Source organism: Salvelinus alpinus, chromosome 13 (assembly GCF_045679555.1).
Source record: "Salvelinus alpinus chromosome 13, SLU_Salpinus.1, whole genome shotgun sequence".
Lineage (NCBI taxonomy): Eukaryota > Metazoa > Chordata > Actinopteri > Salmoniformes > Salmonidae > Salvelinus > Salvelinus alpinus.
In genome coordinates this window covers 45,002,559-45,146,737 of record NC_092098.1, presented here as the reverse complement: position 1 = coordinate 45,146,737, position 144,179 = coordinate 45,002,559, and the positions used below count along the sequence as shown (strand labels likewise).

Here is a 144,179-nt window from a genome sequence, read left to right as displayed (position 1 = left end):
AATGCTTTTTATGCTCGCTTCGAGGCAAGCAACACTGACACATGAATAAGAGAATCAGCTGTTCCGGACGACTGTGTGATTACGCTCTCCGTAGCCGATGTGAGCAAGACCTTTAAAACAGGTCAATATTCACAAGGCCGTGGGGCCAGACGGATTACCAGGATGTGTACTCAGAGCATACGCGGACCAACTGGCAAGTGTCTTCACTGACATATTCAACTTCTCCCTGACTGAGTCTGTAATACCTACATGTTTCAAGCAGACCACCATAGTCCCTGTGCTCAAGAAAGCGATGGCAACCAGCCTAAATGAAGAACGCCCCATCACACTTACATAGGTAGCCATGAAGTGCTTTGAAAGGCTGGTCATGGCTCACATCAACACCACCATCCCAGAAACTCTAGACCCACTCCAATTCGCATACCGCCCCAACAGATCCACCGATGATGCAATCTCAATCGCACTCCACACTACCCTTTCCCACCTGGACAAAAGGAACACATATGTGAGAATGCTGTTTATTGAATACAGCTCAGCGTTCTCCTGTTCACCCACGACTGCGTGGCCAAGCACGAATACAACACCATCATTAAGTTTGCTGATGACACATCAGTGGTAGGCCTGATCACCGACAATGACGAGACAGCCTATAGGGAGGAGGTCAGAGATCTGGCTGTGTAGTGCCAGGACAACAACCTCTCCCTCAACGTGATCAAGACAAAGGAGATGATTGTGGACTACAGGAAAAAGAGGACCGAGCATGCCCCCATTCTCATCGACGGGGCTGCAGTGGAGCAGGTTGAGAGCTTGGACATGGTCCAAGAACACCAAGCCAGTTGTGAAGAGGGCATGACAAAACCTATTCTCCCTCAGGAGATTGAAAAGATTTGGCATGGGTCCTCAGATCCTCAAAACGGTTCTACAACTGCACCATCGAGAGCATCCTGACTGGTTGCATCACTGCCTGATATGGCAACTGCTCGGCCTCCAACCGCAAGGCACTACAGAGGGTAGTGCGTACGGCCCAGTACATCACTGGGGCAAAGCTTCCTGCCATCCAGGACCTCTATACAAGGCGGTGTAAGAGGAAGGCCCTAAAAATTGTCAAAGACTCCAGCCACCATAGTCATAGAGTGTTCTCTCTGCTACCGCATGACAAGTGATACCGGAGCTCCAAGAGGCTTCTAAACAGTGTCTACCCACAAGCCATAAGGCTGAACATCTAATCAAATGGCTACCCAGACTATTTGCATTGCCCCCCCCTCCTTTTTTACACTGCTGCTATTTCCGTTTATTGTCTATTCATAGTCACTTTAACCCTACCTACATGTACAAATTACCTCGACTAACCTGCACCCCTGCACATTGACTCGGTACCGGTACCCCCTGTATATAGCCTCATTATTGTTATTTTATTGTGTTACTTTTTATTTTATTTACTAAATAATTTCTTAACTCTTTTTTTTTAGCTGCGTTGTTGGTTAAGGGTAAGCATTTCACGGTAAGGTGTGAAATGACAAAACAATTTTATTTACTTTAATTTACCAGTTGAGCACTCATTCTCCCAATGAGTCATTTTTTGTTTGGGGGATGTCTGTAGACACGGCAGGAGTCACGAGATGGTTTTAAAATGGCCTTTTGTCCTGCATCTCACAAACACACTGTCTGCAGCGTGCGTCTCTAGTCGGCTACTTGAGCTGACTCAGAGCTGGGGTAGTTCGTTTCATGTCTCAGGCCCTCGGCCTGTGCCACAAGACGGCGGAGTTAGCTGTTTGAGAGAGTGGCGAATGTGCTGCTAAAAAGGCAAATCAGGGGGATGCAGGCGAACATAACGATCAAACCACTGTTCATGATTCCACTCGTTCACAAAGAGGCAGTCGTGATTAGAACTCAATCAGATCAAGAAAATAAGCGTTCTGAGCTTTGATCAACGCTGGGAGCAATATTTAGCTGTTCAACCGCAATTGATTTTCAAATGACAAAACAATTACAGAGGTCCAGTCCTCGGTCTCCTCATATGTAGTTATGGCCCTGGTTGCAGGGGGTTAATGCAAAATCTGCCAAATGTCTGCAGACCTTTAGGGCATATGATGATATATCCAGTGCTATAAGTCCTGCCTCATAGTCAGGAGTACAGTACTATATGTTTTTAGGTGAAAAGTCGGAAGATAGCAGAGATTAAATATGAATCTCCTCTCAAAGTAAAACTTTAACATCCCTAAATGCATGCTCTGTTTCACATTATAAACAGGGTGGTTCGGGCCCTGAATGCTGATTATCTGAAAGCCGTAATATATGAAAGCCGTATACCACGGGTATGACAAAAAAATACTTTTTATTGTTCTAATTACATTGGTAAACAGTTTATAATAGCATTAAGGCACATCGGGGTTTGTGATATATGGCCAATATACCACGGCTAAGGTATATAGCTATGGTATATTGGCCTTATACCACACCCCCTCATGCCTTATTGCTTAATTGTTGCACTCTAAATGATTGGCAAGATCTGCCAATCTGATTAGAAGAAAAGTGAAGTTTTGCTCAATTTATATTTCAACTTTGTAAACAGGGGCCTCAAACTTGATTAAAAAAAGTTATGTACAGGTAACCCAATTGTCTACTTTGACTCTTACAGCCGGGTCAAATTGTGAAAAGAGTTAGATTCCTGTCTGCTGTCCGAATTGGAAATCTGGTTGCAAGATACTATAGGGCTGCCATGGAGGTTGATTATACTGTAGCATCCACCCATATCCATACTTTCATCATATTTCTCTAAGGAGCCAAGTTGGTTTTAAAGCAGAAAATCTCTATTCCAGTTTGAGCCAGGCTCTTAATCATGACTTAGCCGCATTTGTATACTTCATTAACTTCCTGGTCCTGGAAGTCCTATTTGTCTGGCTGGAGAAAACATATCAACATACTCACAGTCCCGTGGGAAGCTCTTTTCCCTGTAGATAGATTACGGCAGCGTCAATTTCATTTCTTTTCAAGCAGGTGGAAATGGCATTCATAAATATACCATTTAGTTTATGTGAGACTCAGAGGAGAATCACTCCTTCAGCGCCCTGCTGAGTACAAAGGAAGGTAAAACCAGAGTTTTTCAAGGAGTGCTCATTGATGTTATTGTCAGGGGGACCTTGAGCAGGCCTCTAAATGTTGAAATGGGGACCAGATAATGGATGATGAAGTTCCAATAAATATGTTTTTCATTGTGATAACTGTGAGTCAAGGTTTTACATTGTCTCGCACTGGGCATAGACGTCCATTTCACATCGGTTCAACATAATTTAATTGAAATGACGTGGAAATAACATGAATTCAACCAGTGTGTGCCCAGTAGGCTGCCTGTTTGCATCACTTGTGAATCAGACAATATATTCTTATTACAATTTTCCCAGAACAATTTTTTATATTTTCTTATATTCTACTGATAACATATGTTACATGACCACACCGATGTGTGAAGGAGAAACATTGGAGAATTAGACCTGCAAAGCTCTTTAGCCTTTCAGTTGTCAATTTTCACAGCATTGACAAAAAACATTCACACAGGATTTGAGCAGAGGGAAGAGGGTAGGGACTTTAAATCGGTTTACTAGGTTTCACATTCCTTTTCTGTTTCGGTCCATGCTTTACCAAAATAATAGAAATAAAGAAGCCCATCCTTATCTGGGATTTGTACTCTGAATTAATCAGACCAATGGATTATTGGAGGTGCCCAGGTTTCAAAAACAGCTTTGTTTCGACAAGATAATCCATTTTCTTTCTGCCTCATAAAGTACATTGTAAAGAGCAAAGTACAGCAGAATGTCATTTAACACGTTCACATATTAACCTTCATACTATGGACTGGGGTCAATTTGACCCCAGAGGCATATTTTGATTATAGCCCAAAGGTGGTTTATTAAATTCTACCAATTTTTCATGACTTTCCCAATCAACTTTTTCTTAATAAATCTAAATACAAGTCAGTTTGACCCCAGCCAAAAACACCTAATTCCTTCTATAGTAATTTGATAGATAGGACCTTTATTTGAATCTAGATTTCTCTGGAGACATAATAACAAGTTACCCATACCACCAGATGGGGGACCTGTACCAGTGATTTTGACCAGACAGACAGATCACCTGCAGAGATATAGCTCCCCATGTACTCTACTAAGATTGTTTCTACTAAGATTTTATACCATGTATTATATGACTGTGTACAAAATCACCTTATTTTTGTGCATATACAAATTTGCCAATGGTATGCAAAGTCTGCCAGTGGAGTAAATACTTGATAGAACTGCGTTATGCTGTAAATCTCCGCAGAGAGCTGTACTGGTGTGTATTCCCCGAAAAGTAGTTATTCTAGGGAAAGTCTAAAAAGTATTTATTTGAATCCAGGATTCTCTGGAAACATAATATTATCTTATACATATTATCAGGTGGCGGGGACCTGTATCCGTGATTTTGAACAGATCAAAATCAAGATCACCTGCTGAAATGTACTCACCTTATGTACTCGTTATGGTTAGAACTGGTTATATCTAGGTATAACCGAGTACAAAATCTAAATAACCTTACATATACGCTTAGTTGCAGTCAAAACAGCTCATAAAAGTCTGTCAGTGGTATGAATTCTTGGTAGAACTGTAATACAGATACAGTACCAGCTACCCTCTAAATCTACAGATGGTGCTGTATTGGTGTATATTCTTCCAAAAATAGTTATTCTACCAGAAATGTTATATAAATGCAATAATGTCTGTAATATGATAATACTCTACTGTGTATTCAACAGATATGTTATGGTATTTGAGCTGCTCTAACATTTGGTTTGAAGTTACTTTTAGGATTTAGACATGCTTTTTGAAGCATCCTGCCATAGGCCCATTGCTGTTCTTGGGGTATCTGAATGCTACTGTACTATTTATATTTTTGACAACTTTTACTTTTACTTCACTACATTCTTAAATAAAATAATGTACTTTATACTCCATACATTTTCCCTGACACCCAAATGTACTCTTTACATTTTGAATGCTTAGGAGGGCAGGAAAATGGTCCAATTCACACTTATTTGGGCTCCCGTGTGGCACAGCGGTCTAAGGCGGTCTTACATTTCAGTGCAAACGGCATCACTTCAGTCCCTGGTTCAAATCCAGGCTTTGATTGGGAGTCTCATAGGGCAGCGCACAATTGGCCCAGGGTCGTCCGGGATAGGCCGTCATTGTAAATAAGAATTTGTTCTTAACTGACTTGCCTAGTTAAATAAAGGTTAAATAAAATTATTATTATTATGAGAACATCCTTGGTCATATCTACTGCCTCTGATCTGGCGTACTCACTAAACACAAATGCTTTGTTTGTAAATGATGTCTGTGTGTTGGAGTGTGTCCCTGGCCATCTATAAAAAAAAATGAAAATTGTGCCATCTGGTTTGCTTAATATAAGGAATTTGAAATGATTTATACTTTTACTTTTGATATTTAAGTATACCTTTGATACTTAAGTATATTTAAAACTCAAATACTTTAAGACTTTTACTCAAGTAGTATTTTACTGGGTGACGTTCACTTTGACTTTAGTCATTTTCTATTAAGGTATTTTTACTTTTACTCAAGATTGACAGTTGGTTACTTTTTACACCACTCCCATTGTTTCTCTAGCAGCGATACGAATGCTGACTGTGGGTAAGTAAATAAATACAACTACACCATATTTTTGTTAATTGTCAATGGATTACTAATTTTGTCTATAAAATTACAGACATTTCCAATTTGGTGTACTGCCCCTTTAAATGGCAGTAATTTTTTACCACAGAAAAATGGCAAAGTTTGTGCATACTTCAAAATTCAAAAAATGAAATGGTACTACAATAAAATGATGGGAAATCAGCTCTTTGTACTTATGTCTATTGTACTTTGGAAAAAAACTGAACATTATTTAAGGGAAAGTGTATTTTTTTGTATACAGAATATGTTAATTAACTGTAATTGTGCTAAAATAACAGTCTATTTTAGTTATTTTTTTATTTCAGATAACATTATTTACATGTCCAATGATGTTATGATAAAAATAGCGTTGATATTTTGCTAAAACTGTTGCTTTTTCTTTTTCCAATAGTTTCTTCTTGGTAATCCATGTATGCAAAATATGTTGGTATTATGAGGGTGAAATACACTAAATATAAACATTACAAAGTAATTTTTATTCATTAATACCTGATTTTGTAGGTAAAGGTTAAAACAGGGGATTAAATGGAGGTAAGCTACAATTAGAATGTACATGTTCTCCAAGCTCAACAACCATCTACATTCGTTTTCAAATAGCCATGGCTTAGATAACCCAAAAAGTATTTAGGTATATCTGCAATAGTCTTACTATGATTAGTTTATTGTATTGCCATGTTTTTATGTACCGAAAGGCACATTCAGTTTCATTTGTTATGTGTGTATGTGTGTGTTGCTATCCCTGCAGACAAACAGTGGTGACGTAACCGTGTCTGGTGTAGTGAGTACGCCCATTTTGGCACAAACTGGTCAGACTCTGCCAATCGAATACTCCATTGCATTTCAGGATGAGATAAGAGGATCAACTAGACACTTGAGTGGCCTGCTTGTGCGCTGGTGTCTTATTTTACATTTGATCTTTTTGAGAGGACGCTATCTTCCTTTTTTTTTTAGCTTCTTTGCCCTGGGGTCCTCTTCATATTTTATGACTGCAATGTATCTTTTGACATTAACATATTCTGTAAATTAAACATGAGTGACTCCATAATCAAGGGTTTTAATTCATGTAGAAGGACATGCCTCTTTGGGCTTGCGATTAATTAAAGAATAAAGGAAAGACTTGGGCATAGTTTAAGGTGAGATTAAGTTGCAGAAGTGGATCCCTGAGAAGGTTTACCGGCATGCTTTCATTGCCTTCATTTATTTATAGTCATTACATTTACTTGGAAAACAAGTCAACTGCTGACTGACTCATTAGAGAGCAATACAAAAGTTTTAGTACATGTAGTACATAAAATGTCATTTGAATGCTAATGAAACCTACGTACTTACACACTAGTTGAATTTCAACATGATCAGGTCGGCTACAGGACAATTTAATCGTAGCACACTGTGTACAGAAATGCACAAAAAAGTGAACAATGGGATTGGCTTCGCATTAATATCCAATAGAAATGTCCATGAAACATCAATCTTTTAAGAGCATAGGGATGCGATAGGAAGCAGTTTGGGAGATGTGTCAGCCATAATATGTTTAACACCTTTGACAGTGTGTAAACAAGAGTGTTGCGTGCTGAAAAAATGCACAATGTTTTGATTGAAGTCTGGCCTCATCCTCTGTCTGAGGCATTGTTGCCATGGGCAACATACAAGGCATTCAGAATGTAATGAGGTGTTGGGGAGACTCAGAACTCAGCATTAATAATAGATAATAGTAACTACAGTGGGTTACATAACTTGGTACTTTTCCCCTGCTAGCACAGAATGTGGTGGCAGCTAGTTTCCCTGTCTGCTACCACAGTGCACCCCAAAGAGAGATGTAAATAGTGCTTCAAGGCCTCCTGTTGCTTTCCACACAGTCTGAGATGGCTTTTGATTTTGGAGAGAGGCCACACATGCATATGAATAAGTTTGAATTAAAGAGCTCCTAAAAGCCATTATACTTTCCACACCTTTTTCTCCAAAAATAAAAAACAAGCACTCCCTGCTGAATGATTTGTTCATGTCGAACTGAACACAGAAGTTGCTGAATTTAAAGTGCAACTTTGGCCCCAACTTGTCAGCATTCGAGACTTAAACCTGAAGCCAGTTCTACGGTGTATGCAGCAGTCTGACATGGTGTGAATAAGTGATCATACGAATGCCAGGAAGCATTGACATATGGCATAGAATACAACTCAAGGGTGCTCGCATGAGATTGTCATCTATGCTGTTCATAATCAAACATGCCCTATATCTGCGGTAGAATGACACATCACTCTGGATTGTTAATCTAAGTGTTAATCTAATTGACGTTTCAGGGCCTCATCTCTTTAACGTGACAAGTCATGTAAGACCATCAATTTCCTTTTCATCATCATTCTCATCATATGCATTTAAACTTTGCCTTACATTTTTGACAAGCTGTGTCAATTATATATGCAAAGAAAGCAATGAAATACATATACTTCAGTGTCAGTATATCCAAACCAAGTGACTAGGGTTTTAAAGCGACTTTGAAATTCTGTTTGTAATGAAAAGCGCTATATAAAATAAATCTATCATTATTATTAGGGAAAAACTTTTAGTATTTGGTTATGTAGTACTGTATGTGTCTGGTGTGAAAACTCTGATCTATCGCAAGCTCTCTCACGATGATGCAATGCTGTTTAATGTTAATTTTGTTCCTGTGTCCTTTCATCCATATTTAAAATAAAAAGCAACTAATTACTTTTGAATCATTTCTGTCAGTCAGGCACGTTACGCAATTTGAATTCATAAATAATGTGCACCAACATTTTAGGAAGACAGACCCTGAGCAACATAGCCTTTCCTCAAAAAGCAATCCCTGAGAGAGGAGTTACACCTCATCTAGCCCTGTGATTATTTTTCAGGGCACCAGTTAAATACAGATAGGAAGAAATGATGTCCCTTCCAGAATTTCTTTAGGCTACGAATTGTTGCATGAATTCCATAATGGAATAACCCTGGGCTTTCCCATTACTTCATGCGAGACTCGAGTGACAATTGTAGAATAGTGACCATTAGTTAAACCATTTGTTCACACATTTTTCCCAGACATGGCATTATGCAAATCTTATGACATTAGATACCCTAACATGTAATCCATAATGCTTTTAAAAATATACAGTACCAGTCAAAAGTGGACAAACCTGCTCATTCCAGGGTTTTTCTTTACTTTTAATATTTTCTACATTGTAGAATAATAGTGAAGAAATCAAAACTATGAAATAACACATATGGAATCATGTAGTAACCAAAAAAAGTGTTAAACAAATCAAAATATATTATAGATTTTAGATTCTTCAAAGTAGCCACCCTTTGCCTTGATGACAGCTTTGTACACTCTTGGCATTTTCTCAACCAGCTTAACCTGGAATGCTTTTCCAACAGTCTATGCTGAGCACTTGTTGGCTGCTTGTCCTTCACTCTGCGGTCCAACTCATCCCAAACATCTCAATTGTGTTGAGGTCGGGTGATTGTGGAGGCCAGGTCATCTGTTGCAGCACTCCATCACTCTCCTTCTTGGTCAAATAGCCCTTACACAGCCTGGAGGTGTGTTGGGTCATTGTTCTGTTGAAAAACAAACGATAGCCGCACTAAGTGCAAACCAGATGGGATGGCGTATCGCTGCAGAATGCTGTGGTAGCAATGCTCGTTAAGTGTGCCTTGAATTCAAAATAAATCACAGACAGTGTCACTGGCAAACCCCCACTGCTTCCTCCATGCTTCACGGTGGGAACCACACATGTGGAAATCATCCATTCACTTACTCTGCATCTCACAAAGACACAGCAGTTAGAACCAAAAATCTCAAATTTGGACTCATCAGACCAAAGGACAGATTTCCACCAGTCTTATGTCCATTGCTCATGTTTCTTGGCCCAAGCAAGTCTCTTCTTATTATTGGTGTACTTTAGTAGAGGTTTCTTTGAAGCAATTCGACCATGAAGGCCTGATTCACGTAGTCTCCTCTGAACAGTTGATGTTGAGATGTGTCTGTTACTTGAACTCTGGGAAGCATATCATTTCTGAGGCTGGTAACTCTAATGAATTTATCATCTGCAGCAGAGGTAACTCCTGTGGCAGTCCTCATGAGAGCCAGTTTCATCATAGCGCTTGATGGTTTTTGCGACTGCACTTGAAGAAACTTAAAAAGTTATTGAAATGTTCCGGATTGACTGACCTTCATGTCTTAAAGTAATGTACTGTCATTTCTCTTTGCTTATTTGAGCTGATCATGCCATAATATGGACTTAGTCTTTTACCAAATTGGGCAATCTTCTGTATACCACCCTTACCTCACAACACAACTGATTGGCTCAAAAATAAATTCCACAAATTAACTTTTTTCAAGGCACACCTGTTAATTGAAATGCATTACAGGTGACTACCTCATGAAGCTGGTTGAGAGAGTGCCAAGTGTCTGCAATGCTGTCATCAAGGCAAAGCGTTAAAGAAACTCAAATATAAAATATATGTTGATTTGTTTGACACTTTTTACATGATTACTACATGATTCAATATGTGTTATTTCATAGTTTTGATGCCTTCATTATTATTCCACAATGTAGAAAATAGTAAAAATAAAGAAAAACCCTGGAATGAGTACGTGTGTCCAAACTTTTGACTGGTACAGTTGAAGTGGAAAGTTTACATACACCTCAGCACAATACATTTAAACTCAGTTTTTCACATATCTTGACATTTAATCCAAGTAAAAATTCCCTGTCCGAGGTCAGTTAGGATCGCCACTTTATTTTAAGAATGTGAAATGACAGAATAATAGTAGAGAGAATGATTTATTTCAGCTTTTATTTCTTTCATCACATTCCCAGTGGGTCAGAAGTTTACATACACTCAATTAGTATTTGGTAGCATTGCCTTTAAATTGTTTAACTTGGGTCAAACATTTCGGGTAGCCTTCCACAAGCTTCCCACAATAAGTTGGGTGAATTTTGGCCCATTCCTCCTGACAGAGCTGGTGTAACTGAATCAGGATTGTAGGCCTCCTTGCTCGCACACGCTTCTTCAGTTCTGCCCACACATTTTCTATTGGATTGAGGTCAGGGCTTTGTGATGGCCACTCCAATATATTGATTTTGTTGTCCTTAAGCCATTTTGCCACAACTTTGGAAGTGTGCTTAGGGTCATTGTCCATTTGGAAGACCCATTTGCGACCAAGCTTTAACTTCCTGACTGATGTCTTGAGATGTTGCTTCAATATATCCACATAATTTTCCTGCCTCATGATGCCATCTATTTTGTGAAGTGCAACAGTCCCTCCTGCAGCAAAGCATCCCTACAACATGATGCTGCCACCCCCGTACTTCATGTTTGGGATGGTGTTCTTCGGCTTGCAAGTCTCCCCCTTTTTCCTCCAAACATAATGGTCGTCATTATGGCCAAACAGTTATATTTTTGTTTCATTAGACCAGAGGACATTTCTCCAAAAAGTACGATATTTGTTCCCATGTGCAGTTGCAAACTGTAGTCTGGCTTTTTTATGGCAGTTTTGGAGCAGTGGCTTCTTCCTGCTGCTTGCTGAGCCACCTTTCAGGTTATGTCGATATAGGACTCGTTTTAATGTGGATATAGATTATTTTGTACCTGTTGCCTCCAGCATCTTCACAAGGTCCTTTGCTGTTGTTCTGGGATTGATTTGCACTTTTCGCTCCAAAGTACATTAATCTCTAGGAGACAGCACGCGACTCCTTCCTGAGCGGTATGACGGCTGCGTGGTCCCACGGTGTTTATACTTGCGTACTATTGTTTGTACAGATGAACGTCGTACGTTCAGGCATTTGGAAATTGCTCCCAAGGATGAACCAGATTTGTGGAGGTCTACAATTTTTTTTCTGAGGTCTTGGCTAATTTCTATTGATTTTCCCATGATGTCAAGCAAAGAGGCACTGAGTTTGAAGGTAGGCCTTGAAATACATCCACAGGTACACCTCCAATTGACTCAAATTATATCAATTAGCCTATCAGAAGCTTCTAAAACCATGACATCATTTTCTGGAATTTTCCAAGCTGTTTAAAGGCACAGTCAACTTAGTGTATGTAAACTTCTGACCCACTGGAATTGTGATACAGTGAATTTATAAGTGAAGCAATCTGTCTGTAAACAATTGTTGGAAAAATTACTTGTGTCATGCACAAAGTAGATGTCCTAGCCAACTTGCCAAAATTATAGTTTGTTACAAGAAATTTGTGGAGTGGTTGAAAAACGAGTTTTAATGACTCCAATCTAAGTGTATGTAAACTTCCAACTTCAACTGTATATATTGAAAGTATGTAAATAGTGACCGATGGGAACATACAGTGCTCTGCACATATTACAATTAACATATATGTACCCATATTCATCAGCCCTAATATCTGTATACAGTTGAAGTCGGAAGTTTACATACACTTAGGTGGAAGTCATTAGCGCCAATACAGGGCTAAGATTGAATCGTACTACCGGCTCCGACGCTCATCTTATGTGGCAGGGCTTGCAAACTATTACAGACTACAAAGGGAAGCACAGCCGTGAGATGCCCAGTGACACGAGTTTACCAGACGAGCTAAATCACTTCTATGCTCGCTTTGAGGCAAGCAACACTGAAGCATGCATGAGAGCATCAGCTGTTCCGGAAGACTGTGTGATCATGCTCTCCATAGCCGCCGTGAGTAAGACCTTTAAACAGGTCAACATTCACAAGGCTGCGGGGCCAGACGGATTACCAGGATGTGTGCTCCAGGCATGTGCTGACCAACTGGCAGGTGTCTTCACTGACATTTTCAACATGTCCCTGACTGAGTCTGTAATACCAACATGTTTCAAGCAGAACACCATGGTCCCTGTGCCCAAGAACACTAAGGCAACCAGCCAAAATGACTACAGCCCCGTAGCACTTACGTCAGTAGCCATGAAGTGCTTTGAAAGGCTGGTAATGGCTCATGTCAACACCATTATCCCAGAAACCCTAGACGCACTCCAATTTGCATACCGCCCAAACAGATCCACAAATGATGCAAAATCTATTGCACTCCACACTGCCCTTTTCCACCTGGACAAAAGCAACACCTACGTGAGAATGCTATTCAATGACTACAGCTCAGCGTTCAACACCATAGTCCCCTCAAAGCTCATCACTAAGCTAAGGATTCTGGGACTAAACACCTCCCTCTGCAACTGGATCCTGGACTTCCTGACGGGCCACCCCCAGGTGGTGAGGGTAGGTATCAACACATCTGGCACGCTGATCCTCAACACCGGAGCACCTCAGGGGTGCGTGCTCAGCCCCCTCCTGTACTCCCTGTTCACCCACGACTGTTTGGCCAGGTACGACTCCAACACCATCATTAAGTTTGCAGACGACACAACAGTGGCAGGCCTGATCACCGACAACGACGAGACAGCCTATAGGGAGGAGGTCCGAGACCTGGCCGTGTGGTGCCAGAATAACAACCTATCCCTCAACATGATCAAGAATAAGGAGATGATTGTGGACTACAGGAAAAGGAGGACCGAGCACGCCCCCATTCTCATCAATGGGGCTGTAGTGGAGCAGGTTGAGAGCTTCAAGTTCCTTGGTGTCCACATCACCAACAAACTAAAATGGTCCAAACACACCAAGACAGTTGTAAAGAGGGCACGACAAAGCCTATTCCCTCTCGGGAAACCAAAAGATTTGGCATGGATCCTCAGATCCTCAAAAGGTTCTACAGCTGCAACATCGAGAGCATCCTGACTGGTTGCATCACTGCCTAGTATGGCAACTGCTCGGCCTCCGACCGTAAGGTACTACAGTGGGTAGTGCGTACGGCCCAGTACATCACTGGGGCTAAGCTGCCTGCCATCCAGGACCTCTACAGCAGGCAGTGTCAGAGGAAGGCCCTAAAAATTGTCAAAGACCCCACCCACTCCAGTCATAGACTGTTCTCTCTACTACCGCATGGCAAGCGGTACCGGAGCTCCATGTCTAGGACCAAAAGGCTTCTCAACAGCTTTTACACCCAAGCCATAAGACTCCTGAACAGGTACTTAAATGGCTGCCCGGACTATTTGCATTGTGTGTCCCCCCCACCCCAACCCCGCTTTTACGCTGCTGCTACTCTCTGTTTATCATATATGCATAGTCACTTTAACTATACATTCATGTACATACCACCTCAAATAGCCCGACTAACTGGTGCCCCCGCACATTGGCTACCTGGACTATCTGCATTGTGTCCTGCCACCCACTACCCGCCAACCCCTCTTTTATGCTACTGCTACTCTCTGTTTATCAAATATGCATAGTCACTTTAACCATACCTACATGTACAGTGGGGAGAACAAGTATTTGATACACTGCCGATTTTGCAGGTTTTCCTACTTACAAAGCATGTAGAGGTCTGTCATTTTTATCATAGGTACACTTCAACTGTGAGAGACGGAATCTAAAACAAAAATCCAGAAAATCACATTGTATGATTTTTAAGTAATTAATTTGCATTTTATTGCATGACATAAGTATTTGATCACCTACCAACCAGTAAGAATTCCGGCTCTCACAGACCTGTTAGTTTTTCTTTAAGAAGCCCTCCTGTTCTCCACTCATTACCTGTATTAACTGCACCTGTTTGAACTCGTTACCTGTATAAAAGACACCTGTCCACACACTCAATCAAACAGACTCCAACCTCTCCACAATGGCCAAGACCAGAGAGCTGTGTAAGGACATCAGGGATAAATTGTAGACCTGTACAAGGCTGGGATGGGCTACAGGACAATAGGCAAGCAGCTTGGTGAGAAGGCAACAACTGTTGGCACAATTATTAGAAAATGGAAGAAGTTCAAGATGACGGTCAATCACCCTCGGTCTGGGGCTCCATGCAAGATCTCACCTCGTGGGGCATCAATGATCATGAGGAATGTGAGGGATCAGCCCAGAACTACACGGCAGGACCTGGTCAATGACCTGAAGAGAGCTGGGACCACAGTCTCAAAGAAAACCATTAGTAACACACTACGCCGTCATGGATTAAAATCCTGCAGCGCACGCAAGGTCCCCCTGCTCAAGCCAGCGCATGTCCAGGCCCGTCTGAAGTTTGCCAATGACCATCTGGATGATCCAGAGGAGGAATGGGAGAAGGTCATGTGGTCTGATGAGACAAAAATAGAGCTTTTTGGTCTAAACTCCACTCGCCGTGTTTGGAGGAAGAAGAAGGATGAGTACAACCCCAAGAACACCATCCCAACCGTGAAGCATGGAGGTGGAAACATCATTCTTTGGGGATGCTTTTCTGCAAAGGGGACAGGACAACTGCACCGTATTGAGGAGAGGATGGATGGGGCCATGTATCGCGAGATCTTGACCAACAACCTCCTTCCCTCAGTAAGAGCATTGAAGATGGGTCGTGGCTGGGTCTTCCAGCATGACAACGAACCCGAAACACACAGCCAGGGCAACTAAGGAGTGGCTCCGTAAGAAGCATCTCAAGGTCCTGGAGTGGCCTAGCCAGTCTCCAGACCTGAACCCAATAGAAAATCTTTGGAGGGAGCCGAAAGTCCGTATTGCCCAGCGACAGCCCCGAAACCTGAAGGATCTGGAGAAGGTCTGTATGGAGGAGTGGGCCAAAATCCCTGCTGCAGTGTGTGCAAACCTGGTCAAGAACTACAGGAAACGTATGATCTCTGTAATTGCAAACTAAGGTTTCTGTACCAAATATTAAGTTCTGCTTTTCTGATGTATCAAATACTTATGTCATGCAATAAAATGCCAATTAATTACTTTAAAATCATACAATGTGATTTTCTGGATTTTTGTTTTAGATTCCTTCTCTCACAGTTGAAGTGTACCTATGATAAAAAATTACAGACCTCTACATGCTTTGTAAGTAGGAAAACCTGCAAAATCGTCAGTGTATCAAATACTTGTTCTCCCCACTGTACATACCACCTCAATTAGCCCGACTAACCGGTGTCTGGATATAGCCTCGCTACTGTATATTGCCTCGCTACTGTTATAGCCTCGCTACTGTTATAGCCTCGCTACTGTTATAGCCTCGCTACGTTATAGCTTCGCTACTGTTATAGCCTCGCTACTGTTATAGCCTCGCTACTGTATATTGCCTCACTACTGTTATTACTCACTGTCTTTTTACTGTTGTTTTTTATTTCCTTATCTATTGCTCACCTAATACCCATTTTTTACTTAAAGATTGCACTGTTGGTTAGGGCCTGTAAGTAAGCATTTCACTGTAGGGTCTACACCTGTTGTATTCGGCGCACATGACAAATAAACTTGGATTTGATTTGATTTGAGTAGTAATCTATATCCAGCTATTCACTGCACATCCCAACTCTGTTATTTGCATATCTTGGTCCCGTGACTTCTGACCTGTATATATTAAAAAATAAAAAATAATCATAGTATATAACACATGTGCCTCAGCCTCATTCACTTTTTTCCTACCACAAACATGTTGCCAGAAAGGATTTCAATGGGCAATAGACGTCCATCCAGACCCATTACCTGTATGAACCGTGTGTATCCCTACACCCCATTAATCATATAAACCAGGTAAATCCATGGGCATACTCATAGAAAACAGGTATTCCCCAGGGCCCACGTCTCAACATTCATACAAACCAGGTCTACACTTGTACTTCAGCCCCAATATTCTTCCAGAACAAGTGTAAACCTGCACGTCTAACCCAATATAGATTTTTTTCAAAACAAGTCTACTGCTACATGTCAGCCCCAATTGTCATAAAAATAGGTGTACTTCCGCATTTCAGCCCCAATATTCATACTAACCAGGTCTATCCCTGCACTTCAGCTCCAGTACTCCTACAAACCAGGTTTACCCCTGCACTTCAGCTCCAGTACTCCTACAAACCAGGTCTACCCCTGCACTTCAGCTCCAGTACTCCTACAAACCAGGTCTACCCCTGCACTTCAGCTCCAGTACTCCTACAAACCAGGTCTAGACCTGCACTTCAGCTCCAGTACTCCTACAAACCAGGTCTACCCCTGCACTTCAGCTCCAGTACTCCTACAAACCAGGTCTAGACCTGCACTTCAGCTCCAGTACTCCTACAAACCAGGTCTAGACCTGCACTTCAGCTCCAGTACTCCTACAAACCAGGGCTAGACCTGCACTTCAGCTCCAGTACTCCTACAAACCAGGTCTACCCCTGCACTTCAGCTCCAGTACTCCTACAAACCAGGTCTAGACCTGCACTTCAGCTCCAGTACTCCTACAAACCAGGTCTACCCCTGCACTTCAGCTCCAGTACTCCTACAAACCAGGTCTACCCCTGCACTTCAGCTCCAGTACTCCTACAAACCAGGTCTACCCCTGCACTTCAGCTCCAGTACTCCTACAAACCAGGTCTACCCCTGCACTTCAGCTCCAGTACTCCTACAAACCAGGTCTACCCCTGCACTTCAGCTCCAGTACTCCTACAAACCAGGTCTACCCCTGCACTTCAGCTCCAGTACTCCTACAAACCAGGTCTACCCCTGCACTTCAGCTCCAGTACTCCTACAAACCAGGTCTACCCCTGCACTTCAGCTCCAGTACTCCTACAAACCAGGTCTAGACCTGCACTTCAGCTCCAGTACTCATACAAACCAGGTCTAGACCTGCACTTCAGCTCCAGTACTCCTACAAACCAGGTCTACCCCTGCACTTCAGCTCCAGTACTCCTACAAACCAGGTCTACCCCTGCACTTCAGCTCCAGTACTCCTACAAACCAGGTCTAGACCTGCACTTCAGCTCCAGTACTCCTACAAACCAGGTCTACCCCTGCACTTCAGCTCCAGTACTCCTACAAACCAGGTCTACCCCTGCACTTCAGCTCCAGTACTCCTACAAACCAGGTCTAGACCTGCACTTCAGCTCCAGTACTCCTACAAACCAGGTCTACCCCTGCACTTCAGCTCCAGTACTCCTACAAACCAGGTCTACCCCTGCACTTCAGCTCCAGTACTCCTACAAACCAGGTCTACCCCTGCACTTCAGCTCCAGTACTCCTACAAACCAGGTCTACCCCTGCACTTCAGCTCCAGTACTCCTACAAACCAGGTCTACCCCTGCACTTCAGCTCCAGTACTCCTACAAACCAGGTCTACCCCTGCACTTCAGCTCCAGTACTCCTACAAACCAGGTCTAGACCTGCACTTCAGCTCCAGTACTCCTACAAACCAGGTCTACCCCTGCACTTCAGCTCCAGTACTCCTACAAACCAGGTCTAGACCTGCACTTCAGCTCCAGTACTCCTACAAACCAGGTCTAGACCTGCACTTCAGCTCCAGTACTCCTACAAACCAGGGCTAGACCTGCACTTCAGCTCCAGTACTCCTACAAACCAGGTCTACCCCTGCACTTCAGCTCCAGTACTCCTACAAACCAGGTCTAGACCTGCACTTCAGCTCCAGTACTCCTACAAACCAGGTCTAGACCTGCACTTCAGCTCCAGTACTCCTACAAACCAGGGCTACACCTGCATATCTCATATCTCAGCCCAAATACCCGTAGGTTTACACCTGTGGCTATGTCCCAATACATGAAAAAACCAGGTCTACCCTTTTGACTCTTCAGCAAATCTCACATAACCCAGATCTACCATTGTGCAAAAGACATTAAACAAATCTACTGACATTAAATATTTGTTAAGTTATTACACAAATTCAGTTTATTGGTCTATACATGGCCAATTCACCCTAAAACAAAATGTAAGACACATCAACATTGCATAATATATTACTTTTTTGTTAAAAAAAAAAAAATTTGCTCTGACTATTGTGACTGATGAGATTAAATGGGTTAAAAATAACATACCGTGAGATGTGACTCTGTAGATGGTTGCATACATAAACTGTGTCACGTAGTGTTAGAGCTGCGTTGTACAGTGGCCAGTGCAAAATGGTATGTGTAGCAATCAATCCCTCTGACAGTATAGAGACACAGTACTTTGACTCACTCTGGACGGGTTTTGAACTTTCTTTCTATCTTCTTGGAGTAGAACATTTCCCTCTAGGTCTGTTCATACACCCTCCCTCCTCAACATCGCAGCGTGGAAATTGGTTACACTAGTGATTACATACAGTACATAGCCAACTGGGTGCATATCCTGCGGGGTATGAAACTCTCCATATTAAAAAGCATAACACCAGGAACTGGAGTAGTTAAAGTACATTACATACTGCATATAGCATGATGTTCTGCAGACAACAGGCAATATAAGCCTAACATTCAACTGTCCTTTTTCATTATATATAAAATGGACATCTTATTTTTCACAAATCTGAAACACTGTTACCACAGACAATGGAGATCTCCGACGTAAAAGGGTACCCGGTAAGGTCATTTATCAGATAATATTGCTCAGTGGGGTCCCTTGGCTCGTCCCTAGCAGGACCTATTGGGTTTCTGCCAAAAATGGAAAGTGGGGAGGCCTTCTAACTGATCTCTGGTCAGAACTATCCATCTTAGTGAGATCCCAATACTCTAATTGGCTTGTGAGCTATAATTAAAGCCCCATGCCTCACAGTACAGGATGTATTTATCAGAGGTGCTGCAACCACAGTGTTGGGAAATAAAGATGGATAGAACAATCTCTTTATAATCGAACATAAGAGTGGGTGAGAAATTTATTTAATTTCCCTCTACCTGGAACTCTAACGGTATTGTTCATTCCCTAGAAAACACTGTGCCTTATCTTAATTTCCTAGAAATATTCTGTAGCTTGGTACAGATGTAGAATCTTAATTTGATCACCCTGTTGCAAGGGTGTACACTACAATTTTCAAAGCAAATTACAGAATTAGCAAAAAAAACTATGTTCAAATAGACGTGATCATATTTGTCTAGAACAGCTCCTGAGTTAACCCATCTCACCTGTTTGCCTTTGATGATAACCTCAGTGTTTCTGATGAATGCCACGTGACACTGTCAGTTCAGAAGGATCAGAGAGCCAGTGCTCCCAACCTATAACATCCTCTCACCATGAATGTGCACGGTTACAGAACAGACTTTTAAGTACCTCAGTGGTCGATGTCGACTCAGTTTCAGTCACCGCTTAATTGGCCCAGTCTGCCGATGTGATGGTGGGGCCCTGAGATCCTTCTGTCAGTGGACATTGGACAGGTCCCTGTAGAGTAGACCCATTATATGTACAGGTTTTCATTTTATCCAATTATTTCCATTAACCAGCTCTTAATGACATTGTCAAAATGTTACAGTTCATTTAACAACTGGAGTGAAATTGATCTAACCCATTTCTACAAGCAATACCTGGTGGTGTCCCTACTATGGGACACCACCATAGTAGGGACAGTGGCTTGCAAAAGTATTCACCCCCCTTGGCATTTTTCCTATTTTGTTGCCTTACAACCTGGAATTAAAATACATTTTGTGGTGGTTTGTATCATTTGATTTACACAACATGCCTACCACTTTGAAGACGCACAATATGTTTTACTGTGGAACAAGAAATAAGACAAAAAAAACAGAAAACTTGAGCGTGCATAATTATATACCCCCCCCAAAGTCAAAACTTTGTAGAGCCACCTTTTGCAGCAATTACAGCTGCAAGTGTCTTATAAGCTTGGCACATCCAGCCACTGGGATTTTTGCTCATTCTTCAAGGCAAACCTGCTCCAGCTCCTTCAACTTGGATGGGTTCCGCTGGTGTACAGCAATCTTTAAGTCATACCACAGATTCTCAATTGGATTGAGGTCTGGGCTTTGACTAGACCATTCCAAGACATTTAAATGTTTCCCCTTAAACCACTCAAGTGTTGCTTTAGCAGTATGCTTAGGGTCATTGTCCTGCTGGAAGGTGAACCTCCTTCCCATTTTCAAATCTCTGGAGGACTGAAACAGGTTTCCCTCAATAATTTCCCTGTATTTAGCGCCATCCATCATTCCTTCAATTCTGACCAGTTTCCCAGTCCCTGCCGATGAAAAACATCCCAACAGCATGATGCTGCCACCACCATGCTTCACTGTGGGGATGGTGCTCTCGGGGTGATGAGAGGTGTCGGGTTTGCGCCAGACATAACGTTTTCCTTGATGGGCAAAAAGCTCAATTTTAGTCTCATCTGACCAGAGTACCTTCTTCCATATGTTTGGGGAGTCTCCCACATGCCTTTTGGCAAACACCAAACGTGTTTGCTTATTTTTTTCTTTAAGCAATGGCTTTTTTCTTTTTTCTTTTCTGGCCACACTTCTGTGAAGCCCAGCTTCAGTACGGCTTAAAGTGGTACTATGGACAGATACTCCAATCTCCGCTTTGCAGCTCCTTCAGGGTTATCTTTAGTCTCTTTGTTGCCACTCAGATTAATTCCCTCCTTGCCTGGTCCGTGAGTTTTGGTGGGCGGCCCTCTCTTGGCAGGTTTGTTGTGGTACCATATTCTTTCCATTCTTTCCATGCAATTACACACTTTTCCGTTTTTTATTTGTTGTATTTTTTTAAACAAGTAACTTTTTTCATTTCACTTCACCAATTTGGACTATTTTGTGTGTCTATTACATGAAATCCAATTTAAAAAAACATTTAAATTACAGGTTGTAATGCAACAAAATAGGAAAAACGCCAATGGGGATGAATACTTTTGCAAGGCACTGTAAAATACATATTACAATATTTTCCACTGTCTGGACGATAACGATATAATCTATAATATACTGTACATTTATTAAATTTTTTGTACATTTTATGAACTCTTCAAAGTTAATAAATGACAAAATATTGCTTTTAACATAGAGTACTTCTGTGGTAACCTGTGCAAACATGAAACATAAACAAAGGTATGAGTTAAATAAACATGCAGTAAAATTAAAAACGTTTTTCTTTCTTTTTCCTGACAAATATGGTGCCAAGACTTGTGTAATTGCCTTTTCCTGCTCCAGGACTCTTTCCATCATCTTCGGTCGAGATCCCCACCTTGTCGGGGATTCCATGATGAGCTTGTGGAGGGGCAGGCTCAGTTTATCCTGTGCACTTGTCAAGGCCTTCTGCTTCTTCCAACTATAGAAAAATGTGCTGATCACTTTCTTGCACACTCCTGTGGCCCGGGAAACCCAAAGTTCTCTCTGAAAAATAAAAAGGGGAAAAATAATTACGTATGAGTTGCAATTATTCAATAGAAATAACATTCCATCTTCTGTAATTACAAAAATGTACAGCTTGGACACTGAATGTGATTACAAATGTAATCCATCTATAGATTTACATACAACTGTTGTGATTAAGAGATCTATGTTGCTTTAGAAAACGGGATCATTTATTGGGTAGTCCATTTATTATTGAAAGACAGAGGATAGATTCATATATTGAAAACAGGCTAGTATCAATTCTAAATAAAGCAATGTAATCTATGTAATGTTTGGATATTGCACACATTTACAAATATTATAGATTTGAATAGCTGTATATAACGTATAAAAAGGATCAGGCAGTGTAATCAGCTATAACTTTAAACAGAGGAGATAAGGAATACAATAGTTATTCTGCATTTAAGTTATGTTGTTTTTAAGTTACATTATTTTTCTATCTAGCTCTATGTGTTTTGGACGTTGAAACTTGCCAATAACAATGTGTAGCCTGTGTCTGAAACACCCTAGTCTTGTCCATTGTTCAGCTCCAATGCTTTGACCATGTCCGATCGATCCACTGTTGGTAGTCTTACATACTTGACACGACTCTTTCAAGCCCCAGGATGAAAGTGCCTCCCTCAGCCTAGCTGCAATTATTACTCTGGTGTGTTCGTCTGGGAAATAAGAGGTCTGAAGGCATTTGCTTTGCAGCTTCCAGTTGTCGTCAATGTAATGAATCGTGAGGCTAATGTATGGCTCTGTGGTCCGACTTGAACATAAGTCGGCAGTGGTAGAGAAGAATGCAGCGTTACGGATGTCGTTGGCAACTCTGTCCCGACATTCTGTGTAGAATTCTGGCAGACATGTTTTGCTGAAGTATTTACGGCTCGGGATCTCATATCTTGGGTCTAGAGTTTCAATCAACTTTCTGAAACCATCTTTCTCCACAGTTTGAATTGGTTCCATGTCTTTCACTATGTGATACGAATTTGCACTTGTTATCTCGTTACACATCTGGCTCTTCTTGTCATAGGGAGTACCACTAACGAATGATGCTTTGAGTGATAGCTGAGTGTGGGTCTGTCTTGAAGATGTCTAGGGACTTGCTCCGCTACTCCGGTGGTTTGTTGCACGCATTCTGGTAGATTCTTCATATTCGCGCACATGCAGGGTTTTCAGGTGGTAAAAATATTACTGGTGTTTCCACCTTTGGCCAGCACAATGCGTCGACACAACTTACACAGTACTGTTTATTGGTCGAGGTTGGATATCTTAAAGCCAAATCAGTTCCAAACGACAGAGGAGGCCCCTTTTATTCAAACCAATTCTTTGTTGTCCTGCAAATCAACTTCAATAGCGTTATTTTCCTTGTCTTCAGTCATCCTCAATGCTTGATTTTCAGACACTTTTGCTAACGAAAGGAGTTTACTTCACTAAATGTTCACTTTGCAGTTGCGCATGCTTGTTTGTTGACATTGGTTGGCAGGCAGATCGCGTGTAACGTTCATGCTTCTAGCTTTAGCTTTGCTAGAAAAGTCACAATTATTCAATAGAAATAACATTGCATCTGCTGTAATTAGAACAATTTACAGCTTGGACACTGAATGTGATTACAAATGTAATCCATCTATAGATTTACATACAACTGTTGTGATTAAGAGATCTATGTTGCTTTAGAAAACGGGATCATTTATTGGGTAGTCCATTTATTATTGAAAGACAGAGGATAGATTCATATATTGAAAACAGGCTAATGTATCAATTCTAAATAAAAGCAATGTAATCTATGTAATGTTTGGATATTGCACACATTTACAAATATTATAGATTTGAATAGCTGTATATAACGTATAAAAAGGATCAGGCAGTGTAATCAGCTATAACTTTAAACAGAGGAGATAAGGAATACAATAGTTATTCTGCATTTAAGTTATGTTGTTTTTAAGTTACATTATTAAAAATGCCTTATTTCATACATTTATTAATTTATCATGAAAAATCCATATCATGGCACAACGTCATACCGGTATTCACATTCATACGGGTATACCGCCCACCCCTAGTCCCTACTAGTATCCTACACTCAATAGTGAACAGATGTCAACCGGCAGTACAATTAAACCAAAACAGTTGTTTCTAGGGTTGGGATGACTTTAGGTCTCAGTGAAGGTGACATCACTGCATGTAGCTACGAACAAACTTACATCACCTACAGTATGCACAGTATGTCCCGAGATGTTGAGAAGGACTGCAATCACATGATTAATAAGATTTCAGTGGGAAAACCCCCCACAATAATTTGTATTAATGACAGAGATTTTAGATTGACCTTCCTTGTAGAAATATTTTCTTTAAGGCCTGTGTCTACTTCCAAAAGTGTGCCACAGCTATCTCTAATTTCTCTGTTCTCTTTTAGAAGTTTGCTTTTCAGATGACCTCTGACTTGCTCCAAAACTAAAGCAACCAAGAGCATTTCTCCTTTGAGAGGTAACATGGCTAACTTCAAAGTGCTTCCACTGACGTTCCATCACAGTCTCATTATCTCCAATGGACTGGGAACTGAGCAAGACCTTGGTTCTGAGATCGCACCCTCTCAGTACCCTTTCTCTATGTAGTGTCCAAGTCTATTAGACCACAGTGACATATGAAAATGAGGTCATGTATTATGGGCATTTCATATCTGTGGGATTCCTTTGGTTAGAGAATGAGGGCAGAGATGGGAGATGTCCAAGTCCCAGTGAGGATCATTAAAAAGAGAAACCAAGACCATGGGCCTTTCAGCTCTTTGCGCCATGAGACATGTTATGAAAAAATAGCTCTGAAACGGCTTTATACTTTCAAAAGATAATACATCTTAAACATAGTACCCTGTTCATTTCTTCATTGTGTCCTAAAAAGCTTTGGAAAGTAACATACTTTAAGGCCATTTTGTTAATGTAATGATAACTAGCTCAAGAAAATATAGCATCATCTAGAGAGATGACACCTTTGACTTGGGCAGTTCTCTCAGGTGCTTAATTGGATCACCCTGTTGCAGGAGAGATTAACTGCAATGCAGGAAATTTAACATTTGTAGTGTATTTGAGGTTGAAAAAGGCTTCTGAAGTTTGTAATTTCCGCTTTGAAATTTCAGACTTGATTTTCCTTTATGAAAAATGTATCAACCCCTACAAAAATGTCCATTAGTTATAATCCACATAATATTTCACATTTCCTATTGTTTCAGGATTTCCATTTGAATGAGAATCAGGCCTTATAGAAAAGGTTCCAAGGATGAAAAGGTCACAGTATTTGTACTGTAGTACACAACTGGAGTGCTACCATTGCAAGGCTGCTTTGTTGAGTTGGAGAGGAAGAAGACCCTATTTTCCGCTTTGAAACCTCCGTCTGTACTAGTATAGTATAATTCGAATTACCTTTACATTTCCTGAAACTTTGGGCATGCCTGCCAGTTTGTCTGTGGAAAAGGGAACCTTAACCTAATTCAGTCAACCATGGAAAGGGAAGAACAGATTTCAAAAAGATTGTCACAAAAAGATGAATCATAGTTGCTAGACAAGATATCATGATCAGAGTCTTTCCGTTTTAAAAAGAAAGCTACCGTGATGCAATTACTATATTTTCAAATCTGCCTGCTCCTGGGAACAGATGTAGTTCAAAGGACTGTATGATCATCGCCTTGTAGCACAACCATGAAGAACACAACACTTTGCAACAGATGCCTATCATTTGTCCTTTGAAAATGATATAGTATTGTATGACATTGAATAGTTCTGACCAGTAACTGTCAGCGAATAGAGTCATTTTTTTCTAATTTCCTGGTCTTCCATGGCATACTGTATTCCAGAGAAGTGGATTTGTCCTAAGGGGCTACAACCAATCGTGGAAGTTTAACAGCCACAACACTGATCTCTCAAAATGAACCTGATTCCCTTCTGGATCCCTGGTGAAATGACTAATTAATCAGTAATGTACTGACTGCACACGTAAACCAAGCAGCCCCTGCATCCACCCAGAACACATGTTAAGTGGTCCAGAGAGACTCACAGCTTGGACTTACTGTAGGTACTGTACAGTATAGGGAGTGAGTAAGGAACATCCCTCAGATATACAGGAAAAAGCTCTGATAAGTTGTAACAAGCCAACCACTCCCAGTATGACTGATCCCAGAGGACACAGCGGAGTCACTTCTCAGAGAATGATAGAAACCTTCCCTCTAACCCCGCATCAGCACTGCACAGCGCAGGGCTTGGCTGGTGATGGAGTGTTTGAGCAAGATACTGTTAACGTCCCTGGTTGTTTACGCTGCCTGGCCAACTGTATCCAGCAGAGGCTCCTTCTCTCCACATACCCCTTCTCAGGCATTGCTGTAATTCCTTGTCGGCATTAAGCCATTGGAGAGGAACAGCACCCCCAAAGACATGACAGCTCCCTTGGGCACACTCATTGTGAGCAAGCAGAGAACTCTGTGTGAATACAGATTACCTGGAATTGCATGTCTTTCTCAGTGACAGAGCCTCCCCCCACAACCCCCCTAGTCTCCCACCCCAGCTCCCCAGCACCTCCTCATCTTATACCACCCCACCCCACCCATGGCCTCCCGTGGGACACTATCCAACAATATCTCCTCAGCTCCTTATGACGGCAGGCACAAAGGCAGAGCCAGTCCTCTCCAAAGACCGCTGTGTCAACCCGGACGCTTTGTCTGAAATAATTAGGAGGTTTCATCAGCATCCAGGAACCCAGCGCCATCTGTTACCTGCTTAGCCAGGGTTGCCAATAATTGGCGGCTGTATTGTGAGAGTGCTTCACCTCCCCTGACACCCTCCTAGGATGTGGATGTCATAGAAGTCGTGTTTCCCAGGCCTTCTCACTTACGACCTCCTTTCTCCTTTCCTTCTCACTCTCTTGCTCTCAATGCTGTCTCAGTCACAACAAAGAGCTCTGATCCAGGAGCCATGGAGCGCAGCGGTACACAGTTCCCTTTGACTCACAGTACGATTCCACCAACAAAGAAGTCTGTCTGAGAAGTTTCAACATCCTTTGCCTACTTGTGAAAAAATAACTTGTTTTTTTTACTCCTAATGTGGAACTATCTGTGAGACACAGACTCATTTTCAGGTTTGATATTGGAGACTTTTTATACATTTAAGTGGCTTATTTATATATTTACATGATGCGTTGTTCGTGGAGGCTGCTTTGGTTTAATGAATTCAGTCACCCTGACGGAAATAGAGGTGGAATACAAATTTGGATCACATTTGTAAGAGTGCATCTTGATTATGTCTGTAACATGGAATTAGGTACGTGTTGAATAATGTATAATTCATATAAAGTTCTCATTTCAAGGAGCTTAGGAGTTTCCGCCCACTGATTTTAGAAACAAATCATGAAATGAGATAGCTGGGGTATGTAGATCCTCTCCACACTGTGAGATTAGAGGTGGTAGATGGTGTGTGTAGATATAGCTAGCTGATAATGACAATCTGTTATAACATGGAGGGGAAATTGATACCTAGCTAAATCTATGTATGACATCTCTTCTCTCCATGATCATTGTGTTAATTAAAGTGTCAGCACTTCTGTCTCCTATCACATTAACATCTGTCTCTGTGATTTACATCCATCTCTCTTCTCTAAACTCTGATTCACCAGTTAATGTGCAACCTAGCTGAGAAGACTTTTTATGCATCGCATACATTATCTTGCATAAAGACAAGCACTTTGTCATTGCTGTTATATGCGCCAAGTGTCATGCCGCTTGTCACCACAGGAGGCTCCCTCACACAGTACAGCCTCTGATATACTCTGCCTCTCCGTTTCATAATGCACAAGAAGTCTGCTTCCACGTAGCTTGGCCTGGAAGAAAAAAATGAAATGCCACTGTCATCACAGGAATGTTAGATACTCTAGCTCATAGCAGATGTTCATGTCCTGGTGGTCCAGGGACAATTCCTTGGGATAATAGCTTAAAATAATATGTCTCATGTGCTTCATAATTCCACATAATATAGGCTCTCTGTGGCAGTGTTATGACTTCAAATCACTCTGAAAATGGCAATGCTGCTTCAAATATCCCCTTTACATTCCAATGCAACATTGGGACACTTCATTGGAGCTTAAAGACCTGGTCCAGGAGAAGGACACTTCATTGGAGCTTAAAGATCTGGTCCAGGAGAGGGACACTTCATTGGAGCTTAAAGATCTGGTCCAGGAGAGGGACACTTCATTGGAGCTTAAAGATCTGGTCCAGGAGAGGGACACTTCATTGGAGCTTAAAGACCTGGTCCAGGAGAGGGACACTTCATTGGAGCTTAAAGACCTGGTCCAGGAGAGGGACACTTCATTGGAGCTTAAAGACCTGGTCCAGGAGAGGGACACTTCATTGGAGCTTAAAGACCTGGTCCAGGAGAGTGGCACTTTATTGGGGCTTCATGAGTAACAAGAGATCTAGAGCACTAATTAAACAGTCATCCTTCATGGTAGACAATCTCTGAGTATGGTTGTCATGGGAGAAAGAAGTAGCAGCAGCTGCATACCACCATCATGGACTGATAAAAATAAACATTTACATACCATGGTTGCCATGGTGCCGTGAGGAAGCAGTGTTGTTTTAAGTATTTTTATAGCAGTTTTGTAAATCAACTTTTTGTTTTTCATGACTTCTTGAGTGTTTCTGAGGTACAATATCTGATGGTTTTGACCCATGGAATTGCTGGACTAATGGCAAGTCAGTTTGCTTGTCTTGGCTAGGTAGTAGGCTAGCTAGCTGGCTATGCAAACTTTTGAATGATCAGTACAGCACTGGCTTTTATCCAGCTTTTTTCCACCTGCCGGGTCATTCCTACTCTGTCCCCAGGAAAAATCACTTCTGATTTAATGTAAAATGTGGATTCCAAAAGGCTTTACAGTACCTTCAGAAACTATTCACACCCCTTGACTGCCTGACTGAACAACACCATACCCTACAAAAAAAGATTGCCGCTTTTTAAAACTGCAATAAAGGTGCAGTAGCTTCAGTCGACTGGTATTTTGGACGTAGTAAAAAAACTTTAATTGTTGATGTAGTATTTGCAGCATACTGCAATTATACTGCATTCTGACTGCAATCTTTTTTTGTAAGAGATCTGAAGCTGTGGGAAGACCACTGCCCAAGACCTGTCAGATCCCTAGGTTTGATTTGTTTGTTTTAACAACGTCTTTGAGATTCTCTTTGTAAAGAAATGCGCTATATAAAAGACATCTATTATTATTATCATCACGTTTTTCCAGGGAACAGCTGAAGCTATTCCACAGAATTTAGAATCCACGTCAAGTGGCATGTGTCTATGAACTTTGAGTATTCATGTTTGAACATTCAATGTTATTGCCGTTCAAATATAAGGATCAATTAACACAAAAAATTGCCCTGCTATGATTCAACCTATGTGTGTGTGTGTGTGTGTGTGTGCGCGCGCGTGTGTGTGTGTGTGTGTGTGTGTGTGTGTGTGTGTGTGTGTGTGTGTGTGTGTGTGTGTGTGTGTGTGTGTGTGTGTGTGTGTGTGTGTGTGTGTGTGTGTGTGTGTGTGTGTGTGTGTGTGTGTGTGTGTGTGTGTGTGTGTGGAAGTGTTTAACTATTCTTGTGGGGACCAGAAGTCCCTACAAGAATAGTAAACAAACAAAAAGTTGACCAGCTGGGGACATTTTGTTAGTCCCCACAAGGTCAAATGCTATTTCTAGGGGGTTTAGGGTTAAGGTTAGAATTAGTGTTAGGGTTAGAATTAAGTTAAATATTAAGGTTAGGAGCTAGGGTTAGTTTTAGGGTTAGGAGCTAGGGTTAGGTTTAGGGTTAGGATAAAGTTATCGGTTTTTGGGTTAGGGTTAGGGTTAGGGTTAGTGTTAGGGTTAGGGTTAGGGTTAAGGTTAGGTTAGGGTTAGGGTAAGAGTACGGGTTAGGGTTAGTGTTAGGTTTAGGGTTAGGGGTTAGGGAAAATAGGATTTTGAATGGGACTGAATTGTATGTCCGCACAAGGTTAGCTGTACAAGACTGTGTGTGTGTGTGTGTGTGTGTGTAGATGTGAGCATATGGCATGTTTGTGTGCATATGTTCATTTACATGTAGGTATAGGCATACTAATATCTAGAATAAGTGTACATCCTTAACTCCCTGTATTTATCACAGACACTCCTTAACTCCCTGTGTTTATCACAGACACTCCTTAACTTCCTCTGTTTATCACAGACACTCCTTAACTCCCTGTGTTTATCACAGACACTCCTTAACTCCCTGTGTTTATCATAGATACTCCTTAACTTCCTGTGTTTATCACAGACACTCCTTAACTTCCTGTGTTTATCACAGACACTCCGTAACTTCCTGTGTTTATCACAGACACTCCTTAACTTCCTGTGTTTATCACAGACACTCCTTAACTCCCTGTGTTTAACACAGACACTCCTTAACTTCCTGTGTTTATCACAGACACTCCTTAACTCCCTGTGTTTAACACAGACACTCCTTAACTCCCTATGTTTAACACAGACACTCCTTAACTTCCTGTGTTTATCACAGACACTCCTTAACTCCCTGTGTTTAACACAGACACTCCTTAACTCCCTGTGTTTATCACAGATACTCCTTAACTTCCTGTGTTTATCACAGACACTCCTTAACTTCCTGTGTTTATCACAGACACTCCTTAACTCCCTGTGTTTATCACAGACACTCCTTAACTCCCTGTGTTTAACACAGACACTCCTTAACTTCCTCTGTTTATCACAGACACTCCTTAACTCCCTGTGTTTATCACAGACACTCCTTAACTCCCTGTGTTTATCATAGATACTCCTTAACTTCCTGTGTTTAACACAGACACTCCTTAACTTCCTGTGTTTATCACAGACACTCCGTAACTTCCTGTGTTTATCACAGACACTCCTTAACTTCCTGTGTTTATCACAGACACTCCTTAACTCCCTGTGTTTAACACAGACACTCCTTAACTTCCTGTGTTTATCACAGACACTCCTTAACTCCCTGTGTTTAACACAGACACTCCTTAACTCCCTATGTTTAACACAGACACTCCTTAACTTCCTGTGTTTATCACAGACACTCCTTAACTCCCTGTGTTTAACACAGACACTCCTTAACTCCCTGTGTTTATCACAGATACTCCTTAACTTCCTGTGTTTATCACAGACACTCCTTAACTTCCTGTGTTTATCACAGTGTCACGGCTGTCGCTCTCCTCATCCTCGGACGAGGTGAGGAGAGAAGGATCTTCAGACCAAAATGCAGCAGTTGGAAAATATGCCATCTTCTTTTATTTTAACACGAAGATGAACACGACACAAAAACACTTTAACAAAATAACAAAACGACCGTGAAGCTACAAACGTTGTGCACAAACATACAGGCTACTAACGTTCTTACATAGACAATTACCCACAATCAATGAGAGCCTATGGCTACCCTAAATAAGGCTCCCAATCAGAGACAACCGAAATCAGCTGTCTCTAATTGGGAACTCATTCAGGTAACCATAGACTCTCCTAGATAACTAACCAACATAGACAACGCTAGACATATACACTCAACACAAAACCATCTACTACACCCCATAACCCCTTTACCAAATAAACACCCAAAACCAACAAAACATAAACATTCCCCATGTCACACCCTGACCTAACTAAAATAATCAAGAAAACAAAGAATAATAAGGCCAGGGCGTGACATAACCCCCCCCTTGAGGCGCGAACTCCGGGCGCACCATACACAGTCTAGGGGAGGGTCTGGGTGGGCTTCCATCCACGGTGGCGGCTCCGGCTCTGGTCGCGGTCCCCACGTCACCACAGTACCTAAACACCTCCTAGGCTTCCTCCAAACGACTCCCCTCCACCTTAACCCCATTGCATTCAGGGGCAGTTCCGGACTAAGGGGCAGTACCAGGGTAAGAGGCAGTACCAGGGTCAGGGGCAGTACTAGGGTCAGGGACAGTACCAGGGTCAGGGGCAGCACCAGGGTAAGGGGCAGCACCAGGGTAAGGGGCAGCACCAGGATAAGGGGCAGCTCCGGACTGAAGAATGGCAGCTCCGGACTGAGGGACTGCAGCTCCGGACTGAAGGACTGCAGCTCCGGACTGAGGGATGGCCCATGGCTGGCTGACGGATCTGGCTGCTCATGGCTAGCTGACGGATCTGGCTGCTCATGGCTAGCTGACGGATCTGGCTGCTCATGGCTAGCTGACGGATCTGGCTGCTCATGGCTAGCTGACGGATCTGGCTGCTCATGGCTAGCTGACGGATCTGGCTGCTCATGGCTAGCTGACGGATCTGGCTGCTCATGGCTGGCTGACTGATCTGGCTGCTCCTGTCTGGTTGGCGGCTCTGGCAGATCCTGTCTGGTTGGCGGCTCTGGCAGATCCTGTCTGGTTGGCGGCTCTGGCAGATCCTGTCTGACGGACGGCTCTAGCGGCTCCTGTCTGGCTGGCGGCTCTAGCGGCTCCTGTCTGGCGGACGGCTCAGTGGGCTCATGGCAGACGGGCGGCTTTGCAGGCTCATGGCAGACGGGCGGCTTTGCAGGCTCATTGCAGACGGATGGCTCAGATGGCGCTGGGGAGACGGATGGCTCAGATGGCGCTGGGGAGACGGATGGCTCAGATGGCGCTGGGGAGACGAGCAGTTCAGTCATCGCTGTGCAGACGGCAGACTCCTGCCGGCTGAGGCGCACTGTAGGCCTGGTGCGTGGTGCCGGGACTGGTGGCACCGGGCTGGGGACACGCATCTCAGGGCTAGTGCGGGGAGCAGGAACAGGGCATACTGGACCCTGGGGACGCACATTAGGCCTAGTGCGTGGGGCCGGAACTGGTGGTACCGGACTGGGGACACGCATCTCAGGGCTAATGCGGGGAGCAGCAACAGGATGCACAGGACTCTGGAGACGCACAAAAGGCTTAGTGCGTGGTGCCGGAATTGGTGATACCGGGCTGGAGACACGCACCATAGGACGAGTGCGTGGAGGAGGAACAGGGCTCTGGAGACACACTGGAAGCCTGTTACGTGGTGTAGGCACTGGTGGCACTGAACTGGGGCGGGGAGGTGGCGCCGGAAATACCGGACCGTGCAGGCGTATTGGCTCCCTTGAGCATTGAGCCTGACCAACCTTACCTGGTTGAATGCTCCCCGTTGCCCGACCAGTGCGGGGAGGTGGAATAACCCGCACCGGGCTATGTAGGCGAACCGGGGACACCATGCGTAAGGCTGGTGCCATGTAAACCGGCCCGAGGAGACGCACTGGTGGCCAGATATGTAGGGCCGGCTTCATGACATCCGGCTCAATACTCAATCTAGCCCTGCCAGTGCGGGGAGGTGGAATAACCCGCACCGGGCTATGCACACGTACAGGAGACACCGTGCGCTCTACTGCGTAACACGGTGTCTGCCCGTACTCTCGCTCTCCACGGTAATTACAGGGAGTAGGCGCAGGTTTCCTACCTGACCTCGCCACTCTCCCTTTAAGCCCCCCCCAAAGAATTTTTTTGGGTTTTCCCACAGGCTTCCTACCGCTTCGTCGTGCTGCCTCCATTCGCCGGTATCCCTCCTCGCACTGCGCCAGAGAATCCCAGGCGGGCTCCGGCACTCTCCCTGGGTTGATCGCCCACCTGTCGATCTCCTCCCACGTAGTGTAGCCCAGATCCTTTGTAGGTTCCCTTTCCTGTCTCCGAGCTAGCTCCTCATATCGCCGCCTCTCTGCTTTCGCTGCCTCCAGCTCAGCTTTGGGGCGGTTATATTCTCCTGGTACCTCCCGGTCTAAAATTTCCTCCCATGTCCATGAATCCTTGTATTTCTCCTGTTGCCGCTGGTCATGCCGCTTGGTCCTATGGTGTGTAATTCTGTCACGGCTGTCGCTCTCCTCATCCTCGGACGAGGTGAGGAGAGAAGGATCTTCAGACCAAAATGCAGCAGTTGGAAAATATGCCATCTTCTTTTATTTTAACACGAAGATGAACACGACACAAAAACACTTTAACAAAATAACAAAACGACCGTGAAGCTACAAACGTTGTGCACAAACATACAGGCTACTAACGTTCTTACATAGACAATTACCCACAATCAATGAGAGCCTATGGCTACCCTAAATAAGGCTCCCAATCAGAGACAACCGAAATCAGCTGTCTCTAATTGGGAACTCATTCAGGTAACCATAGACTCTCCTAGATAACTAACCAACATAGACAACGCTAGACATATACACTCAACACAAAACCATCTACTACACCCCATAACCCCTTTACCAAATAAACACCCAAAACCAACAAAACATAAACATTCCCCATGTCACACCCTGACCTAACTAAAATAATCAAGAAAACAAAGAATAATAAGGCCAGGGCGTGACACACAGACACTCCTTAACTCCCTGTGTTTATCACAGACACTCCTTAACTTCCTCTGTTTATCACAGACACTCCTTAACTCCCTGTGTTTATCACAGACACTCCTTAACTCCCTGTGTTTATCATAGATACTCCTTAACTTCCTGTGTTTATCACAGACACTCCTTAACTTCCTGTGTTTATCACAGACACTCCGTAACTTCCTGTGTTTATCACAGACACTCCTTAACTTCCTGTGTTTATCACAGACACTCCTTAACTCCCTGTGTTTAACACAGACACTCCTTAACTTCCTGTGTTTATCACAGACACTCCTTAACTCCCTGTGTTTAACACAGACACTCCTTAACTCCCTATGTTTAACACAGACACTCCTTAACTTCCTGTGTTTATCACATACACTCCTTAACTCCCTGTGTTTAACACAGACACTCCTTAACTCCCTGTGTTTATCACAGACACTCCTTAACTCCCTGTGTTTAACACAGACACTCCTTAACTCCCTGTGTTTAACACAGACACTCCTTAACTCCCTGTGTTTAACACAGACACTCCTTAACTCCCTGTGTTTATCACAGACACTCCTTAACTTCCTGTGTTTATCACATACACTCCTTAACTCCCTGTGTTTAACACAGACACTCCTTAACTCCCTGTGTTTATCACAGACACTCCTTAACTCCCTGTGTTTATCACAGACACTCCTTAACTCCCTGTGTTTAACACAGACACTCCTTAACTCCCTGTGTTTAACACAGACACTCCTTAACTCCCTGTGTTTATCACAGACACTCCTTAACTCCCTGTGTTTAACACAGACACTCCTTAACTCCCTGTGTTTATCACAGACACTCCTTAACTCCCTGTGTTTAACACAGACACTCCTTAACTCCCTATGTTTATCAACAAGCAGCGATTTCTGACTGTGGGCCAAGCTGGCGGTCTGGGCTCGGGGCCGTTACCCTGCACTCACTGACGGGCTCTGATAGCTATTAAGCCCCCTCACAGACTAGTGCTTAGTCCTCTGTGAGCACAGAGAGGCTGGTGATGGACAGCTTCCCATTAGCCAGTCCGATGGAGAGGAAGCCTTCCTCCACTGCTGCATGTTAATCGGCTGGGATGTGTCTGGATGGGAGTCAGAGTGCACTCTCTTTGTGAGGGATGAGATCCCTATGATTATACAGCCATTTACAATGGATATTGAGCATATTTGCAGTCATGTTAAAGTACTGTGCTGTGTCATTCAGCATGGTTTGAATCAGTGTAGGCTAAGTGGGCTGAACCACAACCTACAGTTGAAATAGGTGTCAAAAGTGAAAGTGTTCAAAACATAGTCAGCACATTCACAAAATCCCTGACTTGATCAGTTTTTGGCCTTAATTCTCAAATATAATTTTACTCCTTTGTACGGGTAAGCAATTAAAATATAAATATTAGTTGGTTTTGATGGTTTTCAAAATGGTTTCTGAATAGATTTTCATACAGTTCTCATACAGTTCTCATTAAAGTATTAGCTAAAACATTGTCTTGTGCTTCTTTTCATGACATTCACAGGGGGCGCCATGGGATTTATTTAAGATACTCCTTCAGACAGTTTCCGAAGATGGGCAGGGACTCCTATGTCCTGACATTAGTCAGAAGCTTGTTCCACCATTGAGGTGCCTGGACTGAGAAGCGCGTTGACTGGGCTGACTGGGAGCTGACAACTGTACGGGTGGGAGTGCCAAGAGGTGGCAGAATGGAGCGCTCGGGTTGGGGTGTAGGGTTTGAGCAGAGCCTGAAGGTAGGGAGGGGCACTTCCCCTTGCTGCTCCGTAGGCAAGCACCAGGGTCTTGAAACGGATGCAAGCTTAGACTAGAAGCCAGTGGAGTGTGTGGAGGAGTGTGGTGACATAGGGGAACATGAGAAGGTTGAATACCAGGCAGGCTGTGGCGTTCTGGATAAGTTGCACGGGTTTGATGACACAAGCGGGGAGCCCACAATGCCACTGAACAGGCCTTCTTCTGTGAGGAGTCCCACACTGCATCATACTGGTTATAATCCCCAGGTCATTCATTTTGACTGCTCATAAAAAATATATATCACTCTGCCATTTTTAAAGTCATGACCGCCTCAAGTCTTGACTTTTCCTAAATAAGTCTATATAAACAATTTGTCGGTGTCAGAATCTTAATATCACAAACATAACTGGAGTTATAACCAGTTTTAGGAGGGCATGTCATGTTTTTAATGGTTTCCCCTATTGCCTCTCCTTCTTCCGACAGTTGAAAGTGCAGTGCCCAGCTGATAATCACCTTGATAATTGCCTCGAAACTGAACCTAAACTATATCAAAATTAATTTCACACATATAACAACAGATTAAATAAATGAAGTAAAGTATGATGTGGAGAAAGTGGGAGAATGGAGTTGATGAGCGAGGGGAAGCGATGCATAACTAGGAATGAAAAACAGGGCGGGCCATTCTATCGTATTGATCCATTCTAATTATAGGCCTAATCTCAAAATGGTTTGTACCCTATATCAGTTCACCCAATCAAAGCAGTCTTATTAGTCTACTCTGGCCTACTTGGAGTATGCTACAAAGTGAGAGCGTGCGTAATTGAACATGCTAAATGGATTTCAATATCTGGGAAAAGGTCCACATCGTGCAGCAGGTGAGCAAATGTTGGAGTATATGGTGATGAGGCTGGTGGAACCTTACATTGGCAATGGGAGCAATGTCACCATGGACAATTTCTTCACTTCACGGTCATTGGCCGGCGCCATGAACAGTGAGTCGGGAGTATGGGATCAATATAATGCCAAATGTATTCGCAAATGTAAATCATCAATCCACAAATATAAATCACTTTCCACAAATGTAAATCACCAATCCACAAATATAAATCACTTTCCACAAATGTAAATCACCAATCCACAAATGTAAATCACTTTCCACAAATGTAAATCACCAATCCACAAATGTAAATCATTTTCCACAAATGTAAATCACTTTCCACAAACGTAAATCACCAATCCACAAATGTAAATCACTTTTCACAAATGTAAATCACCAATCCACAAATGTAAATCACCAATCCACAAATGTAAATCACCAATCCACAAATGTAAATCACAATCCACAAATGTAAATCACTTTTCACAAATGTAAATCGCTGTCCAATGCAATGTCCAATGTCAAATCCTGCGAAAAGTCAGGTGACCTAAGCGCTTCCAAATATGGAGTTGCAGGTTTGCCATATCTGTCATGTTTGCGCAAATCTTTATGGCAGTCATTTTACTTAAGGCCTTCGAATTACAAATACAAATTAAAAGGTGTTTGTTTGTGGATAGGAATTTACATTTGGGGATAGCGATTTACATTTGTGCAAAGTGATTTACATTTGCAAATAAATTTGGCATGATATTGATCTCATACGGGAGCTCCCTCCCTCTGCGCAAAATAAGGCACCAATGCAGTGGATGTATTCCACAATGGTGCTGAAGAATGACAAGACAACAGACACAATAAAGAGCAAACCGGAGACTAGTATGCACTACAACCAAACAAAGGTATGTCAGAGTGTGTCAAGCAAGTGAAAGTTTCAAAGATTTGTGCCAACTGTTAGGACAAGGGATAACAGCTAAATTACATCCAACTGATGCTATTGTGTGAAGATGCACAAAAGCACGAGCTGACAATAATTGACCATTTTGACTGCTGTCATATTGACACTTATATTCATTGTAATGCCATTTATGAATTTGTGCCCACTCACTATTTATCTATTTATCAACCAAATGATTATTTTTGCTATAGCATATATGAAATGTATGAATTACACTGTTAGAATGTTGCAGTCAGAATGACTTGACTGGGTCACTCGAGGCCCAATGGTTCTAGTGTTAATCCTGTTCACCTGTCACTCTTTTAACCTGACCAGTGCACCTTCATATTTCAACTCCTCCAATGGTCCTTTGAGCCGGATAGGATGATAACAAGCATGAGAAAATCCCCTTTAACTGATTGCAATGCTCAGATTTGAGGTGAGACAGCCATCCATTCTGATGTATGTGAAATGGGGGTGTTAAAGCAAGTAATGATTCCCTTCACTAATGGCAGCAACTTTTTAAACGTAAATCAAGGCAATATTGTATAAAGAAATTAGTTACATAAAAATCAGTGTGAATGATTGAAGCCACGAGTAAGAGTCAGTCATGTATTTATCTGTTCTACCCCTGCCTGTGTCTGTGCCAAACCAAGTGGCTCCTAATTGAGGCCTAGCGACGAAAGCCAATTATGTTATCACAAAGGGGGGCTAGTCAAGATAATTCTACATATCCATGCACTCACTTTTACTTAAATTGACTTTAATTGCAATTATCTAGACTATCCATTAATTGCATTTTACTTTCCTAGGATCATGGTGGATTTTTGTGTCTGCACACATCCAAATCCACACGCACACTTGGACTGCCGGGGACTGCTATGTATGTCTGTTCTACTGAAGTAATCCATTGACAGAACGTAAACCTAGTTTACAGAGGGTGAAAAGGTGTAGTTTTAAATGGCATATGAGCCATGTGTTTACCATGAATTCACCCCTGGTTCTCCCCTTTGGTGTGACCATGTTGCCTGATTTTTCAGCCCCCACTACGAACAGATTGCCCTATAGCAGTGGTTCCCAACTCAGGTCCTCCAGTACCCCTAACAGTACACATTTTTGTTCAAGCCCCAGTCAAACACACCTAATTTAACTTAGAATCAGGTGTGTAGAATCAGGTGTGCTTGTCTGGGGCCACAATATAAATGTGTACTGTTGGGGAAACTGGAGGACCAGAGTTGCGAACCACTGCTCTATAGGCCAATGCACTATTTGATACTACCTCCTTTGTTGCCACCGAATACGTCCCCTGATGTGTTCTCTCCTTGTATGTAGTTAATTATTCAATGTTTGTACAGTATTTTTTTTTAATCAATGGACATTTGTGTTATATGAAAAAGCATTCAATCCTCACCCCATTTCGATTACAAATTTTTTGAGGAAAATACTTTTTTATAATAAAATATTTGTAAACTAACAAAATCTAATTCCTAATGTGATGAGTAGCCTAAGCATAGAATAAGATTGGGTAACAGGAGTCACTGCAGCCAAATAGAATGTAAATACATGTGCCATAATTATATAATTACTCCTGTCTATACATAAATAAATGAAATCATTTTAAATACTTCACAAGAGGCATCCCAAGTGGCGCAGCGGTCTAAGGCACTGATCAGTGCTAGAAACGTCATTACAGATCTGTGTCGCACCGGCCGCAACTGGGAGAACGATGAGGTGGCGCACAATTGGCCCAGCGTCATCCGGGTTAGGGGAGAGTTTGGCCAGCTGGGATGTCCTTGTCCCATCACTCTCTAGCGACTCCTTGTGGCAACCACGCGCATGGATGCTGGCTTCGGTCACCAGCTGTACGGTGTTTCCTCCGACACATTGGTGCGGCTGGCTTCTGGGTTAAGCGAGCAGTGTGTCAAGAAGCAGTGCGGCTTGGTGGGGTCGCATTTCAGAGGACACATGGCCCCCGACCTTCGCCTCTCCCGAGTCCACAGGGGAGTTGCAGCAATGGGACAAGACTGTAACTACCAATTGGGGAGGAAAAAATGGGTAAAAAGTACACAAAAAAACTTCACCAGAGAGCATGTACTTTGTACTTTGAAGCACCTTTGGCAGCAAATACAGCCAAGTCTTCTTGGACATGACGCTACATGCTTGGCACACCTGTATTTGGGGAGTTTCTCCCATTCTTCTCTGAAGTTCCTCTCAAGCTCTGTCAGGTTGGACGTGCAACATTGCTGCACACCTATTTTCAAGTCTCTCCAGATGTTTGATTGGGTACAAGTCCGGGCTCTGGCTGGGCCACTCAAGGACATTCAGAGACTTGTCCCGAAGCCATTCCTGTGTTGTCTTGGCTGTGTGCTTAGGGTTGTTGTCATGTTGGAAGGTGAACCTCAGCCCCAGTCTGAGGTCCCGAGCCCTCTGGAGCAGGTTTTCATCAAGGATCTCTCTGTACCTTGCTTCGTTCATCTTTGCCTTGATCCTGACTAGTCTCCTGGTCCTTGCCGCTGAAAAACATCCCCACAGCATGATGCTGCCACCACCATGCTTCACTGCAGGGATGGTGCCAGGTTTCTGCCAGATGTGACACTTGGCATTCAGGCCAAAGAGTTCAATCTTGGTGTCCTGTTGGTTGTGTACCCCTAAGAGAGTCTTGTTTCTCATGGTCTGAGAGTCTTTAGGGGCCTTTTGGCAAACTCCAAGTGGGCTGTCATATTCCTTTTACTAAGGAGTTGCTTCCGTCTGGCCACTCTACCATTTTAATCCATTTTAGAAGAAGGCTGTATCATAACAAAATTTGGAAAAAGTCAAGGGGTACTTTCTGAATGCACTGTATGCAGTCATTGGGCCAGACCCAGTTGATTGATTTGATACGATGTTGCAATTCAATAAGGATATCAGATTGAAAGGGAGGCAGACAGGCAGGGTAGCGGGATGAATGCGATTAAAAGAATCTCCATTTTCATCAGGATATTTTCTGTTTTTATTTGTCGGCTTTATGTATTTTTACTTAGTTGACAATGGAAGTTATAGGCCTACTGCGACATTAGCCTATAGGCTATCTCTTAGTTTCATTTCTTTAGCCGCCAATGACTCACAGTGAATCAATGTGTCCATATGGCAGAGGCTGGTGCTCTCGCATTAGTGGAATCAAAATTTTGATATTTTTATTATCTTAATTCAGATTTGTATTATTAACCACATGACAATCATTTGGAGAAACTAAAACGTTATTATTGAAATGAAACTGTTCCATGAAAATGTGCATATGAAAATCATCATTGGCACGCAGATCGGTAGAAATGGCAGGATAAATTGTAAGCTTCCCCAAACTTTAAACTCCACCGTCTAGGAATAGACTGTTGTAAACAGAGTGCACATTTCTTCGTACTGTATAATACAAATGGGGGTGTTTGAGAGAGAGACTGTACTTATCTCACACTAAACTGACTATCGTACAGCAGGACCTGTGTCCAACTCCAAATCCCCACATCGGAATAGATAAGAGCACATCATGAGGTCACCGCCTACAAAACAGAGCTGAGAGCTCTCCATGCAGAATGGGGCTCATATATAAATATCCTATGTTTGTTTCTGTCCCCTACCCCAATCCCATGATCATTTATATAAAAAATGCAACGGAAAATTGCTCTTCCAGCACCCATATTTCCCGCGGCTATGAAAAGAATACAAACCCTTTCCCACTAACACTACATGAAGGAACACTCTATATATTGGCAAAGCTCCATGGGTCTAAGGTAAAAAAATTGATTTTTTTTCCTGTTCTAAAGATGCCTACACCTTACGGTACTGAACAGCGTGACCTTGAAAGAAAACTGAAGTAAATGTTTTGGGTAATGCTCTCCTGATTTTAAATATTTCCAGTGAATGGTTACCTATGCCCACCGACCCAAAGTCAGAGCCCTATGAACCATGGGATGATCTAACTGAACACGTTCACAGCTGCTGAGGAAGTGTGGAAGCAGCTCCCGGCCTGGCAGGCAGCAGAATTGCCGGTACATGATTTTGTCCCTGTTGGAGGCCTTTTTAAATCCCTGACAATTGCCATTAGGAGGAGTAGAGGCCTTAACTGTCGAGACACGCAGCAGGTAGGGACAGGTGTCTTTATCTTATACGAAAGCCTTCTTACAATGGGAGTCATCCCACTGCAAAAAATCACCGGACAAAATTGGGTGATTTGAAGCAGTGCACTCATGATGGGGAAGGATTGCATTGTATTGTGGACTGTGTGTTTGAGGAAGCGGGAACATTCAGGCATTGGTATTAATGTAAGGACCAATTGTTACTGTGAATGAGATACATTTTTCTTACTGCTCTATGCAGGTTTCTCTTCATGCTCCTCCATCTGTTCATGAAGTGATAATCGTAAGAATGGTTGTGCTATGTGGGACAAAAGCGTGTTGTTTTTTACTAGTGAGGCAGAAGAGAAATAAGATCTCTCTCTCATCCTCCGTATGGCCCGATCTGCTCATCTTCATATCTGTGTTCCTATATCCAGAAATAGTCTGCAGTGGATGGTGTAGACATAATTAAACACCTTACTCTTCAGTATACATCATAAAACTGCCGATGAAAACATGTAGGAAAGGTATAATCTTGACAGGGATCAAAACAGACCAAGCAGCCTGAATGTAAAAGACAGAGGGTGTATTACGACGCCATCATAAAGGACATTTCAATAGAATGTGTCATGTGGTATTATATTTAGTTGAGTTTTATTGTCCTCTACATATGCCTGAATTGTTGTGTCGTTGTATAAGTTATTGGGCTCTGCAAACAGCTGCTCTGAACCTCAACTTGAAAACTCGACCACATTATCAGTGTCTGTTGTACTTTGCCAATGCGAAGAGTCAATTTCTTGTGATATTGAGATGCCATAGCTGACTGCACCGTTGGACCCTTCATTGATGTACTGTTTGCTAACACGTCTGCCCCTAGCAAAGGATGTGTAAATAAGGCCCTCCATCTTCCCCAAGTAAAACTTTTAGCTCGGTCAGCAGCCGCAGTGGCCCGCAGCTCACATCGTTAACGGCCCCAACTTTGATCTCCAGGATGGAATTGATCTTTCCCCCGCCTCTCACCCAACGGAGATAACCATCTGCAGGGTGGAGCAGGCAGAGTAGGCCGCCCTTCCCTCCTTCTGAAGCTAGCTACAGTCTCGCTGTTATCTGGCAGCAGTCCAAGCCAGGTGCGCCATCAGTCCCAGGGCCATTCTCCTCAGATCTCCCTCAGATGTCTCCCCTCCCCTCTCCCCTCACTAACACCCTCCCAAGGTCCTACAGCAAGATTAAAGAGTTGCTCTGAGAAGTTAAAAGCCCCTAATGGAACATCGACATACAAGTACAGAACGAAAGAAAGTTAGAAGTTCACCCGTTGACTTTGGAATTGGAAATATTTCTGCAAGCAACAATAATAATGCTGATGTCAACAATAAATCCCATTGTTTTTGAGAAGTGGAGCCTTGTTACAGGATCTAACACATAGTCCAGTGACTAAACTGAACCACATTTTACTCTCAATGTGGTAACCATCCCAATAACAGACATGCGTGACTTTTTTTGCAGAGCTAATTCAAATTATTCTCCCAACTCCCTTGTGATGGATGACTCACTGAAGTTTTTGCAAGTAAGTTATTATTCAACATGACATCACCACTGAAAGAATCCATGAACAAGCCAATAAGATGTTTTGTTTTGTTCTTTCCCATATTAAGATCACCACACGTCCTGACAGATCATCCAAAAAGCTTTTGACCTTGGCTAATTATCATTCTTTTGAAAACCCATCTTGCCCCTGGGCTCGACACCAGCATAATTTAGAATAACACCGCTACCCCAGCAGCACATAGTGCAGGTGTCACGTTCCTGACCTATTTCTGTTAGTTGTATGTGTTAGTTGGTCAGGACGTGAGTTTGGGTGGGCATTCTATGTTGTCTGTTTCTATGTTGGTTTAAGGGTTGCCTGGTATGGCTCTCAATTAGAGGCAGGTGTTTGGCGTTCCTCTAATTGAGAGTCATATTTAGGTAGATTGTTTCACAGTGTTCGTTGTGGGTGGTTGTCTCCTGTGTCAGTGTTTGTCGCACCATACGGGACTGTTCGGTTTGTGTTGTACATCGTCATTTTATGTGTAGGCTATTTTCCCTGTTCGTGCGTTCTCGTGTTTAATGTAAGTTTGTCGTTCAGGTCTGTCTACTCCGTTTGTTGTTTTGTTAGTTTATAGTGAAGTTCGTGTTTTCGTCTTGTCTTTAATAAATATTATGTGTTCACAACCCGCTGCGCCTTGGTTCCCTCAATACTCCTCCTTTTCGGTTGAAGAGGAGGAGGACCACCGTTACAGAACCACCCACCAATCCAGAATCAAGCAGCGGTGTAAACGGAGTAAGGGACAGCGCAAGAAGGAGGAATGGACTTGGGACGATGTATTGGACGGTAAAGGTTGCTACACATGGGAGGAGATCCTGGCTGGAAGGGATCGCCTCCCATGGGAACAGCTGGAGGCACTGAGGAGAGCAGAGGCAACCGGAGAAGGGAACCGGAGTTATGAGGGGACGCATCTAGCACTGAAGCCCGAAAAGCCCGTGAGTACCACCCAAAAATTTCTTGGGGGGGGGCTAAGAGGTAGTGGGTCAAGGGCAGGTAGGAGACCTGCGCCCACTTACCAGGCTAACCGTGGAGAGCGGGAGTACGGGCAGACACCGTGTTACGCAGTAGAGCGCACGGTGTCTCCTGTACGTGTGCATAGCCCGGTGCGGGTTATTCCACCTCCCTGCACTGGTAGGGCTAGATTGGGCATTGAGCCAGGTGTCATGAGGCCGGCTCAACGCGTCTGGTCTCCAGTGCGTCTCCTCGGGCCGGCATACATGACACCTGCCTTACGCATGGTTTCCCCGGTTCGCCTACATAGCCCGGTGCGGGTTATTCCACCTCCCCGCACTGGTCGGGCGACCGGGAGCATTCAACCAGGTAAGGTTGGGCAGGCTCAATGCTCAAGAGAGCCAGTACGCCTGCACGGTCCGGTATTTCCGGCGCTACCTTTTCGCCCCAGCCCAGTACCACCAGTGCCTACACTACGCACCAGGTTTCCAGTGCGTCTCCAGAGCCCTGTTCCTCCTCCACGCACTTTTCCTATGGTGCGTGTATCCAGTTCGGTGCCTCCAGTTCCGACAACACGCACTAAGCCTCCTGTGCGTCTCCAGAGCCCTGTACGCACTGTTCCTTCTCCCCGTACTCGTCCTGAGGTGCGTGCACTCAGCCCGGTGCCACCAGTGCCGGTACCACGCACCAGGCCTATAGTGCGCTTTGAGAGGTCAGTGTGCCCTGTCCCTGCTCCCCGCACTAGCCTGAAGGTGCGTGTCTCCAGTCCGGTGCCTCCAGTTCCGGCACCACGTACCAGGCCTACAGTGCGTCTCAGCCGGCCAGAGTCTGCCGTCTCCCCAACGGCGCCTGAACTGTCCGTCTGCCAAGCGCCGCATGAACTGCCCGTCGGTATTGAGCCTTCAAAGCCGCCCGTCTGCCATGAGCCTGCAAAGCCGCCCGTCTGCCATGAGCCTACAGAGCCTTCCGCCAGACAGGAGCCGCTAGAGCCTTCCGCCAGACAGGAGCCGCTAGAGCCTTCCGCCAGACAGGAGCAGCCAAAGCCTTCCGCCAGACTGGATCAGCCAGAGCCATCCGTCTCCGCAGCGCCGTCTGAGCCATCCGTCTCCGCAGCGCCGTCTGAGCCATCCGTCTCCCCAGCGCCATTTGAGCCATCCGTCTCCGCAGCGCCATCTGAGCCATCCGTCTCCCCAGCGCCGTCTGAGCCATCCGTCTCCCCAGCGCCGTCTGAGCCATCCGTCTCCCCAGCGCCGTCTGAGCCATCCGTCTTCCCAGCGCCGTCTGAGCCATCCGTCTGTCCCGAGCCATTAGAGCCGCCCGTCTGTCCCGAGCCGTCAGAGCCGATAGTCAGTCAGGAGCCGCTAGAGCCAGTCGTCAGTCAGGATCTGCCAGAGCCGCCAACCAGACAGGATCTGCCAGAGCCGCCAACCAGACAGGATCTGCCAGAGCCGCCAACCAGACAGGATCTGCCAGAGCCGCCAACCAGACAGGATCTGCCAGAGCCGCCAACCAGACAGGATCTGCCAGAGCCGCCAACCAGACAGGATCTGCCAGAGCCGCCAACCAGACAGGATCTGCCAGAGCCGCCAACCAGACAGGATCTGCCAGAGCCGTCAGTGAGCCATGAGCGTCCAGAGCCGTCAGCCAGCCATGAGCGTCCAGAGCCGTCAGCGAGCCATGAGCGTCCAGAGCCGTCAGTGAGCCATGAGCGTCCAGAGCCGTCAGTGAGCCATGAGCGTCCAGAGCCGTCAGTGAGCCATGAGCGTCCAGAGCCGTCAGCCAGCCATGAGCGTCCAGAGCCGTCAGCCAGCCATGAGCGTCCAGAGCCGTCAGCCAGCCATGAGCGTCCAGAGCCGTCAGCCAGCCATGAGCGTCCAGAGCCGTCAGCCAGCCATGAGCGTCCAGAGTCGTCAGCCAGTCATGAGCTGTCCCTTAGCCCAGAGCGGCTATTTACCCAGAACTGCCCCTCAGTCCAGAGCTGTCTCTCTGTCCGGAGCTGCCTTTCAGTCCGGAGTTGCCCCTCTATCCTAAGCTACCTCTTTATCCTGAGCTACCTCTCTATCCTGAGCTATCCCTCTGTCCTGAGCTATTTCTCTGTCCTGAGCTACCTTGTCCCGGAGCTGTCCTTTATCTTGGTGTTGCCCCTTAAATTAGGTGGGGGAAATAAGAGGGTGGTCATGATAAGGGGTAAACGTAAGCTGGGATTGACTATGGTGGGGTGGGGACCTCGTCCAGAGCCTGAGCCACCACCGTGGTCAGATGCCCACCCGGACCCTCCCCTAGACTTTCTGCTGGTGCGCCCGGAGTTCGCACCTTAAGGGGGGGGTTATGTCACGTTCCTGACCTATTTCTGTTAGTTTGTTGTATGTGTTAGTTGGTCAGGACGTGAGTTTGGGTGGGCATTCTATGTTGTCTGTTTCTATGTTGGTTTAAGGGTTGCCTGGTATGGCTCTCAATTAGAGGCAGGTGTTTGGCGTTCCTCTAATTGAGAGTCATATTTAGGTAGGTTGTTTCACAGTGTTCGTTGTGGGTGGTTGTCTCCTGTGTCAGTGTTTGTCGCACCATACGGGACTGTTCGGTTTGTGTTGTACATCGTCATTTTATGTGTAGGCTATTTTCCCTGTTCGTGCGTTCTCGTGTTTAATGTAAGTTCGTCGTTCAGGTCTGTCTACTCCGTTTGTTGTTTTGTTAGTTTATAGTGAAGTTCGTGTTTTCGTCTTGTCTTTAATAAATATTATGTGTTCACAACCCGCTGCGCCTTGGTTCCCTCAATACTCCTCCTTTTCGGTTGAAGAGGAGGAGGACCACCGTTACAGCAGGAACACGAGCAGGTCTGGATCCCTAGGAAGGGTATTGGTATTTAGATAGGCAACCACAGACAGGATTAGTCCGGCAGTGTCACAGGGTCGCCAGGGCTTAAGTTGAATACACCTTACCCTTACAACACATCTCCAACAACAGCTGGTGTGAAACCATGACACCACAACATTTGATGGGTTGTTGGATTTTCAACAACAAAAACATCTCTGTCAGGAAGGAATCTTTTTTGAAGGGTGTTCCTTGGCATTCCACCGAGAGTTAAATGAAATGCCACTGAGGAAGATACAGTATGTGACAGGAGAATAAATGAGCGATCCTTGGAGTTCACGAGATTTAAGACCAACTTGAGATATTTGATCAGTTCCAGCAGTTTAGGCAGAAAACCTTTTGTAAACATCTCTGTCATAACAACCACGTTGTCATGGTCAATAGCATCATTTATTTTTATTTTTAAGTTATACGTTATTAACATGAATAAAAGGTATATTTGAAATATAGGATTGACGTCATTTATTAATTTGTATTGCAGACGTGGCAGATGCCTTAGACACCACATTGAAAACAGCCTAGGTTAAATAGCTATCTGAATGGTTGAACAGCAGAGACGGGGCATTCTCTAATCAATTAGACAGAGTCCTCTTATTATTCACCGTACGGAGAGACCTTCACAGTCACTTACACACAAACCTAACGGGAAAATACTTGTAGTATTCGTCTCCATCCCTTTGTGTAAGTGAATGTGAAGCAGAGTAAAGTTTGCGTAGAGCGAGGGGATAAAAGGCTCCCATAGTCGCTTAATCACGTCTGGCTTTCCCTGACATCAATCACACTCACTCTACCTACCATTTGAGAAGGCTGGGATTTGTCTTGCGAAACAAACCATAGCTCTAACACCAAGGCAGTGATTGGAGCAATAGAGGAGAGTAAGTGAGGCTTAACACCCTCAGCTCCATCGGCAAAAATCACAGTTCAGAAGAGATCCTCCACGACAGTTTTTTCTCTCACATCATGACGAGAATGTGAGGCATTTAGTTTCAGGCATTTTTTTTTAACACCTACAACGTTAGGTCACTTAAACAACGACAAGGGGAGATTGAAATGAATGACGTGTAACTTTGCGAGAATTGCTTTTAAAAAGAGGTGTTGTGCTAATTGTGTTGGTCTGTCGCGTTTGGGTGCTCTGTAAAAAACAATTCTGCTTAAGGTTGACATTTTGTTTTTATTTGTAGTGTTTGTCAACCCAAATGACATTTCCAAATGAAGCAACCAACACCTACTGGTAAAGCACAAGCCGTCAAACTTCTTGGCAGTCAACTAAGCTAAATAAGTACATCTATTCTCTTTTTGAACCACTGTACTTTTTCCCGTACAAGTCTGAGAGAGAACCTTGTTGAAACGACCTTGCAGACTGAATAAAACATAATCCCAGAAAATCCATTCCTTTTAGACTCACAGAGAAAGGTTAGGTGGACCAGACGATAGGGGAAGACAATGCAGGTTGGATTAAAATGTGCTCCTGACTCCCGCTCTGTCAGTCAGTCAGTCCCCAAGGGGCCAGGGCACAGTGTCTGCCTTGCCGAGGCTCATTGGAGAAACCGAGAAGTGTACTGTGAAGCTCCAATAATCTTTACATCATAGTGGTGTCATTGCAGAGCTTCTCTCACAGCTCCCAAATAAGATCACATACACTGACTGGCCTTAATGCTCCTTCACCTCAGACATGCTCGCAGACAAGATGAAATCTCAAACATAATAACAAGGTTACAAAGATGAAAATAAACTTGACATTTCTCTGTGTGGCGAAAGATTTCTAAACGAAAGTTGTCTTGTTCAAGAGAGAGTAGCGACAGAATTATTACTGAGTTTGTAAAAATAATTCCTTACTTTCATCCTTACTTCCTTTCAGTTGGTGCATTTGCTTTATTTGTTTATTTGCCTCTAGCATGTCACTGCTTTGATAAATGTCTTCTTTTCTAGGCCTACTTTCTGTGGTTCATAGCTACGCTCACGGATCCAAAACAACATCATACAAACCATCTCCAATGGCTGGAACACAGCTAACAAATTATGCAAAATGGGTTTTCTCATGGCCACATGTAGCTCACCAAGCAACAGACAGACCTGTTGTTGTGCGTTCTGACAGAACTCTACAGTACAGCCTCCTGGGATTCTACATACAGGCATTTCATGATGATGTCATAGAATGTAGAGCAGCTGCGGTGCCTATTGGTCCAAAGGAGACAGACATGTTATGTGAAAGCAACATCTGTGCTGAAAGGTCAGAGTTGGTCAACGGTTACTGCTTAATCTTGCCCCTGTGACGTCAATGCACTCCATTTCACTCTGAAAACAAACAAAAAGTGCAATAAACTCATCATCATGCCTGCGGCTGTTTTTAAGTCATATTGCAGCAGCTGAAATGTTTTTTATCTCTCTACTCTGCATAGATCAACTCATCAATGTGACCATGTGACCATGTATCCATATATCTACAGTAATTAACCAGTTATACATCTTGAGTTTATTTCATGGTCCTTATGAGGAACTTATGAGTTGCAATACAGGACATCATCTTTATCTAATGGAATCTCATCAGTCAATGATTAATACCTAAATAATGTCCAAAACGTCACCAGCCGACTGGTGTACAGGAACTGTTGACATGTAGAGTGACGTGAGAATAACAGCATTAGTCCCCGCTCTGATATGACACACTGACACTCACTCAAGCTATTCCAAGGAACGTGTGATTTTTCTGATAATTACTTTATTGAGGGAATATGTCCTTGCTACGATTGTGATGTGTTGTTGTCTCACCTACTGTAGCTATCTTAAGATGAATGCACTAATTGTAAGTCGTTCTGGATAAGAGCATCTGCTAAATTACTAAAATGTAGATTTTTAAAAAGTTAAATGTTGTGCACAAGTGATTGCCATTGCCATTTATGGCCTCATGTAAGTAGTTATGACAGCGTATGATAACCATCAACTGTGTTTATGACAATAGCTTCAAGTCAAATGGGACCTGAGAGAGGACAGGATCTATCTCCTCATTCTCATTCATCACCAAAAATATAGCAACACTCTACACACAGATGCATGGATGCATGTACGCACACACACACATGCACACACCCACACGTTATGTTCTTCTATCCTCGTGAGGACCAAAAATGTATTTCCATTCAAAATCCTATTTTCCCTAACTCCTAAACTTAACACTTACCTTAACCCTAACATTTACCTTAACCCTAATCATTACCATAACTTTAACCTTAACCCATAATCCTAAACCTAACCACTAACCCCTTATCCTAATTTTAACTCTATTTTTAACCCTGACCTTAAACGTAACCTCTAAGCTTTAAATAGCCTTTGTCCCCATGAGGGAGAATTTTCCTTGTTTTACTATCCTTGTGGGTACTTTTGGGGATTTTAGGTCCCCATAAGGATAGAAGAACCAACACACACGCACACAGCCCAGACAAAGAGTGATGCACGGCACACTCAGGAGCACACTGAGTTTATTTGCATCTTTCAGGAAATAGCCGTCCTGTAATCTGCCCTTGATTGGAGAGAAAGGCTTATTATATACAGTGCATTCGGAAAGCATTCAGACCCCTTGACTTTTTACACATTTTGTTACGTTACAGTCTTATTCAAAAATTTCTAAAATTGTTTATTTTCCTCATCAAACTACACACAATACCCCATAATGACAAAGAAAAACAGATTATTAGAACATTTTACTAATTTATTAAAAATGTAAAACTGAAATATCATATTTACATAAGTATTCAGAACCTTTAATCAGTACTTTGTTGAAGCACCGTTGGCAGCGATTACAGCCTCAAGTCTTCTTGGGTATGACGCTACAAGCTTGGAACACCTGTATTTGGGGAGTTTCTCCCATTCTTCTCTGCAGATCCTCTCAAGCTCTGTCAGGTTGGATGGGAAGCATTGCAGCACAGCTATTTTCAGATTGCTCCAGAGATGTTCAAGTCCGGGCTCTGGCTGGGCCACTCAAGGACACTCAGAGACATGTCCCGAAGCCACTCCTGCGTTGTCTTGGATTTGTGGTTTGGGTTGTTGTCCTGTTGGAAGGTGAACCTTTGCCCCAGTCTGAGGTCCTGTGCACTCTGGAGCAGGTTTTCATCAAATATTTCTCTGTACTTGGCTCCGTTCATCTTTACCTCGATCCTGACTAGTCTCCCAGTCCCTGCCGCTGAAAAACATTCCCACAGCATGATGCTGCAGCCACCATGCTTCACTGTAGGGATGGTGCCAGGTTTCCTCCGTACGTGACACTTGGCATTCAGGCCAAAGGGTTCAATCTTGGTGTCATCAGACCAGAGAATCTTGTTTCTCATGGTCTGAGAGTCTTTAGGTGCCTTTTGGCGAACTCCATGCGGGCTGTCATGTGCCTTTTACTGAGGAGTGGTTTCCGTCTGGCTGATTGGTGGAGTGCTGCAGAGATGGTTGTCCTTCTGGAAAGTTCTCCCATCTCCACAGAGGAACTCTAGAGCTATGTCAGAGTGACCATTGGGTTATTGGTCTCCTCCCTGAAGACCTTCAATGCTGCAGAAATGTTTAAGGTACCCTTCCCCAGATCTGTCCCTCGACACAATCCTGTCTCGGAGCTCTACGACAATTCCTTCAACCTCATGGCTTGGTTTTTGCTGTGACATGCACTGTCAACTGTGGGGCCTTATGTAGACAGGTGTGTGTCTTTCCAAATAATGTCCAATCAATTGAATTGACCACATTTGGACTCCAATCGAGTTGTAGAAATATCTCAAGGATGATCAATGGAAACAGGATGCACTTGAGCTCAATTTCGAGTCTCATAACAAAGGGGCTGAATACTTATGTAAATAAGGTATATCTGTTTTTTTATTTGTAATATATTTGCAAACAATTCAAAAAACTGTTTTTGCTTTGTCACTATGGGGTGTTGTGTGTAGATTGATGAGGATTCTTTTTCATTTAATACATTTTAGAATAAGGCTGTAACGTAACAAAATGTGGAAAAAGCCAAGATGTCTGAATACTTTCCAAAGTCATTGTAACAGTCAGAGTCAGGGAGGGAAGGATGGAGGACAGGCAGGTCATTCCCCCCCTGCCTGTTGTACGAGACACTGCCTGACGGCCCAGTCACTTCCATTCCCCTTGACAGACTGATCCTGCATGGTGAACCAAATGAAGTGCATTCATCTTAAGATAGCTCGGTGAGACAACAACATATCACAATTGTAGCAAGTACATATTCCCTCAATAAAGTAGTTATCAGCAAAGTCACATGTTCATAGGAATAGCTTGAATGAGTGTCAGTGTGTCATATCAGAGTGGGGGCTTATGCTGTTTATTCTCAGTTCCTGTACACCAGTCGACTGGTGACGTTTTGGTCATTATTTAGGCATTAATCATTGAGTGATGAGATTCCATTAGATTAAGGTGTTGATCCTGTATTGCAACTCATAATAAAGTAATGTTGTTTAACTACTTAGTTACTGTAGATGTACAGCTACATGGGCACATGGTCACATGGAATGATATATAGAGTTGTCTCTATAACAGCTGCAGTCACTTCCATTCCTCTGGGACAGACGGACACAACCCATTCACACTGACAATAACATCTGCATCCCTATGTTTCTGCTCTTAGATCACATTCTAGTTTTTATTTAACCCTTATTTTATCAGGTTAGTTGACTGAGAACACATTGTCATTTACATCAACAACCTGGGGGATAGTTACAGGGAAGAGGAGAGGGATGAATGAGCCAATTGGAAGCTGGGGGATAATTAGGTGGCCATGATGCTATGAGGGCCTGACTGTTAAGCCAGGACACCAGGCTTAATACCTATACTCTTACGATAAGTGCCATAGGATCTTTTGTGACCACAGAGAGCCAAGACACCCGTTTAACGTCCCATCGGAAAGACGGCACACTACATAGGGCAATGACCCCAGTCACTGCCCTGGGGCATTGGGATATTTTTTTTGACCTGAGAAAAGAGTGCCTCCGACTGGCCCTTCAACACCACTTCCAGCAGCATCTGGTCTCCCAACCAGGGACCAACCCAGAGGCAATCTTCAGAGGCAATCCAGCAGCGGGATACAGTGTGGTATGCTACTGGCCTGTCAAAGATCTTAGAAAATCTTGGCTACTTCTGGAATATGGCTTGGGTTCATAACAACATGTAGACCCTGGTTATTTAGACAAGGTTAAAAGAAGACATTCACAAGCATCACAAACACTACAAAATATACACGTTTGACCCACTCATTTATGCATGCGTCACACACACACGAACACACACACACACACACACACACACACACACACACACACACACACACACACACACACACACACACACACACACACACACACACACACACACACACACACACACACACACACACACACACACACACACACACACACACACACACACACACACACACACATACCTGGGAGAGTGTCTGAACCCTGTAGAAGTGACTCAGCTGTCATAGCTGGTTGACTCAGGGGGCCTCGGGGCGGCGGACGGGCATTGGAGGAGACATGCAACACCCAACCACGGACCCTAACCTCAGGAAAGATCCAGTTCATGCTGGAGTGAAAGAGCCCAGGGCCCACGGCTTCACATGGTACGAGGTAGCAGCAAGGACAATAGCTACACCGACCAATACTGTGGACGTGCATTTTCAAAGTAGTGGATCATACTCAAGTGGACAGTGGGTGGGGATATATTATGTCTTTCGGTGCTTTCCTCTGTCTCTGCAGTTTAAGGGCTTGTAATAAGAAATGCCATGCCAAGACCCAGTGTTGTTCAGAGGCAGCATGATCCTGTATTGAACTGGGTGTGAGCATGTTGTCTGTAGACCAGAAAGCACCACCATCATCAGGCCTGGACCTGTCAGTGCTGTCTGTCACTCCTGCTGCTGACAGATAGTGAGGGGCAGCTGGCAGGAATGACGTTGGAGGAGGTGGGGGGAGGGGGTTATGATCAGAGAGGGAACCCCTTTAGGCTTTAGAGTCATGTTTCTCCTCGACTTAAGGTGACAGTAGTCGAAAACCACCCTGTCAACAGGGTGTTTTTTTTGTAATGTGAACCTGGAGGCTGAACATCATGATATCGACCCTTTTCCTTTGACTAGAATAAAACACAGACACACTCCTCCCAAGCTAGAAACGTACTAACAACTATGCTTAATTTATGCTTAGAACTATTTCAATATTGATATTGTAGGATAACTTGAAGGGGATATGCATTGTGAACACATTGGGGGAAATGAATTCACCTCAAATACCTCTTTAAACTTGGCCAAGGTTGTTAAGGACATATTTTTGTTTCATTTAGTACACTGTTAACTGACTTCATGTATAGTTCACGTTATTGGCTTAGCTAATCAAGGACTATTTCTCTGCTATGTGTTAGGTTGTGAGTTATAGCCTTTAATGCGTGTCTATCAGTCCAAAACTAACGCAAGACACTTGCTGTCACACTTTCAGATATGTGATCAAAGAACGGGATCACACAGCTTTCATCTCTTTTTCACATTGAATAAAATAAACATCTGCACTCCCATTTCATGCAGGTTTTGACACTTGAAGTGGTAAATTGTTTGAAGTTTTAGGATGATGAAGTTGTTTACAACTTTCATGAATTTCACCTATCAGTTGTGGTTTTAGCGAAGTAACAAGGCTTTTCAAACTACTAGCTCAGTGGTTCTCAATCCTGGTCCTGGGGACCCAAAGGGGGACACATTTCAGTTTTTGCCCTAGCATTACACACATTCAAATCATCAAAGATTGATGATGAGTTGATCATTTGAATCAGCTGTGTAGTGCTAGTGCAAAAACTACAACGTGTCCCCCTTTGGGTCCCCAGCACCAGGTTTGAGAATCACTGTACTAGCTGATTATACTCCTCAATTAGACATGTATTGGTAAGGTCTGAGCAGATACAGTATATCTTCACCAAGCTTGGAAATGGAAGATACAGCACATTATGCTTGTACATCAGAATAGTGATATGACAGTGGATTTGTCCTGGAGCGCATAGTCTCTAGAATAATCTTTACCCTTTACTCTGGCTGTTGAATGCCAAAGAAAATACATGCTAACAACATGCTGAGGTCACATAGCCTCAGTTGGGCCTATATGAAGTCTTATAACCTTTTGTTGGTATGCTAGTCAATTGCATCAACTACTGTACATCCTTGTAACCTCAGGAGAAGCGTTACGAAATGTGATGTGTGTAGAAATACATAGCCAGTGTGATATGGCTGCTTAGAGGATCCAGACAGCATAGATTAGAACATACAGTAGGTAAACAAGGCCAGCCTGTCTGACATCATCGTGGTGCCAGTAACTAGGTTTACTCTCGACCCCTGGGTGCGCGGGCAATAAGCGCAGGCCTTTGCCGTCTCACCGCGCTGCAGATTTGATTTCCCCCTTGCCGTGGAGCCCGGGCGTGGGCGGGCGCTACAGAGGTGTTGAGCGCTCTGTCACTCCTGGCCTCACGCCCCATCAATCCTGCCAAAGCTCATTGCCATAGTTCATCTGGAACCCAAACTGTGAAACGGTTGGTAATGCTGCCTTATCAGACTTTGATTATCTTTAATAGTCGCCCTACGCTGAGCATGAAATGATTTGGGGCACAGAGCAGGTTTGGAGAGTCTTATTTCATTAGTCATAAACAACAATAAGACAGACGACACTAAAGTGCTTTTGCTCACAGGAAGGAAGATAGAAACAGTGCAGGGATATTCCCACCTGGCTCGTATTCACTAGAACTGTAACCGGCACAGGGACTATATGAACTTGTAGATTATGGATTAAAACATTCTTAATACCTGGGGCCAGCCCAGCAGGGGAGCATAGTAATAAGCAGCATATCATATGCATGAGGTTAACTTCAGGTCTGAAGAAAATTAAACACTGTGGTATTTTATTTACTTCCAGGGAGTTAGCTTCAGAAAGTTTGAAGGTAAAACCAAAGCTCATAACTTTTTAAATTACAAAAGAACTGTAAACTTGTGCTAGAATAGAGATGTCACATGTATTTGCCATACGTTGTGACAGTTATTTTCGACGTGTGAACTGACTCTGATGATGCCTGTTCAACACCTTCCCTTCAACAACCCCCTCCATGTCACATAATATTGACAAACATTTTCTTTTAGCACAGGTAGATGCTTCTCGTTTTTAGAATAAGATGTCTATGCACTGTAGTCGTGTAAACAACAATATTGCATAAACCTAGCGCGCTGTGACGGAATCTGGCCTGTAGTTTGAATCTGTACATGATGAGACGTGGACGTCAGGCATTTGGACGGGTAGTGTACTTGTCAATCAGCTGTCGCCATGGCGCCAAGATATAAATATACACAAGACCAAGCCACTATGAAATCACATTCAAAGTTTATCACGGCTAATTATATAATAATTAAAATGTGCATGTTTGGCATCCAAACAGCAAGCCCAAAAGCTGTAGATTGTGCCTCTCCCCAGTGTCTGTCCATAATAAGCAGCAGCTGATGCCCTCTCCGTGGCCCACCTTTCCATCCTGCTCTTTTTGAGGACATATTTTTCATGAAATATTCAACTGGGAAAATTCTGAAATTCCCCAAAAACAAGATGGAATAACATACGTTTGAGATGGTTGCATATAAACAGATGTACTGTAGATGCTGTTGTCAGCATTTTTCTTTTTTTTTTCACATGGATCATCCAAGTCATTCAGCAAGTCATTCAGCATGGAAGAGCAGTATCAACTGTAGACATTGCTAATGTTGTAAATGACTATTGTAGCTGGAAACGGCTGATTTTTATATGCAATATCTACATAGGCGTACAGAGGCCCATTATCAGGCCAGCATCCCGGAGTCGCCTCTTCACTGTTGATGTTGAGACTGGTGTTTTGTGGGTACTATTTAATGAAGCTGCCAGTTGAGGACTTGTGAGGTGTCTGTTTCTCAAACTAGACACTCTAATGTACTTGTCCTCTTGCTCAGTTGTGCACCGGGGCCTCCCATCCCTCTTTCTATTCTGGTTAGTGCCAGTTTGTGCTGTTCTGTGAAGGGAGTAGTACACAGCGTTGTATGAGATCTTCAGTTTCTTGGCAATTTCTCACATGGAATAGCCTTCATTTCTCAGAACAAGAATAGACTGACGAGTTTCAGAAGAAAGTTCTTTGTTTCTGGCCATTTTGAGCCTGTAATCAAACTCGCAAATGCTGATGCTCCAGATACTCAACCAGTCTAAAGAAGGCCAGATTTATTGCTTCTTTAATCAGGACAACAGTTTTCAGCTGTGCTAACATAATTGCAAAAGTTTTTTTGTGGGTTTGTATAATTTGATTTACACAACATGCCTACCACTTTGAAGATGCAAAATATTTTTTCCTGTTAAACAAACAAGACAAAAGAACAGAAAACTTGAGCGTCCATAACTATTCACCCCCCCAAAGTCAATACTTTGTAGAGCCACCTTTTGCAGCAATTACAGCTGCAAGTCTCTTGGGGTATGTCTCTATAAGCTTGGCACATCTAGCCACTCTGATTTTTTCCCATTCTTCAAGGCAAAACTGTTCCAGCTCCTTCAAGTTGGATGGGTTCCGCTGGTGTACAACAATCTTGAAGTCATACCACAGATTCTCAATTGGATTTAGCTGTATGCTTAGGGTCATTGTCTTGCTGGAAGGTCTCAAATCCCAGTCTCAAATCTCTGGAAGACTGAAACAGGTTTCCCTCATCCATCATTCCTTCAATTCTGACCAGTTTCCCTGCTGATGAAAAACATCCCCACAGGATGGTGGTCGCGGGGTGATGAGAGGTGTTGGGTTTGCGCCAGACATAGCATTTTCCTTGATGGCCAAAAAGCTACATTTTAGTCTCATCAGACCAGAGTACCTTCTTCCATATGTTTGGGGAGTCTCCCACATGCCTTTTGGCAAACACCAAACGTGTTTTCTTTTTTTCTTCTTTAAGCAATGGCTTTTTTCTGGCCACTCTTGCGTAATGCCCTGGTCTGTGGAGTGTACGCCTTAAAGTGGTCCTATGGACAAATACTCCAATCTCCGCTGTGGAGCTTTGCAGCTCCTTCAGGGTTATCTTTGGTCTCTTTGTTGCCTCTCTGATTATTGCCCTCCTTGCCTGGTCCGTGAGTTTTGGTGGGCTGCCCTCTCTTGGCAGATTTGTTGTGGTGCCATATTCTTTCCATTTTTTAATAATGGTGCTCTGTGGGATGTTCAAAGTTTCAGATATTTTTTTATAACCCATCCCTGATCTGTACTTGTCCACAACTTTGTCCCTGACCTGTTTGGAGAGCTCCTTGGTCTTCATGGTGCCGCTTGCTTGGTGGTGCCCCTTGCTTAGTGGTGTTGCTGACTCTGGGGCTTTTCAGAACAGGTGTATATATACTGAGATCATGTGACACTTAGATTGCACACAGGTGGACTTTATTTAACCAATTATGTGACTTCTGAAGGTAATTGGTTGCACCAGATCTTATTTAGGTGCTTCATAGCAAAGGGGGTGAATACATATGCACGCACCACTTTTCCGTTTAGTATTTTTTATTTATTTTTTAAACAAGTAATTTTTTCCATTTCACTTCACCAATTTGGACTATTTTGTGTATGTCCATTACAAGAAATTCAAATAAAAATCCATTTAAATTACAGGTTGTACTGCAACAAAATAGGAGAAATGCCAAGGGGTAAGAATACTTTTGCAAGGCACTAGACATGTATCACATTTACATAAGTATTCAGACCCTTTACTTTGGCAGCGATTACAGCCTTGAATTTTCTTGGGTATGATGCCACAAGCTTGGCTCACCTAAATTTGGGGAGTTTAACCCATTCTTCAGATCCTCTCAATCTCTGTCAGGCTGGGCCCAGGCTGGGCCACTCAAGGACATTCAGGGACTTGTCCCGAAGCCACTCCTGTGTTGTCTTGGTTGTGTGCTTAGGGTTGTTGTGCTGTTGGAAGGTGAACATTCACTCCAGTCTGAGGTCCTGAGCGCTCTGGAGCAGGTTTTAATCAAGGATCTCTCTGTACTTTGCTCCGTTCATCTTTCCCTCGATCCTGACTAGTCTCCCAGTCCCTGCCGCTGAAAAACATCCTCACAGCATGATGCTGCCACCACCATGCTTCACCGTATGGATGGTGTCAGGTTTCCTTCACACGTGATGCTTGGCATTCAGGCCAAAGAGTTCAATCTTGGTTTCATCAGACCAGAGAATCTTGTTTCTCATCGGTCTGAGAGTCTTTAGGTGCCTTTTGGCAAACTCCAAGTAGGCTGTCATGTGCCTTTTACTGAGGAGTGGCTTCCATCTGGCCACGCTACCATAAAGGCCTGATTGGTGCAGTGCTGCAGAGATGGTTTTCCTTCTGAAAGGTTCTCCCATCCCCACAGAGGAACTCTGGAGCTCTTTCAAAGTGACCATCGGGTTCTTGGTCAGCTCCCCGATTACTCAGTTTGGCCAGTGGCCAGCTCTAGGAAGAGTCTTGGTGGTTCCAAACTTCTTCATTTAAGAATGATGGCCACTGTGTTCTTGGATCTTCAATGCTGCATAATTTTTTTAGTACCCCCAGATCTGTACCCCCAGATCTGTCTCGGCACTTTACAGACAATTCCTTTGACCTCATGGCTTGTTTTTTTCTCTGACATGCGCTGTCAACTGTGGGACCGTATATAGACAGGTGTGTGCCTTTTCAAATCATGTCCAATCAATTGAATTTATCACAGGTGAACTCCAATTCAATCAAATGTCAATCAAATGTATTTATAAAGCCCTTCTTACATCAGCTGATGTCACAAAGTGCTGTACAGAAACCCAGCCTAAAACCCCAAACAGCAAGTAATGTAGGTGTAGAAGCACGGTGGCTAGGAAAAACTCCCTAGAAGGACCAGAACCTAGGAAGAATTCTAGAGAGGAACCATGCTATGAGGGGTGGCCAGTCCTCTTCTGGCTGTGCCAGGTGGAGATTATAACAGAACATGGCCAAGATGTTCAAATCAAGTTGTAGAAAGATCTCAAGGATGATTAACGGAAACAGGATGCACCTGAGCTCAATTCCGAGTCTCATAGCAAAGGGTCTGAATACTTATGTAAATAAGGTATTTCTGTTTTTTATTTTTGATAAATTTTTAAACATTTCTAAAAACCTGTTTTCACTTTGTCATTATGGGGTATTGTGTGTAGATCGCTTAGAATCTTTTTTTTATAAATTTTTGAAAAATCTATAACTTAACAAAATGTGGAAAAAGTCAAGGGGTCTGAATCCTTTCCCGAATGCTCTCTGTTTGTGTGGGTTTTGTGTGAGTGCAGCGTGTGTATATAGTGTGTTTATAGTCTAGTGAGTAGTCAGTGCAGCCAGCAAACACTTTTGGAAAACATTTGTTAATTGCAATAAATGTGGAATAGTTTAAGATCTCATGGATCTCGAAGTTAGTTTAGGTTCAGTTAAGGTTAATTTAACTGTTGTGGCCCATTGAGTGCTTTAGGAGAGTGGGAAACTTCTGTTCACAGGTGAAAGCATCATGCCTGGCTCTCACGGTGGATGAGCAGAAGATTACCATCTGTATTTTGGTCAGGGGGGTCCATAAATACATCAACATGAAAAGCACTACCAATGCTCACTGCTGTGACACTGAATAACATATGATATCTCTGGTGCTCCAGAGTCCTCCCCTACTGTGTACCATGTCTTCTGGGGGAAATGAGCAATCTATTATCCATGTGTTTATCATACTGTACGATCTCTGCCTATGGCATGGTGGTATATTGATTGTGAGAGTGGTTGGTGCATCCCATCTCCTACTATTAATCTGATGTTGTTTTAGAGTGGCTGGTGCATCCCATCTCCTACCATTAATCTGATGTTGTTTTAGAGTGGCTGGTGCATCCCATCTCCTACCATTAATCTGATGTTGTTTTAGAGTGGCTGGTGCATCCCATCTCCTACTATTAATCTGATGTTGTTTTAGAGTGGCTGGTGCATCCCATCTCCTACTATTAATCTGATGTTGTTTTAGAGTGGCTGGTGCATCCCATCTCCTACCATTAATCTGATGTTGTTTTAGAGTGGCTGGTGCATCCCATCTCCTACTATTAATCTGATGTTGTTTTAGAGTGGCTGGTGCATCCCATCTCCTACTATTAATCTGATGTTGTTTTAGAGTGGCTGGTGCATCCCATCTCCTACTATTAATCTGATGTTGTTTTAGAGTGGCTGGTGCATCCCATCTCCTACCTGATGTTGTTTTCTTCAACCCAAGTTGCCACATGTTCAATTTGTGTATATATACACTGCCGTTCAAAAGTTTGGAGTCACTTAGACATGTCCTTGTTTTTGAAAGAAAAGCATTTTTTGTCCATTAAAATAACATCAAATTGATCAGATATACAATGTAGACATTGTTCATGTTGTAAATTATTATTGTAGCTGGAAACGGCAGATTTTTTATTGAATATCTACATAGGCGTACAGAGGCCCATTATCAGCAACCATCACCCCTGTGTTCCAATGGCACGTTGTGTTAGCTAATCCAAGTTTATCATTTTAAAAGGCTAATTGATCATTAGAAAACCCTTTTGCAATTATGCTAGCACAGTTGAAAACTGTTGTCCTGATTAAAGAAGCAATAAAACTGGCCTTCTTTAGACTAGTTGAGTATCTGGAGCATCAGCATTTGTGGGTTCGATTACAGGCTCAAAATGTCCAGAAACAAAGAAATTTCTTCTGAAACTCGTCAGTCTATTCTTGTTCAGAGAAATGAAGGCAAGTCCATGCGAGAAATTGCCAAGAAACTGAAGATCTCGTACAACGATGTGTACTACTCCCTTCACAGAACAGTGCAAACTGGCTCGAACCAGAATAGAAAGAGGAGCGGGAGGCCCCGGTGCACAACTGAGCAAGAGGACAAGTACATTAGAGTGTCTAGTTTGAGAAACAGACACCTCACAAGTCCGCAACTGGCAGCTTCATTAAATAGTACCCGCAAAACACCAGTCTCAACGTCAACAGTGAAGAGGCGACTCCGAGATGCTGGCCTTCAGTTCTTTAATTTGCCATGCCCAGATACAGCACACCTTCCACCTCCGCTCAGAGTCAGGATAGTCAAATCAATAGTAATTACTACTGAATGATCAAGTTGAACTCATTATGCACAATGACCCAAGCTGCTAGACTTTAAATAAAGCCTTCTCCACTGGCTTTCAGTCTCCACATATGACTAGAGTCTCAAGCTCAAATCTCTCCTCAGTTTTTCTTCTTTTCACACCCTCTATTTGCTTCAGTCTGCCTTTTGAAGTCTGTGATATTTAACTTCATGATCAGGGTGGTTGTATTGGGGGAAAGATAATGCAGAAGTAGGTCTACATTTTGGAAACCTAACAGAAATGATGTAGCCTATGTGTTACCTGCAAAGCATAAATTCGGGTGGCAGATAGCTTAGCAGTTAAGAGTGTTGGGCCAGTAACCGAAAGGTTGCTGGATCAAATTGCCGAGCCGACTAGGTGAAAATCTGCCGATGTGCCCTTGAGCAAGGCACTTAAGCCTTATTGCTCCTGTAAGTTACCATTTAAACAGCCCGTGTCCACCCTTTCGACAAGGGCAGATGCTCTGTGGAAGGGCTCTTTCTGTTAATTCTAAGCATATGCCGTTGTGTCTGCCTCCGATGTAAAATGCATTTTGACCTCCACACCAAATTAATTCTTTACTTATTTTAGGATTAAGGAAGTGTGTAGTTCGCGTTCTTTAGGCATTTTGTGCTCAGTTTTATACCCCTCGTTCCCGGCTCAAATGTACTGTAAGCTGCTTGCGTTCAGTTACAGTGAGAGTGGCTCTTGGTGCTTAACCTCTTCCTTTAGCCAAGCCAATCTGTGTAAATAGGGATTAATTACCCAAGCTTATTGTCAAGATAGCCCTCCATAACCACAGAGTAGATAAGCATGCGTTACACGCATAATAGTCTGGGGAGAAATGAGGACATGGTGGGTTCACTTACATAGGTACTGTGCTTTCAGAAAGTATTCACTTTCCACATCTTGTTGTATTACAGCCTGAATTTAAAATGGATTAAAATTAGATTTTGTGTCACTGGTCTACACACAAGACATTTAGACAAAAATGAAATTCTGAAATGTCTTGAGTCAATAAGTATTCAATGTGCTTAACCAGTCACATAATAAGTTGCTAGAACTCAGTTTGTGAGTTCTAGCAACTTATTATGTGACTGGTTAAGCACATAGTAGTGTTTAACATGATTTTTGAATGACTACCTTGTAGCAGGGATCGGACCAAAGTGCAGCGTAGTTATGGTTCATCATGCCTTTAATTAAGACAATAAACGTGAACACTACAAAATACAAAATACAAAAACAATAAATGTGAAAAACCGAAACAGTCCTATCTGGTGCATAGACACAAAGACAGAAGACAACCACCCACAAACCCCAACACAAAACAGGCTACCTAAATATGGTTCCCAATCAGAGACAATGACTAACACCTGCCTCTGATTGAGAACCATATCAGGCCAAACATAGAAATGTGAAAACTAGACACACAACATAGAATGCCCACTCAGCTCAGGTCCTGACCAACACTAAAACAAAGAAAACACAAAAGAACTATGGTCAGAACGTGACATACCTCATCTCCGTACCCCACACGTACAATTATCTGTAAGGCTCCTCAGTTGAGCAGTGAATTTCAAGGAAGTTTTCCAATGCCTCGCAAAGAAGGGCACCTAATGGTAGATGGGTAAAAAATTTAATAACAAACATCGAATAACCATTTGAGCATGGTGAAGTTATTAATTACACTTTGGATGGTGTATCAATACACCCAGTCACTACAAAGATGTTTTATATTTATTTTATTTAACCTTTATTTAACCAGGTAGGCCAGTTGAGAACAAGTTCTCATTTACAACTGCGACCTGGCCAAGATAAAGCAAAGCAGTGCGACACAAACAACAACACAGAGTTACACATGGAATAAACAAACGTACAGTCAATAATACAATAGAAAAAGTCTATATACAGTGTGTGCAAATGAGGTAGGATAAGGGAGGTAAGGCAATACATAGGCTATAGTGGCGAAATAATTACAATATAGCAATTAAACACTGGAGTGATAGATGTGCAGAAGATGTGTGTGCAAGTAGAGATACTGGGGTGCAAATAAGCAAAATAAATAAATAAATAAATAAATAAAGTCCTTAGATACAGGAGTCCTTCATGACTCAGTTGCCGGAGAGGAAGGAAACCGCTCAGGGATTTCACCATGAGGCCAATGGTGACTTTAAAACAGTTACAGAGTTTAATGGCTGTGATAGGATAAAACTGAGGATGGATCAACAACATTGTAGTTACTCTACAATACTAACCTAAATGATGGAGTGAAAAGAAGAAAGCCTGTTAAGAAAATAATATATTCCAAAACATGCATTCTGTTTGAAATAAGCCACTAAAGTAAAACTGCAAAAAATGTGGCACAGAAAGGAACTTTATGTCCTGAATACAAAGCCTTATGTTTGGAGGAAATCTAACACAAGGCATCACAGGGTGCCACTCTTCATATTTTTAAGCATGGTAGTGACTGCATCATGGTATGGGTATGCTTGTCATCGGCAAGGACCAGGGAGTTTTTTAGGATAAAAAGAAATTAAATGGAGCTAAGCACAGGCAAAATCCTAGAGGAAAACCTAGTTCAGTCTGCTTTCCAACAGACACTCGGAGACAAATTCTCCTTTCAGCAGGATAGTAACCTAAAGAACAAGGCCAAATATACACTGACTTTGAATGTTCCTGAGTGGCCTAGTTACGGTTTTGACTTAAATTGACATGAAAATCTATGGTAAGACTTGAAAATGGCTGTCTAGCAATGATCAAGTAACTGCCTTAATGTTGCTGGGCCCCAGGAAGAGTAGCTGCTGCCTTGGCTAATGAGGATCCTTAATAAACCCCAGGAAGAGTAGCTACTGCCTAATGGGGATCCTTAATAAACCCCAGGAAGAGTAGCTACTGCCTAATGGGGATTCTTAATAAACCTCAGGAAGAGTAGCTACTGCCTAATGGGGATTCTTAATAAACCCCAGGAAGAGTAGCTGCTGCCTTGGCTAATGGAGATTCTTAATAAACCCCAGGAAGAGTAGCTACTGCCCAATGGGGATCCTTAATAAACCCCAGGAAGAGTAGCTACTGCCTAATGGGGATCCTTAATAAACCCCAGGAAGAGTAGCTGCTGCCTTGGCTAATGGAGATTCTTAATAAACCCCAGGAAGAGTAGCTACTGCCCAATGGGGATCCTTAATAAACCCCAGGAAGAGTAGCTACTGCCTAATGGGGATCCTTAATAAACCCCAGGAAGAGTAGCTGCTGCCTTGGCTAATGGAGATTCTTAATAAACCCCACGAAGAGTAGCTGCTGCCTAAATGCGAAAGGAAAAAAGGCTGCCTAAGTATGATTCCCAATCAGAGACAACGATAGACAGCTGTCCCTGATTGAGAACCATACCGGGACAAACATAGAAACAAACAACATAGAATGCCCACCCCAAATCACACCCTGACCTAACCAAATAGAGAAATAAAACGTCTCTCTAAGGTCAGGGCGCGACATTCGGTTTAAGTTTAGACATGGGTTAAACCTCGTATTTCATGGCTGACATTTTGAAATGTGAATCGCTGTTTGAGTGGTTCAAAAGTTATTTAATGTCACTACTAATTAAGTTTGGTGCCTTTTGATGCTTTTCAAACAGCATAAACATGTCAGTGAGACACTAAAGATATTTTATTAAATCAGTAAAAAGTGAAGGGATAGTTCATCCACTTCACATTATTAATGGGTCCTTAATGGACCAAAAGAGTTAGTAAAGATTTGTATTTGTTTACGTAGCCGCAGATTTTATAAAATGTATTAGACCATTTTTTAAACACAACAGCGCTCCAGCCGGAGACGCCGCCACATACAATAAAAAACTCAAGAATAACACAGTAAAGCTCAGAAGCTTATTTCCATAGTGGTACTTTAGCATTGCTGATTGCAAAACTCTTGGACTAAAAAACATGCTAAATTGATCGCCCAACCACGCTTAATCCATTAATCCAAATGTTGAGGTTATTGAATCTCCAGGTCCATAGAATATGTTTTAGGTAGCCTGTATGACTTTACGATGAGACATTTTGTTATTTGGATGAACTCTCCCTTTAAATTTCACCATGTCTTGGAATTTGGCTTACACAAATCCCTATTTTTTATGTCCCTGAAATGACTTTGCCCTCCAACCACATAGCCTATGTGGGTTAGTCAAATCTTTGCCTTGCCTGATGGCAGGCTATAATCCCGACAAAAAGCAAGTCCTATAGAATGACCTGTTCATGCCAACATTCCAGGGATATGCACATCCGATATCCAGTTCATCCGATATCCAATCCAGTTGTCAGTTAGTTAAGACAATTCAAAATGCTGTGGAGATGGGGCTTACAAACAGACAAGTTCTCAGGCATTAATTTCATGAAGGGCGGGTCTCCTTGTAGTTCCAGTTTTTCCTCAGAAGAGCTTGCACCTCTGTGGATGAAAGGCTACTTTTGATCATGGGTTGTGTAATAACCAGGGTGATTCGCTGCCATCTCTGCCCCAGCAGCTGCCACTCAACCCAGGGGATGAGGAGATGCCAAGTACGAATCTGCCTGCGCCAGCCAGCCCAGCACGCTGCTGCCCTGAAACACATCAAACACTGGGCTACTGCCGATGTTCCCATCACATCACTGCACAGTCGACCACACCTCAACTCGCCAATCAAAAACTGCTTCACATGCCTCCAAATATGCTGTCATCTGTTGTTTCATCTGTTTTTTGTCAAGGCACCAAGTGCTTTATCGTAGCTCAATACAGATTTTAATCTGTTCTCGCGGGTGATTATCATGATGGACTTCAGGTATTATATGGTCTATAACCCTCAAACTCAACTCTGGACCTCTAAACCAGTTCCACTGTATTTTTTTCATTGTTCCCATCTAATCAGAGACTGATTTAGACCTGGGACACCAGGTGTGTGCAATTAATTATCATGTAGAACAGAAAACCAGCAGGCTCCCGACCTCATAGGTTGAATACCCCTGGTCTATACAGCGTGAGAAACCAGCATCAAATGTTCCAGTGTCATGTTTTCATGCATGGTCGCATTTGTTTGTGTTATACCATGCCATTGCTAGAATAACAGCAATGTATATTAAATAGATGTATTGTAATGCTATGTACATAACGTGTTGATTTGACAAACAAGACACATTGATAAATGCAATCATTTTATTATAAAATTCCACAGCTGTGTGCAATTCCCTTATGAAAAGGATATTTTCAGTACATTTAGTGTATTATGCAGACCCCAAGAATAATTCATCAATGTCCTCAAGAAATATACAGAGATGGCAAACAACTAACATATCAACAGAATTTATAATATATTTATTTTGTTATTTTTGGAACCCAGGTACCCAATACAGCAATGATGGTGTGGTATATATAATTGTTTTTCCCAGTCTGACAAAATATATAACAATATAAATAATTTACATGTGATCTTCACATGGGTCTTATTTATAGTTTGCCCAAAATAAAATAACTCTGTCTTCCGTGATGGTTGAATGCTCAGTCTTCATCTAACATAAATGTGATGGTCGAATAGATGGAGGCAAGGCATGAGGCCAAATTAAGCTGAGTAATACCACATTACTTAAATGTCAAATATATTAATCTTTGTGATTGACCTATATATCTTATGCAAATACTGTATATTTTATGATATCTTTGCAAGTACCAGCAGACTTCCAAAACCTTCAACAGTTTATACAACTGTATGTACCATACTGTAAACTAGCACAAGAAAATAAAGAAATCACAAAAATACAATATAATGTTTTTTTGTGGTTATAGTAAAGTAACATTTAAATAGTTGATAGAAATAATCAGATTTTGTATGCAATCCCCGTTCAATAACATGACCTCTCAAGCTCGAATGACTGGTTGGTCGTTGGGTATTTATAAACCAAATACAATTCTTCCACTCTGGCTTGATACCTCAGTAACTACTTCCTCAGTTTAAAACATCTCTACTTTATGACTGCACTCAGTCCTTCATACAAACAAACAGAACGCGATGCCTTATGCTAACTCATTCTCTTTTCATAGGTGAAACTTGAATTTATGAAGGTGTGCTGAAAGAAGGAGACATTTAGATAAAGCTAACTCATGGTTTAGTACTTGTGCCTTGATATTTGTTCATATGCAATAGACCATGAGAAACTGTTAAAGATATGCAAATAAAAGTCAAATTTTTGTCATATTTTCATGCTGTATGTGTTAATAGTAAATTATATAAAAATGGTGTTAACTATATTTTCTCTATGAACACAAAACGTGATTCTCTCATTCACACATTATTTCCAAAAATACCAGTGCAGCAAAACAGTTCATTTCAATTTAGAGATCATTGGATACTATGGGTTTCTGAAAGGATATATCACATTTGTGTCAAAGTTTGGCACTTGGTTGTTCTTCCATAACCTTCCATTCCTTTACACTTTAAAATAAGTAAACACTACACATTAAAGGCCCAGTGCAGTCTAAAACGGGGTTTTTCAAATACATTTCCAGACTATGAGGTTGGAATAATACTGTGAAATTGAGAAAGTTATGATAATGCCCTTTTAGTGTCAGAGCTGTTTGAAAAGACCACCTGAAATTTCAGTTTTGGCCTGCCTGGTGACATCAGGTAGCCTAGCAGTTAAGAGCGTTGTGCCAGCAACCAAAAGCTTGCTGATTCGAATCCCTGAGCTGACTAAGTGAAAAATCTGTCGATGTGCCCTTGAGCAAGGCAACTAACCCTAAACGCTCCTGTAAGTTGCTCTGGATAAGAGCGTCTCCTAAATTACTCAAATGTAAATAAGAGAGTTCCAAACCTCTCCGCCATTCAAAGATAGTTTTCAGACCACTCCCAGAATGTCCAAGCAAAATTCTTGCTTGAGAAATTGCTCTTCGCTAAGAAGCTATTTTTGTTAATTTTTGAAAAAACAATCACAGTAAGGTACTTAATTGTTACCCAGAAAAAGGCTGCATTGGACCTTTAAGTAAACTATCAAGTGGCCCAAAAAATAAATTCCTTTCTTTTCAAGAAGTGCAAAAAACAACATACATGCTTAAGACACACCCGGGTACTGAGTGATAGCTTCGCAACAGGTACAATATATGGGACCACTAGTGAATGAAAGCACTTCAGTTTCCACTTCATTCAACTAACTATGGGTAGTACAGTTAATACAGAAACTCTGAAGATCACTCTGGAGTAGCACATCTGTTCAGTACCTCAGGAAGTAGCTAACATCACAGTAAAATGTCTGAAAATATATTTTCAATTGAGGCTGGTTAATAAGTAACTTTGCCACCTACTTTTTTAGCCATAACATTCAATGAACAGACTATACCTGGTCTTTAAAGCCTATGTAGACCACAACATGGAAAATAATACAACTACAACACGATAAATTAATTTCTACATAGAACGAAAGTGTGTCTCGTTGTTGACAAATGACATTCTCCATCTCTGTTTTGTTAAGGGCCATCTAAATAGGGAAATACAATTTCCTTGAAAAATACCCCACAATATCCCACAGGTTCAAGCATATTGTAATGATATAAATGAAAGGGGTTAAATGAAGGAAAGACAACAAACCAATAAGTGCCCCATTCAAAAATGTAAGGGTTTGTTAAGTATTGGTTTCCTTTTGTGATCTACTATGTACATAATATCATGTGACTTACAATATGCATAATGACTTATTTATTTTGATTCAAGCACTGCTCTTTAACATCCTCTGGCTACCTAAGGTACTCGTTTGGAAACGGTTGGCTATGATTTGGGTATATAAATATCCCTCAAGTTGCATTGTAAGACCTCTGTACCGTATGATGTGAAGCACATTAGTACTCAAAGCAGTTTGAGTACTTATGTTGACATTCACAATGTGCTACACTATACAGTACATGAGTAATGTTGTACTGACACATTAATGATTTAATGATGCATTATAAACACTGGAAAAAACAACAACAAAACAAACCAAAATGAATTCCTGAACTTCTCCCAGATCTTTCAATACGTTTTCAGCGTCAGATCATTGTAATTTCCACAGTGTGTCTCTTCAAAGAGAGTAAGGCTTATGCATCTGGTCTGGTCACAAGCAGATGCTTTCTTCTCCATGGAGCTGTCAAGTTCAGCAATATTCCTCCAGTTAAACTGTTCGTTTTTGCCTTAAGTCCCCCTAAACCACCCATTGAGACAGATGGATCTGTTTTAATGCAGTGACTAAGCAATGCTGTTCAGTCTTATGGCAAATGGGAGTGTGTTTTCTGTCACTGAGAGTTTGGGCATTTTGATGGGTGTAGGCATTCAGAACTACCGCCGCTTCCAGTGTAGACACTCAACGTGCCAGCCCAATTAAGTAAAACACTGCTTGCTGTGTTTGTGTAATACTCACGTCCACCAAGTGGTTGTCGGGGAGAAAAAGGAGCAGAATATTTTTGGGATGTTTTTGATGCCTATTTCTTATCTACACACCTCCAATAGGAGCCAGCACAGCCACACCTGTGTCAATTGAAGAAGATTGCCAGAAATAGCAAAGTGTTTGAAAAGGAAGATTAGGTCCTCAGAACACTACAAGTTGATAAAAGTTGATATAAGGTTTTGCCTGTAAGGTCTGTACTGATCCTGTCTTAATACATATTGGTGGAGATGAACATGAACTTAGAAGTCAACATCTGAAAGTATTTGTCTCATTTTCGACTTTTCCTCAAAAATAAATTATAATCAGCCGTGTTCTTTTTTTGCATCCATAGCCAACAATAGAATACCTTAAAACGTGTTGAATTTTGGCCTGAAAGGTGCATGCAATAAATGTAAACCACTACATAATAACATATATACACAGTGTCTGTACAGTCGACCATAAACAGTCTTTTTTAGCGCTCTGACCACACATGAAAAAAAATAATGTTCAACAATGCAAAAGTGATGTTTAACACTGCTAAAGTAATGTTTAACACTGCTAAAGTAATGTTTAACAGTTAGCTAAAAGAAACATATCAAAGTAAAATGTAAAATCATACTTACTGTTCAACCTATATAACTATTAAAGTGCTTTTTGTATTTTGGACGGATGAATATAGCAATAAATAATAACATGGGAAAATAAGCTGACGTCATATCTGACATTTGTCTTCTGTAGCGCATGCGTAACTTGTTAATACAAAAAAACAGGAAACTGCCCTTTTCACTGTGATCTAATATGCTGACTAAGGGCAGATACAAATAAAACATTGAAGCGGCCCTGATATTGAATAACTTCTACATAAACCAATACCTGACCAAGGGGAATCTGGGAAACGTAGTCATGCAGAATCTGTCATGTTTTGTCTTTGATCATGTCTTGTCCCTGTGCTTCCCTCTGCTGGTCTTATTAGGTTCTTTCTCTTTCTCTCTCTCTATCGTTCCGTTCATGCTCCCAGCTGTTTCTCATTCTCCCTACGACCTCATTTACTCTTTCACACCTGTCCCCTATTTTGCCCTCTGATTAGAGTCCCTATTTCTCCCTCTGTTTTCCGCTCCTGTCCTTGTCGGATTCTTGTTTGATGTTTGCAGTTCCTGTGTCTTGTTCCGCCCTGTCGTGTTCTTTTGCCTTCTTCAGATGCTGCGTGTGAGCAGGTGTCTATGTCAGCTACGGCCTGTGCCTTCCTGAAGCGACCTGCAGTCTGTGGTCGCGTCTCCAGTCGTTCCTCTCTATTGACGAGAGGATTTCAGTTTCCTGTTTTGGATTTCCATTGATTTATTTCCAGGAGTTTCATTATTTGTTTTATACTGGAATAAAGACTCTGTTACTATTACGTCGCTTTTGGGTCCTCATTCATCTGCATAACAGAAGAATCCGACCAAGAATGGACCCAGCGACTACGGATTCTCTCAACACTGCCGTCGAGTTCCAGGGAGCTATGCTCGGCAGACACGAGCAGGAATTGTTTGCTGCTCGTCATGCCGTTGAGACCCTGGCCGCTCAGGTCTCCGATCTCTCTGGACAGTTTCAGAGTCTTCGTCTCGTGCCACCAGCTACTTCCTGGTCTTCCGAGTCTCCGGAACCTAGGGTTAATAACCCACCATGTTACTCTGGGCAGCCCACTGAGTGTCGCTCCTTTCTCACCCAGTGTGATATTGTGTTCTCTCTCCAGCCCAACACGTACTCAAGAGAGAGAGCTCGGATCGCTTACGTCATATCACTCCTTACTGGTCGGGCTCGGGAGTGGGGCACAGCTATCTGGGAGGCAAGGGCTGAGTGTTCTAACGATTATCAGAACTTTAAAGAGGAGATGATACGGGTTTTTGATCGTTCAGTTTTTGGGAAGGAGGCTTCCAGGGCCCTGGCTTCCCTATGTCAAGGTGATCGATCCATAACGGATTACTCTATAGAGTTTCGCACTCTTGCTGCCTCCAGTGACTGGAACGAGCCGGCGTTGCTCGCTCGTTTTCTGGAGGGACTTCACGCTGAGGTTAAGGATGAGATTCTCTCCCGGGAGGTTCCTTCCAGCGTGGACTCTTTGATTGCACTCGCCATCCGCATAGAACGACGGATAGATCTTCGTCATCGAGCTCGTGGAAGAGAGCTCGCGTTAACGGTGCTTCCCCTCTCCGCATCTCAACCATCTCCTCCCACCGGCTCAGAGACTGAGCCCATGCAGCTGGGAGGTATTCGCATCTCGACTAAGGAGAGGGAACGGAGAATCACCAACCGCCTTTGCCTCTATTGCGGTTCTGCTGGACATTTTGTCATGTCATGTCCAGTAAAAGCCAGAGCTCATCAGTAAGCGGAGGGCTACTGGTGAGCGCTACTACTCAGGTCTCTCCATCAAGATCCTGTACTACCTTGTCGGTCCATCTACGCTGGACCGGTTCGGCTGCTTCCTGCAGTGCCTTGATAGACTCAGGGGCTGAGGGTTGTTTTATGGACGAAGCATGGGCTCGGAAACATGACATTCCTCTCAGACAGTTAGGGAGGCCCACGCCCATGTTCGCCTTAGATGGTAGTCTTCTCCCCAGTATCAGATGTGAGACACTACCTTTAACCCTCACAGTATCTGGTAACCACAGTGAGACCATTTCCTTTTTGATTTTTCGTTCACCTTTTACACCTGTTGTTTTGGGTCATCCCTGGCTAGTATGTCATAATCCTTCTATTAATTGGTCTAGTAATTCTATTCTATCCTGGAACGTTTCTTGTCATGTGAAGTGTTTAATGTCTGCTATCCCTCCTGTGTCTTCTGTCCCCTCTACTCAGGAGGAACCTGGTGATTTGACAGGAGTGCCGGAGGAATATCATGATCTGCGCACGGTCTTCAGTCGGTCCAGAGCCAGCTCCCTTCCTCCTCACCGGTCGTATGATTGTTGTATTGATCTCCTTCCGGGGACCACTCCCCCTCGGGGTAGACTATACTCTCTGTCGGCTCCCGAACGTAAGGCTCTCGAGGATTATCTGTCTGTTTCTCTCGACGCCGGTACCGTGGTGCCTTCTTCCTCTCCCGCCGGAGCGGGATTTTTCTTTGTTAAGAAGAAGGACGGTACTCTGCGCCCCTGCGTGGATTATCGAGGGCTGAATGACATAACGGTTAAGAATCGTTATCCGCTTCCCCTTATGTCGTCAGCCTTCGAGATTTTGCAGGGAGCCAGGTGCTTTACTAAGTTGGACCTTCGTAACGCTTACCATCTCGTACGCATCAGAGAGGGGGACGAGTGGAAAACGGCGTTTAACACTCCGTTAGGGCATTTTGAATACCGGGTTCTGCCGTTCGGTCTCGCTAATGCTCCAGCTGTCTTTCAGGCATTAGTTAATGATGTACTGAGAGACATGCTGAACATTTTTGTTTTCGTTTACCTTGACGATATCCTGATTTTTTCACCGTCACTCGAGATTCATGTTCAGCACGTTCGACGTGTACTCCAGCGCCTTTTAGAGAATTGTCTCTACGTGAAGGCTGAGAAGTGCGCCTTTCATGTCTCCTCTGTCACTTTTCTCGGTTCTGTTATTTCCGCTGAAGGCATTCAGATGGATCCCGCTAAGGTCCAGGCTGTCAGCGATTGGCCCGTCCCTAAGTCACGTGTCGAGTTGCAGCGTTTTCTCGGTTTCGCTAATTTCTATCGGCGTTTCATTCGTAATTTCGGTCAAGTGGCTGCCCCTCTCACCGCTCTGACTTCTGTCAAGACTTGCTTTAAGTGGTCCGGTTCCGCCCAGGGAGCTTTTGATCTCCTCAAGAAGCGTTTTACATCCGCTCCTATCCTTGTTACTCCTGACGTCACTAAACAATTCATTGTCGAGGTTGACGCTTCAGAGGTGGGCGTGGGAGCCATTCTGTCTCAGCGCTTCCAGTCTGACGATAAGGTCCATCCTTGCGCTTACTTTTCTCATCGCCTGTCGCCATCGGAACGCAACTATGATGTGGGTAACCGCGAACTGCTCGCCATCCGCTTAGCCATAGGCGAATGGCGACAGTGGTTGGAGGGGGCGACCGTCCCTTTTGTCGTTTGGACTGACCATAAGAACCTTGAGTACATCCGTTCGGCCAAACGACTTAATGCACGTCAAGCTCGTTGGGCGTTGTTTTTCGCTCGTTTCGAGTTCGTGATTTCCTATCGTCCGGGAAATAAGAACACCAAGCCTGATGCCTTATCCCGTCTCTTTAGTTCTTCTGTGGCTTCTACCGACCCCGAGGGGATTCTCCCTGAAGGGCGTGTTGTCGGGTTGACTGTCTGGGGAATTGAGAGACAGGTAAAGCAAGCACTCACTCACACTGCGTCGCCGCGCGCTTGTCCTAGTAACCTTCTGTTCGTTCCTGTCTCTACTCGTCTGGCTGTTCTTCAGTGGGCTCACTCTGCCAAGTTAGCTGGCCACCCCGGCGTTCGGGGTACGCTTGCTTCTATTCGCCAGCGGTTTTGGTGGCCTACTCAGGAGCGGGACACGCGTCGTTTCGTGGCTGCTTGTTCGGACTGCGCGCAGACTAAGTCAGGTAACTCTCCTCCTGCCGGTCGTCTCAGACCGCTTCCCATTCCTTCTCGACCATGGTCTCACATCGCCTTAGACTTTATTACCGGTCTGCCTTCGTCTGCGGGGAAGACTGTGATTCTTACGGTTATCGATAGGTTCTCTAAGGCGGCACATTTCATTCCCCTCGCTAAGCTTCCTTCCGCTAAGGAGACGGCACAAATCATCATTGAGAATGTGTTCAGAATTCATGGCCTCCCGTTAGACGCCGTTTCAGACAGAGGTCCGCAATTCACGTCACAGTTTTGGAGGGAGTTCTGTCGTTTGATTGGTGCTTCCGTCAGTCTCTCTTCCGGGTTTCATCCCCAGTCTAACGGTCAAGCAGAAAGGGCCAATCAGTCGATTGGTCGCATTTTACGCAGCCTTTCGTTTCGAAACCCTGCGTCTTGGGCAGAACAGCTCCCCTGGGCTGAGTACGCTCACAACTCGCTTCCTTCGTCTGCTACCGGGCTGTCCCCGTTTCAGAGTAGTCTTGGCTACCAGCCTCCTCTGTTTTCGTCCCAGCTCGCCGAGTCCAGCGTTCCCTCCGCTCAGGCTTTTGTCCAACGTTGTGAGCGCACCTGGAGGAGGGTCAGGTCTGCACTTTGCCGTTACAGGGCGCAGACTGTGAGAGCCGCCAATAAGCGTAGGATTAAGAGTCCTAGGTATTGTCGCGGTCAGAGAGTGTGGCTTTCCACTCGTAACCTTCCCCTTACGACAGCTTCTCGCAAGTTGACTCCGCGGTTCATTGGTCCGTTCCGTGTCTCTCAGGTCGTCAATCCTGTCGCTGTGCGACTGCTTCTTCCGCAACATCTTCGTCGCGTCCACCCTGTCTTCCATGTCTCCTGTGTCAAGCCTTTTCTTCGCGCCCCCGTTCGTCTTCCCTCCCCCCCCCCCGTCCTTGTCGAGGGCGCTCCTATTTACAAGGTACGGAAGATCATGGACATGCGTTCTCGGGGACGTGGTCACCAGTACTTAGTGGATTGGGAGGGTTACGGTCCTGAGGAGAGGAGTTGGGTTCCATCTCGGGACGTGCTGGACCGTTCGTTGATCGATGATTTCCTTCGTTGCCGCCAGGGTTCCTCCTCGAGTGCGCCAGGAGGCGCTCGGTGAGTGGGGGGGTACTGTCATGTTTTGTCTTTGATCATGTCTTGTCCCTGTGCTTCCCTCTGCTGGTCTTATTAGGTTCTTTCTCTTTCTCTCTCTCTATCGTTCCGTTCATGCTCCCAGCTGTTTCTCATTCTCCCTACGACCTCATTTACTCTTTCACACCTGTCCCCTATTTTGCCCTCTGATTAGAGTCCCTATTTCTCCCTCTGTTTTCCGCTCCTGTCCTTGTCGGATTCTTGTTTGATGTTTGCAGTTCCTGTGTCTTGTTCCGCCCTGTCGTGTTCTTTTGCCTTCTTCAGATGCTGCGTGTGAGCAGGTGTCTATGTCAGCTACGGCCTGTGCCTTCCTGAAGCGACCTGCAGTCTGTGGTCGCGTCTCCAGTCGTTCCTCTCTATTGACGAGAGGATTTCAGTTTCCTGTTTTGGATTTCCATTGATTTATTTCCAGGAGTTTCATTATTTGTTTTATACTGGAATAAAGACTCTGTTACTATTACGTCGCTTTTGGGTCCTCATTCATCTGCATAACAGAATCACTATGGTGAGCTTAGGTTCTTGCTTACACAAAGCACAGTCGTAGTTCCACTATCAGACTCCAGATCCCTGCATGCCTATTGGGTTTGCTACAACTTTTGCTTTAAAAAATATGAATGATCAAACAACGAAATAAAAGAGCAACAAAAATAAAAGGAAAACATTTCAGTGGGTCCCTTCTTAAAAATGGTCTTGTTGGAGCAGAACGTATATTCTAAGTCTGGCTACACGCTGGATCTAGAGATAGAGATAGGAGATCCAGTAAACCAGGTTAAAGAGACCGAAAGCGGTGGGGAAACCGATGCGAGCGTACGAGTCTATCTTGGCGACACGGATGTGCAACCGCCCATGCCGCCAGGCCCCGGAGCGGCAGTCCTCGAAACAGCAGAAGAAGCTGGTGCAGTCCTTGCCGTCCAGGCACTCGTAGCCATACTCCTCATCCCGCTCCTGCATGTGGGTGGCGTTGTTCATCTGGATGGCGGTGGCTGAGCGAGGGCGTATGTCCACCGTAGGGGTCTGCTTTTAACAGAGAGAGAACAGTTAGCAACTAGAGTCTAAGAGGTGAAACATGGGGGACCTAATTTAGTCTCTATCTTAGTACACAAAATATAATTTGCAACTTCACTTGGAAATTGAATATTTTTAAGCATTCAATAAAACACAAATAAGCCATCAGTGGTACCTGTATTTAATTAGAGTGGCTTAAAGCTGACAATGGACTATTCCCTTTGGAACACACAATGCAAATTACACCTATGGGTAAAGCCAAAAGTACAAAGTATCTGGCTTCTGTAGGATACATTGTGTAGTTGGGCTTTATTTAGTTGAAAGATGATGCTAGTGCTGGGCAACCTATTTTAAGCTCTGTTTTGCACGTCATGGGAAAATACGAGGAGTATCATGGTTATTTATCATTAGTCCCAAACCTAAACACAGTCCCTTTTTGCATAATGATTCACTCAAATTACATAATTCTTGTTCTGTATGTGGATGCCATTGTGTGGATTTCAGAGGGGGAACATTTGAATTTATTCTAAATGGATTATGATGTAAGCTGTACGATAAGAAAGACTGTTGAGCAGGGACTCACTGTTCCTCCATTTCCTATCCCTAAATGGGTTAAATCAACCTCCTTTAAAGCCTGCTCACCACTTGAGGGCACAGCCTTTCATTTCTGACAATTCCTAAAATAGTTCTTTGCTCCATCAGTCAAAGGAGGCACAATTAGCATTTTCATGGGCTTTTATCTCAAAATGGCAAGCCACCTTTGCACATATGTCTTCTCTCGTGATTAACTATAAGACTGAATTTTTGCTGACCCAGCATAATATTTTGTGTATGATTCATTTAGAAATATAATGACGCAGTTACATACAGTATTCAAATAAACTGAATGGAATCGCTACTAACTGAACAGAGGCCAAAGCCTTTAGCCTCTAACACCTACCCTCTAACCCCTAACCTATAGTCCCTAACCTCTAACCCTAGCCTCTAGGTCCTATCCCGTAGCCTCTAACTTCTAACCCCAAACCTCTAACCCCTCTAACCCCTAGCCTCTAATCCCTAGTCCCTAGCCTCTAACCCCTAGTCCCTAGCCTCTAACCCCTAGCCTCTAACCCCAAGCCCCTAACCTCTAGGCCCTATCCCATAGCCTCTAACCCCTAGTCCCTAACCTCTAATCTCTAGCCCCTAGCCTCTAACCCCTAGTCCCTAACCTCTAATCTCTAGCCCCTAACCTCTAACCCCTAGCCTCTAACCCCAAGCCTCTAACCCCTAGTCCCTAACCTCTAATCTCTAGCCCCTAACCTCTAACCTCTAACCCCTAGCCTCTAACCCCTATCCCCTAATCTCTAACCCCTAACCCATAGGCACTAACACCTAACCTCTAGGCCCTATCCCATAGCCTCTAACCCCTAGTCCCTAACCTCTAATCTCTAGCCCCTAACCTCTAACCCCTAGCCTCTAACCACTATCCCCTAATCTCTAACCCCTAACCCATAGGCACTAACACCTAACCTCTAGGTCCTATCCCATAGCCTTTAGCATCTTGGACGTTTTTTGCCTTTTTTATTGTAGCTAATGGATGTCATGCCAGTGCTATGTATAGGTAATCATACTGCTTTCCTAATGTCCTCATAAAATGAATCATATGTGTGTCAAGTACCATCAAATTCCATAAGCATTGGAGTTAAATTGTTTAACGGCATGTGTCATCATAAAATATCAAAACACTGATTTGGCTGTAGCTCCTTCTCTGCAGCTCAAATTTGCCCAGCACTAGAATACAAGGATGCTTGTAGTTCCTTTGAAAACGATGCATAACCACATGTAAAGATTGGTTGGTTCCACATTATACTCTGATTGATTGACAACCAGGGGATTTGCAGCTAGGTCGAAAATATACAGGTTAATACAACCTAATAATTCCATGTGGAGCGTTTGAAAATAAACACATTAATTGGACCAGCTCTGTGGCTGATTCTACAGGAATAGCATTGAAAATGTCACCAATGGTCGAGAAATGAAGTAATAAAGTGGCTGCAGATAATTTTTTATAATTTTTTAAAGAATATAATGACAGTAAAACAGGTATGCTGTGTTTGGTGAGTAGTTAGCTAAAATGAGAAACTTTTTGTACTGCTAACATTTGCTTCCAGTCACTTTTGCTCGTTAATTCTGTAGAATCAGCAATGGCGCTGGTCCAATGAATTTGTTAATTTTCCAACGCTTCCGCATGGAAATTTTACATTGTTTTAACCTTTTATCATCAACCTAGATTTGCACCAGGAAGCAGCATCAGGTCATGTGACTTGGTTCTCAAAGGGGGGGTTGCACGGGGGAAGGAAGCGTGTCGTGGAAGCTAGCTCAAGCAGAAGAGCAAACCCAGATCCTGCAGTGTGGCCGGGGTTTGCAAACAAAAGTGGCATAACCAGCTTTAACCGGATGAAGTAGACAACCTCTCAAAATGAATAATTGACGGAAACACTTAGGGCTCTATTCAATCCGCACCGTGGAAGTTCAGCTTTACAGGTTGAATATAGGCCTTCGTCTCCTACTCTGGATCCCTACCACTATAATCAAAGCTTAGTGTCAGCTATAGTTAATTTTTGTCCATTATTTAAAATAGCTATAAAAATGGCCTCACTTTAAATGGCTGGTTCAAATGTTTACCATACTTACAGTATCCTCTGACTAATAGTATTTAAATTCAGTCAAATTACCCCATTAAGATATGTTACACTTCCATATAATAGATTCAGGGTGATTCCATTTTTTAAAGCACACCATCATCTTTACTTGAGTGTTAAATATACAGGTAACTGCCAAAATAAAGGAAACACCAACATAAAGTGTCTTAAGAGGGAATTGGGCCACCACAAGCCAGAACAACTTCAATGTATCTTACCATACATTCTACAAGCGTCTGGAACTCTATTGGAGGGATTCACATCATTCTTCCACAAGAAATTCCATTATTTGGTGTTTTGTTGATGGTGGTGGAAAACGCTGTCAGAGGCGCTGCTCCTGAATCTCCCATAAGTTCAAAATGGGTTGAGATCTGGTGACTGAGATGGCCATGGCATGTGCTTTACATCGTTTTCATGCTCATCAAACCATTCATTGACCTCTCGTGCCCTATGGATGGGCATTGTCATCCTATGGGGGCATGGCCATGGTAGCAGCATTGCCCAGTATTTTATACATGACCCTAAGCATGATGGGATGCTAATTGCTTAATTAACTCAGAAACCACACTTGTGTGGAAGCACTTGCTTTCAATATACTTTGTAAGCCTCACTTGAGTGTTTCCATTATTTTGGCAGTTACCTGTAGCTCTTCAGTAGCACCCTGTGCAACTGTGAGTGTTTTAGAGATTACTGGGGCTAAATCTACTCTGCTGCGTGTGGAGCCATTAAAATGATCACTACTAATTAGGCTTAACACAGTGTAGGGGTTGTCTATTTCAGTCTGTTAAGGCTCTGCTGATTCTATAGGAAGCGTCAGGTTAAAAGCCCCACAAACACACGGGTAGCTTAGCTTGACAGGGGAAATAGAGCTGGGACTGCTTTACTGTTAAAATTGCACCGTGTAAAAAATTAAATAAAAAGTCAGAACGAAACCATTTTGTACCATCTTTTTACTAGCTGTGGACGTGTGTGGGCTGGTTATATGAGAGAGCAGAATGTTGTCATTACACAAGTACGTCTGGCTACCTCTGCACAGTGAGCGCTTTGTTTGGTGGTATTGCGGAAGACATTCTGAGGTGAAGGTAAAGAAAGGGTCTCTAAAACAGACATGTAGCAGTGAGGTACACTAGCTGGGTACAGAGACAGGCAAAATGCAGCAGACACATGCAGTCAATAGATGAAACTCAGACACAGGCAATATACCTTTGAGGAAAAGAGCCGGAGGAGCTTTTGTCCCAACAGGAAACAAAGAATATGTGGAATTAAAAGAGAACAACACAAAAAATAACAAATGTAAAAAGACCAACAGAGAGAACGTCTAAAGAAAATAACACCGTAGAAGTAGGAAGGGAACAACATACTGTCGAGACACACATACAGGAGGAAAATGCAGAACTGGATACATCAAATTGTGGACCAGGTTGATCCCCAGTCAATTCTACAAACTAGACATCAACGATTTAGGGACGATATTGATCCTAGTTGGGCTCAAAGCTGACCCGTTACACCAAGACAAGACAATGGCATTTTTTAAGCCCAGTAAAAGGCATTTTTATCTGAAAAACACATTGAACATGGATTTGTAGTACTTTATACTCTCAAACTACTGTATCTTCAAAAATGCTTTTTTACTGATTTTATTTCCTGTTAGTCCTGTTATTCCTAGTGGAATAACACATCAGTTAAAGTATGCATACATTTAACAGATTGATTATAAATACACTGTTGTTGTCTGTACCATTACTGTACCATCATAACATTGAAATAGGATATCATTATTTACTTATTTATATGTTAATTTTCAGAAAATGGTTAGATTCTTACACCTAAAACCCATGAGAAATGAAGATGGTTAGACCCTTACACCCAAAACCTATGACACATGAACATGGTTAGACCCTTACACCCAAAACCTATGAGACATGAAAATGGTTAGACCATTACACCCAAAACCTATGAGACATGAAAATGGTTAGAGGATTACACCCAAAACCTATGAGACATGAACATGGTTAGACCCTTACACCCAAAACCTATGAGACATGAAAATGGTTAGACCATTACACCCAAAACCTATGAGACATGAACATGGTTAGACCATTACACCCAAAACCTATGAGACATGAACATGGTTAGACCCTTACACCCAAAACCTATGAGACATGAAAATGGTTAGACCCTTACACCCAAAACCTATGAGACATGAAAATGGTTACACCCAAAACCTATGAGAAATGAACATGGTTAGACCCTTACACCCAAAACCTATGAGACATGAAAATGGTTAGACCATTACACCCAAAACCTATGAGACATGAAAATGGTTAGACCCTTACACCCAAAACCTATGAGACATGAACATGGTTAGACACTTACACCCAAAACCTATGAGAAATGAAAATGGTTAGACCATTACACCCAAAACCTATGCAACATTTAAATGGTTAGACCCTTACACCCAAAACCTATGAGACATGAAAACGGTTAGACCCTTACACCCAAAACCTATGAGACATGAACATGGTTAGACCCTTACACCCAAAACCTATGAGACATGAACATGGTTAGACCCTTACACCCAAAACCTATGAGACATGAAAATGGTTAGACCCTTACACCCAAAACCTATGAGACATGAACATGGTTAGACCCAAAACCTATGAGAAATGAACATGGTTAGACCCTTACACCCAAAACCTATGAGACATGAAAATGGTTACACCCAAAACCTATGAGACATGAAAATGGTTAGACCCTTACACCCAAAACCTATGAGACATGAAAATGGTTAGACCATTACACCCAAAACCTATGAGACATGAAAATGGTTAGACCCTTACACCCAAAACCTATGAGACATGAAAATGGTTACACCCAAAACCTATGAGAAATGAACATGGTTAGACCCTTACACCCAAAACCTATGAGACATGAAAATGGTTAGACCATTACACCCAAAACCTATGAGACATGAAAATGGTTAGACCCTTACACCCAAAACCTATGAGACATGAACATGGTTAGACACTTACACCCAAAACCTATGAGAAATGAAAATGGTTAGACCATTACACCCAAAACCTATGCAACATTTAAATGGTTAGACCCTTACACCCAAAACCTATGAGACATGAAAACGGTTAGACCCTTACACCCAAAACCTATGAGACATGAACATGGTTAGACCCTTACACCCAAAACCTATGAGACATGAACATGGTTAGACCCTTACACCCAAAACCTATGAGACATGAAAATGGTTAGACCCTTACACCCAAAACCTATGAGACATGAACATGGTTAGACCCAAAACCTATGAGAAATGAACATGGTTAGACCCTTACACCCAAAACCTATGAGACATGAAAATGGTTACACCCAAAACCTATGAGACATGAACATGGTTAGACCCAAAACCTATGAGAAATGAACATGGTTAGACCCTTACACCCAAAACCTATGAGACATGAAAATGGTTACACCCAAAACCTATGAGACATGAAAATGGTTAGACCCTTACACACAAAACCTATGCGAAATGAAAATGGTTAGACTCTTACACTCAAAACCTATGAGACATGAAAATGGTTAGACCCTTACACACAAAACCTATGCGAAATGAAAATGGTTAGACTCTTACACTCAAAACCTATGAGACATGAAAATGGTTAGACCCTTACACACAAAACCTATGCGAAATGAAAATGGTTAGACTCTTACACTCAAAACCTATGAGACATGAAAATGGTTAGACCCTTACACCCAAATCTATGAGACATGAAAATATGTTATTTCCTCGATTTCCTTTATTATTCATGAAGATCAAAAGGATGAAAGGCTTCTGCATCACAACTTGGCAGACCATGTGAAGAACCTCATTTAGAACCTCCCCTTAGAGATAGCAAACTGGCATTACACCTTCAGATCGTCTAAACTCATTCACCCAGCACACATTTATATCCAAAAGCAAATCTTACTTACAGAGAAGCTGAATCTGGAGCACTCCACACCCTGTTAAGTTCCCTAGCTAGCTAACTCTGGTGCTTTTACTTTAGCCGTCATGATGTTGTGGGGATTTGAAGCGCCGACACCTTCTGGTCATGTGACGAGGTTTTAAAATAGTACTGCACAGCTGTGGTATGGATTAAGGACAGGTTCTATGTCTCTCGTAGACTGCATGGCACGAGGTGGCCTCACAATGACTACTCCCATCAGAGAACCTAGTAGTAGTAGGCTTTGCATTACAGTAACACAGTAATACAGTGATTGGTGAGGCTTTCAGAGACTGGAAATAACTCCGTGTTTGGAGAGTGTTGTAATCCCCACCCTTTGACCTGGCCTATTCCTAATATAAACACATTCTCACAGGTAAGGTCAATATTCTTTGCAAACACATTAAGCTCAAAATGTGTCTGACATTTGTCTCAGCTATTCTGACCATTTTATCTTCACTACTTGAGTAGAGTCATTGTGTGCCCACTTTGTTTTGGATAAACGACTCACCGGGTTTTTCTTCTTCTTGTCCTTTTTTGTGCTTGGCTTCCTGTTGCTTACAAAGTAGTGCAGTGTTCCGTATTCTATCAGCGCGGCAAAGACGAAGATGAAGCATACGGACACAAAGAGGTCCATGGCCGTCACGTAGGACACCTTAGGCAGCGACTTCCTGGCTATGGTACTTAGCGTAGTCATGGTCAGCACAGTGGTGATGCCTGTCAATAGACCAGATGGCCAAGAGGGTCAGACGAGGGTATAGAAAGGGTATAGAAAGGGTATAGCAACAAAAGATAACAGTATGCCATTCTTAGAGGGGTTTGATTTTAGGACTTGGGGAGTTGATGCAGTGGAGGCAATAAAACATGTAGGATATGTCGGAGACTAACAAAATAGAGTTGTGAGAGTGGTTCAGAGTATATATATATATATATATATATAATTTTTGTATTGACCTCCCTAGTCTCAGAGATGTGAGAAAAAACTGACCAAAAATTCAAAGAAACTTTCTGTACAAAAATATATTCTCAGAGATGATTAGAATGGAGCAATCTCAGACTGGTTGAACAAAATACAATATGTATGATACACAGTTGGGATGTTTGAACTATTTTAGCATGCTGCACATATCTATTTTGAAGAGAGCTTGCTATTTGATCCTTATGGGTTTTAAATGAATTACATACTTTATGCAGGCAAAAACATGTGTGAGCTGGGTTATTCCAAAGTGCTTTCTCTGGTCATGTAACAGATCTAACAGATACAGTATATTATCCATAATACTTCTCCAACAAATGAAAGGAATCCGAGGAAACGGTATCATTAAGTATAGTGATTAGAAATCAAGGCAGAGTATTCGAGTACTGGATTACACAAAACTAAAGGATTATGAAATGCAGAGTGTTTAATTGCAAACACTTGACACATTATGACGTACAGTTTCCTCATAATGGACGGCGTAGCAAGCAACTGTTGTGGTCCCTTGATCCACAATATACACTATATATACAAAATTATGTGGACACCCTTTCAAATTAGTGGATTAAGCTGTTTCAGCCACACCCGTTGTTGACAAGTACATCAAATTGAACACACAGCCATGCAATTTCCATAGACAAACATTGGCAGTATAATGGCGTTACTAAAGTGGTCAGTGACTTTTAACGTGGCACCGTCATAGGATGCCACCTTTCCAACAAGTCAGTTCGTAAAAGTTCTGCTCTGCTAGAGCTGCCCCGGTCAACTGTAAGTGCTGTTATTGTGAAGTGGAAATGTCTAGCAGCAACAACGGCACAGCCGCAAAGTGTTAGGCCACACAAGTTCACCGAACAGGACCGCAGAGTGATGAAGTGCGTAAAAATCGTCTGTCCTCAGTTGCAACACTCACTACCGAGTTCCAAACTGCTTCTGGAAGCAATGTCAGCACAAGAACTGTTCGTCGGGAGCTTCATGAAATGGGTTTCCTTGGCCAAGCAGCCGCACACAAGCCTAACATCACAATGCGCAATGCCAAGCCTGGAAATGCGTTCTCTGGAGTGATGAATCACGCAGTCCGACGGGACAAATCTGGATTTGGCGGATGCCGGGAGAACGTTACCTGCCTCAATGCATAGTGACAACTGTAAAGTTTGGTGGAGGAGGAATAATGGTCTGGGGCTGTTTTTCATGGTTCTACATGGTACCTCAGTAGTGTTCTTGTGGCTGAATGAAAGCAAGTCCCCGCAGCAATGTTCCAACATCTAGTGGAAAGCCTTCCTAAAAGAGTGGAGGCTGTTAAAGCAGCAAAGGGGGGACCAACTCCATATTAATGCCCGAGGTTTTAGAATGAAATGTTCGATAAGCAGGTGTCCACATACTTTTGGTCATGTAGTGTATCTCTTCTTTCAAGTTCAGCCATACCATGCCTTACCACCAGCCATCTGGTGCAAAGGGATCAGTGTTCATTTTGGCTGCTATTTTATATTTAGTTTTAGTCTTAAAATATATTTGAGCCTTAGTCACACTTTAGTCATTTTATCCATCATTAGTTTTAGTTATTATTAATTGACTAAAACTCCGGACAATTTTAGTCAGTGCATTTTTCCCCCATTAAATAATTAATATTTACTTCTAACTTCCATCATGTGCACATTCAGATAGCCGTGTCCAACTAGGCCTACTATCCCTTTATACAACTGGCACATTGCTATTGTGGAAGATTGTAACCAATACTAGCCATGATTTACTATATAGGCTACAAAGCCTTCCATGATTTACTATATAGGCTACAAAGCCTTGGATACAGGTTAAACAATTTATGTATAGGCCTACAGCTCTTTCGTCCTAATCATAACCAATGAGAGAATCGCATTCCGTATTCTGCAAAGGCATGCATGCATGGACAATACAGATGAAAAGCAGCTTCATGTCAAATTGAATGTCCATGAGTCTTTTCGTCAACTAAAAATGAAAACTCATTTGTTAAAGTTATAAATTCAGCAAAAATGAAACGTCCCTTTTTCAGGACCCTGTCTTTCAAAGATAATTCGTAAAAATCCAAATAACTTCACAGATCTTCATTGTAAATGTTCAATGAACCATAAACAGTTAATGAACATGCACCTGTGGAACGGTCTATAAGACACTAACAGCTTATAGACGGTAGGCAATTAAGGTCACAGTTATGAAAACTTAGGACACTAAAGAGGTGTCACGTTCCTGACCTGTTTTCTGTTAGTTTTGTATGTGTTAGTTGGTCAGGACGTGAGTTTGGGTGGGCAGTCTATGTTTTCTGTTTCTATGTTGGTGAATGGGTACCTGATATGGTTCTCAATTAGAGGCAGGTGGTTTTCATCTCCTCTGATTGAGAATCATATTAAGGTAGGTAGTTTCACAGTGTTTGTTTGTGGGTGGTTGTCTCCTGTGTCTGTGTCTATGTTTGCACCATACGGGACTGTTTCGTTCGTTCGTTCGTTCGTTCGTTCGTCGTTTTGTTTGTAGTAAGTACTTGTTCGTTCGTTCTTCGTGTTTCATGTAAGTTCGTGGTCCAAGTCTGTCTACATTCGGTTTGTTATTTTGTTTAGTTGTCAAGTATAGTTCGTTTTGTCTTGTTCAATAAATTCATTATGTCTTATTCCAACGCTGCATTTTGGTTCAATCCATGCTCCTCCTCTTCGGATGAAGAGGAGGAGGAACGCCGTTACAGAACCACCCACCAATCCAGAACCAAGCAGCGGAAATTCGAGCAGCGGCCAAGAGATCAGGACTCATGGACTTGGGAGGAAGTATTAGAGGGAAAAGGACACTGGGCGCACATTGGGGAATATCGCCGCGCTCGTGAGGAGATGGAGGCAGCGAGAGCCCAACAGCGGTGGTATGAGGAGGCAGCAAGGAGACGTGGCTGGAAGCCCGAGATTTCTTGGGGGGGAGGCTAAGAGGTAGTGGGCCAAGGGCAGGTAGGAGACCTGCGCCCACTTCCCAGGCTTACCGTGGAGAGCGGGAGTACGGGCAGACACCGTGTTACGCAGTAGAGCGCACGGTGTCTCCTGTACGTGTGCATAGCCCGGTGCGGGTTATTCCACCTCCCCGCACTGGTAGGGCTAGATTGGGCATTGAGCCAGGTGTCATGAGGCCGGCTCAACGCGTCTGGTCTCCAGTGCGTCTCCTCGGGCCGGCTTACATGGCACCAGCCTTACGCATGGTGTCCCCGGTTCGCCTACATAGCCCGGTGCGGGTTATTCCACCTCCCCGCACTGGTCGGGCGACGGGGAGTATTCAACCAGGTAAGGTTGGGCAGGCTCGGTGAGAGAGGGAGCCAGTACGCCTGCACGGTCCGGTATTTCCGGCGCTACCTCCCCGCCCCAGCCCAGTACCACCAGTGCCTCCAGTTCCGGCACCACGCACTAAGCCACCTGTGCGTCTCCAGAGTCCTGTACACACTGTTCCTTCTCCCCGCACTCGCCCTGAGGTGCGTGCCTTTAGCCCGGTACCACCAGTGCCGGTACCACGCACCAGGCCTATAGTGCGCTTTGAGAGGTCAGTGTGCCCTGTCCCTGCTCCCCGCACTAGCCTGGAAGTGCGTGTCTCCAGTCCGGTGCCTCCAGTTCCGGCACCACGCACCAGGCCTACAGTGCGCCTTATCCGGCCAGAGCCATCCGTCTCCCCAGCGCCATCTGAGCCATCCGTCTCCATAGCGCCATCTGAGCCATCCGTCTCCATAGCGCCATCTGAGCCATCCGTCTCCATAGCGCCATCTGAGCCATCCGTCTCCCCAGCGCCATCTGAGCCATCCGTCTCCCCAGCGCCATCTGAGCCATCCGTCTGCCCAGTGCCGTCTGAGCCATCCGTCTGCCCAGTGCCGTCTGAGCCATCCGTCTGTCCCGAGCCATTAGAGCCGCCCGTCTGTCCCGAGCCGTCAGAGCCGTTCGTCAGTCAGGAGCCGCTAGAGCCGTTCGTCAGTCAGGATCTGCCAGAGCTGCCAACCAGACAGGATCTGCCAGAGCCGCCAACCAGACAGGATCTGCCAGAGCCGCCAACCAGACAGGATCTGCCAGAGCCGCCAACCAGACAGGATCTGCCAGAGCCGCCAACCAGACAGGATCTGCCAGAGCCGCCAACCAGACAGGATCTGCCAGAGCCGCCAACCAGACAGGATCTGCCAGAGCCGCCAACCAGACAGGATCTGCCAGAGCCGCCAGCCAGACAGGATCTGCCAGAGCCGCCAGTGAGCCATGAGCGTCCAGAGCCGTTAGTGAGCCATGAGCAGCCAGAGCCGTCAGCGAGCCATGAGCAGCCAGAGCCGTCAGCGAGCCATGAGCGTCTAGAGCCGTCAGCCTGCCATGAGCGTCCAGAGCCGTCAGCCTGCCATGAGCGTCCAGAGCCGTCAGCCTGCCATGAGCGTCCAGAGCCGTCAGCCTGCCATGAGCGTCCAGAGCCGTCAGCCTGCCATGAGCGTCCAGAGCCGTCAGCCTGCCATGAGCGTCCGGAGCCGTTATTCATCCAGAACTGCCTCTCAGTCCAGAGCTGTCTCTCTGTCCGGAGCTGCCCTTCAGTCCGGAGTTGCCCCTCTATCCTGAGCTACCTCTCTATCCTGAGCTACCTCTCTATCCTGAGCTATCCCTCTGTCCTGAGCTACCTCTCTGTCCTGAGCTACCTTGTCCCGGAGCTGTCCTTTATCTTGGTGTTGCCCCTTAAATTAGGTGGGGGAAATAAGAGGGTGGTCATTCTAAGGGGGAGACGTGAGCTGGGATTGACTATGGTGGGGTGGGGACCTCGCCCAGAGCCTGAGCCACCACCGTGGTCAGATGCCCACCCAGACCCTCCCCTAGACTTTTGGTGGTGCGTTCGGAGTACGCACCTTGAGGGGGGGGTTATGTCACGTTCCTGACCTGTTTTCTGTTAGTTTTGTATGTGTTAGTTGGTCAGGACGTGAGTTTGGGTGGGCAGTCTATGTTTTCTGTTTCTATGTTGGTGAATGGGTACCTAATATGGTTCTCAATTAGAGGCAGGTGGTTTTCATCTCCTCTGATTGAGAATCATATTAAGTTAGGTAGTTTCACAGTGTTTGTTTGTGGGTGGTTGTCTCCTGTGTCTGTGTCTATGTTTGCACCATACGGGACTGTTTCGTTCGTTCGTTCGTTCGTCGTTTTGTTTGTAGTAAGTACTTGTTCGTTCGTTCTTCGTGTTTCATGTAAGTTCGTGGTCCAAGTCTGTCTACATTCGGTTTGTTATTTTGTTTAGTTGTCAAGTATAGTTCGTTTTGTCTTGTTCAATAAATTCATTATGTCTTATTCCAACGCTGCATTTTGGTTCAATCCATGCTCCTCCTCTTCGGATGAAGAGGAGGAGGAACGCCGTTACAAGAGGCCTTTCTACTGACTCTGAAAACCACCAAAAGAAAGATGTCCAGGGTCCCTGCTCATTTGCGTGAACGTGCCTTAGGCATGCTGCAAGGAGGCATGAGGACTGCAGATGTGGCCAGGGCAATAAATGTCAATGTCCGTACTGTGAGACACCTATGACAGCGCTACAGGGAGACAGGACGGACAGCTGATCGTCCTCGCAGTGGCAGACCACGTGTAACAACACCTGCATAGGATTGGTACATCCGAACATCACACCTGCGGAACAGGTACAGTATGGCAACAACAACTGCCCAAGTTACACCAGGAACGATCCCTCCATCAGTGCTCAGACTGTCCGCAATAGGCTGAGAGAAGCTGGACTGAGGGCTTGTAGGCCTGTTGTAAGGCAGGTCCTCACCAGACATCACCGGCAACATCGTCGCCTATGGGCACAAACCCACCATCGCTGGACCAGACGGGGCAAAAAGTGCTCTTCAATGACGAGTCGCGGTTTTGTCCCACCAGGAGTGATGGTCGGATTCGCGTTTATCGTCGAAGGAATGAGCGTTACACCGAGGTCTGTACTCAGGGGCGGGATTGATTTGGAGGGTCCGTCATGGTCTGGGGCGGTGTGTCAAAGCATCATCGGACTGAGCTTGTTGTCATTGCAGGCAATCTCAACGCTGTGCTCACGTGGTACCCTTCCTGCAGGCTCATTCTGACATAACCCTCCAGCATGACAATGCCACCAGCCATACTGCTCATTCTGTTTGTGTTTTCCTGCAAGACATGAATGTCAGTGTTCTGCCATGGCCAGCGAAGAGCCCGGATCTCAATTCCATTGAGCACGTCTGGGACCTGTTGGATCGGAGGGTGAGAACTAGGGCCATTCCCCCCAGAAATGACCGGGAACTTGCAGCAAGAACTGGCAAATCTGGTGCAGTCCATGAGGAGGAGATGCACTGCAGAACTTAATGCAGCTGGTGGCCACACAAGATACTGAATGTTACTTTTTATTTTGACCCCCCCTTTGTTCAGGGTAACTTTATTCCATTTCTGTTAGTCAAATGTCTGTGGAACTTGGTCAGTTTATGTCTCAGTTGTTGAACCTTGTTATGTTCATACAAATATTTACACATGTTAAGTATGCTGAAAATAAACGCAGTTGACAGTGAGAGGATGTTTCTTTTTTTGCTGTGTTTAGTTTTTTCCACAGCAACTCGTTTCATTATCATCATTCGTTGTCGTCAGGAAAAATAGGTTGTTGAGTAATATTTTTCATCATAGTTATTGTTGACGAAATTAACACTGCATGGGATCTTTGTCACTGAGACATGATGATGTGGAGGGAGATACCACACCAGTGGAAACCCTTTAACGTAGCACACAGATACTACAGATGCGTGTTTAGTGAGTACAGCTACCAACATCCCTGCCTCAAACACACACCGCAGCTCCTCAACAAACCACTCTAATAGATCACGAGGGCTTTGCGGCTAATATTGTTTATTTGTGTCTATTTTTCATGCAAAACGAGAGACATCATCATGTCTCAAGATTAATGTTGCAATATCTATGGAGGTGCATGGAGTGATTGTCATATTTGGTTGGATGACACTGAAGGATTCAGAATAATGTGAAGCTAGCTAACCAACATTAACCTCCCTGTTATCTTTGGGAAGGAAATTAAGCCATTTGACTCCATTTTCATGTTGCTAGGCAATTCATTTTGTCCTAATATTTAATATGTAATGAAGATTATAAGATAACAATAATAAGATATGGACACCTGCAATAGATAAAAGAACAAGTTAACCTCTCACAGTAATAGGGTATAACATTGCTTCTAAAGGTGAAACGCCTCTTCTCTGATTGGAAGTGGACGTCCGTGTTCTGGATTGATTTACACTCAGCAATGCTTCTAATGGTCCTGGTGAGGGCTTGTGTTCAGGTTTGAGAAGCTTGGAGAAGCAAGGAGCTGACTAAAGAATATGTAACTATAAATTTGTAAGTCGCTCTGGATAAGAGCGTCTGCTAAATGACTTAAATGTAAATGTAAGAGGACATACTCTGAAGTCGTCCGCCCTTCGGAGACAAGAACGGGTTCAAAAGTTCACACATTCTGCAAAAAAAGTCCCCCTTTTTGCCTTAAGCAAAGTTGGCCACCTGTATTTTCACACTGAGGCTGCATCTCCCCTGCTGTGTTGCATAATGAATGTCTAATTAAGATATGTATAAAAACAGATGTGCCCGTCTGGGCTCATATCATCCAGAAGGACTAGTTACTGAAGCCTCTCTGGGTCGCTGAGGGGTGGTCCTGACCACAACAAGTCCTGTGTTATGAGAAGCACTGCTAGTGAACTTCACTGATAGTGCTGCAACGTGTGTTTGTGTCGAGGCTAGGTGGGTGTGAACCCGAAGAGGTTATTAAATACCCTATCTTTTATTCTGTTGATTTTTCTTGAATTAATCTGAAATCTATGAATTATGAAGTCGATTTTCCTTGCTTGTTGTTACCTAAGGATGTTCTAGCAGGCACAGCATCCTTGTTGATCCAGAAGGAGACCCAGGAGAGAACAACGATGAGAGTGCAGGGGATGTAGGTCTGAATGGTGAAGTAACCCATCCTTCTGCTCAAGTCGAAGAAGACTGTCAGCACAACGTAATCTCCTACGAGAGAGGGAAGATGAGAAAAACACTGAATCACCATGTTATGGAAATGACTGAATATAATATGCAGGAAGGCAATGCAGTCAACACAATTTAATCCCCATAGAGAAAGACAATAAGCATACATGTCAGAAAATGAAAAGTGACTATGCATAGATGATGACAACAGAGAATACAGACAATGAATAAACAGTTGACAGAGTTAGGTAAAGATATACTGGAAATCTGATTTGGAAATCTGATTTGCATATAACATCACAGGGTTAAATAGAGATTCTACAAACTACTAGGTGTAGAATCCCCTCTCGACCCCTGACCTATCCAGATGTTAGACTGTTATACAGGGTGGTCATCCCTGCTTCCGACAACTTCTGCTATGAAGTTACTAAGTTGGAAACAGTGCCAGCAGCTCACCCTACCTGTGTAGGTTTATAGAGAGCTCAACGCTGACCTGTACACTAATTGATTAACACCACAATGTAAGCTGTGTCAGAAACTCTCCTGCCCCCGACTATAGTTATCGTGCTTGTAAGCCTGGGGGGCATCAAGAGTACTCTCCTAGCCTTTTTCTGCTCTGCGAGTGGGGCCGCACTGCTTTTCAGCGGGGACGAGAACAGCTGGCTTTGTTATTAAAGCACCAAGCAATTTGGCAACCCGATAATTTACTTCCCTTACAAAAAAGAAACGTTGTCTGCCATTTCTGCAAATCACCAACATCTGTGTGTGCACACAGCAGGGTTACGCGATCAATCTCAGGTTACACCTCTCCTCACCTCCACACTGATGAGAGAGAGAGAGAGAGACACAGAGAGAGAGAGACAGAGAGAGAGAGAGACACACAGAGAGAGACACACAGAGAGAGAGATACACAGAGAGAGAGACACAGAGAGAGAGAGACACAGAGAGAGACAGAGAGAGAGAGAGACACACAGAGAGAGAGAAACACAGAGAGAGAGACACACAGAGAGAGAGAAACACAGAGAGAGAGACACACAGAGAGAGAGAAAGAGAGAGAGACACACAGAGAGAGAGAAACACAGAGAGAGAGACACACAGAGAGAGAGACACACAGAGAGAGAGACAGAGAGAGAGAGAGACACACAGAGAGAGAGACACACAGAGAGAGAGAGAGAAACACAGAGAGAGAGACACAGAGAGAGAGAGACAGAGAGAGAGAGAGACACACAGAGAGAGAGAAACACAGAGAGAGAGACACACAGAGAGTGAGACACACAGAGAGTGAGATACACAGAGAGTGAGACACACAGAGAGTGAGACACACAGAGAGAGAGAGAGAAACACAGAGAGAGAGACACAGAGAGAGAGAGACAGAGAGAGAGAGAGACACACAGAGAGAAAACCATTGCCGCTGACATCTCCGTGTGAGTTTTCTGCTGATGAGGCAGTTGGTAGGAGGAGAGAGATATGTGAAGAATATTCTCACAGGTCTGTGGTCCACTATTTGTTTTTATTAACATTACATTAATATAGCTATTGAGGTTGGTCAGCAGTGGCACAGCCACATTGCATTACCCTCCACAATAATAATGATGGGCTTATTAGGCAAATATTATCTTAATGTAAGACACCCAGCTGTACAACAGCACAGATCTGGCAGAGTGCTTCCTACTGTCATGTCTTGGACTTGGGGTGAGGATATCGACAACCTCCTCCATTATGGATCAAGACTAATGTATCAGTATCAATGCAATAATGCCTTACTGTTATCCTGAAACACTCGACTCGCTTGTTCAAATGTTTAACCCCATTATCTCTCACCAAGGCAAACTGTATTATTCCTTTGTTCGACAACACAAGAGATGGAGCAAACACATGAATATCAGGTCAATTGGATGGAGATACGATAGCTACATACAGTGCTTTCGGAAAGTATTCAGACCGCTTGACTTCTTCCACATTTTGTTAGGTAACAGCCTTAATTAAAAATGTATTAAATTGTTTTTTCCCCCTGATCAATCTACACACAATACCCCATAATGCACCTTGGAAGCAATTACAGCCTTGAGTCTTCTTGGGTATGACGCTACAATCTCGGCACACCTGTAATTGGGGAGTTTCTCCATTCTTTGCAGATCCTCTCAAGCTCTGTCAGGTTGGATGGGGATCGGGTTCAAGTTCGGGCTCTGGCTGGGCCACTCAAGGACATTCAGACACTTGTCCCCAAGCCACTCCTGCGTCGTCTTGGCTGTGTGCTTAGGGTCATTGTCCTGTTGGAAGGTGAACCTTCACCCCAGTCTGAAGTCTTGAGCGCTCTGGAGCAGGTTTTCATCAAGGATCTCTCCATACTTTACTCTGTTCATCTTTGCCTCAATCCTGACTAGTCTCCCAGTCCCTGCCGCTGAAAAACATCTTCACAGCATGATGCTGCCACCACAATGCTTCACTGTAGGGATGGTGCCAGGTTTCCTCCAGACGTGACACTTGGCATTCAGGCCAAATAGTTCAATCTTGCTTTCATCAAACCAGAAAATCTTGTTTCTCATGGTCTGAAAGTCTTTAGGTGCTTTTTGGCAAACTCCAAGCAGGCTGTCACGTGCCTTTTACTGAGGAGTGGCTTCCGTCTGGCCACTCTACCATAATGGCCTGATTGGTGGAGTACTGCCGAGATGGTTGTCCTTCTGGAAGGTTCTCCCATCTCCACAGAGGAACTCTAGAGCTCTGTCAGAGTGACCATCGGGCTCTTGGTCACCTCCCTGATCAAGGCCCTTAGCGCCCGATTGCTCAGTTTGGCCGGGCGGCCAGCTCTAGGAAGAGTCTTGGTGGTTCCAAACTTCTTCCATTTAAGAATGATGGAGGCCACTGTGTTCTTGGAGTCCTTCAATGCTGCAGAAAATGTCTGGGTACCCTTCCCTAGATCTGTGCCTCGACACAATCCTGTCCCGGAGCTCTACAGAGAGTTCCTTCAACCTCATGGCTTGGTTTTTGCTCTGACATGCACTGTCAACTGTGGAACCTTATATAGACAGCTGTGTGCCTTTCCAAATCATGTTCAATCAATTGAATATACCACAGGTGGACTCCAATCAAGTTGTAGAAACATCTCAAGGATGATCAATGGAAACAGGATGCACCTGAGATCAATTTCGAGTCTCATAGCAAAGGGTCTGAATACTTTATTTTTAATACATTCGCTTTGTCATTATAGGGTATTGTCTGTAGATTGCTGAGATGTATAATAAAAATAATTAAAACAATTGGAATAAGGCTTAAGCATAACAAAATGTGGGAAAAGTCAAGGGGTCTGAATACTTTCCTAAGGGCCCTGAATAACTGGTTATCCCCACATGAGTGCAGTATGATAAACAAAGAGCATAGGCTGTAGCTTTGATAGACACAACTCAATCAATTTCCGCTGGGGCTACGCACAGCACGACATGGCAGCAGTGACACATCACACATTATCATGGTCCACGAGTCACCATTCCTGGCTCTGCTGTTATCATAATATCATGGCCCACTAGTCCCCTTCCTGGCTCTACTATTATCACATTATCATGGCCCACCAGTCCCATTCCTGGCTCTACTATTATCACATTATCATGGCCCACCAGTCCCCTTCCTGGCTCTACTGTTATCACATTATCATGGCCCACCAGTCCCCTTCCTGGCTCTACTATTATTACATTATCATGGCCCACCAGTCCCCTTCCTGGCTCTACTATTATCACATTATCATGGCCCACCAGTCCCCTTCCTGGCTCTACTATTATCACATTATCATGGCCCACCAGTCCCCTTCCTGGCTCTACTATTATCACATTATCATGGCCCACCAGTCCCCTTCCTGGCTCTACTATTATCACATTATCATGGCCCACCAGTCCCCTTCCTGGCTCTACTATTATCACATTATCATGGCCCACCAGTCCCATTCCTGGCTCTACTATTATCACATTATCATGGCCCACCAGTCACCATTCCTGGCTCTACTATTATCACATTATCATGGCCCACCAGTCCCCTTCCTGGCTCTACTATTATCACATTATCATGGCCCACCAGTCCCATTCCTGGCTCTACTATTATCACATTATCATGGCCCACCAGTCACCATTCCAGGCTCTACTATTATCACATTATCATGGCCCACCAGTCCCCTTCCTGGCTCTACTATTATCACATTATCATGGCCAACCAGTCACCATTCCTGGTTCTGCTATTATCACATTATCATGGCCAACCAGTCACCATTCCAGGCTCTACTATTATCACATTATCATGGCCAACCAGTCACCATTCCAGGCTCTACTATTATCACATTATCATGGCCAACCAGTCACCATCACAGGCTCTGCTATTATCACATTATCATGGCCAACCAGTCACCATTCCTGGTTCTGCTATTATCACATTATCATGGCCAACCAGTCACCATTCCTGGCTCTACTATTATCACATTATCATGGCCAACCAGTCACCATTCCAGGCTCTACTATTATCACATTATCATGGCCAACCAGTCACCATTCCTGGCTCTACTATTATCACATTATCATGGCCAACCAGTCACCATTCCTGGTTCTGCTATTATCACATTATCATGGCCAACCAGTCACCATTCCTGGCTCTGCTATTATCACATTATCATGGCCAACCAGTCACCATTCCTGGTTCTGCTATTATCACATTATCATGGCCAACCAGTCACCATTCCTGGTTCTGCTATTATCACATTATCATGGCCAACCAGTCACCATTCCAGGCTCTGCTATTATCACATTATCATGGCCCACCAGTCACCATTCCTGGTTCTGATCTTTTCTCTTCTGTGTATTCAGAAATATACAAACAAAAAATATCCCTCCCAAATGATTTAGTGAAATGTAATATCGGGTCCTTGGCATGTACTGCATACGTCTCCCTGTCTCTCTCTCCTTCCCCAGAATCTACAGAGCTTCAGTGGGTGAAGTAGTCGGCTTGTCCCAACGGATTTCTCTGTGCGCTTCAGGACATCAAAGGGCCCTGCTTGCTTCTCCCTAATGAGAGGCCAGCGCATGTGTGCGCACACACACACACCTCAAAGCTCCTCTCTCTTCCAGGAGATCTCATCTGTCAACCCACAAGATAATGGAACACATGACGTAGGTGTAGAAAGTCCTGCTTTAATCATCACACTGTGTGAATGCATGAAACAACGCTTCCTTCTCACAACCAGGCAACTCCTTAGTGGGGCCTATACCTAATATATCTATACATTTACTTTACTTCTCTTTGACATGAGGAAATACAAAGCTCTTATCCAGGAACATTAAAGATGGTTGGAAATGGGCTCAATGGGTTTGGTTGGGTCATACCAATGAATATGGACCCTTTTCTCTATTCAGGTTGAGACAGATCTTGGATTCAATTAGTCTATCTGGGTTGAAATATTTCTCCCTCTATCTAAACAGACATAATGTTTGACTAAAACAGAATCATTTCAACTGGTGCGCTATTGGTGTGAGATGTTCTGCTGTGTTCTGATGTTTTCTGAAAAGCTGAACATTTTTGAATTCTGTGACAAATCCACCACTTAGACTAAACAACGACTCAAAATCGAACTCATTGTTTATATTGAGGTATTGTTTTGTGTATTTTTATTAATATAGCTGCATATTTTCCTGAAGCAGAGAATTTAGTAAGAAACCTCACAAATGTAATATTCTCCTGTAAAGAGTTATGGAACGCAATAATAACTTGGCAGGGAAGATCATTCATCAGAGCACACTGTTAAAACCTCTGGGACCGCTGGATAGAATTATGCACATAACACATGCCTCACTCTGCCCATGCTCCTACCATTCCAGATCCCACTGCAACAAGACTACAGTGGTAAATAAGCAGTTCCATTTTCCATTTTTAGATGATTTTTGTTTTCTTTGGATGGACGGAGGAAATGCTGAAACATCACTCCCAGTAATGTTGGTGGCTGCATATTGCCAGAGGCGACTGCTTTCATGAGAAGAGATATGGTAATCCCAGGTTGGGTTTCAGATCAGGAGAAGAGCTGCTGCCACAGGAGAATCTCTCTCTCATCCCCTGGGATTGAGACAGACATCTGTAAACTGGCATGATGGAGACAAACAGGCTGGGACCTGCGGCACATGCTGGCCGTCCTATGGTCATAGGCATCTGCTGACAGGATGGCAGAGAAGACGTTATGCACAACCACAGAGCAGTCTATAAGAAGGGATGGTAAGCACTATCACTGTGGGGCCAGCTATAAGAGGGGGTGGTGAGCACTATCACTGTGGGACCAGCTATAAGAGGGGGTGGTGAGCACTATCACTGTGGGGCCAGCTATAAGAGGGGGTGGTGAGCACTATCACTGTGGGACCAGCTATAAGAGGGGGTGGTGAGCACTATCACTGTTGGGCTAGCTATAAGAGGGGGTGGTGAGCACTATCACTGTTGGGCCAGCTATAAGAGGGGGTGGTGAGCTTTATCACTGTGGGACCAGCTATAAGAGGGGGTGGTGAGCACTATCACTGTGGGGCCAGCTATAAGAGGGGGTGGTGAGCACTATCACTGTTGGGCCAGCTATAAGAGGGGGTGGTGAGCACTATCACTGTGGGGCCAGCTATAAGAGGGGGTAGTGAGCACTATCACTGTGGGGCCAGCTATAAGAGGGGGTGGTGAGCACTATCACTGTGGGGCCAGCTATAAGAGGGGGTGGTGAGCACTATCACTGTTGGGCCAGCTATAAGAGGGGGTGGTGAGCACTATCACTGTTGGGACCATCTATAAGAGGGGGTAGTGAGCACTATCACTGTGGGGCCAGCTATAAGAGGGGGTGGTGAGCACTATCACTGTTGGGCCAGCTATAAGAGGGGGTGGTGAGCACTATCACTGTTGGGCCAGCCATAATAGGGGGTGGTGAGCACTATCACTGTTGGGCCAGCTATAAGAAGGGGTGGTGAGCACTATCACTGTTGGGCCAGCTATAAGAGGGGGTGGTGAGCACTATCACTGTTGGGCCAGCTATAAGAGGGGGTGGTGAGCACTATCACTGTGGGGCCAGCTATAATAGGGGGTGGTGAGCATTATCACTATGGGACCAGCTATAAGAGGGGGTGGTGAGCACTATCACTTTGGGACCAGCTATAAGATGGGGTGGTGAGCACTATCACTGTGGGACCAGCTATAAGATCGGGTGGTGAGCACTATCACTGTTGGGCCAGCTATAAGAGGGGGTGGTGAGCACTATCACTGTGGGACCAGCTATAAGAGGGGGTGGTGAGCACTATCACTGTGGGGCCAGCTAAAAGAGGGGGTGGTGAGCACTATCACTGTGGGACCAGCTATAAGAGGGGGTGGTGAGCACTATCACTGTGAGACCAGCTATAAGAGGGGGTGGTGAGCACTATCACTGTGGGACCAGCTATAAGAGGGGGTGGTGAGCACTATCACTGTTGGGCCAGCTATAAGAGGGGGTGGTGAGCACTATCACTGTGGGACCAGCTATAAGAGGGGGTGGTGAGCACTATCACTGTGGGACCAGCTATAAGAGGGGGTGGTGAGCACTATCACTGTGGGACCAGCTATAAGAGGGGGTGGTGAGCACTATCACTGTGGGGCCAGCTATAAGAGGGGGTGGTGAGCACTATCACTGTGAGACCATCTATAAGAGGGGGTGGAGAGCACTATCACTGTGGGACCAGCTATAAGAGGGGGTGGTGAGCACTATCACTGTGGGACCAGCTATAAGAGGGGGTGGTGAGCACTATCACTGTGGGACCAGCTATAAGAGGGGGTGGTGAGCACTATCACTGTCAGACCAGCTATAAGAGGGGGTGGTGAGAACTATCACTGTGAGACCAGCTATAAGAGGGGGTGGTGAGCACTATCACTGTGGGACCAGCTATAAGAGGGGGTGGTGAGCACTATCACTGTGGGACCAGCTATAAGAGGGGGTGGTGAGCACTATCACTGTCAGACCAGCTATAAGAGGGGGTGGTGAGAACTATCACTGTGAGACCAGCTATAAGAGGGGGTGGTGAGCACTATCACTGTGAGACCAGCTATAAGAGGGGGTGGTGAGCACTATCACTGTGGGACCAGCTATAAGAGGGGGTGGTGAGCACTATCACTGTGGGACCAGCTATAAGAGGGGGTGGTGAGCACTATCACTGTGGGACCAGCTATAAGAGGGGGTGGTGAGCACTATCACTGTGGGACCAGCTATAAGAGGGGGTGGTGAGCACTATCACTGTGGGACCATCTATAAGAGGGGGTGGTGAGCACTATCACTGTGGGACCAGCTATAAGAGGGGGTGGTGAGCACTATCACTGTGGGACCAGCTATAAGAGGGGGTGGTGAGAACTATCACTGTGGGACCAGCTATAAGAGGGGGTGGTGAGCACTATCACTGTTGGGCCAGCTATAAGGGGGGGTGGTGAGCACTATCACTGTGGGACCAGCTATAAGAGGGGGTGGGTTTCCCAACCTGGTCTCAGGTCTGAACATACTGTAACAGGGATCATCAACAACATTCAGACGCGGGCCGATTTGTTCTTGAGCGGTTGGTCGGGGGCCAGAACATAATTACAAATCATTTGTACAAAGCAAATTGACCGCAAGAAGCCTAAACAGATGTAATGTTTGACTAAAACGGAATCATTTCAAACCTTGCTTACATTTATATACTACCACATGTCTCTCTAATATCCGTGGGAATACTTGGGAACAGATTTCTTCAATTAAAATCACTTGGAGCCAAAATTCACCCAACTTATTGTGGGAAGCTTGTGGAAGGCTACCTGAAACTTTTGACCCAAGTTAAACAATTTAAAGGCAACGCTACCAAATACTAATTGAGTGTATGTAAACTTCTGATCCAATGGGAATGTGATGAAAGGAATAAAAGCTGAAATAAATCATTCTCTCTACTATTATTCTGACATTTCACATTCTTAAAATAAAGTGATCATCCTAACTGACCTAAGACAGGGCATTTTTTCTAGGACTACATGTCAGGAATTGTGAAAACTGAGTTTAAACGTATTTGGCTAAGGTGAATGTAAACCTCTGACTTCAACTGTATATAAACTCAGCAAAAAAATAAACATCCCTTTTTCAGGACCCTGTCTTTCAAAGATAATTCATAAATATCCAAATAACGTCACAGATCTTCATTGTAAAGGGTTTAAACACTGTTTCCCATGCTTGTTCAATGAACCATAAACAATTAATGAACATGCACCTGTGGAACGGTTGTTAAGACACTAACAGCTTACAGACGGTAGGCAATTAAGGTCACAGTTATTAAAACTTAGGACACTAAAGAGGCCTTTCTACTGGCATCTTTCTCGTGGTGTCAGTAGAAAGGCCTCTTGTGGAAGACAGCCAGTGGGTGATATTTCGACAGTGCAAAATATTAAAACGCAAATTGGCACAGTAGATTATTTTAGAATACGGCAGGTTGGGATTACATCATGTTTACACACAGTTTACTGTAGACCTGAATAAAGGATCTCCCCATTCTCATGTATTTAATTTTTTTGTTGTTGTTATATTGTAGTTTTGATGTTCACATCAACACAGCAAATGTAATTTGAATTCAGTGACATTCAGTCTCCCTCTACAGTTACGTTCCAGGTTACTAAAAAAATGTGGCCACACTCTTAGAATAAGAAGGTGCTATCTAGAACCTAAAAGGGTTCTTTGGCTGTCCCATAGGAAAACCCTTTGAAGAAGCCTTTTTGGTTCTGGGTAGAACCCTTTTGGGATCCATGTTGAACCCAAAAGGGTTCTACCTTGACCAGAAAAACGTTTTAACTGGAACCAAAAAGGGTTATCTTATTTGAACAGCTGAAGAACCCTTTAGGAGGGTACAGTATTTCTTATTCATATCCTGAGAGATGAAATTCACACCTCTTACGTAATCACCCAGATCAGAATTGTTTTACTCCTAGTCCAGTCCCCATATCTAATATATTTATTTCCTTATCTTCCTCTGCTCGCTACCCATTTGAACTGGTTTAGGGAGAGACTAATTCTCCTCACAGAACAACAAGAGTGCTGATGAGCAAACTCTAATCCCGGATGTGCTGGGAAAAATATGATAATCTAAAATTCAAAAAGACAAGATCTAATTAGTGAAGGCAAGCCAATGCTGTGGTTGGCGGCAGCAAGGAGATGCACCATTACTGTAGCCCAGAGGTATGCAGCACGCAGTGCATTAGGGTAGGCTTTCAATTAAAACACAAGGCAGGGGTCAGTTCAATCATACTCATACTGTACTGGACATGCATAGGCAGGCAGGCAGACAGACAGACAGGCAGACGGACGGACGGACGGACGGACGGACGGACGGACGGACGGACGGACGGACGGACGGACGGACGGACGGACGGACGGACGGACGGACGGACGGACGGACGGACAGACAGACAGACAGACAGACAGACAGACAGACAGACAGACAGACAGACAGACAGACAGACAGACAGACAGACAGACAGACAGACAGACAGACAGACAGACAGACAGACAGAGAGCGATGTGTGCTAGAGAGAATGGTCGGGTTGTCATAGCAATCTTTTCTCTAGGCAGGGATCCATTTTACTTGCAAAGTAATAAGCTCAAGAGTGATTTTGTGAGGGGTTACTACAAACTGAGAATATTTCACATTTAATGTGGACACGAGAAAGGTGCAAAATTGCTTACACGAAAGCAAAGATGTAGCAGCGGCCTTATATCACAGAGATTCATGGATAGTGCCCGATTTACCATGTGTGAAAGCAAGGTGATCGTCTTATCGCCTGCAGTGATCTGACATCTAATGTAAAGTCACAGAAATATGATAACTAGCTCAGGTTTCCATGAAGAGATTACACACTATAACACCTTCTGTTGTAGTAAACAATAAACTATTATCAGAAACTACTGTAACCAGCGAGCAACAAGTCTCCTCTCTCCTCCTCGTTTCCTTGGTTATTAGCTTGGAGACGGTCCAGTACAGTCAGTCCAATTGTGGCTGAGAGCAGTAATGGCTGGAGAAGTGAGCCACGATACCCATTTACTATTCACTGTGCTCTCAGGGAAGACTTTACATGGCTGGATAATTTGATCATGATCTCCACGACTCTCCTCTCCTCCCACCTACTGCTCCTCAGAGTGGCGTTGAGTCTGCACTGCTTCCTGCAGCTCAAAACTCAATGCCCGATACTGGGCTAGCTGCTGTGCTGTCTCTGTTGGGAGTGGACGGAAGGCTATTAACTGATATTAAAGTGTGTGCTGGCTGAGCTGGTCTAGCCCCCTGACGGCCCCCAGTGCAGCCCTCCCAGCCCTCTCAGCTCAGATAATGATATGCCAGGATGTGTCAGCGTGACGGCCTTCCCTTGCCGGGTGCACCAGCAGACACTGGGGAGCCGGCCAACCGGCAGCTCCCTGACAGCCCAGCCTGTTTATACACTATACCTCACTTCGCTGCCTCCATCCTGTGCCAAGAAATAACAACTGTCAAGCAGCCTTACAATGTCCCACACTCACAAATGGGTTGATTTCATTTCTGCTCAATGTATTCCTGTGTCCTAGTTTATTTATCTGACGCGCACCGAGGCAGGATGCTATGGTTACACTCCATCAAATGAGGGAGAGAATAAGTGGAAAGTCTTAGCAAATTCAAATCCCTGTTTAGAATTCCAACCGTTACTGTGATTGTACAGTAGGGCTTCATGTTCTCTGGCTCCGGTTTAGGAGCTGTTGTGAGACTTTGGGATGCTGGGATGTTGTGGTCTATTTTCATCTCTCTTTTTCTGTTTATCCTGCCATCTATTTGCCTGTTTCTCTCTATCCCACATCTCCCTGTTTCACTCCCTGTTTCTCTCTCTCCCACATCTCCCTGTTTCACTCCCTGTTTCTCTCTCCCCGCCTCTCCCCCGGTTTCTCTCTATCCCACATCTCCCTGTTTCACTCCGTTTCTCTCTACCCCCCCTCCCTCTGTTTCTATCTATCCCCCTCTCCCCCGGTTTCTCTCTATCCCACATCTCCCTGTTTCACTACATGTTTCTCTCTATCCCCCTCTCCCCCGGTTTCTCTCTATCCCACATCTCCCTGTTTCACTACATGTTTCTCTCTACCCCCCTCTCCCTCTGTTTCTCTCTATCCACCTCTCCCCCGGTTTCTTTCTATCTCCCTATCTGGTGCCCACAAGAGCTCTTAATATGCAGGTGGTAGTCAATGGGGAGGAAAAGAAACAGTTATTTTCCCAAAGCAATATATTTTCTTTGGCTCATCAGCAGCATCTGTGTCCAGGTGATAATTACGGACTTACTAGTCTGTCTCAGGCTGGATGGTGATGGAGAAAAAACAGGTTGTTGGAATTTTAACTCAGCACAAGGTGTTGGTATTTTAACTCAGCACCGTGGATTGGTATTTTAACTCAGCACAGGGGATTGGTATTTTAACTCAGCACAGGGGATTGGTATTTTAACTCAGCACAGGGTGTTGGTATTTTAACTCAGCACAGGGGATTGGTATTTTAACTCAGCACAGGGGATTGGTATTTCAACTCAGCACAGGGGATTGGTATTTCAACTCAGCACGGTGGATTGGTATTTTAACTCAGCACAGGGGATTTGTATTTTAACTCAGCACAGGGGATTGGTATTTTAACTCAACACAGGGGATTGGTATTTTAACTCAACACAGGGGATTGGTATTTCAACTCAGCACAGAGGATTGGTATTTTAACTCAGCACAGGGGATTTGTATTTTAACTCAGCACAGGGGATTGGTATTTTAACTCAGCACAGGGTGTTGGTATTTTAACTCAGCACAGGGGATTGGTATTTTAACTCAACACAGTGGATTGGTATTTTAACTCAACACAGTGGATTGGTATTTTAACTCAACACATGGGATTGGTATTTTAACTCAACACAGGGTGTTGGTATTTTAACTCAGCACAGGGGATTGTGCCTGACTCACAGCCTCCATTCCCACCTCTCTGCTCTGCTCATCACTGGCATGACCCAGGAGGAAGTCATGGGTTCAGAGACCAGTTCCTACTATGGGAACACAGCCGCACCACCGTGGTAAATTGATTATATACCGTGTGTAGCCTTTCTAACCCTTTTCACACAAACTGAGAGGTACGTAGAGATCAGATAAAAAGCACTTGATAAATGTGATAAACGCATTATTACTGAATCACAGTTTTTATCTGGACAGGCGAACACCAAATAGTGTAGAATCTACAAGTCTACTCACTTGTGTTACACATTGAATATCTGTAAGCAGCAATAAAAGACCGTATGAACATTGTTCAGTTTTTCTATTCTACTTCGTTCAATCCACTTTCTATTACAGCATATTGGATGACTGTCATTCATATTCCATTCACCCAGCTCAATCTGCCCTGTGAATGTATCTTCTTGGTGATCTTCTAAAACAGTCCATCTCTCCTGAATCTGCTACTTCTATCGAACCTGTTGCAAGACTTTTACCAAGGTGTCCCTGGGATGATTCCCAAACCTCCCGCCACACAGTCACTACTTTGCCACCAAGGTGTCCCTGGGATGATTCCCAAACCTCCTGCCATACAGTCACTACTTTGCCACCAAGGTGTCCCTGGGATGATTCCCAAACCTCCCGCCACACAGTCACTACTTTGCCACCAAGGTGTGCCTGGGATGATTCCCAAACCTCCCACCACACAGTCACTACTTTGCCACCAAGGTGTCCCTGGGATGATTCCCAAACCTCCCGCCACACAGTCACTACTTTGCCACCAAGGTGTCCCTGGGATGATTCCCAAACCTCCCGCCACACAGTCACTACTTTGCCACCAAGGTGTCCCAGGGATGATTCCCAAACCTCCTGCCATACAGTCACTACTTTGCCACCAAGGTGTCCCTGGGATGATTCCCAAACCTCCCGCCACACAGTCACTACTTTGCCACCAATGTGTCCCTGGGATGATTCCCAAACCTCTCGCCACACAGTCACTACTTTGCCACCAAGGTGTCCCTGGGATGATTCCCAAACCTCCCGCCACACAGTCACTACTTTGCCACCAAGGTGTCCCTGGGATGATTCCCAAACCTCTCGCCACACAGTCACTACTTTGCCACCAATGTGTCCCTGGGATGATTCCCAAACCTCTCGCCACACAGTCACTACTTTGCCACCAAGGTGTCCCTGGGATGATTCCCAAACCTCCCGCCACACAGTCACTACTTTGCCACCAAGGTGCCCCTGGGATGATTCCCAAACCTCCCGCCACACAGTCACTACTTTGCCACCAAGGTGCCCCTGGGATGATTCCCAAACCTCCCGCCACACAGTCACTACTTTGCCACCAATGTGTCCCTGGGATGATTCCCAAACCTCTCGCCACAGTCACTACTTTGCCACCAGGGTGTCCCTGGGATGATTCCCAAACCTCCTGCCACACAGTCACTACTTTGCCATCAAGGTGTCCCTGGGATGATTCCCAAACCTCTCGCCACACAGTCACTACTTTGCCACCAGGGTGTCCCTGGGATGATTCCCAAACCTCCTGCCACACAGTCACTACTTTGCCACCAAGGTGTCCCTGGGATGATTCCCAAACCTCCCGCCACACAGCCACTACTTTGCCACAGTGTTTGTCTCTTCAACCTAAGTGGATTGCCTCAGAAAATATCCTGTGTTGGTATTAGAGTACAGTACAACTAACGCACGCTGATGGAACCAAAGCCTTCCGTCCATCCATCTATTAGGAGCTTGTATAGAGGATGTCCAGCAATAATATAACAACAAAAAAACATCCAAGAATTCTGAGATTAAGAAGATAAACCCCATAATACACCGCTATAAGACCCCCCATTCATTAGAGTTGAATGAATGTAGACCATATAAAAGGGAATTTGCTGGAGATAAATTGGTCAGTGCTCAGTGTAATGTCACTACTGTACCCCTAGGACGGGTCAACCAGCTGTGGTTGGTTTTCATTGTTTATTTGCTGGCCCCCATGTGCAGGACTGAAGGGCTACAGAGAGCACAATGACACACCGCTGTGTGAGGATGGTGGGCTGGCGGGTCAGTGGGCTGGTGGCGCGTGTCCTGAGTGCTGTGCTAGTCCCTCACCCCGGCCACTTCCTGTCATCCACAATGCCTCCAGACTTCCCCTGTCAATGGCTCATCTGTGGGTAGGCCGCTGATGTATCCGAGGCTTTCTCCACTGCAGCTAAATCACACAGACAAGAGAGCTGCACGCCACAGCAGCTAGAAGGTCCTTCTAAGAATAGCACTCGCCCCAAAAACACAAAACACAAATAAATTAAAAATTAACCATCAGTTACTCTGCTTAAAATCAATACTATGACTCATCTTAAAGAGAGAGTGGAAATGTGGAAAATGGAAATTGAAACATGGAGAATGAAACATGGAGAATGCAATTGACTCTTTTTACGCTTGAGACGATAGCCCTAAACCGTGCTCTGTTTAAACAATGCTTTTACAATTAATTTATTCTGTTCATGCGCTCAGAAGGAAACTAATGAATGTGGGGAGGTCTTTTGCAATAATGCTGATGATTAACTCAAATGCCCACAAACTAAGGTCTGTGTTTGGCGGGAACAAATCACATGGAATAAAAAACATAGTCCGACTCACAACTAACTATCAGACCCGTGTGAAGGAAATGTTACTTTGTGAAGAAAAAGTATTTGGCGTCATAAACAATCCTTGGTCCCTGCTTGTGCCTGGTAAAAGTGTCTATAACCAGTCTATAAGGGAACTAACGGGACTGCCCCCGAGAGAACTCCTGACAGACGTTCACTATGGGGTATCAAGTATGTTAGAACCTCCCCAGTTAACTGATAATAAACTATTATTAATTTAAGATTGACTTTGAGTGTCCCTGTGTAGAATATCCACAACACCCTCAAGTAATTTGCTTTCGCCATCTTAGTATCCGTCTCTCTCTTTCTCTCTCCCACTCTCCTTCTCCCTCCCTCATGTTCTCACTCATGTTTTCACTCTCTCACACCCACCTCTCTGGTGTGTTTCTCACTCTCAGACTGCTTGCCCTTAAGAAACTGAGAAGGTAGTATCTTGGTTTAAGCTAGTATCTTGGTTTGTCAGCAGCAGCGGGCAGCAGCAGGGAGCTGGATCAGGACACTGAGGAGGACATAGGGCTCAGCAGGTAGACGTGTGGCCCTTGAGGGGCATTGATGTGGTGCGACACAATGAAGGACTAAGCTTGTTGACGTTGCCAGAGGAGGAACACCAAATCAAAGCAGACACAGCCTCCTTATAAGGCAAACAACCACAGCGGAGGAGCAGGTGGTGTTGTCTTTAAATTCTCTCTTTTTGTGCTTTTGGCCAAACTTGAAATATAACTCAAGCTATGTGCTCTGAGGGCAAGTAGTCAACATTTTCCATATCAGCACGGATGAAACGGTAGTTAAAATACAGAGGGCAATGGCATGATCCCTCCTCCGCCCCCTCGGAATACATTTTCACCAGATGGTGTGTTTCAGAATCTTAAACCGAGGCAAGCCCCACAATGCACCATTACAATAGCGGCTCCACTTTCCCTTGTCATGTAACAGAACAGCTGTTTGTTTATCTAACCTTTGAGTCAAAAGAACAGAAAGAACGTGATTTAGTCCTGCATCTATTGCAAGTTAAAGGAATCTAACTGTAGTCTACTATCTCCAATCAATGTAATTCCTTCTCAGTTGTATACACAGTGAGTGTTATTCCAAGACCTTGTGTTGTATCTTCCCTGTTTCACTGACTGACTTCAGAGCTGGTGTTATCCCTGGGATCAGAAGCTACTGTGTGACTATGAAAGACAACAGCTGTCGGAGCAGCCGCTCACGGCAGACAGATAGAGTGCTGCTTTGTAAACTGCCTCCTAAAATAAACAGACCATTTCATTCTGTCTCTGATTGGGTTCCAGGAGGAGAAGTTCAAGTTTGATGAAATAGCTATGAAGATGAAGTGTGCCAGGTTTCATCAGTTCAGAAAGACACAGATTGTGTGACTCCATTCAGTTTATCTTCTCCATACACAGCTTTACACTTTCAACAGGTCAGCTTACATTTCACTATCTACAATTGCAATAATTTACATGATAAATTGACTACTTAAAATAGTAACTCAAACATAACCCCTTGGTCAGGGCTATATGCTGAAAGGAGTTGGTTATGTTGTCATCCGAGAATGTATGTACATCTTCCACATTACTAGTTCAGATCATTACATGGAGTTTTTTAAAGAATATGCTATCTGTAACCATCATGTCTGCCATCTGTAACCTAGCCATCATACCTGTAATGCTATCTGTAACCATCATGCCTGTAATGCTATCTGTAACCATCATGCCTGCCATCTGTAACCTAACCATCATACCTGTAATGCTATCTGTAACCATCATGTCTGCCATCTGTAACCTAGCCATCATACATGTAATGCTATCTGTAACCATCATGCCTTCCATCTATAACCTAGCCATCATACGTGTAATGCTATCTGTAACCATCATGTCTGCCATCTGTAACCTAGCAATCATACCTGTAATGCTATCTGTAACCATCATGTCTGCCATTTGTAACCTAGCCATCATACGTATAATGCTATCTGTAACCATCATGCCTACCATCTGTAACCTAGCAATCATACCTGTAATGCTATCTGTAACCATCATGTCTGCCATTTGTAACCTAGCCATCATACGTATAATGCTATCTGTAACCATCATGCCTACCATCTGTAACCTAGCCATCATACCTGTAATGCTATCTGTAACCATCATGCCTGTAATGCTATCTGTAACCATCATGTCTGCCATCTGTAACCTAACCATCATACCTGTAATGCTATCTGTAACCATCATGTCTGCCATCTGTAACCTAGCCATCATACGTGTAATGCTATCTGTAACCATCATGCCTGCCATCTGTAACCTAGCCATCATACATGTAATGCTATCTGTAACCATCATGCCTACCATCTGTAACCTAGCCATCATACGTGTAATGCTATCTGTAACCATCATGTCTGCCATTTGTAACCTAGCCATCATACGTATAATGCTATCTGTAACCATCATGCCTGCCATCTGTAACCTAGCCATCATATGTGTAATGCTATCTGTAACCATCATGTCTGCCATCTGTAACCTAGCCATCATACCTGTAATGCTATCTGTAATCATCATGCCTGCCATCTGTAACCTAGCCATCATACGTGTAATGCTATCTGTAACCATCATGCCTTCCATCTATAACCTAGACATCATACGTGTAATGCTATCTGTAACCATCATGCATTCCATCTATAACCTAGCCATCATACGTGCAATGCTATCTGTAACCATCATGTCTCCCATCTGTAACCTAGCCATCATATGTGTAATGCTATCTGTAACCATCATGCCTGCCATCTGTAACCTAGCCATCATACATGTAATGCTATCTGTAACCATCATGCCTACCATCTGTAACCTAGCCATCATACGTGTAATGCTATCTGTAACCATCATGTCTGCCATTTGTAACCTAGCCATCATACGTATAATGCTATCTGTAACCATCATGCCTGCCATCTGTAACCTAGCCATCATATGTGTAATGCTATCTGTAACCATCATGTCTGCCATCTGTAACCTAGCCATCATACCTGTAATGCTATCTGTAATCATCATGCCTGCCATCTGTAACCTAGCCATCATACGTGTAATGCTATCTGTAACCATCATGCCTACCATCTGTAACCTAGCCATCATACATGTAATGCTATCTGTAACCATCATGCCTACCATCTGTAACCTAGCCATCATACGTGTAATGCTATCTGTAACCATCATGTCTGCCATTTGTAACCTAGCCATCATACGTATAATGCTATCTGTAACCATCATGCCTGCCATCTGTAAAATTGCCATCATATGTGTAATGCTATCTGTAACCATCATGTCTGCCATCTGTAACCTAGCCATCATACCTGTAATGCTATCTGTAATCATCATGCCTGCCATCTGTAACCTAGCCATCATACGTGTAATGCTATCTGTAACCATCATGCCTTCCATCTATAACCTAGACATCATACGTGTAATGCTATCTGTAACCATCATGCATTCCATCTATAACCTAGCCATCATACGTGCAATGCTATCTGTAACCATCATGTCTCCCATCTGTAACCTAGCCATCATACGTGTAATGCTATCTGTAACCATCATGCCTGCCATCTGTAACCTAGCCATCATACATGTAATGCTATCTGTAACCATCATGCCTACCATCTGTAACCTAGCCATCATACGTGTAATGCTATCTGTAACCATCATGTCTGCCATTAGTAACCTAGCCATCATACGTATAATGCTATCTGTAACCATCATGCCTGCCATCTGTAACCTAGCCATCATACCTGTAATGCTATCTGTAATCATCATGCCTGCCATCTGTAACCTAGCCATCATACGTGTAATGCTATCTGTAACCATCATGCCTACCATCTGTAACCTAGCCATCATACATGTAATGCTATCTGTAACCATCATGTCTGCCATCTGTAACCTAGCCATCATACGTATAATGCTATCTGTAACCATCATGTCTGCCATCTGTAACCTAGCCATCATACCTGTAATGCTATCTGTAATCATCATGCCTGCCATCTGTAACCTAGCCATCATACGTGTAATGCTATCTGTAACCATCATGCCTACCATCTGTAACCTAGCCATCATACATGTAATGCTATCTGTAACCATCATGTCTGCCATCTGTAACCTAGCCATCATACATGTAATGCTATCTGTAACCATCATGCCTGCCATCTGTAACCTAGCCATCATACCTGTAATGATATCTGTAACCATCATGTCTGCCATCTGTAACCTAGCCATCATACGTGTAATGCTATCTGTAACCATCATGTCTGCCATCTGTAACCTAGCCATCATACGTGTAATGCTATCTGTAACCATCATGTCTGCCATCTGTAACCTAGCCATCATACGTGTAATACTATCTGTAACCATCATGTCTGCCATCTGTAACCTAGCCATCATACGTGTAATGCTATCTGTAACCATCATGCCTACCATCTGTAACCTAGCCATCATACCTGTAATGCTATCTGTAACCATCATGCATGCCATCTGTAACCTAGCCATCATACCTGTAATGCTATCTGTAACCATCATGTCTGCCATCTCTAACCTAGCCATCATACGTGTAATGCTATCTGTAACCATCATGTCTGTCATCTGTAACCTAGCCATCATACTTGTAATGCTATCTGTAAACATCATGCCTACCATCTGTAACCTAGCCATCATACCTGTAATGCTATCTGGAACCATCATGCCTGTAATGCTATCTGTAACCATCATGCCTGCCATCTGTAACCTAGCCATCATACCTGTAATGCTATCTGGAACCATCATGCCTGCCATCTGTAACCTAGCCATCATACGTGTAATGCTATCTGTAACCATCATGTCTGCCATCTCTAACCTAGCCATCATACGTGTAATGCTATCTGTAACCATCATGTCTGTCATCTGTAACCTAGCCATCATACTTGTAATGCTATCTGTAACCATCATGCCTACCATCTGTAACCTAGCCATCATACCTGTAATGCTATCTGTAACCATCATGCCTTGCATCTGTAACCTAGCCATCATACCTGTAATGCTATCTGGAACCATCATGCCTGTAATGCTATCTGTAACCATCATGTCTGCCACCTGTAACCTAGCCATCATACCTGTAATGCTATCTGTAACCATCATGTCTGCCACCTGTAACCTAGCCATCATACCTGTAATGCTATCTGTAACCATCATGTCTGCCACCTGTAACCTAGCCATCATACCTAGTCATCAAAGCAATGATCAAAAGGATTTGTAATAATAGATGCATGGTACATTATGTTTCTTTCAGGACAACAACATCGCCTTCACAATATAATTGCTCTACTAAAGCATATCTGATAGAATCATTTCTGTTTCTTTAGGCCAGGGGGATTGTCTTAAACTGATGGAATGTAGCCAACAAAGATCCATTCTGCGCGATCAATATCCATTTAAGCGAATAACCTAAATAAAAGTAGTATCTTTTTAAGATCTTTCTTAATTTGCACGCTCTCCCTCCAGAAGCCAAAAAGACTCTTGCCACATTTATGACAATGGGAACTGATAATGTTTCCTCTGGTTAGCACTTCTTCTGTAACTGCCAGTTAGGGGAAATAACTGCTTAAATGGCAGTATATCTTCTTGACTGATTAAACACTGTGATTTATATGTTGGCCTTTAGTTTTACATACATTATTTTCCCCTAGAGGAGACTTCAGCCACTTCCCTTGCAAACCCAGATGTGTTAATGACCTTATATTGTGTGCAGGCCAAAGATAAAGCTCCCTGTCAGGCTGTAGGCCAGAGAATATCACAGTGACTTCCCAACAAATTCATGCATTTCCATACAAGGCTCCTGACACACCACCACACATTATAAACATTCAACTCCGAACAGCCTCTGGTACTAGCTCCACTGCAGAGCCATTTTCCTCAGGAGACAAATTCATTTCCTGCTTTGGAATCCAACCAAAAATGTGTGCATGCATAATGCATATGTTTTCCTCTGTTATGTATTAGGCACATAGTCTTTTAATTCACCAGGGTGTGTGCAAGTGCCAGAAAGCAGAAGGGGGGTTATGGAAAAGGGGGAGGGGCCTCCTTGAGTAAACCACATTCAGAATAGGGAAGCTCAGAGAGAGAGAGACAAAGACAGAGAAACAGAGAAAAAGAGAGAGAAAGAAAAAGAAAGACTTACCTGACACAGTCCTGACGATCTCGCTGGTGTTCCTCAGGCCAACGAAGGAGAACTGGTAGAGCCTCCAGGAGCGGATATCTCCCACCTCCACGGAGCTCCTCTTCCACTTGTATACTATCTCCTCTCTGGGGTAGCCATCTGCACAGAGGGAGGGTGGAGAGACAGTTAGCTCGGGAAATGACTACCTGTGGTGGTCTATGACTGAATCCATCTAATATTAAAACGTGTTAAACAGGTGATGTGTAACGCTATGTACATCTGTTCCACTCCAATGGTAATTAGGTTTAGGGTGACTTTAATGTGGACATAACCAATATTCAGGAACATTGTAAGGAGCAATCCTAAATAGTGACTGGACACTAATAAAGTCTGATAACGACTGACCTTCAGTCAAGTCTCTGTTGATTTTTGTGCAGAGAAGAACACTACCATATACAGGCCTACATCACACTAAATGGGGTGGTTTAATGCACATTAGCTTTCCCAAGTGCAAGCTGTAATGGGCTTCTTAGTTGAATAGCCCACAGATATCCTGCAACAGATATCCTGTAACAGATATCCTGCAACAGATATCCTGCAACAGATATCCTGCAACAGATATCCTGCCACATATCCTGTAACAGATATCCTGCAACAGATATCCTGCCACATATATCCTGCCACAGATATCCTGCAACAGATATCCTGTAACAGATATCCTGCCACAGATATCCTGTAACAGACCCTGTCTGTCTGGTTACTGTACTGGTCTCTCTCACCAACCCTGTCTGGTTACTGTACTGGTCTCTCTCACCAACCCTGTCTGGTTACTGTACTGGTCTCTCTCACCAACCCTGTCTGGTAACTGTACTGGTCTCTCTCACCAACCCTGTCTGGTTACTGTAGGTTTGGAAGTGAATGTTATACTCCCTCTTTCATTGTACTGCTTCTCCCCCCTTACTGCTTTCTCTACTTTTTCCCTCTTTCACAATAGAAAAGCTCTAAAAACACAGCAGCATGTTGTGCACTGTGCTGATGTCTTCATGGTATAGTGCTTGTTCTTGGCTGCCACTGCTGTTGGAAGTAGGCATGTGGAGGCCATGGAGAGAGAGAGAAAGTGGCATGTGGAGGCCATGGAGAGAGAGAGAAAGTGGCATGTGGAGGCCATGGAGAGAGAGAGAAAGTGGCATGTGGAGGCCATGGAGAGAGAGAAAGTGGCATGTGGAGGCCATGGAGAGAGAGAGAAAGTGGCATGTGGAGGCCATGGAGAGAGAGAAAGTGGCATGTGGAGGCCATGGAGAGAGAGAGAAAGTGGCATGTGGAGGCCATGGAGAGAGAGAGAAAGTGGCATGTGGAGGCCATGGAGAGAGAGAGAAAGTGGCATGTGGAGGCCATGGAGAGAGAGAGAGAGTGGCATGTGGAGGCCATGGAGAGAGAGAGAAAGTGGCATGTGGAGGCCATGGAGAGAGAGAGAGAGTGGCATGTGGAGGCCATGGAGAGAGAGAGAAAGTGGCATGTGGAGGCCATGGAGAGAGAGAGAGAGTGGCATGTGGAGGCCATGGAGAGAGAGAGAGTGTGTGAGCGAGAGAGACAAGAGTGAGAGTGATGGTGGGGTAGTAGAGAGCACATGGCAAGACTTACAGCTGGAAAACTCCAGCGGACAGGAGTGCTCATCCATTGGGAAGTTGTTCAGTTTAAGCTGGCACTCGGCATCAATAGTCAACCTACAAACAGAAAAACACAGTTTGCATCTGCTGTGCTGGTCGGGGTTGTCAACAAAGCATATAACGTATTCTGTTCTGTAACTATCCTGTCTGATTTCTATTGGTCAGTGGACTTAGAGCGTTGGGTCAGTAACCGAAAGGTTGCTAGATTGAATCCATGAGCTGACAAGGTAAAAATCTGTCGTCCTGCCCCTGAACAAGGCAATTAACCCACTGTTCCTAGGCCATCATTGTAAATAAGAATTTGTTCTTAACTGACTTGCCTAGTTAAATAAAGGTTAAATAAAAAAAATAAAAATAAAATTTAAATTATAAATTAGTCATTGGTGAGATTGGAGTTCCCTAATTAATTAATGAACTGTGGTTGCATTCTGGGAGAACATCAATCACTGCTGGGTTGAGGAGTCCAGTCCACCAAAGTTCATCTTCTCATTAGACAGTGTGAGGGAGAGTTAGCTAGCTAGCCAGGCTGAAGCTACTCTTCTTTCTTAACCAGAGGCACCAAATTAGGATGATTAATGTGGTCTGAAGCGCAATCAGTCAAGCTCAATCAACTACCGCCTGTCAAATACAGTCAACTGGAGACCGTCTGTTTCCTCATGTGTCAGTGTCTCCCAGTGGTGCTTCTTCATTGGACAACATCTCACCGCAGTGTGTAGAGTATCCGTCCGTCGTTCCAGATCCGGAGCATACGATTGGGTGTGGTGATCCAGTGGGCGTCGGCCTTCTTAGAGTTGCGGAAGAAGGTGTCGGGGATCCAGATCTTGCCCACCATGTTGCTGTTGAGACGCAAGACCTTCATGGTACTGTTGAACTTCAACCTCCGGTCATACCACGTCTGGGCAAAAAATATGTCGATGGTGTACTCCTGCGGAGGGGAAAAAAACAGGCTTGATTCTATTAAACCCGCGGTGCGGTATTATACAAGGTCAAATCAAATCAAATTTTATTTGTCACATGCGCCGAACAAAACAGGTGTAGACCTTACTGTGAAATTCTTACTTACAAGCCCTTAACCAACAATGCAGTTAAGAAAAATAAGTGTTAAGAAATAAAAAAAAGTTGAAAAGAAATAAACAAATAATTAAATACCAAAAATAAAATAACAGTAACGAGGCTATATTCGGGGGGTACCGGTACCGAGTCAATGTGCGGGGATCAGAGAATGTTTTTTACTACTGTAGGAACCTAATATTACTAGCTAGACCCCACTCACAGGTATATGCATCCTGTTTTCAGAATAAGAAGTGTATACACAGGCAGTAGTAAATAAACACTGCCTAATTGCCTATCACTATGGCAGTTGAGTTGATTCCATCCATAGTCATCTTTGGAAGTTTCATTCCAAAATGCTATATACAGTCAGGTCTAGGGTTACACATCATAGGGAATATTCAGAGGTGGAAACTTTCCGTGGGAATTAACGGGAATATATGGGAATTAACGGTGACATATGGGAATTAACGGAAATATATGCAAATTAATATTATTACCATTTAAATGTAGATGTTTTTTGCATTGGATATATTTACCATATCATATGGAAAAAGAAACATTAACCTTTAACTTTATCATAAGTAGACATAATTGCAAATTATTAAATCCTTCCAATATAATTTCCAACAATTTAGTTACGAATTGAAATTTAATTAAATGAGTTGACTCTTAGCATGGAATGATTTCAATGAACAAAAAAAATGAGTATATTTAATGATCCCCAATGATCCATCGCATCTCGCAAAAACGTTTTCTACATACATCTGTAAAATTATAGTCTAGAAACTAAAGCTATGGTTGTCTTCCTCTCAGGCTTCCATGTCTTCTCCCTGGATCTCCTCAATGTCCACCTCTTGAACATTAGATTGAGGCCTCATCTTCAATGTCACTTTCCAACCTTGTTGAGGATGGCTGGTTGTCAGGCTCAAGAAGCCTCAAATTTGCCCTGATGGCCACCAATATTTCAACCCTTGTATCGGTCAGCCTGTTGCGTGCTTTGGTGTGTGTGTTCCCAAACAATGACCAGTTGTGCTCTAAGGCGGCAGATGTTGGTTGGATTTGGAGGATGATGGAGGCAACAGGGGAAAGCCTCAGATCCACAAAGTCCCTTCCACCAGGTGGCTGATGAGATATGTTGGCACGACTGCCATATTGCATCTCCATCCCAAAGCCCTTGCTTGGAAATGTACTTCGCCAGACTGCCAAGAACCTTGCCCTCATCCAGGCCAAGGTGCGAAACACGGTAGTGATGACACCATAGGCCTTGTTGATGCACTTCACCAGACAGGATGCTCTTGCCAGCATACTTTGGGTCCAACATGTACGCTGCCGCGTGTATGGGCTTCAGGCAGAAGTCTTCACGCTTTGTGATGTATTTCAGAACTGCAGTTTCCTCTGCTTGGAGCAACAGTGAAGTGGACAGGGCAGTACGGGTTTCTTCTCTTACATCTGCAAGCAGAGTCTGAACATCAGACAGGATGGCATTGTCTCCCTCAATCCGTGCAATGGCTACTACTATAGGTTTCAGGCTGCTTACCACTCTCTTCCAAAATACATCATCCAGGAGGATCATCTTGATGGGGCTGTCCATATAGGCAGACTGTGATATGGCCATTTCTTGGAGAGACTCTTTCCCCTCTAGGAGACTGTCAAATATGATGACAACACCACCCCAACGGGTGTTGCTGGGCAGCTTCAATGTGGTGCTCTTATTCTTCTCACTTTGCTTGGTGAGGTAGATTGCTGCTATAACTTGATTACCCTTCACATACCTAATCATTTCCTTGGCTCTCTTGTAGAGTATATCCATTGTTTTCAGTGCCATGATGTCCTTGAGGAGCAGATTCAATGCATGGGCAGCACAGCCAATGGGTGTGTTGTGAGGGTAGGACTCCTCCACTTTAGACCAAGCAGCCTTCATGTTCGCAGCAATGTCTGTCACAAGTGCAAATACCTTCTGTCCAAGGTCATTGATGACTGCCTTCAGCTCATCTGCAATATAGAGACCGGTGTGTCTGTTGTCCCTTGTGTCTGTGCTCTTATAGAATACTGGTTGAGGGGTGGAGATGTAGATGATGTAGTTAACTATTCCTTGCCCACGAACATTCGACCACCCATCAGAGATGATTGCAATACAGTCTGCTTTCTCTATGATTTTCTTGACCTTCACTTGAACTCTGTTGAACTCTGCATCCAGCAAATGAGTAGATAAAGCCTGTCTGGTTGGAGGGGTGTATGCTGGGCAAAGAACATTCAGAAAATCTCTTCCAATACACATTGCCTGTGAGCATCAGAGGTGAACCAGTTGCATACACAGCTTGAGCAAGACATTAATCAGAATTTCTCTGACTACGTTCCTCCATTGAGTAAAGAAAACTTCTGATTCCAGGAGGACCATGAGCTGTTGCTATCATTTTCACCTCGAATTGAAGTAGAGGGACTTTTGTTAGAGGTTGCTTGTTGTGAGCGCTGAGGGAACTTTATGCACTTTGCTGGATGATTCTGCATCTTTGTTGCATTCTTCACATATGATTTGGCACAGTATTTGCAAATGTACACAGCTTTTCCTTCTACATTAGCTGCAGTGAAATGTCTCCACACATCAGATAGTGCCTGTGGCATTTTCCTGGAAAGATTAGAAAACAATTTGTAGAAAAACCCCAAATATAATTCCATGTACAGATAAATAGTTAAGCAGTTAGATTAAACAACTCCTTTGTAAAATACATTTCTTAAAATGAAACATGTATGGAAACAGGTGAATTAACACTCCTCAGTTAGCAGGCTCAAGCAACCTAAAACCCACATGGTAGCAAAAACTGACTAGCAGAAATTGCTAACAAGTTAGAAATGATTTAAACACACTTTGCTGTAGGCTACTATTTACTAGTTAACAAAACAATCATGTATGTCATATAAAATATATTCACCCCAACAAGTATTGTAATCAAAACTTACCAGAAAGCATGTAGTCCTTGACTCAGACAGTGTAGTAGTGTGGGCTCAATAGTATCTCAGTGTGCAAGATCTTGAGAATCAGCTGTACATGGAAGAGGGCACTGCACATGTGATGGAAGAATGCACTGTGCATGCAGAGGGTTGCAATTCCATTGAATTGGGGATATTTTAACCAAAACATGCCACAAGACCTAGAATTGCCTGATGTGTATCCCACAAAAAAAGGTTCACCGTTATAAGCTAACTTTTTACATGAATTTAAGCAAAATTCCCCAAAGTCCAGGGCTTAACTTCCCATGGAAAATTTCCAGAAACTTACCGGAAAGTTTCCAACCCTTTGCAACCCTAATCAGGTCCATAAATATTTGGACATTGACCAAGTTATTATTATTTTAGCTGTCTACCACAGCATATTGGAGTTGAAATTAAATAATGAATATGAGCTGAAAGTTCAGACGTTCAGCTTTAATTTAAGGGTATTTACATCCAAATCAGGTGAACGGTGTAGGAATTGCAGCATGTATTATATGTGGTACCCCCTTAAAGGGAGGTACATTAAAGGGACCAAAAGTAGTTGGACAATTGGCTGCTCAGCTGTTCCATTGTCAGGTGTGTGTTATTCACTCATTAGTTAATTTACAAGTAAGCAGATAAAAGGTCTAGAGTTGATTTCAAGTGTTGCATTTGCATTTGGAATCTGTTACTGTTAACCCTCAATATGAAGTCCAAAGAGCTGTCACTGCCAGTGAAGCAAGCCATCATTAGGCTGAAAAATCCAAACAAACCCATCAGAGAGATAGTAAAAACATTAGGTGTGGCCAAATCAACTATTTGGTACATTAAAAAGAAAGAACACACTGGTGAGCTCAGGAACACCAAAAGGCCCGGAAGACCACGGAAAACAACTGTGGTGGACGACAGATTATTTTGCTGGTGAAGAAAAACCCCTTTGCAACAGTTGGCCAGATCAAGAACACCCTCCAGGAGGTAGGCGTATCTGTGTCGAAGTCAACAATCAAGAGAAGACTTCACCAGAGTAAATACAGAGGGTTTACCACAAGATGTAAACTATTAATACGCTTCAAAAACAGATGAGACAAGGATCAACTTGTACCAGAGTGATGGCAAGAGAAGAGTATGGAGAAGGGAAGGAATTGCTCATGATCTGAAGCATACCACCTCATCTGTGAAGCATGGTGGAGGTAGTGTTATGGCGTGGGCATGTACAGTATGGCTGCCAATGGAACTGTTTCCCTTGTATTTATTGTAATGTGACTGCTGACAAAAGCAGCAGAATGAATTCTGATGTGTTTAGGGCTATATTACTTGCTCAGATTCAGCCAAATGCTTCAAAACTCATTGGACGGCCCTTCACAGTGCAGATGGACAATGACCCGAAGCATACTGCGAAAGCAACCCAAGACTTTAAGGCAAAGAAGTGGAATGTTCTGCAATGACCAAGTCAATCACATGATCTGAATCCAAATGAGCATGCATTTCACTTGCTGAAGGCAAAACTGAAGATAAAACGCCCCAAGTACAAGCAGGAACTGAAGACAGCTGCAGTAAAGGCCTGGCAGAGCATCACCAGGGAGGAAACCCAGCATCTGGTGATGTCTATGGGTTCCAGACTTCAGGCAGTCATTGACTGTAAATGATTTGCAACCAAGTATTACAACTCACAATTTCATTTATGATTATGTTAGTTTGTCCAATTACTTTTGAGCCCCTAAAGTTGGGGGGCTATGTATAAAAAAGGTTGTAATTCCTACACGGTTCATACAATAATTTTGACAAAACTCTTAAATTAAAGATGAAAGTATACACTTAAAGCACATGTTGATTGTTTCCTTTCAAATCCATTGTGGTGGCGTACAGAGACAAAGTTATGCAAATTGTGTCACTGTCCAAATACTAATGGACCTGACTGTATCTGTTTTCAGAAATGTTGGTTATTCAATAAATTATGAAAGAGATTGGTGTGTTATTTCCACTATCTAATCATGGCATGAGGTTGTTCAATGACAGCAATGTATTTGTTTAAAATCACTTGATGGTTTAATTTCAGAGAAATTAATAATGGGTTAACAATACTCACTCTCAGAAAAATAAGTAGTACTGCTAGGTTTTACACAATCAAATGTAACACATAACTACATTTTAATAAAGAACTGTACAAATGCTACATATGAGATCTGTACGTAAAACATTTACATTTGACATTTTAGTCATTTAGCAGATGTTCTTATTCAGAGCGCCTTACAGTAAGTGAATTCATCTTAAGATAGCTAGGTGAGAGAACTACATATCACAGTCAAATATACAGGATACGAACAATGCATTCCAGCTAAACAATGGATATATAGCATTTTGCAACAATATATAAATATTATACACATCTAAAATCGCTGAATTAAAAATCATATAAAAATCATAAAAATCTTTACTGTTGACGTTGAGACTGGTGTTTTGCGGGTACTATTTAATGAAGCTGCCAGTTGAGGACTTGTGAGGCGTTGGTTTCTCAAACTAGACACTCTAATGTACTTGTCCTCTTGCTCAGTTGTGCACCGGAACCTCCCACTCCTCTTTCTATTCTGGTTAGAGCCAGTTTGCGCTGTTCTGTGAAGGGAGTAGTACACAGCGTTGTACGAGATCTTCAGTGGCAATTTCTCTCATGGAATAGCCTTCATTTCTCAGAACAAGAATAGACTGACGAGTTTCAGAAGAAAGGTCTTTGTTTCTGGGCATTTTGAGCCTGTAATCGAACCCGCAAATGCTGATGCTCCAGATACTCAACTAGTCTAAAGAAGGCCAGTTTTATTGCTTCTTTAATAAGCACAGACGTTTTCAGGTGTGCTAACATAATTGCAAAAGGGTTTTCTAATGATCAATTAGCCTTTTAAAATGATAAACTTGGATTAGCAAACACAATGTGCCATTGGAACACATGAGTTATGGTTGCTGATAATGGGCCTGTGTATGCCTATATAGATATTCCATTCAAAATCAGCCGTTTCCAGCTACAATAGTCATTTACAAAATTAACAATGTCTACACTGTATTTCTGATCAATTTGATGTTATTTTAATGGACAAAAATGTGATTTTCTTTCAAAAACAAGGAAATGTCTAAGTGACCACAAACTTTAGAACGGTAGTGTAAATACACGTTAAATTCTGTGTTGAAATTAAACAATGAATAAAAACTACTGTAGAACACCCTGAGACCCTAAACAGGAACGAGTGTCCTCCAGAACGTTGAATACAAATCACTCTCCATGTTCCACCGAACCCGTTTAAACTGAGGGCAGTTTTACAACTACATGGTAAAACTGCTGTCTGGGATACATTGGCAGAGCATTTTCTCAAAGCAAAATGGCTTCCTTTCAGGCCATGAATCCTTTGTTCCTATTAAAGAATGCAGCTGCACTGGGCCACCTTGAGCCCCTCAACCTGAAAATGAAATGTTTAACGGGGCAATTAATGGCTTCCCTTGTTTAGCAGAGGCATTATCTAACCTCATAACCTCCCTGGGAAGCACTTTGCTCTCACTCTGACAAAACCCTTCCTGCAGTGCTCTCTGTCTCCCATTCAACAGGCCTAGGAAATATATATGAAGGCTATTCAATAGAGCACTGGAGAAAGGAGAGAGGAGTGTATGTGTGTGTGGTCATGTGTGTGTTTGAGTGAGAGAGAGAGAAAGGAAGGAAGAAAAAGAGGGAAAGTGAAAGAGAGAATAGGAGAGAGAGCGAGAGAGAGAAAGAGAGAGAGAGAGAGAGAGAGAGAGAGAGAGAGAGAGAGAGAGAGAGAGAGAGAGAGAGAGAGAGAGAGAGAGAGAGAGATTGTTTTTTGTGGATTTGTGTGCGAGAGGACATAGGCTAAGCATTGTAGAAAAGATAATGACTAACAGTAAAGCCCAAATCCATAACAAAGAGTCATGAATGAAATAAAAAGCAACCCTGTTACCCGGCAGACATTTATGCCAGTTCAATTGGCTGTTAGTGTCATTTTTAAACGGACAGCCCAAATTCAATGACATGGCTCTCTTGGCCTTTTAATTTGGGCCTTCCAAGCGGGAGCTGAAATGTACTGCCTATCCCACCTTTGTTTCTCAACACAGTAGAGGGGTCCATCCCATTCCAGCCCAGTCTGATCTAAGTCTCTGAGATAATGGGCTTTCGCAATAAAAAACAACAACACGTAAAACATTTACATTTAAGTCATTTAGCAGACGCGCGTATCCAGAGTGACATACAGGAGCAACTAAGGTTGAGTGCCTTGCTCAAGGGCACAATGACAGATTTGTAACCTAGTCGGCTCAGGATTCGAATCAGCGACCTTTAATAAAGACATATTATGCATAGACTATATACAGGTCATTCGGAAAGTATTCAGACCCCTTTACTTTTCCAAAAATGTTTACCTTACAGTCTATTTCTAAAATGGATTAAAGAATAGTTTTTCCTCATCAATCTCCACACAATAACCCGTAATGACAAGGTGAAAACTGTTTTTTTTTTAAACTGTTGCAAATTTATAAAAAATAAATAAATAAATGGAATACCTTATTTACATAAGTATTCAGAAGCTTTGCTACAAGACTCAACATTTAGCTCAGGTGCATCCTGTTTCCATTGATCATCCTTGAGATGTTTCTACAACTTGATTGGAGTCCACCTGTGATAAATTCAATTGATTGGACATGATTTAGAAAGGCACACACCTGTCAATATACGGTCCCACAGTTGACAGTGCATGTCAGAGAAAAAAACCAAGCCATGAGGTCGAAGGAACTGTCCTTAGAGTTCCGAGACAGGATTTTGTAGAGGCAGAGATCTGGGGAAGGGTACCAAAACATTTTCGCAGCATTGAAGTTCCCCAAAAACACAGTGGCCTCCATCATTCTTAAATGGAAGAAGTTTGGAACCCCCAAAACTATTCCTAGAGCTGGCCGCCCGGCTAAACTGAGCTATCGGGGGAGAAGGGCCTTGTTCAGCGAGGTGACCAAGAAACCGATGGTCACACTGACAGAGCTCCAGAGTTCCTCTGTGGAGATGGGAGAACCTTCCAGAAGGACAACCATCTCAGCAGCACTCCACCAATCAGGCCTTTATGGTAGAGTGGTCAGACGGATGCCACTCCTCAGTAAAAGGCACTTGACAGCCTTCTTGGAGTTTGCCAAAAGGCACCTAAAGACTCTCAGACCATGAGAAACAAGATTCTCTGGTCTGATGAAACCAAGATTGAACTCTTTGGCCTGAATGCCAAGCATCACGTCTGGAGGAAACCTGGCAACATCCCTACTGTGAAGCATGGTGGCAGCATAATTTTTTTAATTTAACCCTTATTTAAGTAGGCAAGTCAGTTTAGAACAAATTCTTATTTACAATGACGGCCTACCAAAAGATAAATACAATATAAATATAGGACAAAACACACATCACAACAAGAGAGACAACACAACACTACATAAAGAGAGACCTAAGACAACAACATAGCAAGGCAGAAACGCATGACAACACAATAATAAGAAGAGACTTGCTTGGGCCAAGAAACACGAGCAACGGACATTAGACCAGTGGAAATCTGTCCTTTGGTCTGATGAGTCCACATTTTTTGGTCTTCCAATTGCAGTGTCTTTGTGAGACGCAGAGTAGGTGAACGGATTATCTCCGCAGGTGTGGTTCCCACCGTGAAGCACGGAGGAGGTGGTGTGATGGTGTGGGGGTGCTTTGCTGGTGACACTGTCTGATTTATTTAGAATTCAAGGCACACTTAACCGGCATGGCTACCATAGTATTTTGCATCGATACGCCATCCCATCTGGTTTGCGCTGAGTGGGACTATCATTTGTTTTTCAACAGGACAATGACCCAACACACTTCCAGGCTGTGTAAGAGCTATTTGACCAAGAAGGAGAGTGATGGAGTGCTGCATCAGATGACCTGGCCTCCACAATCACCCAACCTGAACCCTACTGAGAATGTTTGGGATGAGTTGGACCACAGAGTGAAGGAAAAGCAGCCAACAAGTGCTCAGCATATGTGGGAACTCCTTCAAGACTGTTGAAAACACATTCCATGTGAAGCTGGTTGAGAGAATGCCAATTGTTCAAAGCTGTCATCAAGACAAAGGGTGGCTACTTTGAAGAATCTAAAATCTATTTTGATTTGTTTAACACTTTTTGGGTTACTACATGATTCCATATGTGTTATTTCATAGTTTTGATGTCTTCACTATTATTCTACAATGTAGAAAATAGTACAAATAAAAACACTTGAATGAGTAGGTGTCCAAACTTTTGACTGGTATTGTATATATTTTTTTATACATTTGCAGAAATAATTACTAACCTGTTTTTGGGGTATTGTGTGTAGATTGATGAGGGAAAAAAATATTTAATCCATTTTAGAATAAGGCTGTAACGTATTTTTTTTTGGGGGGGGAACAAGTCAAGGGGTCTGAATAGTTTTCGAATGCACTGTAGCTCCATTACCTGTTCGGGTGACATGTTTTGTTCTTGAGAAGATGTGTGTTTACTACTAACTAGCTAGCGGGTCAACTACTGTAGGCTGTCTGTCTCGTAGGAATGAGAGAATGCACATTGCACTGTTTCAGGTGCTTATGGCTGGCTGTTAATCAAATGGCCAGGGGCTTGCCCAAGTCATGGGACCACAAGCCGACAGCACGGCACCAGATTCCATATAACCCGTATGTTGGAAAAAGGCTGCCTAAAACTTCATAACTCTTCATAAAACTTCATAAAACCTATGTCAAACTAGGGATTCCGTGGTTAAATAAGGTAAAACAATCATTCAATTAATATTTTATTTGTGAACATGAACTATACTGTACATTGACACATCAAGACCAAAACTGGAGTTTTAAAACATGCAGTTTTGGCCAAATTTGCAAACATCCCGTAGACTTCTACTGATCTAGTATCTCTTTTACCTCCATAGCCTTAGTCTACTGAAACCAGTTTGGAGGATACTATACTGTAAGCCTCCTGCTACCAGTCAGATTCCCATTATAAATGTAGCTAGATTGCTTCCTGTTCAGAATAGGAATTGTGCATGCACAGGTAAGCATTTGTAAATGTTGTTATAGCAACAGCTTCCGGGTTAAACTCCAACGCCATGACTACTGACCAGAAAGCAGGATCTTGCTAGTCTCTTCAGGACATTTCAACTTACGACCCAAGCAGGCCTTGCACCAAATGGATGCTGCTTAAAGCTATGCTTTGATACACACTCCAGCATCATCAGCCGACCCATAATCCTCTTCTCTTTAGAAAAGCTAGCATCTTCACCACAATCCTCAACAACAGCCATGATGTGATTTCATGTGAACGTACCCAGCACTGATTACATCTGAATGTACGGCAATCAATATGGTCTTGACCTGCACGTACACACAAAGGTATACTCACACACAAACAGACACACAACGCACACATGCAAACACATACATAAACACTAAGAAATGTGAGCTGGTTGCTATGGAGGATCAAGGTGATTAAGAACAGGAAGATCAAACGAGTGACTGTCTTTAAACCCCACGATGACAGTAACAGAGCCATGCTTGTGTGGCTCAGTTGGTAGAGCATGGCGCTTGCAACGCCAGGGTTGTGGGTTCATTCCCCACGGGGGGACCAGGATGAATATGTATGAACTTTCCAATTTGTAAGTCGCTCTGGATAAGAGCGTCTGCTAAATGACTTAAATGTAAATGTAAGACTTTCTCTGTGGCTTGGCGCGTGCCCATGGTGGAGATGAGATTGTTGTGCTGAATAACAATGGAATTGGAACCTCAGCATGGATTTTAACTGGAGTACAATGGGACACAGTGGTTGCAGTCTCTCTAAGCAATGCAGTCCACTTATCTCACCCTACACACCCTGCCCTATATTTACAGCCCAGCTTACAGTAACTCCTGTACTCTCTACAAATAGCAACAACCATCTTGGAGTAGCTTATTCCATAAAGTTTGTATAGGCCTACTCCATAGAATTCTGGATGTCTTTCCGACAACCATAGCCAAGGCAATGAAACAAAAGCTATGATATTAACTTGTGCAAGGTATCTTAAGTTTGATTTATGCAACAATCCATGGCATGACATGAAAGCAACACAATCAGAACACAATTATGCCATTCATTACATAATGCAATTCATCAACATTACAGCTTTCAATGTATCTATCTATTTTGAAAACAAACTTGGCATGTACATGAACAGACCATGACGTAAATAAAATATGTCTGAAAAAATGCAATGATTGGCGGCTACTGATAGACATCAAATCAATTAAATCCAACTGTATGTGTCACATGCTTGGTAAACAACAGGTGGAGACTAACAGTGGAATGCTTACTTACGGGGCCCTTCCCAACAATGCAAAACATTTCAAATCAAAAAATAATTTGAGAAATAATAGAACAATAATAACAGAAGGAATAAACACACAATGAGTAACGATAACTTGTCTATATAAAGTACTGCACAAACAGCCTTAACTCATCCACCCTATAGGTCTTCACAGCAAAAACCATGTAGTCTCCCAGTGAGTAACGATACCTTGGCTATATACACGGGGTACCGAGTCGATGTGCAGGGTTACGAGATAATTGGGGTAGGTATGTAAATATAGGTAGGGATAAAGTGACTAGGCAATAGGATAAATAATAAGCAGTAGCAGCAGATTGTAATTTGAGAGGGGACTCTCTCTATATACTCACCATATTGATAGCATTCACTGGGCCAATACTGTTGACAAACATGTCTGTGTGGATCACGGTTGGTTTTACTGAAAGAAGAAAAAAACTAGTGTTATGATGCACATTCGATATTCTGTGTTTAGGTATTAGTCATGTCTATCTTATGTCAGGGCTAAATAGCTTGTACCACTATAGCAGTTAGTGTGTCCGAGTGTAAAATGATGGCACCATGGAGCTGTCCATGGTGCTGAAAACAGACTTTATGTACCCTGCACTAAATTCTCTCTCTCTCTCTCTCTCTCTCTCTCTCTCTCTCTCTCTCTCTCTCTCTCTCTCTCTCTCTCTCTCTCTCTCTCTCTCTCTCTCTCTCTCTCTCTCTCTCTCTCTCTCTCTCTCAGCAGGAAATGGTAATTATTATGTGGACATTTTTGTAGGGTTTGATATTTTTTTTTGTAAGAGACAATCATTTTAGGATCCTAAATCTGTCCTGAGCCTGAGACGAGCTCTGCTTTTCCAAGATATGGATGTGGTAAAGGCTTTGACACAACACAGACACTGCTTCTAGTTTATCTCCAATCACAAACTCGCTCACCATAAAAGGCATGTTACTAGAGATTATATAGTCAGTGGACATAAACTGGCCCCATTTAGTGAGTTTCCGACTGCATAATCGGTGTCAAAAACATAGCATGATAAAAACAAAACTTAAAGACAGATTTAGTTCCAATTGCCAGCTGGTAAATTGATTTCTTTGAAAAACACAATAAATATGACTGTATACAAATTAAATAAAAACATAGCTTGGCTTTCTGAATTCCCAGACCACTTTTGAGGATGATAACATTAATGCAGTCGTATAAACAAACTGCTACATTCATCATGGGAATACTCAAAGGTGCAATGGTGTGTAAAACCTACAGCCAGACAACAAATGCAGCAAACTGCCGTTTGGACGTCCTCATTTCCTTTGGCTCCAGGTTGGCTTCATATTATAACTTGTCTATACCTGCATGCCATGACGCACACCATTTCCTTTTAAGCAGATAACAACATTGCATCCTGTGTCCTTGTGATATCATAATGCGAGGAAATTAAAATGTAATTCCCCACATATCTCTCTTGTTAGCTATTTTGCTAGACATAGACTGCAGCAGCATTACAATTGAATGAGCTGCACAATGGACTTGAAAAGAACTGTCCACAATCTGCAATGAATCCAAATCCCAGTTTTCAGTGCAACGTAGCACTCTACGTAGTTGTTAGCTAATTATACCCACTGTGTAACTCTGGCAGTCTGGGAGATGACAGGGTGCAACATCAGATCATGTCTGATGGTAAGATGGTGGCGGCTGCCTCGGTAAATCTATTGTAGCTGTATGCATTTTCTGTCTGAACATGGGAGCTGACCCCAGCTGCCAGCCCAAGTGAAGGGAGAGAAAGCTACTTCACTGGCTCTATACTTGGCCAACAGCAGTGCAGGGACAGACGATGCTAATAGGCCCATGATGGATAACCAGCCGTCCAGGTTTCACAGCTCACACTGTGTCTGCATAATAATGCTAGAATGTTGTTTCTGTTGCACCAACCTTTACACAAGTCATACTGGGGCGGGCCTATGGCCCTGTAGACTGAATGGGCTCAGTGAAATGAGAGGGCTGTCTGTGATGACGCTATCAGTGATGATGGTGTCTGCTCATCATTCATGGCCTGTAATACTGATGTAGATACAGTGAGGGAAAAAAGTATTTGATCCCCTGCTGATTTTGTACGTTTGCCCACTGACAAAGAAATGATCAGTCTGTAATTTTAATGGTAGGTTTATTTGAACAGTGAGAGACAGAATATCAACAAAAATATCCAGAAAAACGCATGTCAAAAATGTTATAAATTGATTTGCATTTTAATGAGGGAAATAAGTATTTGACCCCCTCTGCAAAACATTACTTAGTACGTGGTGGCAAAACCCTTGTTGGCAATCACAGAGGTCAGATGTTTCTTGTAGTTGGCCACCAGGTTTGCACACATCTCAGGAGGGATTTTGTCCCACTCCTCTTTGCAGATCTTCTTCAAGTCATTAAGGTTTCGAGGCTGACATTTGGCAACTCGAACCTTCAGCTCCCTCCACAGATTTTCTATGGGATTAAGGTCTGGAGACTGGCTAGGCCACTCCAGGACCTTAATGTGCTTTTTCTTGAGCCACTCCTTTGTTGCCTTGGCCGTGTGTTTTGGGTCATTGTCGTGCTGGAATACCCATCCACGACACATTTTCAATACCCTGGCTGAGGGAAGGAGGTTTTCACCCAAGATTTGACGGTACATGGCCCTGTCCATCGTCCCTTTGATGCGGTGAAGTTGTCCTGTCCCCTTAGCAGAAAAACACCCCCAAAGCATAATGTTTCCACCTCCATGTTTGACAGTGAGGATGGTTTCTTGGGGTCATAGGCAGCATTCCTCCTCCTCCAAACACGGCAAGTTGAGTTGATGCCAAAGAACTCCATTTTGGTCTCGTCTGACCACAACACGTTCACCCAGTTGTCCTCTGAATCATTCAGATGTTCATTGGCAAACTTCAGACGGGCATGTATATGTGCTTTCTTGAGCAGGGGGACCTTGCGGACGCTGCAGGATTTCAGTCCTTCACGGTGTAGTGTGTTACCAATTGTTTTCTTGGTGACTATGGTCCCAGCTGCCTTGAGATCATTGACAAGATCCTCCTGTGTAGTTCTGGGCTGATTCCTCACCGTTCTCATGATCATTGCAACTCCACGAGGTGAGATCTTGCATGGAGTCCCAGGCCGAGGGAGTTTGACAGTTATTTTGTGTTTCTTCCATTTGCGAATAATCGCACCAACTGTTGTCACCTTCTCACCAAGCTGCTTGGCAATGGTCTTGTAGCCCATTCCAGCCTTGTGTAGATCTACAATCTTGTCCCTGACATCCTTGGAGAGCTCTTTGGTCTTGGCCATGGTGGAGAGTTTGGAATCTGATTGATTGATTGCTTCTGTGGACAGGTGTCTTTTATACAGGTAACAAACTGAGATTAGGAGCACTCCCTTTAACAGTGTGCTCCTAATCTCAGCTCGTTACCTATATGAAAGACACCTGGGAGCCAGAAATCTTTCTGATTGAGAGGGGGTCAAATACTTATTTCCCTCATTAAAATGCAAATCAATTTATAACATTTTTGACATGCGTTTTTCTGGATATTTTTGTGGTTATTCTGTCTCTCACTGTTCAAATAAACCTACCATTAAAAGTATAGACTGATCAATTCTTTGTCAGTGGGTAAACGTACAAAATCAGCAGGGGATCAAATACTTTTTTCCCTCACTGTAGATTGTGACGAAGGCGTTGATGCAAACTGAGATTGGTCTTTGGGGAGGGCGGCCATAGCAGCAGCGGCCAATCAATGTGCAGTGGTATGACACCTACCTCCTATATCTGGTCGCAGTTTGTTATCGTAGCCATCTAGTAGGCTGTTTAGGATGTTGGTGACATCGCTCTCGTAGACTTTGGGAGTCAACACCCACGTTTTGTTTGTCACATCATCGTCATTTTCAGTCTGGAGGGAGCTGGGAAGAGAAAAGGGGAACAGAGGAAATATGAAGCAATGATTTTTCCATCAGCACTATAAACAGCAAGGTAAAATGAAAAGAGAGAGAATCATGTTATGCTGTCAATATGTAAAGCAACGATCCACAACAACAGCACAGAAAAGACCACTACATCATACTAGGCTAAGCTTGCTATGCGTTTAGGCTCCATTCTTTCAAATGTGCACTGCCCGCTGGTTGAAATCAAAGGACAAGCCAGAAACGGGATAAAAGGGTAGAACTCCTGCTGGTTGCCACTGATCTCTATGTGATACCCTACATGAAAGTCTCACAAACTGACACCAGCCCCACAGTGCAGCTGGAACTGAGGATAACGGCAATGAATAGTAGCATAGTCTTCAAAAACAAAAACCCAGTTAGGAGAGAAAGACTGTTACCCAGGCCCTTTCAGAACGCTGAAGAAATGCAAGGTGCGAACAGTGGACCTGACATTGTTCCTTTGTGTGAGATTTTGTAATGGAATGATTGTTCCCTGCTCTCTTTTCAGTGCTCGAACAGAAGGGTCCGTCTTGTGAGTTGGCTCACCTCTGTAAAATGTCTCAACCAAGAGTGCCATAGTCACCAAAAACACAGTCAGGAGAGAAACATGGGGAGAGAATGTTCTGGTTTCTCAGGCCCTTTCATAAGACAATGAAGAAATGCAAGGTACAAACAGTGGATCTGTTGTTCCATTTGTGAGATTTCTTCTTTGAGATTCCTTGGTTCTCTGCTCTCTTTTCAGTGCTCAAGGAGAAGAGTTAGTCTTGGGAGTTGGCTCACCTCTGTAAAACGTCTCAATGCATTACAAGAGCCAGTTAACTGAATTACACATGGAATAAAAGTGCTTTGCAATGTGGCTGGGATACTGAGGCTGGACGTGTGAATACACCTATGATGGTGCATTGGAGTGCACCACAGATGAGTCTTATCTAGAAGTGCTAACGGCAACACACTGTCATGAAGTGTGTGATTAAACTAACAAGCACAGATTCAGGGCTCTGGGAAGTTGTTACCGCCAATGGCACGATAGATGGAATATGAAGGATTTCCATTGTGTCAGAACTTACTGTACCAAGAGCTTTACCCAACTCAGTAACCATGGAATCCGAGGGATACTGTATATATAGAAAAACCTTGAGAACAGCCAGCTACTGGAAGCCCATTGAGCAGAGAGAGGCTTCAGAGGAAGAATTGTTTTCATGCACTTAGGCATGGTGCAGGACATTGTGTTTTCACTGCCAGGCTTCCTCAGGCAGCATTACGTGCTTTATATTTATATATGGTGACACCACCAACACATTAAGACTTTATAGAGGGATTCAGGACAGCTTGGATCTTTTGGCCTATCTTGGATTGTAAATGGACCTGATGTCGAATCAAATTTTATTTGTCACATGCGCCAAATACAACAGGTGTAGGTAGACCTTACCGTGAAATGCTTACTTACAAGCCCTTAACCAACAATGCAGTTAAGAAAATAGAGTTAAAAATATTTACTAAATAAACCAAAATTTAAAAAAATAAAAGTGACTATGCATAGATAATAAACAGTGAGTAGCAGCAGTGTAAAGTCCGGGTGGCCATTTGATTAATTGTTCAGCAGTCCCCTCTGTTCTAATAATAGAACTAGAATGAAGATTGAAATAGTTAAACATACTAGTTCTGTGGTTCTATTCTACTGCAGAGTCGATTGAGCCAATAGCATTCAGGTGCTGTTCCTACTTTTCAGCAGAACCCAGTTGTCAACGGAAATCCTCCAGAGACGGCTGGATGAAAGAGAGATCTGTGTATGTCCCCCAGACAGATCTAAAGTATCAGTGGCTAATTTTCTAATGTTTCTAATGTCCAACTTAGAATGTGACACTGGGGTCCACTGGAGTACAGTAATGTTATTGTAGCTAGCCCCATTGAGAACATGCTACAGCTGCAGGGCCTAGCTAACCACAAGAGGACTGTTTCCTATACTGAAAGGTTAAAATTGCCTTTATCGCAGTTGCATCATGTGAAAACTGCTATCAGATGTATTTTTTTAAATTAACATTTTCCTCACGTACCAGATGAAAGACAATTCAATTGTCTTCAGAAAAACTATTAAGATGTATTTGAAAACACTCCTTAAAGTAGTTCTGTTAAATACGCTCTCTAATTGAATTCTTATCATCAACACCAATGATTCATAAAACATGTATTTTTTATTTAACCTTTATTTAACTAGGCAAGTCAGTTAAGAACAAATTCTTATTTACAATGACGGCCTACTCTGACCAAACCCGGACGATGCTGGGCCAATTGTGCGCCGCCCTATTGGACTCCCGATCACGGCCAGATGTGACACAGCCTGGATTTAAACCAGGTACTATGGTGACACCTCTTGCACTGTGATGCAGTGCCTTCAACTGCTGCGGCACTCGGGAGCATCGATATCCAAATACCAGTATACTGTACAGACCCCCAAATCAGTTACTTCAATATCATTTCAAATACTACAAACAATTCTGGGATGATTTGATGTTAACTTTAAAAATATATATTTGAGCATAATGTTATCAGGTGGGAAAATCACTGCTTGTCTGTTGATAGTAATCATGTCACGTTTCCGTAAGCTATCATTTCCTGGGTTTGTGTCTGTGGCTAATGAGGCACAGCCCGTCCCAACTCTCCTCCTATCCAGCCACACACAAGACACATCACTGAGCACCATTCTTACAATCACTACACCAAATGAAGACTCATTACGGTAGCTAACACTGACTGCCTTAACGTAGTCCTCGCACCATTTTGCTTGTTATCGCCATAGAGAAGGTACTAGGACCTATCCCTGGTGGAACAAGATGAAAATGCCTGTTTGTTCATTTCTTGGAGGGTAAGATTGCAGTTTAGCTGACATTTTATAAAATGGCCTCCTGGTGCTCTGTCCTGAGGACACAGAGCTATTAGTGACACATCACCTGACCTGTGGTGACTTGGTACTCCCTAATTAGCTCACCTCTGGCAGCAGCTCTATTTGTGTACCCAGTTAAGCCTAACTAAATGGGATCAGACAGATTAGAAACATTATGATTGTTTAACGGGATACTTTGGGATTTGGGCCATTTATCTACTTTCCTGGAGTTAGATGAACTCGTAGATACCATTTTTATGTCTCTGTGTCCAGTAGGATGGACGTTTTGCAAGCCAATGTTAACTAGCGTTAGTTTAATGATTGGAAGTCTATGGGTATCTGCTAGCATGCTAGTTAGTAATTGTGCTAGCGCTAGTTAGCAACCTCCTTTCAAACTGCAAGCAGACATAAAAATGGTATCCACAAGTTCATCTGAATCTGGGGAAGTAGATAAAGCGGCTCATTGTCAAAATCCCGAAGTATTTTAAGAGGTGCAATACATTGTTTTCCATCAATGATTAAATACAGCTTAGGACAGATAAGGTTCATTTGAGAGGCACAAGACTGTTGATTTCATTTGTATTAACCGCAGGAGGCTGGTGGCACCTTAATTGGGGAGGACGGGCTCATGGTAATGACTGGAGCGGAATCCGTGTAATAGTATCAAATAATCAAACACATGGTTTCTATGTGTTTGATGCCATTCCAATCACGCCGTTCCAGACATTATTAAGACCCGTCCTCCCCTCAGCAGCCAACAGTTCAGATAATAAAAAAGGACCATTAGGCCTACAGTACACAGAGGTTTGTGAGGGAAAGAGGGTGATACTGTTTCTTTAAAACTAGCATGGGATGGCAAATGATACCAGTCAAAATCCGAAATCCATTATTAAAACAGAGCAGTTAAATTGTAAAATGGGACTACAGAGGCCTACTGAAATTCTAGACACACTGAGCGGCATGCAGGTGGGAATTTAAGGAAGCAGGTGATATAAATACTTTTGAAGAAGTTGTATTATCCCCAGGTCACCCACTACAGTAGGCAATTCCCTGCGCTCTTTAGAAAGAAACTTGCTGTTTAGGATTAAGAATAGGCCCAGCGGCCCATATCCAGTGCCTTCCATAAAAGTCATTTCATTGAAGGCCGGTAGTCACACAAGACACCTGTAGGTCACAGTAATAGACATCCTGAGGGGTTATACTGTAGATGCAGTTTGTCTGACATACATTACATGCCAAAAAGTATGTAACCTGCTTGTCGAACATCTCATTCCACTAATTTGAAGGGGTTTCCACATACTTTTGGCCATGTAGTGTATTGCTTTTGTAATCACAACATAGTCTATAGTCATGGACAGTTTAACCCAATGGGCAACACGGGCCTTGCTTCTGGCATGCTAAACAGTGACTTACTTGATTTAATCCCTTGGCTCCTATAATAAGCATAGGCCATTGATGATTGTCCTCCATATGCTATACTGTAGTTGTGTATGTTTGCTTCTTTGACAACAGTTGTTGAGTATATCAAGTGATAAGAAAGAGAGGACACACTGAGAGAGACAAATTAACAATACACGTATGTTGAGTATGGTGGGTTTGCTATAGGTAAACTGTTTGACAGTAGTGTCATCCACCTATACCGAGTTGCATGCAATGTTGTCAGAAATTATAATTGAGCTCTGACTTGCAAAGCGCTGACTTGACCATCCACTACAAGCTGTAAGTATGATTGCCAGAAATGGTTGCAATATGGATCAAGCACTACACATACCCTTTGATAAGGCACACCAATGTGATAAAGCTTAATACACCTATGCCCATTGTTTTGTATGGCCCCGACCTAGGGCCCACCTTAATGCAGCACTGTCTGCACATGGACTATTAGCTATTCATATTGTGATACTCCACTCAACGCAGATCACCTAACCTGTGATGCTCTGTTGGTCTTTTAGAAGCAGAGACATCACAACACAAGCTGCCCGGGTGGGTTGGGGTCGAAGGGAGGGCCACCAGACTATAGGTAATCTCTCATTGTTGGACTACTTCCTGCTGGCAAGGCTTTGGCACTTTCTGGGTTTACAGATACTCCTTGGGGATTAGCTACATCAGAAGGCATGTGTTTCCCCTGGGTGCCCTGTGGGTGGCCGTGGAGCATGGCCCAGTGTACTGTAAACCAAGTAGTTGGAGTGAAAGTTGGATGAGTATGTTATTACTATACAATTAATACTAGAGATCCTGAGGTGCTTACGAAGTCACTAACAGTGGTTATAGAGTACATACTCATGTAATATATATATATATAATATATAATTCAAATAGATAGTAATACATTTGTAATAACAAATATATCCCTCAAAATGTGTCAACATAAAATCCCTTGGCCAGATGTTAGGACAGTTCAAACCTTAAGTTGTACCTAGCCATGACAGCCTATATATACAGTGTTGCTCTTTCACAGGGCCTTATGTGTTATGACTACCTAGGATGCACCCTTCTGTTGCCTTTCTCTGATAACCATGAGCTGCAGTCAGGGTGAGCTCATCACATTTCATGCGTCTTATTTACGTGGTCCCAGATGCATATGAAAAGCCTTGCCTACTGAATTCTTGAGAACAGAATCCTTTTAAATTAGGTTTGAATCATGTTAAAGGCTGGCATATGTGTGAACACAATAGCACACACAGTGCAGACATTTTGATCTAGGCCAGAGACTCCATGGCCGCATTTTCTACGATGGTGATTGAATGAAGACTGATCTATCACCCTCCATTTTTCACCCTCAGGCAGCACACAAGACAGAAGCGATGTGAGCCCTTAAACCATCCGCTTCCTTCTCAAGTGTTCATATTTTCTTGGTGCAATGGGTGCCTTTTCGTGACAAGTCAATTGAGCATTTTCTTTCTACAGATTGTGGAGTTAGCAGTGAACCAGAGATAGTCCATATGTGTCTCTCTATTGTTGCCTTTATTGCACTGCTTCTATGTAAATACCATTTTGAAAAGTCGTGATTTAGATACAGGAATCAACAATTACTTTTGAATCATGGTTTTAATGGCTAAGGGGGCGGTACATATGAGACCGGTGGGTTTCATTGAAGTTCTACATCCATCACCTTAAAAACATTCTGGGAATGAGGACGTTTTGGATCTTGTAATATATAAGGTTCATGCATCAATAGGCTACGTCTTCACACATGCCATTTATACAGTACATAAACATAATCATTTATGTTGACAACACTTCAACAGAATGATATGGTATGCTATACATCAATTTTCAAGACATTAGCTTTAAATATTGTTGACATCTGAATAGCTTTGCCCAGTAGCCTACAGCACGATTATAATATTCCTTATACAGCGAATAAACCCGTGGAAATAACGGACATCCTTACCTGACCACTGTTTTTTATTCTAACCTCCCAAAAACACGACTTTATATATTGGAATCACATTAAGCATTACAGTTATGGATCCAATACCACTCATCCAAAGTGCCAACAATGTGCGAAATACATTCCTTGACATGTAACTAAACGAGCCCTGGTTCTGTAACAAGCCACCCTAATAAGCCGCAGGGTTGTATCCTGTCTGATAGAAAGCGTAAGAGGAAGATCCGAGGAAAACATATGATTGAAATAACTGGGCCGGACTCTCATTCTAGTATCCAAAAACAAAATATTTGCCCGGCCACATATGTATGTGTCTACGGCATTTTAATAAAAGCCTGGTATATTTTCGCCTTACCTTGTAGGAAGATTAGCGAGTAAAAACACCCAAAGAAATAGCTTTAGAGGGAAGGAAGGCTTCGACATCGCTTTCGAGTATTTAGATGCTACATTTGGAGGAGCAATGATCACCATCTTCTTTTCGTCTTTATTGCAGATGGACTACTGTCTATCCTCACTGTGGTACCTCACGAACATAGCATAGGATAAACGGCTTGTGTTAGCGTTCGGTTCGGGAAATGTAGACCCTCTGCGGTGTTGAGAAAAACGGCCACAAAACCGATTGAATCTAATCAAGCTTCCCCGACTTTAAGAAATAACAGTAACAACTACATAAATAAAGCGGCAACGGAATAGCCTAAAATCCAGCAACTGAGAAATATATTGGAGCGTCAATCTAAATCTGAATGCAGATTAACTCTGGGGTCAAAGAGGAATTGATGCACGTTGCTGCAGCACAGATGAACACATGCGTGGTTTCATTGCGCGGAAGCAGAGCTGTGGAAAGAGAAAAATGAACCTTAGCTTGCTACTATACTTAAACATGTACCCTAAATCGTTTTTGTGTGTCTGTTATTTCCCTAAAATAGAAATGCCGCATTATGTGTTTAGAGGCAGCTGTTGGTTTGATACGGTTTTGAATTGTGTGCGATTAAATAAAGCTGATATGGCGGTGATAATTAGGCTATAGGTAAATCTAGCCCATTTTAAACAATTATGGGAACAATATGTAATTCATTGAGCTGAAAGATGTGATCTAGCCTATTCTATAAGCGACTCGTCACCACCACGAACAGATCGTTCTGCTTTCAGCACCCCCCGTTAAAATGCAAACCAGACTGTCTGGCTTTCCCTGTAAACAAATTATTGAGTTGATTGATTCATTGATTTATTGATTGATTATAACATAATAATCAATCATTTACTATCTTTAACAAAAATATATATTTCCGTGGTAAATAACGTGTTTAATACTTTTTAAACGTCAAAGTGCGTGATACTGGCTATTTTGTCTTGGTCTTGGAGGTTTGTAGTTCAGAGCTATTTTAACAACCCACCCTGTCTTGTTGTTAATTGTAATTTACGAACAGTGTGGTGGTGTTCAATAGTCTTTTTTTGAGAGTCTCCAAATTTGTTCAGCACATGGATTAATGTCCATATTTATGTTCCTATTTGCTGTAATTCATTCTGAGGTCTCGGTTGGGTAATTTACAACAATAACATAACATCAGATAATAGGCTATCCTTTGTTTGACAAATGATCTGATTCAGTCTGGGTCATTTCAAACATGGGAGACAGTAAACCCCAAATGGTCAGTCCCAGTTTACTTTTGCCTGAGGGATGAACCCCCCCAAATGTAGAAATATAATGTATGCACATAATTACGTGTCACGTGTGCTTAGCTTTGCTTCTCTACTGAGTAAACTGTAGTAGGGGTATATTAGCAGCAGTCACTTAAAGTTTGCCACTTCGTCTCTGATATAAAGCAACATGATGCTCCCTGGAAGCCTATGTACAGTACACTATCTACATGCATTAATTTGTTGAACACTGGCACATCTAAGCATCAAAGTGAACGTACAGTAGCCTATATTTTGTACATTACCTTATATTTCTGTAATGCATTCCACAGGAAATTGCTTCAATTCAAGTACAACAAGGTACTATATGTATTGAAATCCACCAAATGCATAGCCTGGCCTACACCATGGTACACATGACATTTGAACCTGCTGTCTGTGCTGTCCTGTAGGGTTTGTCTTATTTTCCCTGCACAAACCAGCCATTCAAATTTAAGAGGCTCGGTGTTGTATGAAAACTAAAAGTGTTCTTTCTTTTTCAAACAAAATAAATATGCTGAAAACAAACGGTGTCAGAAAACCTCACTCACCAGAAGTAAATGGCACCAGATGTACAGTATCCAGTATTCTACATATTTTAATGGGATGCCTGCCAAAATCCCTCTGAACACTTAGCCCACATGCATACACAACAACAGACACACAACACTCTTTAAATGAGGGTCCTATGAGGATAGTGCACATGAACTCTTTGCCTGTATCAATTCAATGTTGCATGGTAAAAACTGTTTCATTCAGATACACATGAGGATCCAGTGTCCTTGCATCGACCCCTCTGCAAATCAGCAATGACAGTTCAGTTAAGTTTTACTATTTGTTTTGACTGAATCCAATTGAATGGCTAGCCCTACCAGCTGTCTCTGCCATGTATGGATGGGGAGGTTCCTTGGTTTAATAAACAAAACCATGTACTCATTTGTACCAATTTAAGCTTGGAGTGGTATAATTATCTCAAGAAAATCGAATGCTGGTTCACCAGATTTACAATAGAACTCCTTGAAAAATGTTGTATTCAACAACCACCTTGAATAAAAAGGAAGAGAGTTGGTTGAAATATTTTTGCATTATCCTAGCAACAGTTTTAAACACAACTCCTCCACCTCGCCTGAAGCTTTTCTTCAAATGTCAGATTCACAATGTACTGCACGCAACATGTGGAAATGCTAACACTTTTAGGTCATTTTTCATCACCAGCCATATATCTACACTAATGATGAACTACATTTAAAGCGATCACAACAAATCACAACACTGCCATGTTTACAAAACCCAGCAACTTGTGCTTTTTGCACTGACCTGGAAAATTATTGGAATTTTAGTATAATCAAATACAGAAACTAGACACAGGCAAGCCTGGTGTTCTCCAGCCATGCCACCTACAGTACACTCACTAAAGTATCTGCTTTGTTCATTAACATTCTATTGTTAATGTAAATTGTTTTTTTTTTACGTACATTTAGTCTGTAATGTCTTTTTCGTTATGTGTTGGACCCCAGTAAGACTAGATGTGTCCATTGCCGTCGGCTAATGGGGATCCTAATAAATCGAATCAAAATTGTATTTCCCATCAGTGACTCGCAAAAAGGGATTCTGGATCCTTTCCTCATCATAACCTCAAATAAATACAGTTGTCGGGTACCAGCGTAAAACCATGGTTCAATGTTCCATTGTTTGAGGACAACATACATCAACAACAAAAAAAGGTCATTTTTAGATCATGTGTGCTACAGTGAAACAGCTTGGAGATGTGTTGAGCAGAGGGTGTGTTGGGGTATGATACACAAGGGCAAAAAAGACAGAGGACGGCATTATTATTCATCTCCTACTGTCGTTGTTAGTTTATATTCTCACAGTGACCCCTTTAACCCTTAGCCACCGCATGGTACCTTGACATCCACTGGGTAGTGAAGAAGTCTACACTGAGGTTTGAGCCTGTGTAGTTGGAGGCTGATTTCAGATAATCATACCTTTACATCCAGTGGATATAACGTCTCTACTTAAGTATTAAATGTCAGGATGAACCACATACTACAGATCTGAGCCTGTGTATTATTATAACAAGTTGAGAGGAGGAAGATTACACTGCCTTAGTACACGACCCAGGTTGCGGGTTTTATCAATCGTTGTCTGCAGATGAATGAGATTCTTCTTGTTTAATTCAGTGTTATATAAGTGACCCAGCTCTCCAGGTCACCTCAGACAGATTAACATGATAAACAAATGGCTTTACAACAGCATGGCATGATTGCTGGAAGTGTTTGACTGGAGATTTTATATACACATTCTAGTCCTTTTCTTTCAGCTAATCTCTGTATCATACAGATAAATTCCAATAATTGCTCACATACATTGCTGAATTATCAGTTATCGTAGGGTTTAATTTCTTATCTACATGGGCCCTATATGCTGATATGAAGACAACAAACATTAAAAAAGACAAAATGTGTCATTTGCATGGTGGAGGGAAACATCCTTTGTTTATAGATTGACCGATAGACTTAATTCTTGATCAGCTTTATTAGAATCAGCCACAGCATAACTCACTTATACTGAGCCAGTTTGCTACAGCAGGAAAATAATACTGCAGCAACAGGAAATGTGAATTATTATGTGGATTATAATTAATGGATGTTTTTGTAGGGGTTGATACATTTTTCATAAGGGAAAATCAAGCTTGACTTTTCAAAGTGGAAATTAAAAACTTCAGAAACCTTTTTAAACCTCAAATACACTACAAGTTTTAAATTTCATACATTGCAGGAAAGTTCTCCTGCAACAGGGTTATAAAATTGACATCCAACATCTGTATTTTGCCAGTTACCCACTCCTTCCCATACCCAGCCTCCATGTTCTGCAGTTGTCGGATTCCTCTCTGTGTGCCGTCATTACCCACAGGATAAACAAGCACCAGTGTGCTGATGTGATTCTGTCTGACTACTCACATGGACCGAGACTCTATAGCCTGTTGTTCAGCTGATAACATCCATAATAACACTTACCCCAGGTACTGATGCATCAGCATCACACTCCAAGGCAGGCCTCCATGTCATTGGTAATGTCATGGACACCTCTCAGGTCACTGCTAATCCCCTAAAGATGGTACAGAGATTTCGTATTGATTTGGTTGGATGTTGGTTAGATGCTGATTTTCCAGCGGTCATTGCTGCTCAGTTTAATTCATTCAATGTTTCAGGCAAAATAACCTCTGACGTAATTCCGATGCTACCTTTGATGCAGCACTGCACTTGTGTATTTGTGTATGATAGT

General features: G+C 43.3%; 1 protein-coding gene across 5 annotated transcripts; it reads right to left on the bottom strand.

Moving 5' to 3' along the window:
• Nucleotides 1–76,978: 76,978 nt before the first annotated feature.
• LOC139537770 (gamma-aminobutyric acid receptor subunit gamma-2) lies at nucleotides 76,979–140,276 on the bottom strand. 5 transcript variants are annotated; one of them, XM_071339523.1, is made up of 10 exons: nucleotides 139,570–140,276; nucleotides 132,782–132,921; nucleotides 129,371–129,438; nucleotides 117,322–117,542; nucleotides 116,592–116,674; nucleotides 114,972–115,109; nucleotides 93,030–93,182; nucleotides 84,703–84,908; nucleotides 81,403–81,426; nucleotides 76,979–77,530 (listed from the first exon to the last, which is right to left on the bottom strand). In XM_071339523.1, the coding sequence occupies exons 1-10, from the start codon at nucleotides 139,683–139,685 to the stop codon at nucleotides 77,249–77,251; spliced, it is 1,431 nt and encodes a 476-aa protein (XP_071195624.1). In that variant the 5' UTR covers nucleotides 139,686–140,276; the 3' UTR covers nucleotides 76,979–77,248. The 5 variants fall into 5 exon arrangements, with proteins under 5 accessions (XP_071195624.1, XP_071195625.1, XP_071195628.1 ...); XM_071339524.1 differs by having other exon boundaries at nucleotides 76,979–77,527; nucleotides 139,570–140,271; XM_071339527.1 differs by lacking the exon at nucleotides 139,570–140,276 and adding an exon at nucleotides 139,218–139,346.
• Nucleotides 140,277–144,179: the final 3,903 nt, after the last annotated feature.

Bases quoted from the DNA above. Each gene is read 5' to 3' on its own strand.
- LOC139537770 (XM_071339523.1), bottom strand. From the start codon at position 139,685: ATGGTGATCATTGCTCCTCCAAATGTAGCATCTAAATACTCGAAAGCG. The intron at 132,922-139,569 runs GTAAGGCGAAAA...TTCTCTTCCCAG, and splicing joins CTCGCTAATCTTCCTACAAG to CTCCCTCCAGACTGAAAATG. The intron at 117,543-129,370 runs GTGAGTATATAG...TCCCCTCCGCAG, and splicing joins CAGTGAATGCTATCAATATG to GAGTACACCATCGACATATT.